General features: G+C 39.5%; 7 protein-coding genes across 8 annotated transcripts; 3 read left to right on the top strand and 4 right to left on the bottom strand.

Annotated features, from left to right (window-relative positions):
- The first annotated feature begins 5,054 nt into the window (after positions 1 to 5,054).
- Positions 5,055 to 41,872, top strand: LOC146632446 (SLIT-ROBO Rho GTPase-activating protein 3-like). Its single transcript, XM_085353344.1, has 22 exons — positions 5,055 to 5,497; positions 12,490 to 12,685; positions 17,443 to 17,605; positions 19,608 to 19,670; positions 22,517 to 22,699; positions 22,960 to 23,088; positions 23,218 to 23,439; positions 23,562 to 23,663; positions 25,483 to 25,680; positions 25,796 to 25,880; positions 27,408 to 27,435; positions 28,821 to 28,923; positions 30,166 to 30,226; positions 34,460 to 34,537; positions 34,860 to 34,994; positions 35,077 to 35,182; positions 35,257 to 35,484; positions 37,661 to 37,734; positions 37,839 to 38,019; positions 39,047 to 39,193; positions 39,313 to 39,628; positions 40,035 to 41,872. The coding sequence occupies exons 1-22, from the start codon at positions 5,431 to 5,433 to the stop codon at positions 40,497 to 40,499; spliced, it is 3,330 nt and encodes a 1,109-aa protein (XP_085209470.1). The 5' UTR covers positions 5,055 to 5,430; the 3' UTR covers positions 40,500 to 41,872.
- Positions 41,873 to 81,067: 39,195 nt separating this feature from the next.
- On the top strand, positions 81,068 to 86,554 carry LOC146632445 (oxytocin receptor B-like). Its single transcript, XM_085354386.1, has 3 exons — positions 81,068 to 81,136; positions 81,262 to 82,359; positions 86,166 to 86,554. The coding sequence occupies exons 2-3, from the start codon at positions 81,435 to 81,437 to the stop codon at positions 86,417 to 86,419; spliced, it is 1,179 nt and encodes a 392-aa protein (XP_085210512.1). The 5' UTR covers positions 81,068 to 81,136; positions 81,262 to 81,434; the 3' UTR covers positions 86,420 to 86,554.
- Positions 86,555 to 87,535: 981 nt separating this feature from the next.
- Positions 87,536 to 89,995, bottom strand: LOC146632444 (caveolin-2-like). The gene is made up of 3 exons (XM_085354385.1): positions 89,636 to 89,995; positions 89,335 to 89,522; positions 87,536 to 88,459 (listed from the first exon to the last, which is right to left on the bottom strand). The coding sequence occupies exons 1-3, from the start codon at positions 89,852 to 89,854 to the stop codon at positions 88,309 to 88,311; spliced, it is 558 nt and encodes a 185-aa protein (XP_085210511.1). The 5' UTR covers positions 89,855 to 89,995; the 3' UTR covers positions 87,536 to 88,308.
- A 9,000-nt stretch (positions 89,996 to 98,995) lies between these two features.
- On the bottom strand, positions 98,996 to 100,264 carry LOC146632443 (putative G protein-coupled receptor). Its single transcript, XM_085354384.1, has one exon. The coding sequence runs from the start codon at positions 100,262 to 100,264 to the stop codon at positions 98,996 to 98,998; it is 1,269 nt and encodes a 422-aa protein (XP_085210510.1).
- Positions 100,265 to 103,947: 3,683 nt separating this feature from the next.
- Positions 103,948 to 108,945, bottom strand: LOC146632442 (uncharacterized). The gene is made up of 6 exons (XM_085354383.1): positions 108,919 to 108,945; positions 108,642 to 108,816; positions 108,397 to 108,553; positions 106,841 to 107,013; positions 106,367 to 106,595; positions 103,948 to 104,241 (listed from the first exon to the last, which is right to left on the bottom strand). Exons 2-6 carry the CDS (start codon positions 108,801 to 108,803, stop codon positions 104,039 to 104,041), a joined length of 924 nt encoding a protein of 307 aa, XP_085210509.1. The 5' UTR covers positions 108,804 to 108,816; positions 108,919 to 108,945; the 3' UTR covers positions 103,948 to 104,038.
- Positions 108,946 to 109,613: 668 nt separating this feature from the next.
- Positions 109,614 to 116,804, top strand: rrp9 (ribosomal RNA processing 9, U3 small nucleolar RNA binding protein). 2 transcript variants are annotated; one of them, XM_085354382.1, is made up of 15 exons: positions 109,614 to 109,798; positions 109,935 to 110,029; positions 110,128 to 110,240; positions 110,322 to 110,389; positions 111,301 to 111,342; positions 111,441 to 111,567; positions 111,691 to 111,815; positions 111,926 to 112,018; positions 112,149 to 112,249; positions 112,332 to 112,466; positions 113,881 to 113,943; positions 114,048 to 114,193; positions 114,434 to 114,513; positions 114,609 to 114,682; positions 116,672 to 116,804. In XM_085354382.1, the coding sequence occupies exons 1-15, from the start codon at positions 109,715 to 109,717 to the stop codon at positions 116,772 to 116,774; spliced, it is 1,449 nt and encodes a 482-aa protein (XP_085210508.1). In that variant the 5' UTR covers positions 109,614 to 109,714; the 3' UTR covers positions 116,775 to 116,804. The 2 variants fall into 2 exon arrangements, with proteins under 2 accessions (XP_085210508.1, XP_085210507.1); XM_085354381.1 differs by having other exon boundaries at positions 109,908 to 110,029.
- Positions 116,805 to 118,533: 1,729 nt separating this feature from the next.
- On the bottom strand, positions 118,534 to 141,778 carry LOC146632440 (metabotropic glutamate receptor 2-like). Its single transcript, XM_085354380.1, has 5 exons — positions 141,269 to 141,778; positions 125,215 to 126,052; positions 123,355 to 124,418; positions 120,645 to 120,837; positions 118,534 to 118,607 (listed from the first exon to the last, which is right to left on the bottom strand). The coding sequence occupies exons 1-5, from the start codon at positions 141,776 to 141,778 to the stop codon at positions 118,534 to 118,536; spliced, it is 2,679 nt and encodes an 892-aa protein (XP_085210506.1).
- Between the last annotated feature and the right edge of the window lie 2,401 nt (positions 141,779 to 144,179).

Genomic DNA, 144,179 nt, shown 5'->3' with positions numbered 1-144,179 from the left:
CTTGATAAATAACAATAAAAGCTGTAATGGCTCCATTAGCATTTTGTGTAAATGTTTGTGTTAAAATTATAGCTTTAATGAGGTCTTACTACATTAGTTTTAGTTTGTATATGTGTACATATAGTATGTATATTTACAGTACAGTATGTTGTGTTTGTTGGCATATTTTCAGGTGGAAGCAGAATATGTGAGGATTACTACTGCTGCACATGTTCCAAGGCTTTTTACACAACTTGACCAATACACTGACCAGCTCATAAAAGTCTTCAAGAAAAAAGGAGGCGTTGCAGGAAAGAAAATTAGACAAACTTTGGCCCCAGCCACACAGGTGCGTTATTCTGTTGGTAGCAAAATATTATGGCTAATAAGATCATTTTCAAATTTAAACAGCTAGTGTATGGTAGCTGCACAGTGCACTTACATTTATATTAAGCAAGACAAAGTTTGGTACTCAAAATGTTGGAAAATTTAAATTACCTAAACATATGTAAAATCTGATCCCTTGATTTAGGTTAAACCAGAAGTGAATGTTTTTATGTTATCTTTTGAATGCAAAAAAGATGATGTATTAGTTTGTCTTTACCTCCATTATGGACATATCTAATGTGGTGGAAACCCTGCCCAACAGGTTAACTATTCATGTCCATGTGATGATTAGTTGGTCTTGTGTACATGTCTATCTGTGCAGTGGATATGTCATTCATTTTGCGTATAATGTGAGTTTCTGTCATCCTAAAGTATATCTGTTTTCTCTTCCTGTATCTCTGCCACTCTCTACAGAAGGAAACCATTGAAAAGGGGAGGGAGTGTGTCCTCAGGGCACTACCTTTTTACCTGAATGAAGACCCAAGCATCCTCTTCAAAGAATAATTGGTTGGTAATTTTAGTTTAGTTTTTTATCTGTATTAAACCAAATTTTGAATAACTAATGTTGTTGCATGTTGTAATGTTGTTGTTGTTGTAATTTGCATGGAACCTGTTTAAATGTTTTGGGAAATCTTCTTGTATACCCAAACTATTTATATTTATCGTTGAATCTGTAGTCTAAAATAGTGGCGCACTGGGGTGCATGTTCCTAATATTGTGTTTACGTCATTAAAGGGTAGCTTTGGCCCTTTTTCTTTCTTTTTTTAAAACTGGATGCCATTTTTCTATGTTTTTGTGTCTAAGCTACAGCTGTTCAGAGGGAGCTGGAACAAATTACCCTTGCTATCTTTACCATCGAAAGAGCTGATGCCAGCACTCCTCCAGCCGATGTGGGTGTAAGCGCCAGACGTCTGCTTTATATTTTTATTTACGATTGAGTTCATGTTTGTTTTATAATTCATAGATTCATTACATAAGTCATCTTTTCAGGATTAATAAATGTGAAAATATATGTGTTTACATAAAGTAATTTTAAGTCACTGTTTTGGGATTGGAACCTAAAAGGGGGTACCTCTCACTTTAATTATGTAAGTGCAATAGTAGCATGAAACCCTGTGTGAGAGGGAAGGGGAGGAGCATGGACAGAGAGGTTAGGAGTCTCACGGTTTTCTGACCGTGTGCACAGCTAGTTCTGGATAACTGCTATTTTTTGGAACTTTCATGCTTTTTAGGAAGGAGTTCATTGTTACATCTTCCGTTTGTAATAAATAAACAGTCTTCAAATCATAATGCAACTGGAAGCATTTCTTTTGGAAACCAGGAACACGCGTCAGCCATAGACTCTTCTTTTTTGAACTTGGTTTATTGGAAATTACCCTACAGTGGGTATAACCATCTAGTGTGTCCTGCATGACCTGGAAGACCTGGCCTCTGCATGTGCACTCTTAATGGGTGGGATATATGCACTGAATCTCAGTTAACCTCAAGACTGAAAGCTAAGAGACAATCAAAAGTATTGAGATTTAAAGGATTTAATTGAGAGATGATACTGCACCAGAAATGTTGAAGGGTGGTGTGTATATTAGCGTTCAAGGCATATTGTTATGAGGTGGAAATATGTTCATATTCAGTTTGTGTTACATTGTGTGCATTGTAAAGGTAATTGCAATACATACTAAAATTAAGGGTAAGTTAGGAGGTTGATCTGATATCCTCGTGTTGGTGTTGTTCCCAGATCATCATACTAAATGTTGTTCCAGGATCAACATTGCAAGTGACCAATCAGAATGTTGTGACGTCATACTTTTGCGACTTCGGGAAAAACCGGCGTAAAACAAAAAACTGTACTTAAGCTGCGTGAAACCGCCTCTGTCCGCCGATCAACTGACCCTAACCCTAACCGTAACCCTTTAATAAACAGTAAGCAGAATTGATATTGTCCTTGCAACATTGGAATTTCATAAATGCACGAATGGCTTGGAATAGAATAACGTCACAACAATGTGATTGGTCACTTGCAATGTTGAACCTGGAACAACATTTTCATGATGGTCTGGGAACAACACCAACACGAGGATATCAGATCATCCAAGTTGGGAATGCAGGATGAATGTATATTTTGTGGACTTTTAAAGACGAACAATTGTTTCCATGTTAAAATGTTTACATCTGAAGTTTTTTGCCCAAACACTGGTAAAATGAATGTTGACAGTGGCGAGTGTTAAATGGTTACTGCTGTGCTGTTGCAAAAAAACTGAACGCTGACAAGCTGTTTTATTGTTAGACCATAATGTTGGCATGTTTTGTTAAAGTTTTATTTGGGATGGTGATGTAATTTTCTTTGATTGCTAATATCAGTGGACTATTTATTATTATTATTATTGTTGTTGTTGTTGTTGTTGTTGTTGTTACATTTTTTTTTTTTTTTTTTAAATTGTGGCTGTTGAGGTGGACACTTCACTTTGCATTGTTAAAGGAAAGCACTTCATTGGCATTGTGTTACTGGACTGACCCTAAGCAATCATTGCAAATAGCAACTTTGCTATCCATTTTAGACACTAAAAGAAAAAAACACTCACAGACCTTACTAGCATCACATGTGCATAACTCAAGTGTCATCTTATCAATGTGTTATGTGATCTTCAATGCGTTTTTTTTTTTTCTTCTATTTCTGGTAGATACAGACATTTAATTTAAAGTCTTGATGTTGCATCTATCTACATACTGTTAATTACTAACCCTAATGAGCTGTTGTGTTTTATTTTGGACTGGGTTTACACAAATGCTCACTGAATGTGTTGGCAATAAAATAAATTTAAAAAAATAAGTTGGATGTACTTAATTCATTTGTGTGGAACCTGTTGACAAAATAGATTTATGTAAAACTAATTAATAAAGCACAAGGTGGCTGAAAATATAATATTTGAATTAATCTAACTTAAATTTAACATTTTACTGCCACAAATAAGAAATGTGTTGAAGTAACTAATCTAAACTATCTAACCTGAAAATATATCATCTATGTTCATACAACATAACTTGATTTAGTTAGTCTTAAATATGTCTTGTTAATCTTAAGTAGTTTTTTTTAAATTAGATGAACTAAAGATTTTTGCTTTAAACTAACATAATTCAATTTCGTGGAACCTGTTGACAAAATAATTTTAATTAAAGTCAACGTTTCATTTTTTTGAGTGCATGTAGCAAACACTGGGTGTGATTTTCAGGCTGCACAACATGTTCTATTACATCAGTTATAAAAGTGGTGCACAAGACTAAATATAATTTTGTGTTGGATAATTGTTTTGCAAAGTAGAATAAATACTTTTACTTAGCTAAAATGTATAATTGTACTCGAGCAGCTTAAGTAGTGCACAAGTTGTATAATCACAATATCTCTGAATTGCCAAAAGTAAAGATACCTTATAGAATACCACCTTTCAGAATCAAGTGCATTGTATTATATTATATTGTCTTTAGTTTTTTTAGTTGTTGATTATTTTAATTGCTTATATGTAAATGGGTAGCCTAATGTATACTAATTAAATTTTTCACTTCAGTTCAATTTATATTTAAATAGTGTCAATTCACAAGGCATCTTACACTGTAGGGTAAAGACCTTACAAAATATGAAAGAAAACTCAAACTATCGGGCAACTCCCTATAAACAAAAAACATGGGGAAAGTGGGAAGGAAAAACTCCTCTCCCACAGGAAGAAACCTCCCAGAACCCCCATGGCTCTGGGAGCCATCTCCTGTGACCGGTTAGGTGTGAAGGGAAAAAAAAGAGTGCAGAGGAGGACAGGACCAAAGGGACACTATGGAAGAGAAAACAGAGCTTAATAAATACGAAAACTGTTTTAAACATTTGTAATAGTGGTATATAAACATGAGAGTTGGGTAGAGAAGAAATGCACAGTGCATCATGGGAAGCATCCCAGCAGCCTAAGGCTATTGCAGCACAATGAAGGAAGGATTCAGGGTCACCTGATTCCAGCTCTAACCATAAACTTTATCAAAAAGACATGTTTCAGCCTGCAGCCTGTGTGTGAAGTGCAACAATGTCATTAATCTGCTAAATAATAAGACGCGAAAGGGTTAAAATAGATGCTAATAATAATGCAATAAGCGCTTCTAAAATATAGGGAATTACAAGCAAGAAGTAGTATAAGAAATACTTCAATAAAACAAAAGTACTTTAAACCTGTACTTAAGTAAACCGGTCGAGTAAATGTACTCGGTTACAATCCTACTGGTCCTCTGCATACATTGTGTATATAACGTGTATTTTCCTTAATGTTTAGACTAAGAATATTTGCAATGACAAATCTTTGTTCATCACCGGAGCTATAAGTAAATTGGTTTAAATATAATCGCATCTGATTAATCCACGCTACTCCCTCTGTTCCTGTGCTCTGCCAGGTTTACGCCGCTGATGTTCTCGAAACAGATCAGCTAAATCCCGATCATCCACAAACAATATTCCCCTCAGCTCCAGACATCTTCTCTGTTATTGGCAAAGGCTTTTCGGTTCACACACAGGGGGAATCTTAAATCATCCATGAAAAGAAAAGTGGTGAGGGAAGAAGGGAGGGAGCTGGAGGAGGAGGAGCCTCGCGTTGACTTTCACATCCATTCAGCCTTTTTTGCTGCAGCATTGAACTTGCAGAGAGAGCGAGAAAGGGTGAAAAAGGGCAGTCTGGACGTGCAGAAGGCGCTCTGTGCTATTATCACTGGGACTAGTAGGTTTCCTAGCCGAGGCTTTATGAAATGTAAATAAAAAAGGGGACCGCTTTGCGATTCACTGAGGAGTGTTGCTGAAGAGGAGGGGCTGGGGACCAAGAGAATAATTATGCACTTTTAGATCGACGTCGCCCTGAACGCAGCGCAGCAACATCGCAGAACCTCAAGTGCGTTTAATCTCCGAAGTTGTGTGTGTCAAGCGGGCGATGATTCACGTCTGATTGTTGCTGTACTATATGGAGAGGACTGCACAAGGGCTAACGCTGCATCGTGGCTACTGAGATTCCTGCCTGAGGATTGCACAATCTGTTCTCCCCAAAAATGTCATCTCAGGCGAAAGTCAAGAAGGACAAAGAGATTATTGCCGAATATGAGACCCAAGTGAAAGGTTGGTAACGCGCAGGCCCGAACGTATTGTTATTGTCTGTGTGTAGGCACAATTGCGTAACTTTACCACAAGCTTTATTTGGCTTCAGTATGCAGTCTTGTGGGCTGGGACAGATTTTATAGTTGTGTGCGAGTCATTTGTTTTCACCAGAAAAAAAACGTCTTTTAGTTCATGCATTCAAGCGTTAACTCCAGTTGTCCATCTGGGGTGAGGTTATTACTTGAAATTACCTTGGGTTAACCGGTATCTGTGTTGCGTTGTGTTGAGATGAGTGTCAGGGTTGTGGCATGCCTAGTCTGTATACATATGTGCCAGCTATTAGACCGTCATAATTTGTTTAAAAGTGAAGCTGTTTTATTTGTTTTGTTTTTTTGTTTTAGTTTTTTTTTTCTTTTTCTTTTTTATAGTTCTACCAATCAGGTAACCTGAGATTTCCCCCCATATGTATTTAGTTAAACATGTAAATATATCTAGTAAAAAGCCAAAATTAAATGATACGGTTTTAGTCTTTAAAGGGAGTATATTTATGAGTTTTCCCGTCACACTGTAAGGATAAGGAGTGATTGCTCAAGAAGGTCACACAGCCAACAGTTCAGAAAGTCCATAAATAATGTATGCTGTCTGTATGAATTATGAACCATGAAAGGATTTCACTGTCTGCCACTAAATATGTGACTGGCTAAACCACCCAGAGAGAGAAAGAGAGAGAGGAGAGGCGGGAACACTGATGCTGGATTGGAGCAGACAGTGCAGGTTGTAAATGGGTGGGATATCCTCCCAGCCATTTAGAGATAACTTTAGACGGTACTAGGTCTCAACGCTTGGTGCATCAGCTATCAGGGAAGTAGTTTTATGTAAGGCTACCGCAAAGACAGGGCAGCTTCCTTATACCATAGGTTGATATTTTTCAAACTAGGTAGAACTGGAAAGGTCATTCAACTAGTTCATCAGTCCAATGAGAAAAAAAATAAAAATACAAAAATGAACTGAGATACTAATGCTTGGCAGATAAATATGTGCAAACCTAGTAAGACATTCCAGTTTGGGTTTGGTTTCATAAATATTAACTATAGGCTATACTTTAGCTAATTAACTTGTCATATTGCACATACATTGTCTAGTAGCAGGCATTTTTCTGTCACTGCAGCACCAAAATAAGCTTGACTATTTTGGTTATGCGACAAGGCAGTGCGGAGCTAAGCACTTTTGCCTCACAGCAAGAAGGTCCTGGATTTAAATCCAGCGTGGGGCCTTGGCGTGTGGAGGTTCTCCTGTGTCTGTGTGGGTTCTCTTCAGATTCTCTGGCTTCCTCCCACAGTCCAAAGTCAGGCATGCGGTTAGGTTAATTTGTGATACTAAATTGACCATAGGTGTGAATGTGAGCATGAATGGATGTCTGTTTCTCTGTGTTAGTCGTGCGACAGATTGACTCACGACCTGTCCAGCTTGTAGCCTGCCTCTCACCGCATGAAGGTTGGATAGGCCCAACACCCACAACCCAGAATTAGATAAGTTGAAAAAAATGGTTGCATGGACAGATATTGTACATATAGGCCTCTCTACACTTACTTTGATGAGATTTAGATTAGACAATCAGCACTTCTTTGAAATCTGTACAGTAAGTTAGCGATAGCGGATGGCTTGCTTAAAGGAGCAAATGGCTAAGCTTATACTAACCCCATTTACCCAGTCACACATATTCACAAAACCACTTTCTTCTATACCTAAACTCCAGTCTCCCTTTTTTGCCAGAATTAAACCTAAACTAAGTCCGGCATTGATTTTTTTTCATCATTTCATCTTTGTTTGAAAGGTTAAACTATGATTGTTATAGGCAATTAAAATTTTTTATATCATGATATGAGACTAAATGAATGTTTTAATTTCACACTGGACCCCAGCAGACATTAAACTCATTAATTTTCATGACATTATCATCATATACTAGGAATATGCTAATATATCAGCTTTATGACATCAGCTGACTTATTGGATGTTTATTAACATTTTGGAAAACAAAATGAACAAACACAATCATCTGCACTGGTTATCAGTTAAGAGCTTATCTTAAACGTTGGCATCAGCCCAAAATTTGACCCAGAATGCTTCTTGTTATATACACACATTAGACCTCATTGCTGTTCTACAAGGAAATGTCAAGAGCTTATTAGCATGTGTCTGGAATGAAGAGTATGATAAGCATTTTCAGTCAGAGGTGTGGTGGAGTTTCTCCTTGTCACTATCTCTGTTTGTTTGTTTGTCTCGTGCACTCGTATTCAGACGCTCTTCCTCCGGTCTACACATCAGCTCTGCAGTTGTTAGAGCGCCATCATCTCGATTTCAGGAAAAGCTTTTAAGCTGACATCTTAAGCTCATTTGCAAACTGAGCTTGGATCGGTTCGGAGCTGTGGGAGCTTTATTCTGACACTGACACTGGCCTCCAATAATGCTGAATTGCTGATTGCACAGCAGTTCAACACACAAGCCTAATGCACTTTGTGGCATTTTTCAACATGCCACATTTCAGCAGACAGTCAGGTCTCAGTTACAATTTACGTGGGAGTTTATGTTTTCAAATCACATAAAATGTGTTATAAAATTCTAATTATTATTAAATCTTTCTTTATACTGTTTATAGTATTTCCTTATTCAGCTGAATATTGTTGTTCTAGAGTGTGTAGCTGAGCACCCCGAAGTGTCTCTAGGCTTCTGTCTAATCTGACACTAAAGCACAATTAAATGAGGGGATGCCCCTGTCATGTGTCATTCTGGACTTCTAGTTTTAAAACCCATTATCTTTAATGCAATTGGATCAGTTTGGAGTCGTATGCACTAATCGCTGTAATAGTCCATAACACAAAACCTTTGCAAGATGTGCTGTTGCTATGCTACTACAGAATGAAAAGCAGAGTAGAGTAGTATGAAGTGGAAACGCTTGTGACATTTGTGTTTACTGACAATGCATTTGTAACAACACAGGTGTTAGAATAAGCTCTCTTTCTGACCCCATATTCACTGCAGATATACATCCAGACATACCCCCTTCTGGGTATTCATCAGCTTGAAATAATGCACAGAATGATGCTGTCTCAAAATGACAGCGAAACGACATCTTTGTTGCCTGTTTTTTGGTATCATGTATTAAATGCTGTGCTGACAGTTGAGTTTCTTACCCAGTTTAAAGTGAAAATTGCCTGGAATTCTGATGTTTTTTGGCCTTTGGCTGCACAAACTGTGAGGAGAAGTAATGAAATCTCAAGCAAATAGATTATAGAGTCATGCCATAGCTATTATTACATTAGGAAGACACGTGTCCACAGAACACAACCTTGATTTGTACCAAATTATGTCAACGTGTCACTCTGGGTTAGACTTTGTATGACTAGCCATGCATGGCTAACTAACCCCAGAGATTGCTGCTGGCCATCGCAGTAACTACTAAGCTAGCTTGAATGGGATATGTGGGTGCCAGTGATATGTGATATTTGTTCCTTTATCCTGCAGTGATGCAGGAGCTCAAATAGGGGGAAATTATGGTTCAGCTGTGGTTGTGCATTGGCACGAAATGCACAACCACAGCTGCAGAATGCGCACCTACCTGCACAGAGTGTTTGTTGTCAGATGGGGGCAGTGACAAAAAATGTGTTACAACCAGTCTGTGAGCTACTCCTGCACGTGCTGTTGTTGGTCAGCAACAGAGAAGGTCAGAGTTTTAACATACAAAGAGCCAAAGTGAAAACAAGTGTTAGAAACAAAGTGTCCACTGTAGGCACCATCTATAATTTCCATACTATATTTTTTCTTTTTTTTTCTCTCTTCATCCATTCATGGTGAATGATGTTGCCCCCAAACGTTGGTCCTTGTTCTGGCTCACGTGTTAGCCAAAAAGCATTCTGCTGTACTTATGCTATTACGGTTATGTACATTGTCTCTTACCACACCACACCACAATTGTGCTTCGGTTGCACCAGTTGTGCAAAAAATACAGTATGAAAAATATAGACTGCAGTTGCAGTGGACAGCTTTAATTGTTTGTAACTCTCAGTTTCAATTCAGCCCTCAGCAGCTCAAGCAAGAGCCCACAGACTGATTAGGTTACATATTTTTAACACAGCCAGGTAGACAGGGTGTCTGAAGCTGCCACCACCACCACTACCTACCACCACTAACCCATAATTTCTCCATTCAACTGATGCACAGTATCATGCACATTAAGCACTGTGCAGTTGGGATTTGGAGGACCGCTGGGGAGCAAGTCTGCATTGGTTAAAAACACCATCTCAGAAAGCAAATGCATACACAAATAGACACCATTTTGATACCATAAATTAGAAATAATTTGTAGAGCTACAAGGCAACAAGCAAAGATGCCCCCAAATTCAGGTTGGGTTTGCTGTCTGCGTACTTTGTACTTCCTCTATGATGCAAGCAATTATACAAGTTCTCTTTATTTAATTAAGCTGCAGGGTTACCATCTAAGTCTCTGTAAGCAATTATTTTTTGCTGAACATGCTTGGTAAAGTTACCACTGCGTCTCTGGATGTTAACCATATGGTTTAGAAGGGGAATAGCTACAAATGTCCTATTAGTGAATTTCCACAAGCCTTTAGGTGTGGAACATTTTATTCACTTTGGCTGCACACTGTTCTCATGCAGAGGAAGCATGTCTGGCTCAGTATTTTATGGCTCTTGTGTCACCAGTGAAAAGATAGAAAAGTGTCAGATTTAGAGAGCTTTTGACGCTTTTTTCAATGTATATAATTCACTTGAACTCCTTGCTAGCTCTGTGTAATTATGCATTACACTGCAAAGGCTTGAATGATTCATCGAAAGTACTGCAGTATTGCACAGTCCCTAGTAACAGTTTAAGTTCTAAAAATAACATGCTCACAGGAGAGCAAGTGCAAATATCACAAGTCTGTTTGATGTTTCCTTTATAAATTTGTGCAGTGAAATCAATTTACATCAACTCATTATATTGTTTGCTCGCTCTTTTAAATTCTCCCCATACGATTAAAATTATTTCAGTCACAGAGGCCCACAAATTGTGCTGTTCAGTGGTCTATTTTAGCACATAACCATTCCTTCTGTTCTGAACCCGATTGCTGTCTCATTCATCGTCACAGGCTGTTTGTTGAGTATTTCGAAGCAGAGTAAGTTGCCCTTGTCCTTGGCTATTATGCTAAACAGACTGACTGCTGCGACTGTCAGAACAGGGAACTGGCCTGCTCTCATTGAAATGCCTCCAGAGGCATGTAACCAGGCAACTGGGCAACTGTGGGGACCATGAGGGGTACATCTCCAGATAGCAAGGGACTACATATTTACACAGATTTTCTCACTCTCTCTCACTCATTCACATTTTTCGCACACAGTCGTTTGGGGGAGGATTAAAAAGAAAAAGAAAAACCTTTTATTCTAGATACAGGAGCACCATTTAGATGCTAACAAATGGCCTTTTCTTCTGCTGAGCAATCTTTTCCATTGATACATTTATACAAAGTGTCTTTCAGTCCTCAGGATCTTATGCATGGTTGTAACAGAATGTCATAGTGGAATCTTCAGCCATCTCAGCTGTATCTTGTTGTCTTGTACAAAGAGAAGCGTTGTTTACCCCGCCCCCTTTGTAGTTCTATGACTGATTAATCCAGAGATGTAAATTTACCAGTGATTCAGTTCAGCGTGGTGTATGGTAAAATAACTACTGCTCTCTCTGAGATCTGTGATAATGCAGGAGAAGTCTGGGCAGGAAGTTAACATGGTTGTTTATCTGCTTTCAGCAAAATTACGCAGCACTAAAAATTTCCTCAGCAAAATTCTGCAATACAGAGTGATAGTTACAAGGAGGCTATGATTAAGATTTAACGAAACATAAAAGTGCTACATAAGAGCTGTTTACTGTTTTCAGCATCCGTTCTAGCCAACTCCTATGGATGCTTGCTGCTTTTTTGTATGCGCATTGGCAGTAGCAGGGTATTTAAACACAGCCCTCAGTCCTGACATGATATATGGTTCACAGCCAGCAGCCTCTTAACCTTCGGATTTATGACAGCCTTGCCATAAACTGTACGTGGAAGACATTGAATGTGATTTGTTTTCCTTTTTAGTGTTAATGTAAGACTGTAAAGGGGATTTTACTGTTTTATTTGATGTTTTTATTAACTGAAATCCCAGAGGTATTCAGGAATAACCAGTTGGAATACCAGTAGGGACTGTCTGGTCGTGGTGGGGGTAAGTCATTAAAATATGGCCACAGAGAAGAAGTTCAGGAAGGTAAATAATTATATTAGCTTTAGAGTAGAAAAACATGTCTGAATACCTCCTGAAAATTGACCAACATACTCAATATAAAAATCTAAAGCTTGTACTAATATTGCTTCTCTATCAAACATCCAATATTGTCCCAGCTGTATTTATAAAAAAGGACTGAAATACATTTATCCCTAATTCTCATTTTCAATGAACAGAATCAGACTTTCCAGATGTCATGAAAAGAAACCACAGTAATCTTATAATTGTAAGAATGCCTATGATTTGTTTTCTCAAGTCAAACTTCTCTTAAGGCTCGCTCAGCACAATGCATTTTGAGAAGCTGACCTATTTTATATTTTCTCTGCTGTCTGCTGTAATCATCAGACTTGCATCTCATATACACATGTGCTACCCCAGCATTTGGTCCCCCCCCCCACCCCACATGCACACCACCACCTCATTCACCACACGCACAAACTCAGACAGCAGACAAATACAGTTTGACGTCCGGTTTTATCCAATTGTGACGACTTTGCTCTTTTATTAGTGCCTGCGCTAGCTTGATTGTATCCTTACATATTTGTGTTTACATGCTTTGCTCAATCCACTGTGGAAAGATTGTGGGTTTAATTTTGACCTGCAGCCCTGTTTGGCAGACAGAAGTAAGGCCCAGCATGCAAGCCTGATCCCCCAGAGAGGCGGTATTTATTCTGAACATAGTCTCCCTTTTTGATATGCAGAGATCCGTAACCAGCTGGTGGAGCAGTTCCGCTGTCTGGAGCAGCAGTCCGAGTCCCGGCTGCAGCTGCTGCAGGACCTGCAGGAGTTCTTCCGCAGAAAGGCCGAGCTCCAGCTTGAGTACTCCAGAGGCCTGGACAAACTGGCTGAGCGCTACTCCTCCAAGATCCGCTCCTCCAGAGAGCACCAGCACTTCAAGTGAGTCCAGCCAAAGACTTTTGCACAGTGGAACATTTGTATCCCATGTGTCTGACTGGTAAACAACCCCCATATATTTGATGCTGATTGCTACACAGACAGTTAAAACAGAGACAAAGGAAAAAGAGAGAAGGCATAAACAGAAAAATTTAAAAAAGAAACAGAGGGGGGATGAAAGCAGAAGAAATGACCTGAAATGAAGCCAGGGCCAAGGAAGCTTGTGGCCTCAGGCTGCTGTGTTTTTTCCAACTAGGTCAGACTCTTTACCACCACCCCCCTTTCTTTTCTCTGTGGCTGTCATTTTATTTCCATTCTCAAACAGCTTCTTCATGCCAGGGTGCTACTCAGATACTCATATTTTCTCAATGGATGCAGGAAATAAATCACAGCTTCATTTAGAAATCTAAAGAACCAGACAATAGGGGTTATTTTACTTGGGTTTACTTAACTGGCTTAAGCTGTTTGTATGTGGGAGATTACTGGTGATGAAACAAGCACACCCTGCAGTATGCTGAGAAGCCACTTCCTCTCTGTTAAAACCAGCCTGCAACAGACTCTTGACTTTCAGATCAAGATCTGTAGTTCTGTTGTGTATGCTGCCCATTGCCATTTATTCCTATAGAAGTCCAAGCCAAAAAAAGAATACTTATGTTTTCTGAAAATCACAGTTATAATTATTTGTTTGTTTAGCAATTCAGCAATTAATTAAAAACAAAAATAAACAATCAAATTAGATTTTAAGAATAACAGTTAAAAATACAGAAAAATGTGCCTTTACTTATTTTGACAAATGAAAGACTATCTGTCATAGCAATGATTAGCAATATAGAAAATTACAGCATAGGCATCCATTCATGTGACCTAGCTGTGTAAGTCAGGCATAACTAACTCGTTGGTTTATTCAGGAGAGGTCTTTCCAGCTCTCTTTCAGCCTCTCCAGCCAATTGGACAGGAAGCGTAATCATGGTGGAGAGCTCCACCACTGACACATTGATAAATGGAGCATACCCTCAAAGGGAGACCCCTATTAGGAAAAACCCTCTCATGGCTTCTCTCATCCCACTGTCCCAGATTTCCCCCTGCCATAATATATTGTTATCACTATATCCGTCTGTCAAAAGCTGGATTCCTTACTTGAAGACTCCATTGAAATGACTGGATGAAGTCTCAGTCATTATTAATACTGTGCGGTCCTCTCTGTTGGAGTCTTAGAACAAGCTCTGCACTCTCACTTTGATAGTTTATTTCAAACAGCGAAAACTTATTGCCCACTTTTTTCTTATCAGTCGTCCTTTCATATTTTAATTTGCAGCTACTAAAAGGGCTATCAGGAGAACATCTGGGAACATTTTCAAAACCTCCTATACCAAAGTGCTACCTGTGAGAAAATTCAAATCGCTCTATGTTTCAAAACGCTGTTTTTGGTGTCGTTTGTAGCAGTTAGTAGGTGCGCTGTGTGTTTCACTGTCACTAAATTGTAATTCATATGAGGGTGGCATTCTCCTAAAGGTTTCTTGAAACAAGTGTTGTTGTACTTGTTATAGTTGTACAACAATGGCACATAAACTGTCCTAAAAACTTGACGAGCAGCCAACCGCAAAACATTGGCAGTCAGGTCAGCACCATCCCATGTCCTGGATCAAACAACTGCTCTGCTTGAAAGGAGTGCCTATAGGGAAAGGATAGCTTGTTCATGTTCTTTTCAAAGAGTTACAGGATGAAAAGAAAAGCAAAAAGAAAAAGCTGATGACCAGTACTCAAAATTAGCTTTAGAACCACACATCTAGTGTTCACTGAATCCTCATCAGAAATATTCTCAGTGGATTTGTGGCTGTCAAGATGCCATTCTTAAGAAAGGGAAACAGGTAGGAGCAGCTGATATATGCCTAATTACATAAGTACTGGACTGAAAATCAGTAGCAACAGATCATATGGAATAGTAGTTCAAATCATAGTAAGTATGCACAGAAGAGATCAGCGGAGAGGTAAACAGTGAGTGACTACATTCATCAAAAACACAAGTAAAGCATGGTGGACTCTGTCATGCATTTCAGCTTGTTAATATTGATGGAATTATTAATGCAGAAATGTACAGTCGGATTTTGGAAAGTGCCAACACCTTCATTTTTCAGGATGAAAATGATCTCAAAAACACTGCCAATGCAGTAAATGCATTTATAGATATCTGCATATCTATAAATGCAGATTGGCACAGCACTGTCAGATCAGAAACCTTGCCTGGTCTAATGAACCAGTGAGTCTTGATTGTGGCTTTGGCACTGGGATAGTAGGGTCAGGTTTTTGGCATATCCCTTTAGCACCCTTTATGCTGTCGCTCAGGAGGAAGTGCGGGTCATCTACTAATCGGTCCCTGGCTGCTCCAGTCTACATGCCAAATATCCTTGGGCAAGATACCAACCCCAAGTTGCTTTTCAGTGCATAGGAAGAACTTGCATAGAAAAAAGTGCTTGTGTGAATGGGTGAATGAGGCAGGTGGGGAAAGCATCTTGAGTGTTCAGAGTAGAAGAGCGCTATGTAACAACCAGTCCATTTACCATTTTTTGATGGCTGCTTCCACCAGGACATCACGGTCTTCCATATCATGTCAATATGGACCAAAGATTTCAGAGGAATTTTTCCAGCACTACGTTGAATCTGTGCCTTGAAGAATCGAGGAAGTTACGAAGACACAAAGACACATTCAACACAGTACTAGCAAGGTGTACCTTATAAAATGGCCGGTCAGTGTATAATACTGATTATGAATGGGACTGAAACAATGCAGTGTTTATGCCTTGGACAAAAAAAGACAATGACAATGGAAACATGTTCATGTTCAGTTCGTGTGCATGACAGAGTTAATTTTTTCCCACTGAAACAACTTAGGAGTTTAAAAAATAGCACAACAAAAAAGGTTTTGAACAGTCTTAGATTACATTTCAGCATTGTTTTGGATGCACTGAGGGAGCTGGAGAGGGCCTATAGTGCCTTTCTTCTCCTTTGTTATAGTGCAGAAATGAGCGCTAGCTGAAGATTAGAGTGAGCTTCGCCAAGGCAGAAAAACAGCTATAATTCACTTCAAAAAGAAAATGAAAGCATAAATACAATTCTCCACGGATGAAACTGATCAAAGTTTTGCAGCAGTTGAGAGAAAACAAGTCAGGACGACTCTTTCAGTGTGATCTTCAAAACCAATATTAGAGTCAAAAATAACTTCCGTATTTTTGATTCACACTGAAAACGAAGAAGCTGTTGTGGATCAGAAAAAGTGCAGCGGGTTCACCACAAGAAAAGCATCTGTAATTTGAGGTTATTTACTGGAACTAATTGCACAGACAACTGAACCAGACATTGTGTTTTAAGAAAAGTCATATTTTTGAAGCTAAACAGTATTAAGAGCATATGTTACTGCCATGGGATTTCAGCCATGGAAGGATATGTAAGGCTTCTAACTTTACTTGGTGATCGCAGTAAGCAATGAGCAATGATCTAGAATGCAACACTAAGAGGTCGAAGAGAATATGTGACACATCCGATATGACTGTACATTTTCACATGTGTATGTTTAGCACTTTTTGAGTCACTATTTGTGACTCTTATTCAGCATGAGTGGTTTCTGTGCAGTCTACTTAAAAGCTAGAGTCTTAAGAGAGATGGTTTTTAACTTGCTGTTTGACTGATAAATAATAGTACTGGGCAGGAACCCATTTGAATAAATTAAAATGACTGTGTAAACTTATCAGTGCTCAGTCTTGGGCGACGTGTCAGTGGTTTCTTATTTAAAAAACTTGACTTGGGGTATAAAAACTTGTAACTAGCATGACTTTATAACTCTACAAAGGGTAGATTTTAGTGCAGCATATTGCTGATACAAACTGAGGTCATCATCTTATTAGACATGGTTGTTTAAAGCACTTATTTTGCTACCTGGGGTTTTAGTGCTGGTTTCTACTAATGACACACTTTGCGGCATGCTGGTATAATCATGACGCATTAGGTTCCCCATTAAATTAAGATGAACTTTTCACATTAAATTTACTGGGAGTTTTCTAATGCTTTCCATCTTAGTTGATAATGTGTTTTTTAGAAGTTATGAAAATGGTGATCTTAGCCCAAATGTCCAAACTCTTCCTTTTGCTCAGGTTGTGTGGCAAAAAGAATTCTGTGGTCTGATTGTCTTTTTCACATCCCCAAAGAAATGCAAACTGTGAAATTAATTCATCCCAAATTCACTGTTCTCCTTTCACAATTCAATTTTGTCTGATTCGCAGCACAGGTCAGCTATTGGCTGATAGCAAAAAATGTTGTATTTTTACTGTGTGCATCCAGCAGTGTCACAGAGCATTTGTATATGCTGTCATGCTAAAGTGTTCTCTAAAGACAAAATGAGAAGAAAAATACCTCCATTAAATCTTTGGTGTGATGATAATTAAACTCACATGTCCTCTTAAGCAAGGAGGCAGCCAGCATGCCTTCTGAGTTTGTGTGTCAACAAGTGCGTATGCTGCCTTTACTTGCTGATTCCCCCCACATGAGCTGTGACCACTTGATCTCTGATATGTGAAGCCCACAGGCGGCACCAAATAGTAAATAAGCTAGGATTAAAATGAATGTTGGGTGGTGTAAGAAAGTCGTGACCATACATACACGTTCTCTTAGGTGTCCTCTTTAGTTTTCTTGTTAGCCTTTATCCCATTTGGTTTACATTTCCTGAAGGCCTTTCATTCATTAACAAAGTATTTCTCTCGCTGTTTCAGGAAAGATCAAAATCTCCTCTCCACTGTGAACTGCTGGTATTTGGTCTTGGATCAAACCCGACGCGAGAGCAAAGACCACGCCACACTCAGCGACATCTACAACAACAACGTCATTGTCCGTTTGGCGCACGTGGGTGAAGATGTCATCAGACTTTTCAAAAAGGTCAGAATCAGAATTAAATGAATGAGGTCATGCTCCCCTGACAGTAACTAACACACACATTTCATCTGCTCAAATGTCATGACAGGTAATATGTAAAAATATAATTAATATATAAAAAATATATAAAAAATCTAATTAGGGGAAGGGCATGAAAATATCAGTTAGGGATGTCAAACTCATTTTAGTGTACGGGTCAGGTATTTCCCATTTTGATCTCGAATGGTTTGATCAGTAAAACCACTGCATTATAGCCCATAAAAAAAAAACAAAGGAACAAACAAAAAAAATTTCCTTTGTCTTCTCTTACTTTTAGTGTAACCAAGTAAATGTACTTTAGTGTACTACAGTGATACTAGTGCATTGCTCACGATGTTTAGAATAATGGAGGACTAGCTCTACAAATTCTTCACCTTCACCTAAAATCAACAGCTATCAGATGGTTGAAACTTGGGCACAGTTGTTCCATCAGGACAATGATCCCGAACACATCAGGACAGGTTTTTAGAAAGGATAGAGGAGGCTAACATTAACCTTCTGGAATGGTCTTCCCAAAGCCCCAACCTCAACCCCGTTGAGAATTTGTGAAATGATTTGTGGGTTGGTGCCAGGAAACCAACTAATTTGAATGGACTCCACCACCTTCTGCCAAGAAGAGCGATCAAACATTCAGCCGAAATTGTGCCAGAAGCTTCTGGATGGCTAGCAAAAGTGTCTGGTTGAGGTGCAAGTTGCTAAGGAACATTTAACCAAATATTAGTGGGGGTGTATGAATCCTGGGAGGATTAGAGAATATTCAAAAATAATTTCAATCTCATCCACCCAAAGTCAGTAAAGATTTATGCTGTTCAATCATTCCACCCTGGAAAAAACAACAGTTCAAAGAAATCATTAAAGCCAAAACTTAGCTTGACACTCATGCTATATTAACTTTATGTAAACTTCTGACCACAACTGTAACTTTCTTTCATTTATCCAACATTTTGTCTTTCAAACATATGTCTGAAACTATATATACTATATATATGCTTTAGTATACTATGCTTTATACTGTTACATATAAGAGTATACATAACATATGCTTTGCATGAGAGTAGCAGAGTACATGTGGAAAAGCACCCCCAACCACCTTAGGGATTTTATATCAGTATCATATCATTTGACAGCAGCAGGAGTTTAGAGTAATTTATGCCTTCTAGGGGGCTCTGCAGTATCTTGATGGGAGCCCTGATGAGAATGGGATGGCCTGTAACCCATGCTAGGAAAAACACTAACTGCCTGCAGAAAATCTTTTTTTTTTCTTTTTCAAAATGTTAGCTCAAATTCTGGTAAAGTTCTGAACAATAATCCTGTTATACTCCAGTATCCTGGTTCAGCTGCAGTCTTGATGTTAATAAATGACACATGGGGGGAGGGAAATGAATCAACTCTGGCATCTTTTTAAACAAAGACTAAATGTACTGAATGTGCTAAAGTCTAATGCCTGTCACATGTGAAATTGCAAGGTTGCTGTTTTGACAAAGTAGTCCCTGAGAGGTGACAAAAAACAAAACAAAAACAGGATTGGTTGAGCTGAGCATTACTCCGTATTACCTCAAACGGATTTCTAGGCTCACTCTCCACTGGCATCATTCCCCGTCTTAGGTTATAACCCTTTTGTGGGACATGTCCAATTCATCATAGGCTCTCATCCTTTAAAACCAAACGGAAACTGCGACTCCGCTCAATGGGAAATGCTCTGCAGTTACTGCGCTGTTCTATTTTAGTCTGCATTTGCACTTTGGGCATTGTATCTTTTCTGGTGCAGCGTAATGATAGCATTTCAATACTGATGACATCCATCACATACAAAATAAAACTGGCACACAGCTTTCATGTGGGAAAGCAGTTCTGTTAACTAACCCAGTTCTTGTTCTTAGATGTTTGAATACTTGTCTTCATTTGTCCTTTAAATGTGGTATTATTTTCCTCTACAAAGCTGTCTCCTGTTTTTCTTTTTTTACAGAGTAAAGACATCGGCGTACAGATGCATGAAGAGTTAGTGAAAGTCACCAATGAACTGTACACGGTGAGTTGCTGTTGCTTGTGTTGAAAGCCTATGGGATGTCAATCTTAAAGCCAGGCTTTTTTTAAATACCTAAACCTGCAACCTGTGGGTTTGACACCACACAGAGCAGATGTGCCTTTTCAGCAGAGCAGCCTGTAACAGGTCATCTCTTCCCTCTCCTGAGGTCATGAAAGGATAAAATTTGCATTCTTCCTCCTGCTGTGAATTGCTACATGAGTTGAAGGAGACAGTGTTCGTGCTCCTAGCTGTGCTTCAAGCAGACTCAGCAGTCTGTGCTACAGAGGTGCACTGTGCTTACAGCAAAATGAGCTTCTGTAATGTTTTCAGCTAATGTTACATGTAATCTGACACCTCTGCTTGCCTCATATGTTAACAGTTGTCACTCTCGGTGGACTGTTATAACCACATACTGCATATAGAAATGTGTGCATATGCATACTAGTAAACACACAGCAAAGGTTTGTGCAGTGGTGCAGACACAAAACATCTGCGTTTATCTGCACTGCATCTTCATTTGGCAAAAGAAAAGGAACTGAGGCGTATCACTGGCTGCATGTGGGACAGTACAGCAGACTCGCCAGAATGCATTCTTCTGGCTCTAATTGCTCGGTGATATCCTTATCTTTACTTACTGCTCAATGGCTAATATGATTCATAGCATAAACGAAAAAACAATTTACAAGCATAAACAGACTAGATGTAATTAAGACTACGATGAAAGTGTATTTTGGCAAGCAGGACAATAGCATGCTGTGAAACAGAATACCCTCGTGGATTATTTTTTCCCTCGTCACATCCACAATTCATTGTTTTTCATTTCAGTGATTAAACAGAGCAGTCACCAAATTGTGTTTTAAAGGTCTTAAAACATTCCATTGCAAATAAGATGAGAAACAACAACATGCTCTTATAGATTTGCACTACTTTTCACTGTAAATTTGATTTATTTCATGACCGAGCGTCATTTCTTTTGCAGGATGTATAAAACTCCACTCTTGGCTGCTTGCACGTTCAATCCTTTCTCTTGACATCCTAGTTGTTGTCAGCTTAATTGTGCAGGTGATTAATCCTTTATCGTGGTCCTGTAAAACTGGCTAAACATAATTGCAGCAAAGTTTGACAACCCTGTGATTTGATTCATTTATGATAAAGGAGCAAAAAGCGAAGATGAGCAGAAAGTAGGTCAATTGTGGATTTTTTTTCTTTACAGTTAGTTTCGCAAATTGTTAGTAATTTACAAAATTACTAAATTAAAAAAAAGAGTTGGTGGCAAAAGGAAAAAAAATGACCTAGTAAGAAAGCTAAGCACATGTGCACATTGCAAAATGATGTGTATGCAGCACATCACAAATGGATTTGAATCTGGATTACTGAAATCGTATAAACCACATGAGAATAGTTCTCACATGTAACATTGTACCGTGCATGTTATATTACTGCTATACTGATATTGATTTTTCCTCCCTCTGATTCATGCATTATTAAATGCCTGTCTGCAGCTCCAACACAGAATATGGAATAGCAGGAGTCTGCTCAACTTTATAATTGAGAAAAGTGTAGAGTTTAAGAGAAAATATAATCATTGTGTGGTTATTTTATCATTTGCATTTTAAATAAGCAAATGTTGTCAGGCAGCAGGTCCCTGGTTTTGGTCAGCTGCTGAGTTTTTGCAAAAATTGAGGAGTTTTTCGTTTCATCTGTAGCAGAGGAGGTTGCTCACTGTCACTTTGTAACCTCCTTCCTCCCCTGCTGATCGATCTCACTGTCCTTTGCACGTCCGTTGCAGACGGGGTTGCTAGGAAACCAGAACTTGAGAATCAGTGATGGTGAAGCAGATGTTGTGCGACTGTGCTGTTGATTCAGGTTTACTAGTTAAACATTTACATGTGGCTTTTTTGATAAAACCATGAAACATTTATCCGAAAACAGAGATTGTTTTTGTAAAAGTACCACGACTGTCTTACTTTACTTTGCTGGGATATTTAATTTGTCTTGCTATTCTGTGGTTAGGCTATTCAGACAGTGTGGAGACATCAGACAAACGTACTGGACACTCCAGCTGAGTTAGAAAATGTCAATGAAAATATGACAGTCCCATGAGAATGATGAGTATGCTACACTCACTAATGTTTACTTGTGTGATGAACAAAAGTACTCCGGCGTCTTATTGGTATCTTTCTAAGCAGCTGCTGTGTTTATTAAGTCATGATGATCTGGTTATAAAATTAATAAGAAAGGTTCATAAAAAAGAGAATACTGACAATTCTTAGTTTATTTAGCCAAAATCTAATGACCTCATGCCGTGGCGAGGCGTCTCTCTTCTGTCTGTCCGTTAATAATTCACAAGAATCTTTCTTCCTCCTAACTACAGAATATTGGTCATATTTTAGTGGAGCCTGCACACAGTGATCATCTCACAGGTCTCCATCAAATTTGTGTTGAAGGTCAAGTTCAAAGTCACATTTGTCATTCTCATTGGATTTTAAAATTCAGATTACGTGGTGTTTTGGCCCGTTTTTGCTGGCCACTTAGTGTGTTTTCAGTCCTGTAGTTGATTCTTTGTCCTAAAGAACAAACCACAGGGTGTCTCCCTACGGTTTTTCTTTCTCTTATTTCTTTCTCCTTAACTTAGCCTGGTTCAGACTGAAGTTTTTTCTACGTACTGTCGGATCTTTGAGTTTTTTTCTGTAAGGTTGCAGAATCTTTAGGTTACAAAGTAAAATAATCTGATGATCAACAAGGATCCTGTACCAAAATTTGAGGATATTGCTTTTCTTCATCATACTTATCAGCTTCCTTGCTCGTTTAACTGTGATGTCCTTTATACTTGCTGTGTATTCTTGCAGGTGATGAAGACATACCACATGTACCACACTGAGAGTCTCAGTGCTGAGAGCAAACTGAAGGAGGCAGAAAAGCAGGAGGAGAAGCACATTGGCAAGGCTAATGACATTGGCCTGCGTTATGGCTACGATGATCGTCCACAGCGTCGAAGTTCTGTAAAGAAGATGGAGAAACTGAAGGAGAAGGTCTGTTTTTAGCCCATGTATGATGAGGATTTATGTCATGCACATTACTCCCAATGCACTCTATCTATTCGACTGCAAACAAGCTGTAAATGCATTTGTAATTGAAGTGTCCAAGTAAATCCAACTATTTTATACATGCACACTGACAGATTATAGAGAAGATACAACTGTTTAATGTATAATGCATTCTTAGAGTACATTAGGAAACCATTTTGCTTCCTCCCTTGATGGGACTCTCGCTCTTCCTTTTACACCCCCAGAGACAAGCCAAGTACTCTGAAAACAAGATGAAATGCACAAAGGCCCGGAATGACTATCTTCTCAATCTGGCAGCTACTAATGCCCTGGTGGCCAAATACTACATCCACGATGTCTCAGACATGATAGATGTAAGTCAGAGCCAAGAATGGAAATATGGATGGAAATGGAAATACTCTCTTTTTGTCAGAGTGCATTTTTATTCAGGTTAAGTTTGTTTTTGGATCTGTAATTACTATGGTTTGTTTTTTTGTCCCCAGTGTTGCGACTTAGGGTACCATGCAAGCTTAGCACGCACCTTGAGAACCTACCTTTCTGCAGAATATAGTCTAGAAACTTCTCGGCACGAAGGGTTGGACTTATTGGAGGGAGCAGTGGATGCCATGGACACCAGAGGAGACAAGCTGAAGTTTATGGACACACATTGCCAGATCTTCTGTCCTCCTGCATGCTTTGACTATCAGCCACACATGGGAGATGAGGTGAGTCAACAGGGAGGGTAATGATTTAAAAAGGCTTTCTTTGAAGGTCTTTATTCTTGCTATGTTTATTTTGCACTGTGTTAAGTCACTTTCGGAAATATCCCTTTATTTCTTAATCCCAGGTGTGTCAAGTGAGTGCACAGCAGCCTGTCCAGACAGAACTCTTGATGCGCTACCACCAGCTGCAATCACGTCTGGCCACACTAAAAATAGAAAATGAAGAGGTGAGCAGCTCATTTTAAAGCAAAACAAGCTCACTGATGTGCTTAGGTATACGTTTTAGATGGCCTTATCCATACTCACGCTCAGTTCATATTTGGCCTTTGATATGTGAAGCAGCATCTGTATTCTTTTCTCTATTCTCTAAGGTCAATATTTTCCTGTAGTATATCCTGATGTTTCATTGAGATAATGTTACACAGATACCAGAGTCTTTTGAGAAAGAGTCTTTATGTACAAAGGTGTACATAAAGACAAATGAGAAATGTATGCAAGTGATTATCAGTGATAGTGAAGTTAGATCCTGAATCCTGTATAGGGTCTCATAGGGGAAGCTGTTAACATAGTAGTCTGAGTTGCTGAGTTTGAATATAGAGGTTGCACCATCAGTGTATTAATGCAAAATACTGTGCAAGGAAGTGAAGTTGTTATCATTCAAACCATCGACTAAATGTAGAAGAACAGGGAAAAAAACACATATCTGCTGCTCTAAATGCAAGAGTCTTTAAAACAACACGCTAAGACACCAGAGTCCTTGAGAAAGAGTCTTTATTGCCGTTAGATTGATGTGTTACATTTAGTTTTATACTTCATAATTTTTGCAAACACTCTCACACTTTCCCTTACATCTGAAGCTATAAGCTAACCAGCTACTAATCAGTCATTAGGTAGTTAGCTTAGTTTAGCTAGCTTTGATCAATATCATCCACTGAATACTGAAATCACTGAAATCGATCTCTTATTATTGTTTCTTTTACCTTTATTCAACCAGGAAAACCCCATTTAGATCTCTTTTCCAAGGGAGACCTCGTCTGATCTTTCTGTAAATTATTCCATGTCCAAGTGAATAGTAAGAAAAAGCTTTTTTCCCCAGCCTTTTAGAATTCTAGGCACATTAAAAAGAAACCATTTACAGAAGTGTAGCTGGTAAATGTTGGTGCTGGGACAGAGAAGGGTAAGGTGAAACTAAAAGTTGTAGAGAAAGAAATACCAATACTGTTTTTTGCAAGTGGTCAATGATGCCCAATCCATAAAATCTGCATAGCAGGCATGAAAGTAATATATCTGTGTTTTCATTCATCTTTTTTAGCAAACAAAATAATTTTTCACAAAACTATTCCTTTAGGAAAAACAGAACCCATCCCTCCGATTAGTCTATCACTCATCATCATGGCACAGGAGGCACTTTCATACCTTCATTTACTGTGTTGTGTTTAATAATGCGGGCCACCAACACCCTCCACTACAAACATGTAACAACAGCCAGCCACTCTCCAGAGCTGTCACTATGCATTCATATTCATTCATTAAATCTGACACTGATATGTGGGGTCGTATCTCATCCAGTCTCCTGCTTCCAATGGGGGCCACCCCCAGCATGGTCACCAAGGCCACTGTGACTCACACAGACATGTTTAAAGGTCACCAGGGTGTGTGTATGTGTCAGTGGCTGTCTGTCATGAATAAGGAAATCCACGGTCCCTTCCTGTCTGCCTCACATGGAAGGCACATAGTTAATCTTTCATGTCGTGATGCATCAAGCTAGCAAGCTAATTACTCTATTGTTCACTCTGTCAGTCTAACTACGGTGCAAATAGCCTGCAGCAGTATAATCTGAGCTGCCGTGTTTACACCACAGTTTGTTCGAGACACTGAGAAGACTAATGAAAATATGCCCAGTGGTACAAATATTCTTTTATTATTTTATGTGTACAAATGACCAGTTTGCTATCTTTTTTTAATATAATTGTATTTAAACAAATATATTCATGTTGTGATTAATGCTGAAATGACAACTAAAGTTTACATCTATATTTGTTTCAGGTGAGGAAGACTCTTGACGCCACCTTGCAGACCCTCCATGATATGCTTACTGTGGAGGACTTTGATGTTTCAGAGGCTTTCCAGCACAGCCAATCCACAGAGTCTGTGAAATCAGCCTCATCTGACTCTTACATGAGCAAGGCAAACATCGCCAAAAGACGAGCCAATCAACAAGAGACTGAGGGCTTCTACTTTACTGTGAGTAGTCGGACAAATGAACAAAGAAATTGCAGCGTGGTGTAAATGTGCACAGTACAACACAAAGAATGTCTAGAAATAGCACTAATTGTCTTTTTGTCTTTCTTATCAATAGAAATACAAGGAGTACTTGAATGGCAGCAATCTCATTGTCAAACTGCAGGCTAAGCATGACCTTCTGAAGCAGACGCTAGGAGAAGGTGAGACTTATTAAAATGTTGTCGCACTGTGTTTAGCGGTGTAGAAAGTTCTATATTAAAGTAACTGCCAAGAAAGCAAGTATCTCTAGAGTATATTAGTACCTTGATATATAGAAGCACATATAGAAAATCTATTATAGCTGTTTTTATCCAAAGGAAGTAGAGCTACTTTCAGCAGCTCCCTTATTTACAAGATGTCACCATAGCAGGTACAGTAACTCTGCATGTTTGATTTGGCACATTTTTTACACCAGATGCCCATCCTGATGCAACCCCAAAGGAATTTGTGTCTCCTTCTGGGATTGAACCAGAGCTCTTTCACTTGTTAGGCAAATATGTAACAACACTATACAGCCAATTTAGCCAAAGGAAGTAATTTTTAAAAAAACATAATATCTTCAGTTTGTATGTAGCCTACCCCATGCTTTTAGAAAATACAATACAAAATTATATCATTCAGAGCTATATTAAGAGAACAAAAACCCTGCAGTCCATGATAACAAGCACTGTTATACAAATTTAAGACCCGAGAGCTGTTAAAATAATGAAGCCAAAGGGTCAGTAAGGGTCTGTGTCTTTTAATGTCACAATGTTGCTACTTTGGAATCACAAACATGTGTTAAATAATTTTGTTTTGTTGGGAATATTAAAAGTTTTCAGACTCCCATATATCACAGTTGTGTCTGCTGTACACAGATTCTTTTAGAAATCAGATAATTAAATATTGATCAAAACAAAACACCAAATTATATTACTTATTATATTACTTATATTATTATAAATGATATTATGCAGTAAAGTTGTAGTTCTCATGGCATCCTGAAAACTGCACGATCTAAAAGCAGGTCATCTCAAACCATAGAAACTAGTATAGCATTGAAAGGATATTTCTTCCCATGCTTTCCTTACATATTCATGATATTAAATATGTGTTAAACTCATCCAGAAGAGAGAAGAAAAGTATATTTGATGTCATGATGTCATGGTGATCATCAGACTCTTGCTAGCGTATGCTTTAAGGTTGGAATTATGTGTTTGACATAAAGAAGGATTGTGCTGGAAGCTGCTTTACACATGACATGATCCTTGAACAAACATTTCTGACTGACTGATCAAAGCGAGGCCTTAATTTGTTTGCTATACTGAAACGTGCGTGTGAGTGTGCTAATGTGGTGCACATATCATGAAATCATAATACTGTACAAATCAGCTCCCACTCTTGTTGCCTCTGGATACATTTTCACTTTCACAGAGCTAGTCTGCAGCCTAGTCCCCTTCTGGGGCTCTTGTGCTGTTTCTAGGGCGACCGTTGAATGACCACTGCCTGGCGGTGAGTCAGATTCAACCATGGCGTTCACCCCATTCAGCCTGACTGAATAGATGCCCGTTTTCTCATAACACCCCTTTCCTTCTCCATCTGCCAGCCATGTATAGTCAGCCAGCACTCAACCGTGCTGCTAACTTCTGTGATTGTAAAACTAGTGTGTTCTAATTTAGCCTCTCTCTGTGTGTGCTTATTCCTTTTAGGGGAGAGGGCTGAATATGGAACAACGAGGTAAGGTTTTCAGTGACAAGAGGGTGAATAAAGTTGGCAATGATGTGTAAAATCCTTCCTGTGTCCTTGGATATGGCACAAATAAAGTCACAGTGTAGGAATATCGTTACCTCACCATGTTGAATGGTTTGGATCCAAATTAGAGATGCTTTTATCTATAGATATATCTTAAGACTAGGGACTGAAATGCCAGTGAGATGGATAATGATTTGATTAATAAAAACAATTAAATGAGGAGAAAATTAAAAAAATATTGACAAGAAGGGCGTGTGACAAATACAAATGCTTGACTTTTATTTTGATCAATTAAATTTTATATTTAATTATATCTGTATTGAGTATTTTGTGATGTATTACCTTTCAGTCATTATTACTTTGAGAAAGTCACAGGAGCTCCATCCTTGTATTATTTTTACTTTTAGGTTAATACACAAATTTGCTTTCTTGCCAAGTGTTAAATGAGAAAGTTGATGCCAGAAAGCTGATTCTGTTCATCCTGATGGTGTGTTGGTCCCACTCAGATGATTGTATGCTCAGATTGAGGCTACAGCAAAGGGTTTGCTAATTTAAGTTAGCATTTAGTAGCAAATAGCTAGTGCAAGCACAATGTATCATTTGTATAATTCGGATTTTAGATAATAAGCAACACAAAATATTATACATTTAAAGCCACTAGCTAAGCAATTTCAAGGTACTTATTTATTTATTTTTGGTTTTAAAACATTGTGCTAAGCTAGATAATATGATTATGGCTTTATAGAGACAGCGTAATACATTATACACTCACTTATTGTTTGCCCACTAAATGAAACATATTCCACTGTACTTTGTAGTGCAGTACTTTGTACTGTCTATAGAAAGTATTAATAATGGATGTAGCAGGTTTTTCGCTTAATTTACCCAAAACGCCTAAAACTGACATATTTCACATTCTCTATTAATTTGTTTTTTTGTTAAGTTGCCCATCTTTATCTTTTCTTCTTTATCTCTGTCATATCAGGTTTGTAGTTTTTTGACAGGTGACAGAACTGTAACGGATACACCTTTATGCTATTCAAAATGAATGGAGAGCCATGAATTATTTTCCCTTCCTGTCTGAGCGAGAGTTTGACTAATTGCACTCTGTCTCTTCATATTTATCATGAAGATATGAAAAGAGTATCGGCTGTCTCATCTAGCTCTCAGCAAGAAAGCAAATGACTGTAGCCTATCTCAGAAACGGTCAATATATGACTACCATATTCTTTATGATTTGGAGCAGCCTATTGTTTTGGTAAAGATCTGAAAAGAAAAACATCTTAAGCAAAATCAGTTTTACTGTTGCATATTGCATTATTTTTCATGTTTGCATTGTACCAACCCTACAAACCCCACCATCTCCCCAGGCCCCCAACTCTTCCCCCTAAACCCCAGAGAATGCGGAAGTGTAGACCTCGCTCCATTTTTAACCCTAGGCTGTTTAACGGCAATATGGAGGCCTTCATTCAGGTATAAGCCCATCTGTGCCCTCTGTCTCTCATGAGCTCAGCTTTCTTGCTAGCAGTCCTTGGGGGTTCTCTTGCCTGTGACCACTCTTTTATCCAAACATTGCCTCACTCATGCACTGACTTTCCTCTTGCTCAATGCTTGTCTTCACATTTGACGAAAACACTAGATAAGGTGAAAGCTGGTCCAGCAGCTTGATGTGAAGATGGTGTATTTTCAAAAGCACCAGTATAAGGTTTGTTCTTGTGAGCCCCCAGCCTCCGTACACTGAATTAATTTGGCTGTATGTCAGTTGGCCACACAGCAGCTATGCAAATAAACAGATGGCCACTTCCACTCTAATGCTAATCAAACTCAGCAGACAAGCAGGGCATGCACCGACAAAAGTACAGAGATAAAACGATTAACCAATGAATCAACTGACAAAAAAACAAAAGGAAAAAAAATTTTTTTTTTTGCTTTATTGATTTTTTTGTATAGTGTTGTATGTTTTATTATCATTATTTATATCTTAGTAGTTCTTCAATGGGCTTTTTTCTCACAGAACAAATAAAGAATCAGTTAGTTGAGGAGATGTCGTAATTAGCAGATCGACTGATTCTAATTTCCCTCCAAGTCAAGAAGCTGTTTTTGGCTGGAAAAATATGTGTCTTCCCCCCACCCACCATGCTCTGAAGTAGGCCCTTCCCTCCCACTCCCCCCCAAACCATGCCCTCATGTCTCACACGCCACATGGCACTGATGCTTTTCTCAGGCCATGCCTCGTCCTTCTCTCTCTCTCTCTCTCTCTCTCTCTCTCTCTCTCTCTCTCTGTCTGTCTGTCTGTCTGTCTGTCTGTCTGTCTCTCTTTGTAAGATCTGTCTCTCTCACTAACCTGTTGTGGTTGTTGTTGCTTCTCTTCCTCTGTCTACGTGCCTTACTGCTCTCTGCCCAGGGGAAGACGGAATGTCCGTGCGAGGAGTCAGGTACTCTGTCTTATAGCTGGGTGGGATCATTACACTGTATTTAGTATGCTAACCAACATTTCTGTGCCTCTGTCCCATTGGGATTCCTGTGAAAATACTGTTATCGTGGTGCACTAATTTATTTTTGTTTTGCATATTGTGACTCAGAAAGTTAACGTTAAGTGATAAATGATATCATCTCAGCCTTCTCATCATAATGGCTTGCTAGTGTGACTGTTTCTTATGGTTATTAATTTCTGATTTAGTGGTTTCTCTAGTAATAATTTGATTGTGTCTATAGGATTCAGGCCAGCCTATACCAGCGGTGGTTGAGAGCTGTATTCGATACATCAACCTGTATGGTATGTTCCAGTTCTATTCATAAGTTATCTTTCCACAAAGGCTGATGTTTTATTTGTGTAGTGCAAATTTACAACAAAATTCAACAAATTCAAATTTAACAAAACAAAAATGCATCGGATTCTGCATTAAGGATTCTTATATTGCAAAGTAGAGACCCTGCAATTTTAGATAGAAACGACGACAATAAGAGCGCTTATGTCTCTCCAGACTCTCAATATAAAGTTTTCACCTAAATTAATCAACTCGAGCTTTTATTGGTGTCTATCATCACACAAAATTTGAAAATTATATCTTAACCCTTTCACGTATAGTGGTCACTACAGTGGAGAGATATTCAAAGGCTGTTTTCCTGTATGTGTGTCAGGGTTGATGGTATACTTGCACATGATCACAACACACAGTGTATATTATTTATTCGTTTGTCAACTTCATAAGCCAAAAACGTATGTTGTCCACCTAAGTGGACATGAAAAAAAAAACTTTTAAAAATACATGTGTAAAAAAATTAAGTTCAAAAATCTTTTTTTCATGCCTAAAGATGAATAAAAATGTAAAAAATCCTGATTGAGGTTGTCATAATTCATGCATGAAAGGGTTAAAAACTGCAATAGAGTGCTAACAGACCAACAGACAGACAGTTATTCATTACAGCAAGTAGACAGAGCAGACAGAGTTTCCCTTTTCATTTTCTTGCTTACATGTAGTTTTCAGTCTGTATAATCAAAACACAACAAAACATATAATTTTATACAATCTGATTGTTAGGGTTTTCTCTCTGTTATTGTAGGGTCTTTACCTAATATAAAGTGCCCTGGTGTGACTGTTGTTGGGATTCGGTCCTATATAAATAAAATAAAACTGAATGATATGTATATACAACCTTAATATTGTTAATAGTAGCCATTCAAATATTTTTGGTATTTTAGAAGTTATTAGCAGTGAAATAGCATTCAATGTGAGATAATATAACTGCTCCAACTGGATCGTTTGGAAAATCTTAAACTGGAGCATTTCATATGTACAAGCCTGGATGAGAGAGTGAGGTGAAATATTAATTTCTATGATTCATTCATTTCTCAAAATGGGTTGCATTCTAATATTCATGATGCTCAGCTTACATTAATCCTTATATATAAGAAAGAAGATGGGGTGTAAGTGATAAACAGGACTTCTACTGTCCAAGAGATGCTAATGAATCTCTTACTAACTAATAGTAACGTCTGTCTTGTGAAGATTGTTATAATAAGAAAAACAATGTAATTTTGATTTCCACCAGTTATGACTGAAAAAGCAGAAGCTTTGGCCCCACCCCTCAATTTTTGAATTAAGGTGTTTATAGTCTAATTGCCACATTCATCCATCCATTTTCTTCCGCTTATCCGGGGCCGGGTCGCAGGGGCAGCAGCCCAAGCAGAGAAGATATAATCTCTCCAGCGTGTCCCAGGGCATCCTCCTGGTGAGACATGCCCGGAAAACCTCGCCCAGGAGGCGCACAGGGGGCATCCTTGTCAGATGCCCGAACCACCTCAACTGGCTCCTTTCAATGCGGAGGAGCAGCGGCTCTACTTTGAGCCCCTCCCGAATGGCCGAACTTCTGACTCTATCTCTAAGGGAGAGGCCAGCCACCCTTCAGAGGGTGTCCCCAACCCGGAGTGGGCACTCCATCCTTTTCCAACTGAGGACCATGGCCTCAGATTTGGAGGTGCTGATTCTCATTCCCACTGCTTCACACTCGGCTGCGAACCATTCCAAGGCGAGCTGGAGGCCATCACCTGATGAAGCCAACAGGACCATATCATCTGCGAAAAGCAGAGATGAGATCCTGAGACCACCAAAGTGAAAGCCTTCCGCCACTTGGCCACGCCTAGAAATTCTGTCCATAAAAATTATGAACAGAATCAGTGACAAAGGGTAGCCCTGGCAGAGCCCATCACCCACCAGGAACGAGTCCGACTTATTGCCGGCAATGCGGACCAAGCTCTTGCAACGGTCATATAAGGACTGAATGGCCCGTAACAATGGTCCAGACACCCCATACTCCCGGAGCATCCCCCACAGGACCCCCGAGGGACACGGTCGAATGTCTTCTCCAAGTCCACAAAGCACATGTAGACTGGTAGGGCAAACTCCCATGTTCCCTCGAGTATCCTCAAGAGGATAAAGAGCTGGTCCAGTGTTCCACGGCCAAGACAAAAACCGCATTGTTCCTCCTGTATCCGAGGTTCAAACTCTCCTCTCCAGCACCCTGGCATAGACTTTCCCAGGGAGGCTGAGGAGTGTGATTCCCCTGTAGTTGGAACACACCCTCTGGTCCACTTTCTTAAAGATGGGGACCACCACCTCGGTCTGCCAGTCCAGGGGTACTGCCCCCGATCCCCACGCAACATTGCAGAGACGTGTCAACCAAGACAGCCTTAAAACATCCAGAGCCTTCAGGAACTTGGGGTGGACGAGGCTCTGCCACCAAGGAGTTGTTTAACTGCCTCAGTAACCTCGTCCCCAGAGATTGACGGGTCATCCCCTTCGTCCCCGGACTCTGCTTCCACCACGGAAGATGTGCCAGTGGGATTGAGGAGGTCCTCAAAGTATTCCTTCCACCGCCTGATGATTTTCTCTGTCGAAGTCAACAGCACCTCTGGAGTCCCACAAGCTAACCAAGCCCGGTAGGACTCCTTCTTAAGCTTGGTGGCTCCCCTCCCCTCAGGTGTCCACCATTTGGTTCGGGGGTTACCACCATGGCAGGCACCAACTACCCTGTAGCCGCAGCTCCATGCAGTGGCTTCGGCAATGGAGGTGCTGAACATGGTCCATTCGGACTCAATGTCCCCAGTCTCCCTCGGAATGCTGTTGAAGCTCTGCCAGAGGTGTGCGTTGAAGATCTTGCAGACTGGGGCCTCTGCTAGACGTTCCCAGCACACCCTCGCTGTACGTTTGGGTGCGCCAGGTCTGTCCAGCGTCCTCCTTCGCCACCTGATCCAACTCACCACCAGGTGGTGATCAGTTGACAGCTCAGCCCCTCCCTTTACCCGAGTGTCCAAAACATATGGCCTCAGGTCTGGTGATACGATTACATACCACATCGACCTGTGGCCTAGAGCAGGGGTGTCAAACTCAAATACGCAGTGGGCCAAAATTCAAAACTGGAACAAAGTCGCGGGCTAACATGAATATTTATTGAAAAAAAAATCTTCCTCCAGATATAAGAATGAATCTTTTCTTATGGACTCAAATAAGTTTTGCTGGAAAACTGAATATGGAACAAGCAAAGCTTAATACTAAACAATATATATATTAGCTGTATAATACCAGTAGGCCTGCTCTAATAGTAATTTGGTATGGCTTTGCGGGCCAAATGTAATTAGGCTGCGGGCCAAATTTGGCCCGCGGGCCAGAGTTTGACACCTATGGCCTAGAGTGTCCTGGTGCCACGTGCACTTATGGATACTCTTATGTTCGAACATGGTGTTCATTATGGCCAAACTGTGGTTTGCACGGAAGTCCAATAACAAAACACCGCTCGGGTTCAGATCCGGGAGGCCATTCCTCCCAATCACGCCCTTCCAGGTCTCACTGTCATTGCCCATGTGAGCATTGAAGTCTCCCAGTAGGACAACAGAGTCCCCAGGAGGAGCACCCGCCAGTGCCCCACTCAGGGACTCCAAGAAGGCTGGGTACTCTGAACTGCTGCTCAGCGCATAAGCACAGACGACAGTCAGGACCTGGCCTGAAAGGCGAAGGGGTGAGCCCGACTATATCTAGCCGGTACCTCTCAACCTCACGCACTAGCTCAGGCTCCCTCCCCACCAGAGAGGTGACATTCCATGTCCCAATTGCCAGTCTTGTTAGCCGGGGATCGGTCTGCCAGGGCCTCCGCTCCTGGCCGCCGCCTGACTCACATTGCACCCGACCCCTACGGTGCCTCCTGCGGGTGGTGGGCCTGCAGGAAGATGGGCCCATGGCCCTTTTTCAGGCTGTGCCCGGCCGGGCTCCATGGACTAAGGCCCGGCCACCAGACGCTCGCCCTCAGACACCCTTCCCTTTCCTTTGTTTTTTTTAATATGTTTGAAGTCTCCTATCTTTAAGCTTGTTTTTATACTTAGATACAAAAAACAGAAGAAACTCCTTTACTGAGACATTCAACAGAAATAAATCTGGTTTATTTTTAAGGGGGTGTGCCATTTATATTAATACCTTTTTTTCCATTTTAGACTAACAGCTTTATATGTCCACAGGTCTTCAGCAGCAAGGTATATTTCGAGTTCCAGGATCCCAGGTCGAAGTCAATGATATTAAAAATGCATTTGAAAGAGGTTAGTCCCAGGTCACTTAGCCATCTACTCTTGATTGATTTTAAATTTCGTTTTGCCCACCTCAGAAACCGCAGTTACTCTCACAGGACTCTAAAGTGCAAATAAAGAGCCTGTGTGCCATATGTAACCCTGTAATGGACATGTAAACCATTTAATGCATAATACATGAGATCAGCATCCTAAATGAGCAAACATAACTGCACTCTTAATGCATACATTAACTTCCGAATTTGAAATGTATATTAAGAATCACTGCTATCTTACATGAAAGTGAGTGCAATGGATGAATACTGAGTAGACTGAAAATATGCTACATCTACAGGAGAAGATCCACTGATGGATGATCAGACAGATCATGATATTAACTCTGTGGCGGGAGTTCTTAAGCTTTACTTCCGGGGGTTGGAAAACCCCCTGTTCCCTAAAGAGCGTTTCGCCGACCTCATATCCACTACCAGTGAGTAACATTCCAGGAAAACATGTGGAATATGTTTTATTTAGTGTAGCACTCTGTGATTGTTGTTGTTTATTACTTTTAGAGCTTGACTCTGGTGCAGAAAGAGCTCATCACCTTCAGCAGATAATCGTGACTCTTCCGCGGCCTGTGATCATCGTCATGAGATACCTGTTTGCATTTCTAAACCAGTAAGTCTCGTCACTACAAATTTTCCGGTGTGCAAAATTAAAATAATGATACTTACTGGTTCTGTTTTCCACAGTCTTTCCCAGTACAGCGATGAGAACATGATGGACCCCTACAATCTCGCTATTTGCTTTGGCCCCACACTGATGCCCATACCAGATGACCAAGATCCTGTGGCCTGCCAAGCACATGTTAATGAGATCATTAAGACAATCATCATCCACCATGAGGTCATCTTTCCAACCCAGCGAGAACTGGAGGGACCTGTGTATGAGAAGTGCATGGCTGGAGGGGACGAATACTGGTAGGTTCAAAGCTAGGTGTCCAAAATGTGCTGTGTTTTCTGAGCCATTAACAACTTGGCCTTGGAAAAATAGCACCATGTAACATTTTCCACTTCCTACCCTGGCTCTAAGCCATTTTGTACAAGGCTGTAGATTTTACACTCAATACTGAATTATCTTCTTAGACAGACACCTAATAAAGGGTATTGGCTTTTTTCTCATAAACACAAGACTTATTTTCTATAGCGACGCTAGCAAGTGTTGTTTATTTAAAGACTGTATGCACCAGCAATATGATTATTGAATAACATCAATAATGCCTTTCTTAAATGATCCAACTGCTAGAATTAACCCTTGTATGGTGTTCGGGTCTGTGAGACCCGTGTTCAGTTTTTTTCAAAAGAAAAATTAAACAATTAATTATTTTTTCACGTGTAAATGTGTTGTGTCTTTCCACTCACTCCACTTGATTATAACTGATTTATTTATAACATTTTATATAAAAGAAAAACGAGAAGCACATTAATTCATAAATGTGATCTAACAAAGGTAAAGGGAAAAAATTAACCATGTTTGCTGTTCATATGTCTTGTAATTGGGATGAAGTAAACATCTGTTGAGTAATTTAACATAAAATTGTTTGATAGTGTTAATTTGGAAAGCCAAAACTCTAGCGGGTCCACCAGACCCATGAACACTGGCTGAGTAACAAAAATACGAACACCACACAAGGGTTAAAGAATGAAGAGTAGCTGTTCAGTTCCTTGTTAAAAGGATTTATCCTGATCAGTCATTTAATTGGATAATATGAATCTCACATTTAATGTAGTAGGTAGTTTGGATTTTGCTTTAATTTGGTGTATAAAGTGTATGTTTTAGAGGTTTCCAAAAAATACATGAAAAAATATGCATATAGAAAAATTAAAAAGGCCAGGATCTTTTTTAGCTTTTCATTTGCATGAACAACATTTGCAATAAAAACTGACACTTTATTAGGCACAGTTTGCTAATACTGGGTTGGAGTCCCTTTTGCCTTCCGAGCTGTTTTATTATTCATGGCATATCTTCATTAAGGTCCTGGAAGATTTTGGTCCAAGCTGACATGATAGCATCATGCAGTTGCTGCAGATCTGTTTGTTGCACTTCCACGATGCGAATCTCCCATTCCGCTCTCAAAGACTATCAGATTAGGATCAGGTGACCGTGGAGGCCGTTTGACTACAGTGAATTCATTGTCATTTGCAACATAACAGTTTGAGATGATTTGAGCTTTGTGACATGGCATGTTATTGTCCCGAAAGCAACCATCAGAAGTACGCTGTGAAGGCTGAATATGGTCAACAACAGTACTTAGGTAGGCTGTGGCATCTAAATAATGCTTAGTTAGTCCTGAGTGTCCCAAGAAAATGTCCCCTACACCATTACACCACCAGCAGCCTTAACCGCTGACACAATGCTCTGATTCTGACCCTACCATCTGAATGTCACAAAAAACATTGAACCTGTGCTGATTAAAAGATGCTGATTTGGTACTGACAGGCCCAGAGTATCACAAGACCCATCTCTTATGCTATTACACCACCTGTTGATACAAGGCACAATGGACCAATGCTTTCATGTTCCTGGTGCCAAATTATGACACTACTATCTGAATATAAAGGAAGAAAGACCAGGAAATATTTTTCCAGTCTTTTGTTGTCCAACTTTGGTAAGTCCACATGACTTGTAGACTTACTGACAGGAATGGCACTAGGTGTGCAATCACTGATATTTTTTTGGATACCTTGATTGTAACAAGTACTTATTTAGGATGCTGTTGCCTTCCTACCAGCTGGAAGCAGTCTGACCATTTTTCCATCACCTCTTACTGAATATTTTCTTTTTTGCGGATCATTCTCTGTAAACCCTAGCTGTGGTGGGAAAATCCCAGTAGATCAGCAGTTTCCGAAATGATAAGACCAGCTGATAAATCACGTAAATCATCTTTCTTTCATGTTCCGATGGTTGGTTTGAATGTCAGCAGGTTGTCTTGACTGTCTGCATGCCTCGGTCTATTGAGGTTGCTGCCACATGATAAATATAATATTGGTCTGGTAATTAAGGATTCCTTTGTTATAAAAGGTAATGATTGAAGAATAAGAGTGCGTAAATGGCTCTTATTTTTTTCATTTCCTTTTCTGCATCTCCTCTCTCCAGTGAAAGCCCCCACAGTGAACCAGGAGCTCTGGATGAGATTGACAATGGTACCGGGCCTAACACAAGTGATGATGGTGAGTCAGCAAACACATCAATCCATTGTGAAGACAGCAGCTGGATGTTGAGAAGCTGACAGAGAAAATAATGAGATTTCCTCTGATCTTTTTTCATATGGCAGAATTGGAGCAAATCGAAGCCATAGCCAAATTTGACTACGTGGGCCGAAGTCCAAGAGAGCTGTCCTTTAAGAAGGGAGCCTCTCTGCTGCTCTACCTGCGAGCTTCTCAGGACTGGTGGGAAGGGCGACATAATGGTGTGGATGGGCTGATCCCACATCAATACATTGTGGTACAAGACATGTAAGTTAGATTTATTTAGGCTGTGAAGCCCATAAAAAGTAAAAAAAAAAAAGCTTGTCAGTTGTGTTCCATTTTCAGAAAGCTTGGCCTTAATGAAATCTTCCTAATGAAAGGATCATTATGAATAAAATGCTACACTTTCATTTTATTGCATTCTTATTGGAGCAACAGATACTCAAAGAGGGCAGACCTCAACTAAGCACATTAATCACTCTTATTTATTCCAAAATGTGTTGAGATCTTTATTTGGCTACAATCCATCTTTTCATGATTCAGATTCAAGTGGTAGTTATTCTGTAATTCTGCTAACAGACAAAGGGTAACAAAAACATAACCTTTGTGGTCGAAGCAATTACCCTCTGATCCACAATTTGCTAAAAAGAGATTTTCTTCGAATGGACATTCACTCAGGTCACGTATTGAATGGAGGCCTTTAATTTCTTAATAGCTTCTTTTCTGATAAATAGTAGGCAGGTAACAAAATTAAAGCTAAATTAGGAAGAGTAGTGATTTATGCAGAAAAGGACCAAAAGGACAGAGTAATTAGTGGTTAATGTTTCCCTTTAAAAGAATGGGCTTGGTAGGTACAATGCTGTGGTGTTTTTGTGCAGGGATGTGATTATTAAGGATTCTCATTTGATTTTCAACAACTATAATGAAAGAAGTTGAAGACAGTGAAACTGCCTGAAACTGCAGTTCCCTATTGACTTCTAGACACTGACTCCAAGGAAATTACAACTCTGTTACGTCGGCTTTGGCTTCAGAATCAAGCACTTACAGTTCTGGCTTTAACAGATTGTATACTTTGTACAAAAACTCAATGAACAGTTGCTTTAAATGAAATGGGAATGTAGTTATCAATGATTCATTCATCAAGAAAAAAATCTTTAAAAAAATTGAACACAGAAATGAATTAACAGTTCAAACACTGCAGAACTCCTTATTTAGTTTATCTAGCAGACTACTGTCAATTATTTTCTATGTTAAACATGAATAAAAAAGCGTCATCGATATGCATCTGTATCAGGGACGACGCGTTCTCAGAGAGCATTCATCGGACTGAGAGTGAGACCAGCAGTGGGCCGCACCACGATGACAGAACCTCATCAAGGAATGAGCGTCAGTCTCCTTGTGAACACACACCTGAGAACCGCTTTGGACCAGCATTAGGAAGGTAGTAACAGTTAGATATTTGGGATGGACTTGAGAGAGGAAGGACATTGAATATTTATCCAGAGCAAAGAAACTGAAACTATTCACGAATTAAATATCAATTTCATTGCCTCTTTTTAGGGTGCGAGTGCGATCAGATGGCGCTGCAGCTCCACGCCATAGGAATGGCGCCGACAGCCTGAGCCCCACCAGAGCTGCTGATCTACCCCCCAGGGTTATGCCTCGCCCCCAGAGTCCACACAAAATAGCTGTCAGCAGGGGTCTAACTGACAGTCCCGAGAAACGCCGTCTCACCACATTTGGCAGTGCTGGCTGCATCAGCCACCCTGATAGAAAGGCGTTTGTCGACAGCCACTCTCAAAGATCATCACCAAGCACCACCCGGCATGCAAGTTTAGGAGACCACAAGGCTCTTGAGACCGAGGCACTCGCTGAGGTGATTAAAATCCTTAAAAGCACATGCAGTTTTTAATATAGACTTTTCTTATTTTATTGTATAACAAACATGTACGTATACAACTATCCTATATGTATGGCTTCTCTAAAAAGGGAGCTTCCTTTTATAGCTTCATCTGAAAAATCATAACTGTATCGAGGCAAAATTAAGGAGGAAAAAAATCTCAATTCTCGCTACCATTCCTAAATATTATGTGCATCATTAGCTCTTTGATGGGTACCAAAACATTACACAGTTGGCAAATAAAATTTTGGGTTTAGTTTTTCCACCATCACATAAAAAGGCTCGAGCTCTGAGGAATAAAACTTAAAATAGATTTAGCTACTCTCTGCTTGGTTGCTTGACATCAGTGTCTTTTGTTTTTTCCTCTACTTATGCTTCTCAGGATATAGAGAAAACAATGAATACAGCCCTGCATGAGTTGCGTGAGTTGGAGAGGCAGAATGTAGCCAAGCACGCGCCTGACGTTGTGCTCGACACATTGGAGCCGCTTAAGCACCCTGGTGGAGTGCAGGAGGTGTCTGCCAGCCCTCTCCATACCATGGTGATCAGGGATCCAGATGCAGCCCAGCGACGCAGCAGTAGTAGCTCCTCATCTGAGACTATGACCACTTTTAAGCCCGCTCTGTCAGTCCGTAGACCAAGTGCTCCTTTAAGGCCCCCGCCTGTCAGACCTGTTCGACCGGCTCCTGTGATTGGACAGGGCCAAGGACCTCACCGCTCCAGCAGCTCCAGTTCGTCTGGTTTGGGCAGCCCGAGCATTACTCCCACTGACAGGGTCTTCCCCAAAGCACCGTCTCCATCACCATCCACCTCCTCTTCTTCCTCGGACAAACAAGGTAACATGTAGCTCCAGTCAGACAAGTGGTTGAAGAATGCTGTGGATACAGAGTGATTCAGATTATCATCATGTCCCTTCCCCTTTTTTTGGACGGCAAAACAAACATTGACACCTGATGAATATTTACCACTAATCTTGTGTAGTGTAGGATAGGTGCTTGTTTCTGCCCACAACATCCACTCTGTTTCCACGTGTGTTGGGAACAAGTCAATGTACTGTACTGCAGTGATATGTTACGCAAAAATAGGATTTAAATCTATGAGAATTATTTTATAGTAATGCTGTCATGCTGAATAGCCATGCTGGGTAAAGGGATGCACTGGAAAATGCTTCTGTTTACTGAAACACAACAGAGAAGTATCTCAATGAAATGTTATTAGGTTACAAAGATGCCATGAGCGTGATCTTTGTGAGTGGTTTCCTGCTCCATTATAAAGAGAATACTTAAGGGAATATTTCACCACTAATCATGTAGACATCTAGTCTGTGGTGGTGGTTCATAATATTCCTTTTATATACCATTTATATTGAAAGAAGTTGTCTCAGCAAGCCTGTCCCACAGCGTCACAGCATAAGCAGACAGACAGACAACATGGCTGGATGGGGAAAACACAGTGGACCTGTCTCAAACTGCAGTTTTTCTAATGACCACTAGATGCTGGCTCCAAGGAAATTGCAGCTGTGTAATGTTATCATGGGCTTCGGCCCCAAGCCGTTAAAAGATTCTATACAAAACCTCTATGCACGGTGGCTTTAAATGAAATCCTCCAAATGTTACCTTGAAATGTAAGGAGCTGGGTAAAGCTAAGAAAAAAGTGTTGGTGAAACTCCTGGCAGCAGACTGATTGGCAACTAAAGCACAAATGGGCCTAATTGGCACCAGTTTGCCAGCTTGTGCTGCTGCTTCAGTCTGGCAAGTTTACGGCCACTGCGATGGTAGTCTCATTGTCCAATAGCCTGTGTCAGGCAAAGTTGTGTCAGGCGGCAGCAGTGCAGCTCCTCTTCTCCCTCCATTTGTTACATTTCCTCAGCAGTGGACCAGGACTGTTATATACCCACTGTGATTCTAATATTTGATAGTGTCCACTCCGTGTCAGGACTGGGAATCTGTTTCTAAAGTTACTTCTTAATTCTTATATATCAAAAGAAAAGTAAGTGATTTCCTTAGCCAAAACTACTTTCTCTTTTTTCTTCATCTGTTAATGTCAGAATGGGCCAGAGAGTAGCAAAATAACCTGAAGTACAGTAATACAAATAATACCGAAAGTTGTTGTGACCATTATAGATATGCTGTGCCTATAATTAAAACAATGAAATAAAGACAAACATAAAAAAAAGAGCTTATATTATTGTCAACTCTCTATATTAAAGGATTAGCTGTGTTACCTCAACAGACTCTCGTACACTTCAAATGACTAATGCACTTATACAAAAAACACTACAGGGAACTGTGCTGCATTTGTAAGTTTTGTGTTTTCATTTTGATGAACTTGTACTAGGAACATGATATAGCACATCATCATTGAAGCTTGTCAAGCCTCGTCTAGAGTACACATGGTCACTGCAGGCTGTGCGTACGTTTAGCCAAACTTGTTTACTGTTGGTGATATTTGTGGTCCGTCTTATGAGGATGATCAGTATATCTTTAATGTGTAATAGGTACATCGGAATGAATATATACATATTGTTAAAGGACGCTTGTAAAAGTAACATTGTATGATAGAAACAGGATATATTATCATCTCTAGTGTGTAGATTTTTGTAATTCTTACCCTTGCACAGAAATTGGTAAAACAATAAATCAATGAAACCTCCCAGAAATGTCTTCAATGTCTCTGTGGTGATTTTGAGTTAAAAACAAAACAATGTAGATGATCGATATTGAACAGTAGCTGTGTTGCAAATGCACCTCACAAAATGTAAGTAATGCAGTGACTTTACTTCTTTGTAAGAAATGAAAATCAACATAATGTATAATCACTTTGACTTAAATGCATGTACAGTGGAAATGCTGTAACTATAGTTGTGTTGCAGGGCCATCTACTGGCTGGCATGGATTATAGTGCCATCCTGAAAGGCTAAATAATCACTGAAAGAAAACATTTGAAACTGCAAACATACATGAAAGATATAATGCAACATGCGCTGACAGTCAATTAGTGTCAAATGTATTTTCTTTCTTTTTATTTTATCTTTAGTCATTTGATGGTCAGATCCACATGGTCAGATCCCTGCAATGATATCTCAGTATGTTTTTTTTTTCAATTTTTTATAATGAATGTTCCTTTTTGCACTAGCGACAATCTTCTCACTGGATTAATGTCTCATAACTATAACATATTAGTAATGGTTCACGGTTAATGTTTAAGAAGCCATTCAATGACCACATTTGTCCTGTGGATGGAGACATTGTGCTTCTTGGGTCCTTGAAAGGAGACTGAAATGCTCTGCCGAATTGAAAAGGTTCAAAGAGTCTCCTTTTATTGATATGCACGTGTACTCAGAGGCCAGCCCAGTACATGGAAGTCATCTTCACTGCGGGAAACACACAACTTATTTTCATCCAAAGAGTTGCGAGACAACTCTTTGGAGTTGTCTCGCAACTCCAAAGAAAAAAAAAGTGAAAAAACAAAAAAGAAGTAAGCATACTAGCTTTCCACCTTTTCAAAAGCAAAAACTCTCTTTTCCCCCCATATCCTGATCAAGATGAGTCTGTTTTGCTTCTTCCATAACCAGCACTCAGTGTCAAGTTTAATTCACTTAGGTGTGTTTATTGAGATTAAAAGTGGGAATATAATCAGATTGTGGCCTTAACTGAGGCCTGAATGCCTGCCAAGAGCGAATGAACAACCTGTAGACTAACACCCAGCTTTCCGGCTATGGGTTCTTATTTCAAAAGGCCTTTTCATTGATGTTGTTATATGATTAGCAAGGCCACCAGAGTCGAACCAAGCACAAAGTAAAGTATTTCCTGGCAATACAGTATTCAGGTCCCCCACTTACAAGTGTAACAGTACGTATGAAACTTGAGTGAAGAAGGGAGACGTACGTTTATTGGAGCATCACGTGCTATTTTACAGTCCATATTTTGATCATTTAGACTTGATGATACTCTGCCTAAAACATGAAAATTTAATTTCCAATGTTAGAACACATTTTTAGTTCGAAGGTGTTTTTAATTTTCAATATTAAATAAACGTTTCTGTTTTTGCTCTCAGTTACAGTAACCTTTTGTTGCCATGTTGGCCCAGTATTCTTAGTTTTCGTGTGTTTTGTATTTTGTTCTTTATTTATGCCTTGGTTCCTAGGTTGTTCTGTTAAGATGTTCCTTATTTGATTACCCCCTGTGTGCCCCTCTGTGTATCTGTGAGCCCTCGTTTCCCCTCCTTGTGTTTTATTCCATGTTTTCCCCAGCCCGTTATGTCTGTGCTCTCCCCGTGCTCTCTCTCCTCCTGTCTGAACCTCTGTTTACTTCCTGTTTTACTTTGACAGTCTCTCGTCAGTATGTGTCATGTTGTGTTCGATCCTGCCCTGTCTCATTACGATTATCTGTGTCAGCTGTGTTCCCCGTGTGTCCCACTTCCCTCGTTAACCCTCTGTGTATTTATGGCCGCGTCTCCCTCAGTTCAGTGTCGCGTTCTCTAGAGGTGGGAATCACCATACATCCCACGATACGATATTATCACAATACTTAACGCACGATACGATATTATTGCAATTTTTTTTAAATATTTTGCGATATTCAGATTCTGTACATAAAGGTAAACTTTATCAATATTCATTTTATCTAATATCAAAGTCTCGCACTCAGTTTTTCTCTCATTTCAGTCAGTTTTATTGTTGACAAACTGAACGGTTTGTATTACAGTCTAGTCCAACTTAACTGAATGCAACCATCTGGTACAATTATAGCTATTCTGAACTATGCAATTTATGAAAACTATGCAGCCCCTTCAGCAACCGAAGAATTTTAAAGTGAATTAAAACAAAATATAATTTTACATTAAATAAAAAAGTTTTAAACTTAATTAAAATAAAACATGTCTTAAATTAAAATAAGTAAACTGTCATGTTTATTGCTGCCCAAAAAAAGTTAAACACATTTGGACAGTGAAGGAATGTCAGGATCCTTGCTCAGAAAAAGGAGCTGATCAACATGCTCTGAAGTCAGAGCACAAAACCTTTTTTTGTAACAAAATATCGACTTCTGCTGTCCCTGTATCGATACATTATTAGCAAACAAAATATCACGATACTACACAGTATCGATTTTTCCCCCACCCCTAGCGTTCTCCCTCATGACTGTGTGCCCCTCTGTGTGTTTCCTTGTGAGTCAGTTCCTTTATGACTTCCCAGTTTAGTTTCATATTATTTTGTATCGCCTTAACTTCCGTCAGCAATAAAACTGTGTTTTGAGTTCATTCCTGCCTCCGTGAGCTTGCGTTTGCGTCCTCATCCTGCCTGCACACAGCCAATACAACTGGAAATCAAATGTGAACAGCATGAGTCTTACTACACTGCCTTTGTCTCCTCTTCCCCCTCTGGTGTGAGAGATCTGTTTTCAATCAGTGGGACATGGTGGAGTGAGTAACCCTCTGGCATCTGCTCCCTGGCGCTGCTATATTTTACTTCAATAAGTTAAAGATGCTGAGGTAACTGTCAGGAGATATATATGAGCCTGATAAAAAAAAATCCAATGGGAACTCTGGCCCATGAGGAAGATGAAGAAACACTCAGATAATACCTGCTGACTGGAGGCAGACGTCAATGTGCCAAAACACTTGTGCCAGGTCACAGCGATTAATTTCTCATTCAGTGAGAATCAAGATCTATCACTGGAACTAATATGCTTACGGAAAAATGCAGGTTTTCTGTTTCCTGAGCTGGGAGGAATGGACCTGGATATAAAGAGAAAATTCTCCTCTCAATCTCAAATTAAACCTTTTTTTCAATCTTTTTTTCCAGCTTAACATGCCTTGGGCTTAAGAAATGATGATTTCATGATGTAGAGGACACAGCAGGTTATTCTGGCCAAAAGTTCATATTTTCCATGAGGCCAAACATTTACTAGTTCTTAATTTTTAAATCTGCACAAATCACTCTCCGTGACAAACCTAGGGATGAGGATCACCTCTGTTGTTTCTTTAAACTTTAAGTAGTATTTATGGGTCTGTCAGAGGATTTTTAATTTTTTACCAATTTTAATTAAGGACTTTCTCTGGTGCTTATCCCAGGGTCTCTGTTGTTGGCAGGAACTCCCAAGGCAAGTTGTTCCTGGGTGAGGACCCTGATGAAGACTGAATCAGACAACTCCTATGAAAAAGAGAAAAAATGATCAGCCCCACCCTGGAGGCAGCCAGAGGAGGTGGCTCTCTGATGGAAGGAGGGTGCCTGAGCTTTGTATGTGGTTGAGAAATACAAGCTAGATATAGTTAGGTTCACCTCAACACACAACTTAGACTCTGGAACCAGTGTTGTAGAGAGAAGCTGGACTCTGTTCTAGTCTGGAGTTGACTGGAGGCAGCAGGAAGGGGTGCGTATTCGTGGGATACCACAGCACAGGGTTGTGTTGTTGTTGTTGTTGTTTTTTTTACCAGTGGACAAACGAGTGCTTCCCTAGGCCTTTGGGTCAGAGAATGGGTCCTGATTCTCATTTGCATTTATGCACCAAACGCCAGTTCAGCGTACCTAGCCTTCTTGGAGTCTGTAGGTGGTGTGCTTGAGAGGGGAGAGGAAAAGGGCAGCTTGACAGATGGTTTGGGGCTGCATCTGCAGTGACACGGATGTCACGGATGACACCAGACATTGTGGTGAAGAGAAAGCTGAGTGTTAAAGCAAAGCTATTGATTTGCTGGTTGCTTTAGGTCTCTACGCTCACCAATGGTCTCGAACTACGGGTAGTAAAGGAAAGAATGAGATTGTGGATGTAAACACTGGAAGTTAGTTATGGCTGACTTTTGACTTCGAGATTGAGGAGTTCAGTCAAGTGAGAGGGGTTTCAGCATACAGACACTACTCCTCCAGATTAAAAGGAGCTAGATGAGGTGGTTTGGACATCTGATGCTACCAGGTATATCCTACCAGGAAGAGGTCACGGGATAAGACCCAAAAAATGCTGGAAAAATTACATCTCTTGGCCGACTTGGGAACACCCTATTGTTGTCCCAGATGAGCTGAAAGAGGTACTGAGCTGTGGCCCAGACAAGTGGAAGAAACTACATGGATGGATGGATGGAAAAGTAATAAAAAAAAAAGCCCCAAATTACCATGACACTCATGCCTATGATGTATGTAAACTTTTGAACGCAACTGAAAATGTTAATAACAGTTTTTTGATTTTCTTTCAGGAGTAAGATAAGACATTTAACACTCATTGTTATTGCAAAACAGTTACATTCCCCATTCATTTTTACTTCCTTTGAAGCCAAGTGTCTTTTAAGGTGTTACTTCCTTCCTGAACTATTGTAGCCAAGAATAGAAGTCAGTCTTCAGTTAAACATGCATGCAAATAGTTTCACTGTTAGCATGTTTTGAAATAGTTTCAAACTATGATTACCTCACAGTTTGGGAACTCACTTACCTCCATCTGTTGAACATTTAACTTGAATTCCTGTCCTTCAAGTATACAGTCTAGTGAGTTTAAAATGTCAATGACCAGAAGTAGCAGTCTGCGATTTGATATGGATAGTTCTCCAATTCTCACGAGTAGCTTGAAGCCTTGTTACTACATACACTGATGAGAGCCTCCCCAGTGTCCATTTCATGGATATCATCTGTCTCTGTTTACTATGAGATGCAGATGTAGAATATCTTTCCCATATTTGAAGTGCAATGTGTTACATGTGAAAAAAGTTGCAGGACATTGTTTGTTTCCTGTGGAAAACAAGTAGGCAGCCACAGTGGACCGGGGCATCAGACTGCAAGAGTCTCATGGGTAAAGAAGTGCATAGGGATGAAATACTCAGAGTGTTTAGACATCCGCATGCACCACCCCAGTGTGCTCTGGATTCCTGACCTCGCCTAAGGGTATTGAAAGAGCATAATATAATAAAATAAGTGTTTGTGACATTGAACTTCTCAGAGTCACAGGCAGTTATTTTTTTCTTTAAATTAATCTTATTTTACAAAATAATGTATAATGTGGGAAATTGAAATTTACAGTTCTAACAAGTACATTCACACGAGGGAAAACAATAAACAACAGCATGAACAACATTGCTGCGACCATGTTTTATGTACTTACAATTTTGCTGCCTTTGAAAGGGTCGCTTTGAAGATAGGGATCAGGTCTGCAACCACTCACAGTCAGTTTCTGTCTTTGTTGGCTTTTGTGATAAAATGGCAATAAGATTATAATATTAAAAATAATACGAGTCAGTCAGCCATTAGTTTAAAACTGAATGGTGTCAAGTTGGCAAAACAATGACGTAGTTTCTGTAAATGTAACTGCAAAGGCACTCAGGCATTCAGCAACCTTGCTGTAATATAGGAATATAACTAGAAGACATCCAATTGTCAACTAGTTGTATTGAGTCCCACATTGCAAAGAGACACATGGCAGATTACTTGCACTCACTGCAATTTAATTGCAAAGGATTGGCAATCTGTCTGAATTGACAAATTAGACTGCAATTAGTTTCAAACCTTCGCCAATCTGTCTGACAGTTTTTGTAGCCAGTCCAAGCCAGAAAGTCTGTATGGAAACAGGTTCCTGGATACAGTGGGATCTCCAAACAATCAACCACTTTTGATCACCTTGTGAGTATAATAGGTTACCTGGAGGTTAAGGGTATTGCACGATGAACATTTGGGCAACCAGATGGTTGCCAAAACTACCTGTAATCACGGGCTGAATGCAAAAAAGCAAACCAGCAAAAACAAAACCAACAAAAACCTCAATTCAGTCACAGGAAAACCACCCATTTTTTCTTGTCTTCTTTTTTATTGGTTGACAATGTTATGTTGGGGTCAACAACATCCTCAAGGGATGAATCCTCATCTTTAAATGGCCTGTATATTAGGGTAAATCTTATGGAGTTGTGATACTTTGAACTGCAAATTGTACCACCATGAAGAAAACAATTAAATTTGTCATCTATGACTAAGTATCTGCACACGCAATAGCATTTTCATGAGCCTCAGCAGGACTTAATATAATATAAATAATCTAATTAAATTATGCTAACTAAACTTGTTTTCATTAACAACATATCTACTAAGTACCACAGTTTTAGAATATACACTCCAAGAATCTTAACATTATTTCTTTAAGAATAAACTGACATGTTAAGCAATAATTATTCAAAAAATTTACAGTCCTTATGTAAGTTTGGATAAAGAACAGTAGCCAAGCTTCTGAAAAGAAAAGAATTTGCTGTAATGCTGATCCAAATTCTTTTTTGTCTGCTGCATTAAATCAAGTGTAGCAGATGAGAGCCTTTTGCTCTTATATAGCTTTTTAAAAATGAGCATAAAGTAATGTCTTCAGAGGAGTAAAAAACCATTTACATTTTTTTCAAGCTTCTGTGATCATGGTGAGAAATACTGAATACGTTGAACTCTGTTAAGCTGGTCAAATGGAAATGTGGTTCAAGAGGATACCCATGCATTTCACAGGAATAATGAGATCTGATGCATCAAAGCTGAATAACTTACAATGGTAATCCTTGTAAATCATTTGCCCGTAATCAATTTGTAAATATTTAAAATCTGTGAATGCATAAATGTTACAGAATTTTCTATATTTCTCTGTTTCTCCAAACACATCCAATTATGTAAACAGTGGCTTCAGCAGAATACAGGATGATGTAATTTGAATAAACCTAACTAAAGTTCCATTTATGTTGTTCAGTGCTGATCTGTAAGAGCAATTTTAAAACATTATAGTTAAAGGTTTGTGTAGAATATATATAGCATTGTTTAACTTTTAAAAATGAACCGCTTGATGCTGAGCCAAATGCTGCAGAAGAGAACTGTTAATTAATAAGCTTAAAAATGAAATGTTCTCTTATTTCGGATGAAAAAAAAAAAGTAAATATGTATTGAGACAAGACTTGCCATATTTAGATGTTTCCTTGCAGTGTGGCAGTGATTAGCTAAAGGGCTTTGGAGAGCTGTTTAGTATCCATATGTGTGTGCTTAGAACAAAAGACAAAGAACTGGAAAAACTGATTATATTTGTTTGGTTTATGAAATAACCAACAGTGTGCTGGGGAGAGTCTCAGTGAAATACATCATATCAGCACTAAAAATATCTTGCAAGTTGCTTTTTGGTGACCGGTTGCATATTAACTCAGGGAAGTTACATAAATCAAAGAAGGTTTTTGCTTTGATCTAATTCACAAAGTTCAGGCAAGGTGTCTGATCAAAACACTGTATGAAAATGTTGAAGAATCATTTCTATTTGCATGTTCTGTGTACACGAATGATGTAGTGTAAACAACTGGCCAAAAGTTCAGTTAAATGTCTAACATATTGCAAAGGCATGATGAAAACTGTTTAAACTACTTTTTACAAATGTGTGCAATTTAACTAATTTGACATGCCACATTAATGTGCATGCATTTGTGACAGTCACAAATATATACTGTAAAAACATCAAAACACCAAAAAATGCATTATAAAAACACAAGATGACTTGAGAAAAAACATGTATTATTCTTATGATATTTCATAATTCATAATGACACTTTTTACACGTGTATTTATTAATGTCATTGTGTAGTCTCAACAAAGCAGTTGGTGAGTGAATATGAGGATTCGTACACATGTTCAGACTGACATGGCATGATTTACATACCCTGCCTACCAGCAGCTCCATCTCACATCTCACCCATTTTTCAATCTAATATCTAAGATTTGGATGGTAGGGTCAGAATTTGCATGAAACATGAATGTTTACATTCAGGATAACATACCATGTCACAAAGCTCCAGCCATCTTAAAATGGTTTCTTGAACATGACAATGAGTTTATTGCACTCAAATGGTCTCCACCGTTACCAGATCTCAGTGAAAGAGAGAAGCTCTGCGGTGTGGTGGGACTGAATGATGTAGTCTAAAGAGTCGACGGGACAAAACTTGGCTGTCCATCTGCATCTAAAGGACAAGGGCCACTCTTTTGAGGACACCAATGTTAACATTTTGGACAAAGAAGACAGATGGTTCGAAAGAGGAGTGAAAGAAGCCATCTATGTCCACTGTGAACGACCATCTTTGAACAGAGGGGGTGGCTTACGACACCAACTGTCTGCCATCTATAATCCAGTTTTGAGATCCATTCTCAGACGCCTTAATGCCCACTCACACCCTGGGCCATCTGACCTCAGTAAATCACATGATAGGGTGATGAGCTCACCTGAAATCTTGGCTGAATGTGACCCACACCCATTTTCACACCTTGGCTCGTGTGATTAGGTAGAGGATCAATATGGGGTCCATGACCCTCTTGGGGACACTCCCATGGGGCTTCAAATCTGGGACTCTCCACCAATTGCTCTTACAAGTCAAGAAGCTTCTCGGATGAGAGGTGAAACATCTTCAAGGAAACTTAAAGTCTAGACGCTTTTCTTTCCAAGCTCCTTAAATGGTAAATGGCCTGCATTTGTATAGCGCTTTTCTAGTCCATAGGACCCCAAAGCGCTTTACACTACATTCAGTCATCCACCCATTTACACACACATTCACACACTGGCGATAGCAAGCTACATTGTAACCACAGCTGCCCTGGGGCGCACTGACAGAGGCGAGGCTGCCGGACACAGGCGCCACCGGGCCCTCTGACCACCACCAGTAGGCAAACACGGGGTTAGTATCTTGCCCAAGGATATTTGGCATGCAGCCAGGGTGCAGCCTGGGATCGAACCACCGACCTTCTGATTAGTGGCTGACCTGCTCTGCCACCTGAGCTACAGCCACCCTTAGACTACAATGACATGGTGTACTGAGAACCTTCACAGACACTGAGTCACGTAGGTGCAGCAGACAAATCTGCAGCAGCTGTGTGATGCTATCATGTCAGTAGGGAGCAAAATCTCTAAAATTTGGGAGGAAGATTTGCAGCACCTTATTGCATCAATGCCACGAGGAAACCAAAAACTAAAACATAACCTGGTACTACCAAAGTGTGCCTAAGAGAATGCTACAAGTTCATTATAAATATTGATCCATCCATGAATACCACCAACACCAAGACTATTACATGTATCAAATTCCATATCCCATATATACAAATTTATTCTTTTTTAATGAAATATTTATTTATATAAATTTGTCAGATTTGGCAATTATTTCATGGTTCAGACTTTAAAAGGTCAATTCTATCATTAAGTGTTTCTTCATTTAGACACTACTACGATGTCAAACTAAGAGTCGTGACTGAATTACAAGAGAAAAACAGCCTGTATCCTAATGCCAAGCAGATATTACTGATAAAATCTCTTGAGACATGGTGATTGTTATGTGGTTCTCAGAGGTTTGACAGGCATGAACAAATAACACTGTAACAAAAAATAATTTCCCCCAGGGATCAATAAAGTATTCTGATTCTGATTCTGATTCTGATAACACACGAGACTTTCATTACTTTAGCAAATAGTTTTGGAGTTAACTGTCTGAGTTGCCTTGGTGGGAATGTCTCAGTGGCCTTGATTATCTCCTGCATCAAATCATATCTGACTTTGACATAATGCAGCTAAAAAGAAAAACACAAATAAAGATCAACTGTCAACAGCCTTTCATCAAAAACAGAGCTGATAAGCGGGTGTGTTGTTCATCTTACACCGAGCCGACAGGCTAGCAGATGACTCCGGCAAGACCAGAGGTGGAGGTTTGTGCATTTATATTAACAATGCTTGGTGCATGAACTCCACTACTACTGAGAGTCACTGCTCACCTAATGCGGAGTTTTTAATGGTCAAATGCAGACCTTATTATCTCCCCAGAGAATTCACTTCGATCATACTCACTGCCGTGTATATACCCCCCGACGCTAATGCTAGGTTGGCCATGAAAGAACTTTCTGCAGCCATTAACAAACACCAGAATAAACACCCCGAGGCTGCTTTTATTGTTGCTGGCGACTTCAACCACACCAACTTAAAGACAGTCCTCCCCAGATTCCACCAACATGTCTCCTGCCACACCAGAGGAGACAAGACTTTAGACCATGTGTATTCCAACCTGGCTGGAGCCTACAAAGCCACACCCCTCCCCCACATTGGACAATCGGACCATCTCTCCCTGTTCCTCACACCTCGGTATTCACCACTCATCCAACGTGTGAAACCTGCTGTGAGGACAATTAAAGTGTGGCCAGAGGGGACAGACGCAGTGCTCCAGGACAGATTTAAAAACACAGACTGGAATATGTTCACCCACACAGACCTGGACCAGTACGCCTCATCTGTACTGGATTACATCTCCAAAACCACAGACAGTGTCACCACCCAGAAACGGATCACCATGTACCCCAACCAGAAGCCTTGGATGAACCGGGATGTTCGTCTCCTCCTGAAGGCCCGCAACACTGCCTTTAGGTCAGGAGATGCACACGCCTACAGTACAGCCAGGGCTAATCTAAAGAAGGGCATCAAAAAAGCCAAACACCATTACAAAAAGAAGGTAGAAGAACACTTCTCCAACTCCAACCCCCGACGCATGTGGCAAGGACTCCAGACCATCACAGACTACAGGACCACCAAACCCTCCCCCGCATCCTCTGATGTCTCCTTCCTCAACGAGCTCAACAACTTTTATGCTCGTTTTGAGCGAGGGAACCCCACAACCACAACCAAAGCAGACATGACGCCAGACCACCAACCTATGACTCTCTCCCCCACCGATGTAGGAGCGGTGCTGAGCAGGATCAATGTCCACAAGGCTGCAGGCCCTGATGGCATCCCCGGGCGTGTTCTCAGAGCGTGTTCTGGGGAGCTTGCAGGAGTGCTCACAGACATATTCAATCTGTCCTTGGCCCACGCTGTGGTACCGGCCTGCTTCAAATCCACCTCCATCGTCCCGATACCCAAAAACTCCAACCCATCTTGCCTCAATGATTACCGCCCAGTAGCACTCACCCCCATCATCACTAAGTGCTTAGAGCGACTGGTCCTAGCACACTTCAAATCCTGTCTCCCCCCCACCCTGGACCCCCACCAATTCGCATACCGCCGGAACAGGAGCACAGAGGATGCAGTCTCCATCGCAATGCACTCTGTCCTCTCACACCTGGACAACAACAACACCTACGCCAGAATGCTGTTTATAGACTTCAGTTCAGCATTCAATACAATCCACCCCTCACAACTCATCAGGAAACTGACAGACCTGGGTATCAGTTCCCTCATCTGCAAATGGTTACTGGACTTCCTGACCAACCGCCCCCAACATGTCCGGCTGGATAACCGCTGCTCATCTACCATCACAATGAACACCGGTGTACCACAAGGCTGTGTGATGAGCCCTTTCCTCTACTCCCTCTTCACCCACGACTGCAGACCTGCTGATGGTTCCAACACCATCATTAAGTTTGCAGATGACACCACGGTGATTGGCCTCATCAGTGACAACGATGAGGCCGCCTACAGGGAGGAGGTGGATCGTCTGGCTGAGTGGTGCGACAGAAACAACCTGCTGCTTAACACCGAGAAGACCAAGGAGCTCATCGTGGACTACAGGAGGAATGCTGACCCACATCCACCCATCCACATTAAGGGGACGGCTGTGGAGCGTGTGAGCAGCTTCAAGTTCCTGGGAGTCCACATCTCCGAGGATCTCACCTGGACGACCAACTGCTCCAAGCTGGTCAAGAAGGCTCACCAGCGCCTCTTCTTCTTGAGGACTCTGAGGAAGAACCACCTGTCCTCAGACATCCTGGTGAACTTCTATCGCTGCACCATCGAGAGCATCCTGACCAACTGTATAACAGTCTGGTACGGGAACTGCTCTGCCTCGGACCGGAAGGCGTTGCAGAGGGTCGTGAAAACTGCCCAGCGCATCGCCGGAGCACCACTTCCTGCCATAAAAGACATCTACAGGAAGCGGTGTCTGAAAAGGGCTGGGAAAATCATCAAAGACCCCAGTCACCCATCACATGGACTCTTCACCCTCCTGCCCTCTGGGAGGCGCCACAGGAGCCTCCGGACTAAGACCACCAGGTACCGGAACAGCTTCTTCCCCACAGCTGTCAGACTCCTGAACTCTGCCTCCTGACATCTGACCCACGTTAAACTCATGGACTGAACATACACACACCCACAATGGACAACTGTACCCTCAAACACAATAATAACATGCACTGAACCACCACTCACAACCACTAGCACTTTATATAGCCTCTGTAGAAACTATCTACACCCTCACTTATCTTAACTGCACTACTGTATAGCTCTGTGTAAATAATCATTCTGTACATTCGATAATCTTTAATCCTACAACTGTTTACAACTTGCATAGTTCCCATTTCTGTATAGCTGTATATCCCAGATTCTGTAAAGTTATTTATTTCATTTCATATTCTGTATAGTTTTTTATTTCATATTTATATCCTGTTCATATCCTGTACATAGCTTGTACTCACTACAGCCTGTACATACTTATAGTTATAGAATATTCACAACATACTTCATACCGTGTACATTATAACATACCATAATAGACCCATTTCTGTAATATACTCACATATCTATATTATTGCTAATATATATTGTAATATATCTATATCACTAAAGCACTTCTGGATGGATGCAAACTGCATTTCGTTGCCCTGTACCTGTGCATGTGCAATGACAATAAAGTTGAATTCTATTCTATTCTATTCTATTAATTTATTCTGTACGTTGACATGTATGTGCAAGAACCAAGCTTCATATAATAAATGCAATATAATATATTAGCCAACTAAACTTTTACCTTCAGTTTCATGCAAATGGATTCACCTTAATAAGAACTGTGATTAAACGGTTTGTGTCAAAAATTGCATCTATCTGTTTTGCAAATGTTAAATTACTGAACACAGCATGATTGTGGGACTCTGGATTAAAGTGAACCCAGACAAGTGAGAAAACACAAGAGTTTGATAAATCAGCCTGTCCCAGTGAAAACATAAATTGTAATTTCCTCTGTGGTGGTTGATTTTGTTGCTGTCTTGTTTATTTATTCAAACAAAACCACAGTCTGTGACTAACTCTCATTTCCTTGCAGTCTTGTGTGATGCAATGATAAATTACAGGCATAAAAATAAAGCAAGATTTGATGAGAATAACTTGAAATTAAATTATGATGATTTTCAGTCAGAATAGTGTTAGCATTGCTCATACTAGCCAAGCTAGCAAGATGGAAACCATGATTCATACTTTAAGCCAGCAGACAGCGATAAAACAGCATGTCCATTGTGAGTGATATAAAGGGAAGTGAACTGTTCGTCCACCTGGCAATATTATGTCTGTTCTCTGTCTCCCTTTTTTCAATAGCCAACATGAGACAATAAATTCAACTCAATTCAGAATATGACAATTACACTCAAGTGTATTTGGGCACAGACAAAAAAAATTTAATCAAGCAGTGGTGAAACAAAATTATTGACTAGTGTTCCCTGAAACAGATAAGAATGATATGATGAAGGCCTTTAATGAGGAGCATAGTGTGCAGCAAATGTAATAAGCTCGACCAATTAATCTCAAAATAGGAACTGTTAATTGAGTTTTCACATACGTGAAAGCAAACAAGCACAGACACAAACAGAGGAGGAAACAGATGGTTGTTCATGAATATTTTTATCTTTTAAAATACACACATAGGTTTATTTTTATTCACATATCTGGTTTGTTGCAGTCGGCCACTGTGAGATAATCCATCCATCAATTTTCTAAATTCAGAGTCACCGGGGGGATGGAGCTCACCCCAGTTGCCACAGGACGAGAGGCATGGTCCACCCTGGACAGGTTGCCAAGCTGTCGCAGGGCCCACTGTCAGGCTTTTTTGGAAAAAGACAAAAGGAATTAATTTAAATAAACAGTAATATTTGACAGAGAACAATAAAGTCAAAGTTGTAACATAGTTTTACATGAATGAACAAGTATCATACTTATGCATGCAACAAAGTAACTAATGCATGCCCAGCCTCAATTATTTGTTTTACTAGCAACAAAGCACATAACGATGACGAAGCGATGAACACGAAGAACACTGTAGAGGATAATGTGGAGGGCAACAGCAGAAACTGTAATAAATTATCTGATACCACTGCTAGGTGGACGATTCAGCACAACAAGGAATGGAAGGCAAACTCCTTTGGAAAGGAGCTCAACCTCTGTAGCTGGTAAATAGACTTGTGATGTCTGAAGATAAAAATTGAACCTGATCACAAGCAAAAACCAGTGGTAGTCTATTTAAAAGATCTAGTTGAGAAACAAATCTAATTTACCTGCAATCACTAGAAAACCTAAGCAATGTAAAGCCAAATGTGCAGGTAAAACCCATTAAGTTGTTTTTTTTTACTTTGTTTTTGAATATTTCTCAAATAAACAAGAAAAGATTGTTGCTACTGTAGGAGCATCAATAAAGTTCTCTGACTAAATCAAAACTTTCCTATTGGATTTTGTTTAATGAGATTTGAGAGCAGAAAATCACTAACAAGTGCATCAGACCACAGAGCAACAAAGATCATTAGAATAATCATTTGAATACAGCATTTCTGCACATTGTAAAGACTTTCTAATTAATGAATTCCTGCTTTTCTATCAAAACCAAGTTTAACTTTAATGATGGTTAAATATGTGATTTAGCTACATTTCACTGTGTGTTATACTTGTATAACTATGCATGTGACAAATAAAGAACCTTGAACCTTGAACCTTAAAAAAAAATCATGTACATTCACAAATCTTGACAGTTTCCTGGGCAAATTTTATTTCTACCTCTAACAGAAAAAAAATGATGGGGCAGTTTTAAAAAAACAAATAAAAAAGAACTATAATGACTAGTCATTGCTAGGTTTTCGCATGTTAAATAGTGCTTCATGTCATATACATTCTTACTGGTCTGGTGCTAAGTCAACTGCTTTATAACTACATATTGAGAGTTTTATAATAATTTTACATATATACATGCAAAAAATCTGTTTAAAGTGATGGATCAGCAATAAATAAACAAATAAACTGCATGCTTTTAGAACAAGCACACACATATCATGTCATTTTGTCATACATGGGAAATGTTTAAGTGCTGAATATGAGAGAGAGAAATTTTTAGGGGGAAATCAGTTCTTAAGATCTTGAAAACATGTTCTAACAATAGGCACTTTTCCTCTGCTATGCTACATGTGCTGTCATCACATTACGTGACAGATCGCGGTGATTAATTTTACATTGTGTTGCCTCACTGTTTCCATTTCAGTTATGGTGTTATTCGGAGTAAACCCTCTCATAATATCCTATTGCAAGGCAAAAATAGACAGAGGTTCAGCACTGGGAAGCACTGAAAGAAAAAGAATAGAGGTTCTGTTGTCGGTACAGCTGGTTTTATCAGCTAATTCTCAGGTGGATTTACTTACAAAGATAGGCAGATACATGAAAAGTAAAGTATATTAGTTCTTCTTCAGTTGTTGGCGGCTTCTCCTGTTTCCAGAAAACTGTTTCGTAGGGTGCACATGTGCAGCACTGTCTCTTTTCGAGTTCACAAGTTGCTCAGTTTATAAATCTCTTTCATCAAACTAACTGAAGGTTTTGCGGATGTCCATATGTGCATCTATACAATGGTGTTACACCACAGCACAGTTGACAATATACATATTTTGTGTTTTCCACCGTTCCTGTATTGTTTTTTTATTTCTCTGATCATAATGACATCCATACTCACTAATGAGGGTGTAGGAAAATGAGGGCTTTTGAGGCTGTATCTCACATTTTTTCCCAATTTTCACCTCGTAATGACAAAATAAGAATCTGGAGGGAAGAAAGCTTGCTCATTATGAGTTCACAGCTGGTGAACACTCTAAAGTTGCTGCTTTGAAATATCTGCCAGCTCCAGCCTGAGGTTCCTTCAGTTTTTCTTTACCTCCAGAAGCTGGAAGGATGTATAACAAAACAGCCAAAACATGTTCTGTGTTAAAATATTGTTTAGCAAAATTAAATCTAGTGTAACTTCTTGTGTTTTTAAAACTGCAAATTACCAGTAAATACCACCATTGGAGCAATGTTTTATCAGGTATTGAAACTATTTGAGAAAACAATCAAAACTCACAGAAAAACTTTGATCATGCTGAAAATGAGAAGAAAAATTTAAACCAGCCCCGTTAGTTCACCAGATAGGACGTATTTGTGTTATGAGTCAGACCATTGATGGGTCCTTTGTGCTTCTCATCATGCTTTTATGCCTGACCTCTGCTATTTTTTCTTGGTCTTATAGGAAGACAAGCACTCTGAGGAACACCAGTACACTCGCTATACAGGAAATAAAGACATGTTGACAAATCCTTTATACCCCCAAAAAATGTGATTTATTTAATTTATTCTTATTTTTTTGCCTGGCAATGATAAATTTATCTGGTGATACAGTAACACTGTATTATGCCCTAGAAAACAACAGCATATTGAATAAGAGTAGAATGATGAACTAGTCTCCTTTTGTGATGTGTGCTTGCTTTTCTTTCCTCAAAATGAATTCCTTGTCCTTGCTTATAACAGGTAGAAATCTTTCCTTGATTTCTTCCATTCAACATATCCCTTCCTTCCTTTTCAAGGTTAAAAAATGTAGCTTGGTAAATTTACTGTTGCTGCTAGTAAGTGCCATTACTGTCTCTGAACTGCAATCTGGAGTGGTTATAATATGTGTGGGCTCAATGGGAAAATGTACACTTTTGCTTGAAGAAATCCAGTTGTTTGTTAAAATTTTCTTGCATTGTTGTTTAAAATCCCATGTTTACCATCTACTCAAAACTAAAACCTACAATAAGCAAAAATCTGATGAACATAGTTGAGTGAAGTACACCAATCAGAGTTTTCCCTCAGTAGATGGTAGTTATTAAAAACATCGCCAGTCATCATTTCTACCACTTTTTCCAGTACACCAAAATAATACATTTGCTGACTGGAAAAAAACCCAATGGGAACAAAATCTGATGTTTGTAGTCTGTGGTAAAATTAGTTTTATTTTCTCTGTGAGAAAGCTGGCTATTACACAACACAACACTGCTACTACATGACACACGTGCTTTATGTAAATAATTTAAAGTTCATACATGTTTTAATCAGTAAATGCAGCATAATTGTTGGGAATAATTTGATGTAAGGTTAAGTTCGGGTGCACTAAAGTGTGTCATGTATTCTGAATGTCTGCAGACTCACCCTTCTCATGCACTAAGCAAACAATTTGGTAAACACTGTCAATAATACAGTATAAACTGAACTGTTTTACTGTTAATAAAAAACATTGGTAGTAAAATACAATAAAATAAAACATCACAAGTGATGTGATGACTTGTATTCATGTTATTAATTTGTGTAGTGAAAAATAATTGTTTTAAAAATTACAGTATATATAGTATTATAAATGGCACTGTTCATTTATAATACTATATTATATTTACAAAGAGATACTTTGTAATAAATATTGAATTAATGGAGCCCAAACTATTTCCACAAGTTGTCAAATACTGCCATTTACTCAAAGCCTCTGAGATATGTAGGTTTCCTTTGGCATCAGTCCTGATATGCATGGTAATCTAATTACTTTTGAAAGAGTGAAACAGCAAATACAGTATGTTACGCCCCTAGTCTAGGCGGGTAGGGACGCACATAAGGTTGGAGGAGAGAGAGACAAATCCCCGCCCTGGTTCCCAAGCCAAACATCCAAACCAGTTGTGAGAAAAAAAGATGATTTTATTTAAGGACAAGAAGCATAGCTCCAGGGTGAGCCCAGGCCAAAATAATGAACAAAACCAACTAAGTCCCACCAGAAAAGACTAACTAAACCCTAGGAAAGAAAAAAGAACAAACAAATGACAGAGCTATCCCTCGCTCCCTGACCAAGAAAACAGGAGAAAATGATTCCAAAAGAAAAGGCAGCTCACCCCTTCCGCTTCAGCCCACGAGTGCCTAAGCTCTCAGCTAATGCACTAGGAGCGGCTTTCACAATTCACACTCCCACAAATACACAAGATAAACACAGGCTGGGAAAACCAGGGTCAGGACTGCAACGGCTGTCAGGCTACTCGCTCGTTCCACACTCTCTCTCTCTCTCTCTCTCTCTCTCTCTCCCTGGAGCTGTCAGAGCGGCTTTTTGAATGTGGTCACCTGTTCCATGGTCCAATCAGCTGCGCACTACTCTTCATTAGGGGAGGGACCTGTAAAGAGTCTTAAACACAGTAAAGAGACACAGAACAAACAGCCCACACAGTGTTCTTATGGCCACAGCCGTAACACAGTAACACACTGTTAGAGGTTTTCTTTTTCTATTTTAAAAAAAGAGATACATAATTTCAGTCTTGTGTCACAGCTGCTCATCCAAATTTCCCTTTCAAGAACATCCCAAGGTGCTCCACTGCACTGAGATTAAGTGACTATGGTCGCCATTGCCATACAGTGTTTCTCAATCTTCTGTTGTCTAATTTTGGTGAGTCTCTTCTGTTGCTGTAGCCCATCTGCTTAAAGGTCAGATGTATTGTGTTTTCAGAGACGCTCTTCTACACAGCTTTTTTGTAACAAGTGTTTTTTTGAGTTATTGTTGCCTTCCTATCAGCTTGAAGAAATCTGGCCCTTCCCCTGTGATATCAACAAGGCATTTTCATCCAGAGAATTGCTGCTTACTGCATATTTTCTTATTTAAAAACTTTCCCTGTAAACCTTTAAATGGTTTTGCGGGAAAATCCCAGTACATCAAATACTCACACCAGCCCTCCGACACCAACAACCATTTTTTCCTTATTCTGATGCTCAGTTTTAACTTCAGCAGGCTGTCTTGACCATGTTTACATGCAGAAATGCTTTGAGTTCCTGGTGATGTGAAAGGCTGATTAGATATTGGGATTACGTCAATGACCAGTGGAACAGGCATACCTAATAAAATGTTTGCTGAATGTATGTAGCATGGACTATACAGTAGCTGGTGTTCTCATATTGTATATATTTTCTTTCTTTTCTGATCCATATAGTTTAATAAGTATTGTTTTGCTTTTCTGCATTTCAGCACCATACCATTTCAATAAAATCCTTCTCATTCCTTGTTGGTTTCTGGAAAGAAAATTACTCTGGGCCCACATCCTCATTTTAGGTTTGACAGCAGTTTAGTAGATGAATGGCTTAAACATAAATTGAGCTGCAGTTTGGGGAAGGCCTCCAAGGGGACTGGTGGCATCTCCAGGGCCTGGCAGATCCCCATGTACTATATGGAAGTGAAAAAGTGAAAGAAGTGAAAGAATTTAAAAGGGGAGGGAGGCTGGGGCACAAAAATTCAGATACTTTATTGCCAATTAACTGTTTTGAGAACTACATTGAGAAGGCTGAGAATGACTTTTTCTGCTGTGAGAACTGCACCAAACTGAATGAGAAAAACTGTAATCAAATCAAGAATTTTTCCTGAACATAACCAAGGACTTGTGGTGCCTGGTTCTATAGCCAAAAGCAACTATAACACACACACACACACAAAAAGAGTGAAACAGGACTGAAAGAGTAGTCTTGTGATTTGATCTTATCTAATACTGTAGCAAGAAAAGCAAAGTATGAATTCAGTACACAATAAAACAAGTCAAGAAGAAGATAGCTAAAGATCAGTGGCAAATATCTGTGAATAGCTTTCGCCATCATACTGGGAGTGCAGAATTATTAGGCAAGTTGTATTTTTGAGGAATAATTTTATTATTGAACAACAACCATGTTCTCAATGAACCCAAAAAACTCATTAATATCAAAGCTGAATGTTTTTGGAAGTAGTTTTTAGTTTGTTTTTAGTTTTAGCTATTTTAGGGGGATATCTGAGTGTGCAGGTGACTATTACTGTGCATAATTATTAGGCAACTTAACAAAAAACAAATATATACCCATTTCAATTATTTATTTTTACCAGTGAAACCAATATAACATCTCCACATTCACAAATATACATTTCTGACATTCAAAAACAAAACAAGAACAAATCAGCGACCAATATAGCCACCTTTCTTTGCAAGGACACTCAAAAGCCTGCCATCCATGGATTCTGTCAGTGTTTTGATCTGTTCACCATCAACATTGCGTGCAGCAGCAACCACAGCCTCCCAGACACTGTTCAGAGAGGTGGACTGTTTTCCCTCCTTGTAAATCTCACATTTGATGATGGACCACAGGTTCTCAATGGGGTTCAGATCAGGTGAACAAGGAGGCCATGTCATTAGTTTTTCTTCTTTTATACCCTTTCTTGCCAGCCACGCTGTGGAGTACTTGGACGCGTGTGATGGAGCATTGTCCTGCATGAAAATCATGTTTTTCTTGAAGGATGCAGACTTCTTCCTGTACCACTGCTTGAAGAAGGTGTCTTCCAGAAACTGGCAGTAGGACTGGGAGTTGAGCTTGACTCCATCCTCAACCCGAAAAGGCCCCACAAGCTCATCTTTGATGATACCAGCCCAAACCAGTACTCCACCTCCACCTTGCTGGCGTCTGAGTCGGACTGGAGCTCTCTGCCCTTTACCAATCCAGCCACGGGCCCATCCATCTGGCCCATCAAGACTCACTCTCATTTCATCAGTCCAGAAAACCTTAAAAAAACCAGTCTTGAGATATTTCTTGGCCCAGTCTTGACGTTTCAGCTTGTGTGTCTTGTTCAGTGGTGGTCGTCTTTCAGCCTTTCTTACCTTGGCCATGTCTCTGAGTATTGCACACCTTGTGCTTTTGGGCACTCCAGTGATGTTGCAGCTCTGAAATATGGCCAAACTGGTGGCAAGTGGCATCTTGGCAGCTGCACGCTTGACTTTTCTCAGTTCATGGGCAGTTATTTTGCACCTTGGTTTTTTCCACACGCTTCTTGCGACTCTGTTGACTATTTTGAATGAAACGCTTGATTGTTCGATGATCAAGCTTCAGAAGCTTTGCAATTTTGAGACTGCTGCATCCCTCTGCAAGATATCTCACTATTTTTGACTTTTCTGAGCCTGTCAAGTCCTTCTTTTGACCCATTTTGCCAAAGGAAAGGACGTTGCTTAATAATTATGCACACCTGATATAGGGTGTTGATGTCATTAGACCACACCCCTTCTCATTACAGAGATGCACATCACCTAATATGTTTAATTGGTAGTAGGCTTTCGAGCCTATACAGCTTGGAGTAAGACAACATGCATGAAGAGGATGATGTGGACAAAATACTCATTTGCCTAATAATTCTGCACTTCCTGTATGTATAACAACAGTTTCTTCAAATTGTTGTTTCAATTAAGGCTTTGAAGTAAATACTGAAGTAAACATGACCCTGTCACATAAAGCGGTTTTCCTGTCAGTCTCCCTCGAACTCTGTGTTGACTAGGTGCAAACTTAAAAGGAATTTACTCGGGGTGGGCACAATATCCAACTGTGCTGGAATAAACAAACAGACGTGATCTGGGCTGCATCCTCCACTAAAGCAAGCCAGCACAGGAAACTGTTAATTACAATATTCTGTAAACCATCCAGACATTTGAAATCCCCCCTTCCTTTACCTGTTTAAGAAATCATTGTACTTATAAATTATATCAAAGAAGTAAGAGCTTGTAGAAAAGGTACACTTAATCAAAAGGAACAGCATCAAAAGGTTGCAGCTTGCATGCAAACCCTCCACTTGAATGCATGTCACTGACTTTCCATTGATTGAGCTCAGCTGCACAAGCTGCGAGTTCTGCGCGATCCTCAAAGAATAATGCCAGGGGCTGTATTCAGTCTACTCTTATTATATGGATTCTCTGGGCTGTTGGCTTTTATCCCTGCTGCTCTAAATTGTGTCCACATGCTGGAGTAGTTTTCGAAAAAGTTGGCTCTAAAACAAAGTGATTATTATTTTCCTTCACACAGCTACCTTTTGTTAAACTCTGTTGCTAGCTCTGCTAGAGAACAACAATTATATCAGTTTAATTATTGAAGTCATACTGTGAATGTTCATGTCCTTCCTTTACCTTGCACAGTCAGACAGATTCCTTGGAAACAATTACAGTAGCAGATAACCGCAGCACTTTTCATTAGGGTCAGAATTAAACAAGGAATAGTCATTTGGTGAAGTGAATCCACAATGGTAAATCAATGACAAGGATTTTGTAACCATACTGAGAAAAAAATACATTTGATACATGTTTTAACAGATCATAGCAGGCAAAGCACAACTGCAATTAATGTGATTACTTCTGGCTAAATTCCAGTGCAATGTGGTGTGATGGTTAGCACTTTTCAACCAACCAACTAGCAGTTCAAAACCACCAACCAGCTGGGTCCTGTCAGTGTGGAGTCTGACCTCCCTCGGCCTGCATGGGTTTTGTCTGGGGGCTCTGGCTTCCCACAATCCAAAGATATTTGAGGCACTGAGTTGGAAAGACCCAAGGAAGCTGCAGCTCAAGTGTCATGGGGCGGAAGCACTAGGTGAGTTGTACACTCAGAACAGTGAACCCCAGGAAAGCAACTCAATCAAATGGCGTGACAGGGAGGGTCCTCAGAGAGTGTGCCGACCAGTTGCCCTTGGTCTTCACTAAGATCTTCATCACCATCATCACTGTCTCAGGCATTCATGCCACTATGGCTGAAGCCGGCCACAATCGTCCCTCTACCCACAAAGACCAACAACCGAGAGCCTCAACATCTACTGACCCTTTGCTCTGACCCCTATTATAATGAATGCTTTGGAATGTTTTGGTTATATGCAACATTGTATTCTGCTTCCCACCCAAGTTTGACCCACTTCAGTTTGCACATAGAGCTAACAGAGCGACAGCACACATCACTGTTACAGTGCTCCACACTAACATCTCCTGCCTTGAACAACACAATTCAATAAGCAAAGGGATTTTTGCATCTGAAGAAAATTGATTAATCGACTAATAAATTCTATTGGTTGTTTGCTACTTACTGTACATGCTCTCTCTGTACTTTGTGATTATGGATTAGTTAATAGAATTACTCATTTCTAAATAACAAAACAAAAAAGCAAATATGTGTCAAGTATCTGTAATCAGTGGGCTATTCGTGTTACCGTATGTGTGTATAGGGATGTTGAGAACTGTTCCAAATTGTCTAATCTAATGGAATCATGTGCCTCCAAGTTTACTATTTTCTTTTATCAGTGCTGGCCTGTGTATCAGGCAGTTTTGCATTGTTAAACAGTGATGTCATATATGTGTTAGTGCTCAGCTTTTGCTCACGTTCAGAAAAACACAAAACACAAAAACAGTTTTGCTTGTCTGTGTAGACCTGCTTTTTCATATAGAAAACTTAAAAGGAATTATTAAGTCGTTTAATAAACTATCCATTCAGTCATGTATGCATATTTCACAATCCACAGCAACTGATCTTTCTGTGTCACTTTAAAATTACTCACTTTTTGACAAGGTAGATCTGCATATTGTATTTTTTGTAAATTTAAAAAAAAATCTTACAGCAGTGAAAAAATACCCCCCCCCCCCCCAATGCACACATTCCAGGCATTTAAGTGAAAAACACATCAGACAGTGTTTGTTTTGGTTGGCACAAACCTTGTGTTAGTCATATTAAGTTCTGCATGAGATTTCTGACCCTTCCACCACCCCGCACATGCTTCAGGTTAGGAGCAAGAGAGTGACTGCTGGTTTATGCCTGCTCGAGTGCACGGAAACCACAGGACAGCTGTACCAGCACACTGGTTTATTATCCTTTGCTGCAGTGACCCTCATGTGCTCAGACACCACCACAGCAAGATGTCTCAGTATTTACATTAGCTCAACCAACTCTCAGTAACGTATACTGATGACTAATGATGCATAAAGATGTCAGATCAATGTTTGTGTAATCAAGAGTGCACTGGATTTTTTTCTCTCTTTTTATACAGTACTGTGCACAAGTCTGGAGTCACCCTTAATTATTTAAATATTATTTGCTAGGAAAATGGAAAATGAAGTTATTTATTGAAACTGGTGCACGCACAAATGGAAATACAATAAAGGATGCAATGAAAAAACAGTTTGTGCAATTCTAGCAAGCTTGAAAGTCAATATCTGGTGTGGCAACCTTATTCTTCAACATAGCTTGAATGCTATCAGGCAAACTTTTGGGTAACTTCTGTGAGGTGTCTTCAGGAGTATTGACGTCTGGGCTCTACAGAGGCCAGTCCACGACAGATAATGATTTTATGCCGACATGACTTTCACATATCGTTAATCTATTGTAGATATTTTTCTAGACCTGTCACGTCATCCTTTGTGCTCCAATGTTTTTTTAAAAACACACTGTGTACTATATGCCTTTCTGACTTTGTTATGGTTTGAATTGTTCGATAGATTCAACAATTCCGGGTCTTGACTTTTGTGGTTTCACGACTCCTTTAGGTTTTGAGTATCATTCTGTGTTGTTTTGCATTTTTGTTATATCAGCATTTTCTGGTTGGGTTCTTTCTGTTTAGATTCTGGGTCATTCATTTCACATCTAGTCCTCTTCTAGTTCATGATTAATGTTTGGGTCATTTGTTTTATGTTGAAACCACATTGTGCTGAAGACAATCTGCAAAATGTGCTTTTACACAGGGCAGCCTGTGAAAATATCCATCATTACACAGGCTGAAATGTTAAAGAAAAAGGAATATTTAGGGCCTGATTTACTAACATTTGCACCGCTTTGTTTATTATGTCGATTGTTTTCAATGATGGTCAGATGTTCTGTTGCTATGAATTATGGGATGGCATTTTCTCCTCCCCTTTTATCCGGTCCAGTTTACCCAGATATTAAAGGAAGCAATAGAGGAAGTATTGAAGCTCCTTTGCTCAGTATTTGGAGAACTGACGCAGCTCTTATTATGACCATCACGCAGATACTTTAAGGTCACCTCTCTAAATTAGGAACATCCTAAGCAAAATGGACTATTGGAGTGCACCATCTGTCTCTGTGTTAGGCTAATTCCATGTTATGTTGGCAATATTTTGTGTCTTGTACTTTGCTTTGTGTTCAGTTTGACCTCCTTTTGAGTCATCATGTTAGTTTCAGACAGCTAATGTTCCCACCTGTTTCCTCCCCCCTCATCATTTTGTAAGTATTTATTTTCTGAGTTTCCCCTCTGTCCTTTGTTATGTCCTCTCTCTTGGCAGTGTGTTTCCTTGTTCCACATTTTCCGGAAATTCCTAGTTTTTGGATTGTTTGCCAGCTACACTTTGTCAGCTACAGTCTGTAGTTTTGTGTATTTTTGAGTTAAGCATTAAAGCTGCCTTTGAGTTCATATCTTGTCTTCTGATTCCAGCATTTGGGTCCAAATCCTGGCTGCCACACTGCCAAACCTTGACAGTGGCACACTGCTAGCAACAGCCTGTTAGTAACCCCTTTTCTGTAAGTGATCTGCTATGTGCAGACACAACACTGGCTCATCCTTTGAGTTTGGTGCCTTTTTGTGCTTGAATGATTTATAACATAATGTTATTTGAGTTAAACAAAAAAAAAATGGCCAGGTACAATGACTAGACAGAAAATGAGTAAAAAAGCAGTCAATCTTCAAAAAACCACTTTGAGAGATCTTCACCCAGAGAACAATTACTGTTTAAAGAACCACTTTAAATAGTACAAGAAAATGTGGCTCACTGAAAGCAAAATATTAAGAAAGAGGAGTGATTCAAGACTTTTGCACAGTACTGTCAGAATGACCAGAGTGGGATATGAAGCCCTTAAAACATATGCAGTGTCCCAAATAATGTACTACTACTAAGTATTTTGTTTCCATAAGTGCAAGGTACAAGTACCTATATCTCTAATGGTCAAAAATTCAAGTTTAAAATGGCAATGTAACTACGCTAGGGTTCAGGGTTACCTGATCCAGCCCAAATCTATGCTTTATCAAAAAGAAAAGGTTTAAGTTTATCTTAAAACTAGAGAGGCTGTCTTAGAAGATGTAGCCTGATTATTCAAGACCTTATCTTTGATGATGGACACATCAGAGAAAACTCTGAGTTCAGAATATTGCCCAAGGATGTTTTGACATACAGAATGGAGGCATTGGGAATCAATTTTCCAACCTTCAGATTGATATAAGACCTCTTTTACCACCTAAGTTCCAACAAGCCCCACTTGCACAACTTGAACAAGTGCACAACTTTCCATGAAACAAGATTACCCAGTTGATATTTATACACTACCTAGGTACATAGTGTGCATATTGTAAACAGCGAGAGGGAAGTGCACCAACAGTAGTATCTAAATTAATACAGTGACACTTGATTGAGTTTTAAGGGTTGTCTTTTGGATTGAGGTCAAATGGCTTGTCAATATTAGAAAAATGGATAATGCAAGAAAAAAAGAATGATGATGATTGTAAAAACATGGGAAAAATTACAACAATCAAAAGGAGACTTCATGACCTGCAGTGAAAGGCAAGGCTATCGTTGACAAACACTCACAAAAGAAAGGAAAAGATGGAGACGAGTGGGTGGAGTAAAAATTCCCCACTCATAAGCCAACATGCGTCATCTACAGTGGGCATAGTTTCATTATGGCACACTGGCAGTTTTTAAGTATTTCATTGCTGAATGAAGTGATTGAATGAAATAGCAGCATTTTGCTCCATTAGGTCAAAAGCATCAACAAGTCAACAATCCTTAATACACAACCAAAGCAACCAGGGAAGAATAGGTATGTAAAAGCGCTATACAAATACAGGCCATTTACCATTTACCATTATGTATATGTAACATAGTTAAATAGAGTTGAAGTTAAATCCCGCTAAATGGGACATTGGCGCCACCTACTGTCGAAAAAGTGACCCTGCAATATTCACAAAGGGCAAGGGATTCTGGGTAATCCTCAGAATAATGGAGGATTCCTGCGAGGTAAGGAATGCGCAAATGTCGTGGGGAGGAAAAATCATATCGCAGGCTGTTAAAGTAATACAGTCTGACCCGATTATTTTTGTTGTTTATATATCATTTGTTGCGGGTCATTTCTCCAGTCTTTATGTTGAACTGAGTGCACGTTTATGTGAGATTTCTTTATTGGGAGGAGAGGAAACAAAATGGGAGCATAGTTAGCTAACTCTGTTGTTGCTTTCCCGTTTAGATTTTGTGCTGATTGCCCACGACATTAAAAAGAGAGCATTCTAACCATTGCCTTTTTGTTGTGAATGCAGGTATGTGACTGTGCCACACTGTTTAGAGAATTTACATTGTTTCATGTACAGCTTTAAAATATATTTCTATATTCCTTTCATTTGGGAAATTTAACATGCAATGTTAATGGTGTTGAAGTTTTTCTATTTTGGTTGTATAAATTTACCACTATACGATCACACTGCAAGTGGAAATGTAATCCTCAGAATAATGGAGGATTCCTGCGAGATTTTGTGCTGATTGCCCACGACATTAAAAAGAGAGCATTCTAACCATTGCCTTTTTGTTGTGAATGCAGACCAGAGAAGACACTACACAGAGGTCACATTGGTGCCGTGACTCCTTCGTGACGCTGCTGAATCGGGCTGGTGTCCTCTCGTCGCAGCATCATCGTGGAGCATCAGCTTCCTTATTGTTTAGTCTGTTGGGTAACGGAATCAAACTTTGGGGACTGTTGGACATACTTTTATATTGGCTTTGTATATTGCCATATTGTATTAAGTCCACCTTAGCTCTATTAATATTCTGCTAGATATGGATCTAAGTGACTCTGATGACACCCCAAATGTGACTCCCCTTGTTGTGGGTAGGGGCAGAGGGTTCACAACTGTTCCTTTTTCACTGGGTGACTGTCGGGTGGGGCATAGAGCAGCAGATAGTTCTTGTGAGCTGGTGGCTGAGTCGCAGTCAGTACAGTGCACTAAGTCATCTACCTCAGACCCCCCAATAACTGATGTGAGTCTAGTCGACCAAATGAGCGACATTGTGCAGCAAATTGGGCAACGCCTGGCTGATAGCAATCTGTCACACCTGACTACGCCACACACTTCGAGCCCTGCATCTGCTACATATACATGTCCTGAGGTGGCGCATGAAACAACAGATCTCCCCTCCAGCCGCTCACTAGATCTCTCTCAAGTCCAGCTGGTGGCTCCACGACAGGTTAAAGACCCACCTGTGTTTCGGGGGGAGAGTTCGGACTCATTGTCTGTTGATGAGTGGCAGGAAGCCATGCAGAGTTACATAAAGAAGAGTGCCATTCTTCCAGAAAACCAAGCTGAGGAGATTTTGATGCATCTGAGAGGCAGGGCAAAAGATGTTGTGAAATTTGGTGTGAGGAATGGTGGAATTGATGTCCAGCATAATCCACAAGCTATCTACAGACTTCTGCACAAACATTTTAGTTCCACCCAGTGCTCGTCTGTGCCCCTGGCTGACTTTTATTCCACCCTGCCGAAGGACCGAGAGGATCCATATGAGTACTGGCTGAGGCTGAACAAGGCTGCTGATGTTGTTGGCAACTGTCTTAAGGAGCAGGGGAAATCTTTTGAGAACTCTGGTGTGGAGGTTGCACGCATGTTCATCAGACACTGCCCCTGCAGAGACTTGGCTCTTATTTTTAGAACCAAAACATGTGATAAATGGTCAGCTCGTGAAGTTCAGGAGGTACTGGATGAGTATCACCCGGGTAAGGGGTTCCAGTCTCCTCCACAGACGGGTAACTGTGTCTATGTGAATAAGGCAGAGGTTAGCACAAATGGTACTCCTTGTTTGGCTGACCATGAGCAGAGGCCAGCTGTGAGTCAGGATGGCTCTGCTATTGAGAGGTTGATCAGCATGCTAGAGAAGGTGCTGCTTCAAGGCCCAGGCTATGCTCGAGCTAATGCCAGGCGACAGAGTGCCCGACTGCCGAGAATACCGGGCTTAGATGACACACAATGTTCCATCTGCAGAGATAGCTCCCACTCCACACTCACGCACTGTCGGGAAAACAGATTGTGCTTCATGTGTCACCTACCTGGTCATTCGAGACGTAACTGCCCAGAGGGCAAGTGTACTCCTTCCAGTGGTCATCAGGGAAACTGAACGATCTGCGTGGAGGGGAGGACAGCGCAGATCCAGCAAGTAAGCCTCCCATCTTGGATGTGACTGATATTAATGATTATGACACTTTGTATTCTACTTACAGTGGCATTGTCCCGCCAAATAAAACACTGATTGCACAGGGCTTGCATAGGCTCTCAAACACTGATAGTTTATTCTACTCTGCAGTGACTACTAGTGGTGGACAAGTTCTTAAAGCATTAGTGGACAGTGGCTCTATGGCGTGCACCATAAGTGAGACAGTTGATGAGAAACTTTCACAATCGATACCTGATATTGAGAGACGTTCAGCTGAAGACGTTGTCATTGTTGGTTGTGGGGGTCACCTCGTTACGCCTTCTGCTATGTATGATCTTACAGTGTCAATATATGGCTTTAAGGTGGTGATTCCTGTTCTGGTGGTTCCGGGCCAGGCTGATGACATGATTCTGGGCAGCAATGCGATAAAGTGGCTTATTTCACAGTTAAAAATGACTGTTGGTACCCAGGATGATGCTTTCCCTCATTTGGCAACTTTGCTGTCCTATTCTGATGACTGTGGTGGCAGAGCAATGCCTCCAAGTTTCGGCACTGCAAAGCTTAAGAGACGCATCACCTTGCAGCCCTTGTCTGAACATTTAGTGTGGGCTAAGCTGCCTGCTCCTGATGCCTCAGCGGTGGGAAGTGCTGTCATTATTGAACCCACTCAGTCTCGATCCAAACCTGCACAGATCCTAGTGGGGCGAGTTGTCACTTCCTTGTTTGGGGATGGTTGGGTCCCTGTTAAAGTGGTGAATCCCTCCGACAAGCCCCTCACTCTCAGGAGAAATGCTAAGGTTGCTGATGTGTCCCCCTGTCTTTCTGTGCAGGACTTACCTGAACCTGTTCAAATTCGATCCAGTACACAATACACACAGAACTCGTCGCCCGCACCGAGATCAGAAGCGGAGATGTCACAGCGCTTGTGTGATTTGGGCCCGCAGGACCTGGACCTCTCGTCCTGTGAAGTTTCCCCAGAATGGAGAGATAGGCTGCTGCGACTCATTGAGCAGTATGAGTCCATCTTTTCAAGGCACAAAATGGACTGCGGTGAGGCTGCTGACTTTGTCCACAGAATCCGCCTGGTGGATGACAAGCCCTTCAGACTGCCATACAGACGGGTCCCACCATGCCATTACGAGAAGCTTCGCACTGCCCTAGATGAGATGGAGGAGTCAGGGATAATCCGTAAGTCCCAGAGTGAATTCTCATCCCCCCTTGTCTTAGTTGTTAAGCCAAATGGTGACCTGCGCATATGCAATGACTTTAGATGGTTAAATGCAAGAACAGTTAAAGATGCACATCCATTGCCTCATCAGTCAGACGCCCTCGCAGCACTTGGTGGGAATGTTTTTTTTTCTACAATGGATCTCACATCGGGGTTTTACAATGTCAGACTCCACGAGGACGACAAAAAATACACGGCATTCTCCTCCCCATTTGGCCTTCATGAATATAACAGGATGCCTCAAGGCCTGACAAATAGTCCTGCTACTTTTATGCGGATGATGATGTCCATTTTTGGTGATGAGAACTTCACAAGTTTGTTGTGTTATCTGGATGACCTTATGGTCTATGCCCCATCCGAACAGGTGGCTCTTGAACGTCTGCAGATGGTTTTCTCACGACTTTCTGCCAACAACCTGAAGCTCGCACCAAAGAAATGCCACTTTCTTCAGCGGTCTGTGAAGTTCCTGGGACACATCATATGTGGTGAGGGTGTGAAAACAGACCCAAGTAAAGTGCAGGCTATAGACAATGTGGAGGAAGCAGACCTGATGGAGTCTGACGGGGTGACACCATGTGCAAGGAAAATCAGATCCTTCCTGGGGATGGTTCTCTACTACCATCATTTTATCGAGCGGTGCTCTGCAAAAGCTAAGCCACTGTTTGATCTTGTGGCTGAACCAGCTGCGCTACGCAAGAGAGGTAGAGGCCGTAAGCCTAAATTTAAAAGGGGCCACGTGAAGCTGTCTCCGGCTGACTGGACTGATGAGTGCAGGGAAGCATTCAAGGCCCTAAAACATGAACTTGTGCATAGTGTCACATTAGCCCATCCAGATTTTACTGCGCCCTTTCTCCTTGCAGTTGATGCTTCCTTTGACGGCCTTGGAGCCGTCCTCTCACAGTTGCCCCCTGATGGTAGCATCGCCAGACCAGTGGCATTCGCCAGTAAGACCCTGTCACACTCTCAGCTAAACTATCCAGCGCATGTTTGGAGTTTCTTGCTCTGAAATGGGCAGTCTGTGACAAGTTTAGCCATTGGCTGAAAGGGAGCCACTTCACAGTGTGGACGGACAATAACCCGCTGACATACATCTTAACCAAGCCTAGGTTAGATGCATGTGAGCAACGATGGGTTTCAAAGCTTGCAGCATACAGTTTTGAACTGAAGTATGTCCCTGGCACCAAAAATGTTGTCGCGGATGCATTGAGTAGAGAGCCATTTGTCCAGTCGTGCATAGGCCACAGGCTAGTCACTGAACCTTATGCTGCCCTATTGAACCAAATGCACGGTCTGGTGGATGGGACTGTGCAGGATATGTTTCGGTGTGCTGCAAACTGCCAGTTGGTTGTGGATCAGTCTGAGGAAGGAGCTACAACTATCCTAGCTAACCCTCAAGGTTCTCTCTCGTCACAGGATGTTTCTGCTGTGTTGGCTGCACATGACACTGGTGGTATCAGCCATGTGAGAGGTGTGGGATCTGATATCCCTCAGGTCCCAACTATTGCCCGTCCAGCCTGTACGCCGAGAAGTGAACTCGCTAACCTGCAGGAACAAGATGAGGTTTTGGGCAGAGTTTTCTTTTATGTCCGGCGTCACAAGAGGCCCACCAGGCATGAACGTGCTAGCGAGTCCCGTGGTGTAATGAAATTACTCAGACATTGGTCCAGACTCTTGATTAAAGATGGTATGTTGTATAAGGTGAAGAAAGACAGGAACATGAACGTGACGATTTACCAGTTTGTTGTCCCAGACACTCTGAAGACTGAAGTTCTCCGAGGCATCCATGATACGGCGGGTCATCAGGGCCAAGTCCGCACCCTGTCTCTTGCAAGGCAGAGATTCTTTTGGACAGGGATGGAGCGTGACATCATCAATCATGTGAAAGGCTGTTTTCGTTGTGTGGTTGGGAAAACCCCAGAGCCGAATGACCGTGCCACACTGGAGAGCATTTGTACCACTGAACCGATGGAGCTAGTCTGCATCGACTTCTGGACTGCTGAACAGACTGACAAGAAGTGCGTTGATGTTTTGGTTGTCACAGACCATTTTTCCAAATTAGCGCATGCATTCCCTTGTAAGAATCAGTCTGCCAAGCAGGTTGCTCGCCGCCTGTGGAATGACTTTTTCTGTGTGTACGGCTTTCCCAGACGTATACACTCTGATCAAGGAGCCAACTTTGAGAGTCAACTCATTAAGGAGCTCCTGGACATGGCTGGCATCCAGAAATCACACACCACTCCTTACCACCCAATGGGGAATGGTATTGTCGAGCGATACAACAGGACCTTGGGAAATATGATACGGGCTTTGCCCCCTCAATCCAAAGCCAGGTGGCCGCAAATGCTTCAGATGTTGACGTTCTGCTACAATTGCACTGAACATGAAACAACAGGTTTCGCACCTTTTTTTTCTCGTATTTGGGAGAATTCCTCGTCTGCCTGTTGATGTTGTTTTCCAGCATGTTCTCCCTGATGGTGCCGTTGTTGACCACGGTGAATTTGTCGCCCATTTGAAGCGTGACCTGTCTGAGGCTGCCCGCATTGCCAGGCAGAACAGCCGTATTGCCCAGGCTCGCCAGGCGAGGAATTATGACCGCAAGGCTAAGGGTGCGCCCCTCTCAGTCGGTGACAGAGTCTTGCTTGCTAATCGTGGTGAGAGAGGAAAGAGGAAGATCGCTGACAAATGGGAATCCACAGTTTTTGAGGTGGCGTCTGTGAAACCTGACATCAATGTGTACCACATCAGAGACCCTGTGACTCTCAGGGAAAAAGTTGTTCACCGAAACCTACTACTTCCTGTGAGTTTCATTCCTGCAGGAAACGAGTGCATACCAGTGTCAACCTGCCCCTCGGTTGCGGATAGTGGACAAGGTGAACCAGAACTTCCAGGTGATGTGCAGGATGGTGAGACGAAGACGGTTCGCTGGCTCATGCAGATGGACCAAGCAAGTGACAGGGACTCTGCGGTTGGTCAACCTGGTTGTTCTCTTGGTGCGGCTTTCAGCGTCCCAACCTCTGAGGCAGAATCGACTGTGGCCCCGCCTGCTGGGTGTGACCCGTTGGTTTCCCGGTTGCCCTCCCCTGCCCCCTCTATTGAATCTGTTGTGTCCCGGAGTGCCTCCTCGCAGCTTCTGGCGGGAGATGCTCCACATGTCCTTTCCCCTGAGCTTGTGACTGACACACGACTGAGTACAGGGGACCGTGTAGTGCGTACACAGCCACCACCTCTTTGTACTAGATCAGGTAGACCTGTGAAACCTCAAACACGTCTCATTTGTGAGATCAATGAACAACAGGTTGATGATTCAGTGTCGACAGTTGACTCCTTGTTTTCATTTGTGCGAAATATGTTTTCAGGATAGATTACTAGCCGTTTTGCAAATGTGCTGTTACTCAGAACGTTTTGGGTAATACCTGCGTGGAGCAATGTTCACATCATGGGAGGTGTATACGGCATCTTTCATATCTGGGTTGGCAGGGGAATTGGCCGCTCTCTTGCTTGCCTTATTCCATATGGAAAGTTTTTTTAACTGACTTGAACTATCTTGTGCTCCCACGGTCACACTGTTATGTTTTATGCATTGGAAGTTTCTGTTTTTCTGTTGTCATGCCCCAATTTAGCAGGATTTAAGGGGTGTGTGTGTAACATAGTTAAATAGAGTTGAAGTTAAATCCCGCTAAATGGGACATTGGCGCCACCTACTGTCGAAAAAGTGACCCTGCAATATTCACAAAGGGCAAGGGATTCTGGGTAATCCTCAGAATAATGGAGGATTCCTGCGAGGTAAGGAATGCGCAAATGTCGTGGGGAGGAAAAATCATATCGCAGGCTGTTAAAGTAATACAGTCTGACCCGATTATTTTTGTTGTTTATATATCATTTGTTGCGGGTCACTTCTCCAGTCTTTATGTTGAACTGAGTGCACGTTTATGTGAGATTTCTTTATTGGGAGGAGAGGAAACAAAATGGGAGCATAGTTAGCTAACTCTGTTGTTGCTTTCCCGTTTAGATTTTGTGCTGATTGCCCACGACATTAAAAAGAGAGCATTCTAACCATTGCCTTTTTGTTGTGAATGCAGGTATGTGACTGTGCCACACTGTTTAGAGAATTTACATTGTTTCATGTACAGCTTTAAAATATATTTCTATATTCCTTTCATTTGGGAAATTTAACATGCAATGTTAATGGTGTTGAAGTTTTTCTATTTTGGTTGTATAAATTTACCACTATACGATCACACTGCAAGTGGAAATGTAATCCTCAGAATAATGGAGGATTCCTGCGAGATTTTGTGCTGATTGCCCACGACATTAAAAAGAGAGCATTCTAACCATTGCCTTTTTGTTGTGAATGCAGACCAGAGAAGACACTACACAGAGGTCACATATACTCTTGGTTAGTTAAGTGACTCTCTTGGTCCCAATTCAAGTGAGCTGCATTTTATTTGAAGAGAATCAGACTAATGGCAAGGAAACTGCCAAATAAAAATGAGTCAAAGGTGGCTGCAATGAAAGCCTCAGAGACCATTAGCAGGGAATATACAGAGCGTAGGCTTATGTCTGTGGGTGTGTCGATTATATTTGACTTTATGTTTCTGTCCAGTTACTTTTTAACCCATAAGCTTTTTATTTAAAAAATATAGATCCCCCTGCCACTTCATTGGGTACACCTGTTCAACTGTTTGTGAGTGTAAATATCTAATCAGTGATTAACATGGCACAACTCAATGCATTAAGGCATGTAGACATAGTCAAGATGACAGGCCAGAGTTCAAATCAAGGATCCAAATGAAAAAGAAAAGTGATTTAAGTGACTTTAAATATGTTGTGGTTGGGGGCTGAAAAAGAGAAAATATTCAGTCAGCAGCAGTTCTCTTCGCCTAATTAATTTCAGAGACCAGTGGAGAATAGCCAGACTGCATGAACGTGATAAGAATCCAACTAAAAGTAACCACTTGCTGCAACCTAAGGTATGCAGAAGAGCATTTCTGAATGCAGAACACATTGAAGCTTGATGCAGATGGCCTACAGCATAAGACCCCACCAGGTGCCATTCATATCAGCAAAGGACAAGAAAGTGAGGTCACAGTTTATTCAGGCTCACCAAAATTGGACAGCAGAAGATGGGAAAAAGGTTGCCTGGGCCGATGTGTCTCAAAGCCTTTCGGTCTGTGACACTGAGAAGTTAAGCAGTTAAAAACGTTTTTATTTAAACAAGCTTTCTGTTGAGAGATTTTATTGAATTATTGTTTATGAAACTACCCGTTTATTTTTTTGTGACTGTTGAATATTTGGTTGGGTTTTTTTGTTGTTGTTTTTTAATGGCTATTGCGGCATTTAATGTTCTTATTTAGTTTTTTCTTTTTGTGTAAAAGCTGTTAATAAATACACTTATGTTACATATCCAGGTTGAGACAAAGAGCTGGGTTTGGTGTGTTCAGGTTTTATCAGCTGGCATGTGTCACTATTTTCTACAAACTGGAAAGGAAGAGAGTGTTGGAATTTTCCTGTCAGACTGTAATTAATGAAATAAAGTGTACATTTGCTCAGGAAAATATCCTCAGAATCTCAAATGATTAGGGTCCAGATGTCCTCATCGTGGGAACGGTATAACCTTATCTGATGTGGGGTCATAGATCTGTTCTGTTCAAAATCATTTAAACTTGTGTTCAAAGCTGACTTTATTAGCATTAATCTCTTGGCCATATTTTTGGGGGGGAAAAAGCAAAAGCTGACTCAGTACTGACTGGCAGACTATTTTTCTGATAAAGTCCTTTAAGTCCTTTGCTCTAAGAGCACACACAGTTACTTCTGTGAGTCGGTCTGGCATATTTTCTTGTAAGTAAATTATAGCTTTCTGTCACAATAAGCGAGCCTCTTGGGTCTGACGTAAGTATGGTTTGGTCTGGGGTTTAAGTTTATACCCCAATGGAAACTTTGATCTGTTCTGTGTTCTCTTATTAACTGCTTAGTCCCTGTTGTTGACCTAAGGTCAGTGTAATCAACCATTTGTTTGCTCTAATGTCACAGATGCTTTTTATTTTATTTTATTTTATCTGACAACAAGACATTAAAATCTAAAGGTCCCTGAGAACCATTTAACAGATATCTCACCCAACCAGTAGAGGCCACTAGTTCAGAGATGACAGAACCCGGTTAATGTCGTTTTTATGTCCCCACATAAATATTTAAAAATTACTGAAGGAGGTGGAAAGTTTTTTTAGCGGTTAAATCTGCCAGGATTTATTTCTTGAAGCTATTGCTTCAAGAAATGGATTAGAATTCATACACTGCTGGGAGTTTGCTATTTGAAACCATTTCAAGTATTATGAAAACTTATTTGACCTCTAATCTACAGCTTCCTTCTCACTAATTAAATTTTGCCTATTATGCAAAGAGGAGCCATGAGCCAAAACAGAGACATCATCATTAGTATTATTATTATTGAGAGATTTTCCAAGCATTACTGAGTTCTTACTTCTAAATAAGATATTTTTATATTTTCAAGGCAACATGCTGGTAGGTGCTTGTATTGCGGTTTTTATGACGGCTTTATGGGCAGCACTGACACACCACAGTGTAGAGTGCCAGTGCTTGGGGATGTGCCCAAATGCTAATGTCTGGTGCAATGAGTGACTTTTATTCAACAAAAAGAGGTTAAGAACAGTACTTTGTAGTACAGTGCATTACTTACAATGACTCAAAGCTGTACTGCATTGCGTATTAAGCAGTTAGTCATAAAGATGTCTTGAGATTTATTTGGATAAATAATTAAACATGGACAGTAGTTTGGTCAATACATTCAGAGGTGTCCTGAGACATAAATGAACTAAGTGCCTCTTATATTAAGTACATGTACTTAATATAATGAGCAATGTAAATTTCTTACATATTTTGAAATAGTTATTTATGTTCTTTTCTATGTTTCATGTACTCTGTGTGAGCGCTCCATGCTTTATGCCAAGTTATCAATTTACAGGCAGTGAAAATAGAGGATGTTATAGCTCATTCTCGTTGCTATGCATCATTGCCTTAGGTCAACTAGTTGAGCCAAAAGCAAAAACATGTAGGTTACATGTACTGATACTTAAATGGGAAAAAAAAGAGCGAGACAGAGAAATCTGCCAACATGTCTGGTTAGATTAAATTTAACAGACAAGGCAATTCAGACAGGCCAGTTCAGCTGAGTGATAACAGACAATAGAACACCTGCAAGTGTTCATCTGCACCTATTCTAAGATAAACTGAAAGGAACAAATGTCTTTCATACTGTACATCTGATGTTCCCATGTTCATGTTCATTAAGAACAATAAATATTTCTTATCGAGTCAAAATAAAAGAGACCCGTTTGCAGTGAAGCAAATAAGAAACACTGGATTTAATAAAGAAAGTAAAGATTTTAATGAAATAAGATTACCTTCATACACTGAAATCACGGTTATTGTTTTTAAGTAACTAAAATATGTCAGAAATATATAATGATTTTTTTCAGAATTGAATTGCTATAAGGTTGTTCTATAAAGAAATGATAAAACATTAAATTACTGCTTTAAAATGGATGAGAGTGATTTCATGGAGTCTGAATCAAAAGTAGGATATCTGACATTTAAACAAAATGACTACATTCATTTTGACTGTTGCATGAGAGTGAAGGGCACTTTTGATGGTATTAATGACATCAACCCACATTCTTTATGTGCAATTGGATTCAGTGAGTCACTTCCCTTGCACAGTTATTATGCTTTTTGCTATTACCTGACAGACCCTTAGCATAAAGTGCCAAATTACAGCACCACATCACAATCCCATATATAATGGCATTCATCCAGATAACATCCTTTTCCATATACGGTATCTTTGAGAAAATATTGACCTTTATAGTCCAGACTGGAATTTTTGGACTCCAACAACAGCTCGCTTTAAATAATGTAGATGCTGAAAGCACTAACTGTGAAACTGTGAAACAAAAATGACACTGCTTTTAGGCTATTGGGATGATTTGGCTCAAAGTATTTCACATTGTCAAAGCTTACACTAAGTGAACGTATGGGGGAGGAAGAGCGAGACAGAAAGAACTATAAGGTCCATACCCAAGTAAGCAGTTTCCTTCGAAGGAAAATGAAACGAGGGGAGGGAGTTACTGACACTGGTAGCAAGCAGAGCTTCGGTAGATCAGACATCAAACTGGAGGCAGCGAGTGATGAGGACAGTGGTGCTCCAAAGTCCCTAAGAGAAGATAGGATGATTTAGTGGGTGAGCGCCTTTTGAACATAATCACTTAAATACTGTTATTTCGTTAATTTACTGTTTATTAGTTTAAAGATTAAAGTGCAATGACCAAGAGTTTTCAATAATAATGTTTTCCCTTCTCTCTGCAGACTGCAGTCCTGAGTTCGGATTATTAAACAGAAAGGGAAAATAATAATAATAATAGCGGGGTGTGCTGGCAGAAAATTACGTAGGGAAACTAAGCTAACACAGCTGATAGAGGTCCCGAACCTGGGTTTGTGATGTGACTGCTGGCTGCGCCTAAGTGGCGCTTTTACGCACGATGGAAGACCTTTTACGCGAGCAGTACAGTTGGTCTCACAATCTCACATGGAGCAGCTCAAGTCGTGAAAATGAAAGCTACGTAGGAAACACCACGGTGAACCCTCTGAAACGAAATGAAGAAGTGGCTAAAGTGGAAGTTACCGTTCTGGTCCTTGTGCTGCTTCTCGCGCTGACAGGCAATATGTGCGTCCTGTGGGCTATTCACACCACCAAGCACAGTCAGTCTCGGATGTATTACTTCATGAAGCACCTGAGCATCGCAGACCTTGTAGTTGCAATCTTTCAGGTTTTACCTCAGCTCATCTGGGATATCACTTTTCGCTTCTATGGACCCGATTTGCTGTGCAGGTTGGTGAAATACCTCCAGGTCGTGGGTATGTTTGCGTCTACGTACATGCTGGTTTTAATGTCGATAGACAGGTGCTTGGCAGTCTGCCAGCCACTTCGCTCCGTGCACAAGAAAAAAGACCGCTTCTGTGTGATCGCCTCTTGGATGCTCAGCCTGATATTCAGCAGTCCTCAAGCTTACATATTTTCTCTTAGGGAGGTCGGTAATGGTGTGTATGACTGCTGGGGGGACTTCGTGCAGCCTTGGGGTGCCAAAGCATACATCACTTGGATGAGTTTGAGCATTTACATTTTCCCAGTGGCCATTTTAAGCATCTGCTATGGTTTGATATGTTTTAAAATATGGGAGAATTTCAATCTAAAAACCAGAAGGGAGCACTTTCTGGCTCTCACTCCAAGGCCCTCCAAAGGCGCCCAACCCTTTTCTCGTGTGAGCAGCGTGAGACTCATTTCGAAGGCTAAGATCCGCACAGTAAAAATGACATTTGTAGTGGTACTTGCTTATATTGTGTGCTGGACTCCTTTTTTCTTTGTCCAGATGTGGTCGGCATGGGATCCTGCTGCACCAAGAGAAGGTAAAAGCGCACCCAACGGCCTTCGTTTTACCATAACAGTTTTTCTTTTTAAAGTGTTTACACATTTTGATTAATGGCAATATTTATTGGTTTATGACGCCGTTTTCTTCCTTCTATTGTGGGCAAAGTGCTTAGTGACACAATGACTAATGCGTCGTCTTTGTCCAAGATTAATGGTGTTGATTTTTTTCTTGCCAAAAGCACTTAATAGGGAAAAAAAAAATTCTGTTCCACAAGTGTCCCACGCAAACAAAAATCATTCTTCCACCTCACAACACATCTTTAGGAATGCACAAGCAATCCGCCGTTCTTTCAAGGCAACACAATGGTGTTTAAAATCAGACTTCCCCAGAGTAAACAGAAATGGATGGGCGTAACATTCACAGTGGTTATCAGTTTGAAGAAAGACCTCAGAGCCTCTAGGGGAGTAAATGTACCAGAACATCAAAGCGTTTCTGTCTCAATTCCCAGTGCTATTTTGTCTAATATCCATTTAATTGAACTGTTTGTTCAGATATACTCCTCAGATCTTGTCAGTTTGCCATTAAAGTAGACATTCAAGCTGCATTATCTTAAAAACATCCACAAATGTGCATTCAGAGCTTTCAGAGATTCCAATCAATGTTTTGGTGGCCAGACTTCCCCCCCAGAATAATCATTTTCCTGTTGCTCTCATTTAAAAAAAATAAAAAATACCAAGGCCAAAAATGTGTCAAACAAGCACAAATTACATTTAAAATATATCTAAAAAGAAAAAAAATCCCAGAAGGCTGTGTTATATTAGGGACTCCAGATTGCTTGAAGTATTGAAGTATTTTTTGTCAGAGTGCATTTAGCAATATAAGTATTATCTGTGGACACAAAAAGTACGTTTAGTGGCTTAGAAATAAAGAATAAAACTTTAGAAATAAAGAAAATTTATGTTGGTCTCACATTCATATATTATATCAACTTTCAAAAATTTTTCTGTCTTCATCTTCTTGGTTTACTCAGGTCAAGCAGTATCATCTGTTTCTCAATAAATACACCTGAACAATAATTGAAAAAAGTTACACATATATTTTGCCATTAAGCAGCCACAATAAAAACTTGTTTCCTTCTTTATAACTCAGTGGGATAGCAATGTTACCGGATTTAACACTCTAATATTAAGCATATATTTAATATTTGTAAATCCAAATAATAATGCAGAATAGGGGAACGAACAGTGCAATCACTTTAAATTGATCAGTCTTTTTTATTACGAACAAAGCCAAGCCAAGGACTGGAGAAGGGTTTCCAAACCTACCACTGACTTAATCTTTGCCACGTCTCTGTCTGTCATGCAAGCAGCGGGGAAGCCTCTTTCGGTGTTGCACATATTATTATCTTATCAGCAGACTGTTATTGTAGAATCATTTCTCTACTGTTCCCACTCTGGTAAATTTTAAAAAGCCTTTTTAATTGTAATTATACTTTTTAACTTGAAGCAAGTAAGAAAGCATTGCTTAAGGAGCTCAAAAATTTTATAAATCAGTAGAGGGTTACAAAAAATTCCTTTGACATATAGTCATGCTTGCATAAGTAAATCATAAGAGTGAGTGACTGGTCTGCCTCTGGTACTATTTACAGGGCATAACAAAAATACAGTGGGGCTTAATACATCAGTATAATTTGTGGAACTGGAGCAGTTTTATGAGAGGCAGACAACAGATTGAATTTAAATCAGGCTTTGTGGTTTCAGTGCACATCAAATTCTTTTAGATTTCAAAAAATACTTTTCCAAGGAAAGTCTCTGTGCAAATCTATATGCAAAAGTAAAGATAATTTAGATTCTCTATATTTTCTGACTCATTGCAGTCTCTTTGAAGTAATGCCACATGGGTTAAGACTCCATGAAGGTCGTGTTTATCAGGGCATTTGATCCAGCATGAAACCTGTGAACTTTTTTCCAGGGCCTGCACTTCAGTCATAACATCACACTGTAAAACTTCCAAAGGATTCACTGATAATGGAGGAGAATGTGGCTTCTTGCACTCCTGCAATGTTTTCTTAACTTTTTATCCTCAAACTTATCTTTGATATAGAGCCTGTTCTTCCACAAAGTGACAGCAGCTCTGTTTTTGAAGTTGACATCTCATCCTTTATATTTCTCCTGAAAAGAGCAGTAAATCACAATGCTGAAAAGGAGTTAAGATAAATGTTTTTCTTTCATTTCAGAAAGTGATGAATGCATTGTACCAATATAAAAAGGAAAAGTTGAATGCTGTCATTTTCAGTTTTTTTCCCCTCTGTATTTCCAGTGGCTAGGATTTCTTGCACCAAATGATTTTACAACTCTGGGCAGGCTGTTAAACACTTTTCAGAATTTTGATGGGCCATTTGGTTGGCACACCTCTCACAATAAAGCAAAGTACTGTGGGGACTCAGAGCACAGGGAAGAGAATGGGTCAGTGCTTGAGGACCGACGCCAGCAAGCTCTAAATCTCTCTCACCCTATTTAGGATAAAGAGGGGGGACTTGGAAGTTGTCCTCTTTCCACTTTTCAGATTATGTGCTTATTCAGTGTACTCCAGGGCTCTAATAATTGGAATGTAATCAATTGAGTGAATGAAAAAAAAAGCTGTATTTTTTCCACCAAGGACAGGTTCTTTTAATCGAAGCTGTTCGTCATATTTGTTTTCAAGCAACCTAAAGTTCTATCTGTGAGGCATCCAGCAGCTACCATGTTTCATTTTTATGATCCAAAATGTTTTTTGGAGGAGGAAGTCTGAATTGCATTAGCTTGTCAGCTAATATAATTCTGTATGAATAATGTGGGTATACAATAAGTACATCAGATTGACAGATTTACAATACATACATGAAATTAAGCATTAAAAAGGGCCCCAGTGGTTTTACTGGGTTTTATGACCCCAACCCAGTACTTTTAGTGACCTAAAAGATTATCAACCACACTATTAGATATGCTATCCTAAAATATTACATCAGATGGTGGGGCTTGATGAAAAAGCAGGGTGTTTAAGTTGTTAGACTATAAAGTAGTTGTTCAGATATTTAAATACAAACTAAAAGTGTTGGCTCAAGTAATAAATTGCCATTACCCTTCCTAGAGCCTCGTGAAGCTTGAACAACTTATGAATAAACAAACTTTCAAACCTAAGCATCGAGTGATTACATCTTACTGTGATGGGGAAAGACTTGCTAGTCTTTTTAAAGATCAACCCACTTCTTCTTTCTAAACTGTTCATTTTATTCATGGTGGCAAGGTCTGGTATTTTTCCCATCTTTATTTTCATCACTGTCAGCAAATGCAGTGAAAAGCTGACAACTAGATACGTGTTAGTTTGTCTCTTAACGCTTCTCCGCACTGTTTGTAGCTATAATTCTCACATCTGGTGGTTTCTACAGATGATCAAAATCTTTAAAAAAAAGTAGTTTGCTACTAAAGTATTAAAAGAAAGTTTCAAAAATACACAATTTAAAACAGGAAGACAGTGTATTTGTTGGGTATGTATTTGTTTCAAATTATTTGGTAAATATATCTGTAGGACTGAACGCCAATGTGGTTGTAAATTATTGTGCCAATGGTCATGTTTATGACAAAACATGTTATCCAGTTTAACGCTGCGTGTCACTCATATGTTTTTAATATCATCTGGATAAGATCAGTCGAGCTACACAGCTGATATTTGTTAGTAGAGTCAGTTCAATGTTGGTTGTGGCTTTTCTGGGAAATAACAGACTAAAAGAAGAATGTATGAAGAGGGAAAAAAAGTCTTTCAAAATAACCTCTTACATGTTCTTGTTTCTCTCCGTCTTCCTAGACATGGCTTTCATCATTGCAATGTTGCTAGCCAGTCTCAATAGCTGCTGTAACCCGTGGATTTACATGTTCTTCGCGGGTCACCTATTCCATGACCTGATGCAGTGTTTCTTCTGCTGCTGTCGACGGTACCTGACAGAATGCTCGTGCAGCTGTGATCAACAGTGCAGACACAAAAGGGGCTCCTCCACTTACGTTAACAAGAACACCAACAGTCAGAGGAGCCTCTCACGCACATCCAGTATGGTACACTGAAAAGCCAGCTAAAAGGCATGACTACAGAGGCTGACTACAGAGGCAGTGTGCTGGCTATTGCTGCACATTTTTTCTGTAACATTTTGAATCGAGCTAAACTGACAATGTAAACTTCCTGTCCAGATGACACCCTGCACCCACTGGTGACAGAAAACAGTACAAATGGTGTTTTATATATATCGTGTATAGAATTTGAACAAAATGTGATGTAAAATTTAAAAAGAATTTGTTATCATTTTCATCTTTCTTTGCAACAAAAAATATGTGTAAAGGTAAGGTAATATGTAATGTGTGATGTGAAAGGTCAGCTACGTTTATTCATATATGTTTGTTGTGAATTGTCAAAGAAAACATTGTAGTGTATAGCCTCCACAGGGAGAAGCTTTAAGGTGGAGGAGGGGATTATATAAAAGGGTTGGGGCATTAGTGTCAGCAGTAGAGCTGTCAAATAAAAAACAGTCTGTCTGCGAGAGGGAAAGTGCTCTGATTTGTGATTTGGGTGAAGTTATACTAATTTGACCTGAAGATTGAACCCTCCAAACCAACCAAAGTTTCATAATTCACACTTATAAGACACAAAGACTTTTTTTTCCTCAAAAGCTCAAATCAGTGTGGAAATAAATCTGCAAATACGTAATTGGTCCAATACCATCACACAGTAAATTTCATAAGTCATGAATGATAGTTATCTGTCCACTTTCTGCCATCCTGTCTGTCTATAGATATTATATCTAACAGAGATTTCTCTTAGACATAGCATATGCCACAGTAAATTCTGATGTGCATGGATTTCTGCAACAATAAAGTGTGCCAGTGAAGTCGATCTCTGTCGTGTGAATGTGGATGCCACTGCACATCTGTTCCTGCCTGTTGTTACTGACAGCTGTGGGAGTGGAAGAGTGACATCAGAAACACCTATTTCAATCAAGTGTTTGCTGCCTCAAATTGCTAAATGTACTGTAGGCAATCTTGACACATCACAATAACTAACTGGATATACAGTATCTCCCTGCATGGTCATTTGTCTTCAAGCAAGAAGATAAAGAGATGACACAGGAAAACTTAACCTTATATTAGGGATGTTGCAACAAAAGAGCATATCATCGTTGTATTTGAAAAATGCTTTAATAATGTCTTTTTAATATCAACAATAAGTCTAAAAGTGTATTAGTTTAAAAACCATATTAAACCATGTCTTTTACTTTCATTTCCTTCCAGGACAATACATCAAATATTAATTATTATTATTCAGAAACATATTCTTGATATTCTGTTCAATGCTAAACCTTTAACAATTATAAAGTTTCTTTCTCTATGACCACAACTGAGCCGTGATAGAGGAGAAGCTCATGTCCAGTAATTATAATTGTGAAATGAAAGATATTTGCACAATCAAATATTTTTTCATTGACAAAGTAGAACTCATTTCAACACTTGGTACAAGGTAACTGAACTCTTTTTTTCTGACTAGACAAAGTATTGTTAAAGCCCCTTTTCATACATCCTCAAACCTAGATCTTGAAAAGCCCAAACTCTATTACATATTATGTAATATTCAAATTGCAAAAAATGATTTCTGCATGCATTTCTTAAACTATAATCCCTCAGAGTGAAAAAAGAACTACATGCTGAGCAAAAAGAGTCACTAAAATGGTTTCACATCCCGAATGTGAAACGAAGAATTGCGTCACCATTGATTTTTTACTTCAAGTCTCAGCAGATACTATCGAACTTTAATAATAGCTATAAATAATGGGTGTTACATTTTGGATAAAGTATTTTTTTTTTAAATGCTGCTTGGTTTGGGTCCACGTGACCACACAACAGTAAGTGCACTTGTCCATGTCAATGAGCATTTGCAGTCTTGAAGTGCTTCTCACATGTGAGTCTCATTCTTTGGCCAGGTGAATGCTGAAGCCACCACAACATTTTCCAGCACTTGTGAGAAAAGGCTGTACAATGACACCAAGGACAATGCTCCATAGGCTCTGCAGCCAGCGAGTGCCAATAAGGAGACACTGGATACAGGGACTAACCAACCTGTCATAGAAGAGAACACAAAAATGTTTGTTTTAATATGTAACAGTAATAATTTCCTATTTCTAATTTCTCATGTTGAATTAATATATAACACTCTGCTATAACACTTTGTTTCTCAACAATGAAGTGAAGAGATTAGTACTTATATGGCATCTTAAAGTTATCCTAATGCAGAAAAGCTCGGAAAACACCTGGCTTCCCAAAACAAAATTGGAGGGGGGCTTGAATCAGACCCATCCCACCTTTCAGCAGTCATGTCTTTCAGACTTCACATAACCACAAGGTTTTAATTGACATCATCGAGGTCATTTCTTTGAGCGATTTGAAAGCTCCCTCCAGGCCACGGAAGCTATCGCCCATGGAGTGACACTTTAATAGCATTATAGAAAATTTTTCCCCATCAATATTTCTCAGATTCTTGTCTCATCTCCAGAGGGGTCAGGTGGCTCTTTAGCCTCGAGGCCGGAGGTTCGGATATGTTTTGATGACCATGTGCCAATTTAGGGAGCCACCCAACAGAGGCAAAATGCACTTATGTTGGCATGGTTCATTTCTGTGTCAGTTTATAATTATAACAACCATTATGGAGGAGGATGTTATATTCTCTGACCGCAGCTGTATGTGTCAGTCTTAGGAAGGCTTAGTCTTTTATGATGGTTGGGAAAAAAAATCAAGCTGAAGAAAAAATTTGTCTAGTTCATGCTGCTATACCACAGTATGATGTGTACTGGGGAAAGATTAAAATGTATAGTAATGCATTCTTTCACTGTTGTGTGTGCAGGCTCAATAAGCGGTCACAAAAGGTCACCTGTACATTACTTTAATTGAAAACAAAAATCTTAATTACTAACCTAGAGGTCTGAATCTAAACCTACCAGATATGAAGACAGCTGAGGATGGCGAACAGGAGTCCAGAGATTATTGACACAGGAATGGCCAAAAATACTGTGACTATCCGGTAAATCCAAATCCTAGACACCTCGAACAGGGCATGGCTCCAGATCCACACTCTGTCACCGCTCCGCACTGATACCGGCTCAGCTATAACATCCTCAAACGTCACCTAAAGAATATTTAAGTGCTTTCTGTTTTTTTCAGCTAATGTGCAGCATGACAAATGTACAGATAGACCATGAGATAAAGTTTAATAGAGCTACTGCAGAAAGAATGCAATACCTTAAGGCAGTCATTGATACCTCGGGGGTCTCTTGCATTAATCAGCGGCTTGGTATCACTGATTTCCACTAGTGTAGACGTGTGAATGTTTTCCTCCTCTTCCATAGCAGGAGAGGCCTTCCACAGTGTCTCACGTTGCTCCCCATTTTCAAAGTCTTCAGGGTCACTGGAGTCCCCCAAATCTATATCCACTTCCTCTGAATCGTCCCCTTTCATCATGGTGTTAATTAAATGCAAAAAAAAAAGCACAACCAAAGAAAAACAGAGTGGGAAATTGTTACATTAGTAACACTCCAGACTGTGTGAGGCCATTGACTGGAACAGCCCAGCCGGCTGTGCCGGGAGGTTATATTGGGAACGTTACAGTGCCCTGGGTGGTATTTGCAGATGGTCTTTCAAGTGAAGATCATTTTCCTCTGCTGTGGGAAGATATGGGAGGAGGATATAAATACTATGGGCATGAACAGAGATAGCTCTGTATACACTGATACGCCCAAGTGGGACAGACAGACACTAAAGTATAAAGGTCAATTCAGCTTTATTTAACTGGCAACTGTAAACAATAAAAAAAAATCAATTCAGGAATCCGTGCATTGCAATGACCTTACAGTATCATAGACTGAAACTAAATGATTTCCTTCATCTTTTACTTTAGTTGTTTGTAATACAACAAGGCAGAGATGCAGAACTAAAAAGGATTTCAACCGAACATATGCAGTGATACTGGAATTCCTGTCATGCTGATTCTAAAATGTTATTCATAGGCTCCATTACTTCTGCATCTAAAAAGCCTTTAACTACGAGACAACACTGCCCCTATCTGGCCTTTTATGGAAATTAACTACTTATCTTTGCCTGTTCCTAATCTAAACACTGAAATGCTATCCAGGGGCCCGTTCTTCGTACATCGCTTACTACATCCAAGATCAAATGACACATCCAAGATCAAATCATCGCGCTAACTCTGAGCTCGCTATTCCGGTTCCCCGAACACACCTGTTGTTGACGATTAGTATAGCTGGATGAAGTAATGTGAGATCACTGGGTGGCCCAACAGGGGCTACGCATCGATAGTAGAAACATTGATCGGCAACCCGCTGATTGGTCGGCGAAAATGTCGAAGGAGCGCGCTCGGTATTCTTCGGCAGCAGAGCAAGAACTCTTGAGTGAGGGATTTTAGGAGTTTCAGAGTCTAATTAAAACGCAAGGGAACACTGCAAAGGCTGCAAAAGCAAGGAGAGAGGGCTGGCAGAAAGTTGCTGACAAATTAAACTCGTAAGTAATTTAATAATAACAATAATAATGGAGTGGATCTATATAGCGCTCTTCAAGGCACCCAAAGCGTTTTACAATGCCACTATTCAGTCACTCTCACATTCACACACTGGTAGCTGTCACAGCTGCCCTGGGGCAGACTGACAGAAGCCAGGCTGCCATATCGCGCCATCGGCCCCTCTGGCCAACACCAGTAGGTGGTAGGGTAGATTTATCATATCACACTATATTATCCAATATTATATTACATTATATTATATTACATTATGTTATATTATATCCCCTTTCACATTAGAGCCACAACAGGACCCACTAGAACATGGGAACAAGTAAAAGTGAAATATAAGAATATTCTACAGAATGGTAATATTGATCACTTATATTGCTTTTCGTCTCTTGGACAGAGACCCTGAAATAATCTGTTTGTTTGTTTATAACAGCAACCAAGAAAAGGGCAGAGCAAAAAAAAAGACAGGTGGTGGTCCTGCACCCCCTCGTCAACAAGTTGGTTAAGTGAATAATACCCTCACGGGAAAATCGATATCTCTCTATGAGCACACTGTCGCGCTGAGCTAAAGGATCCTGTCTGTCCCGCAATATATGCTGGATTCTGAGGACTCTCCTTATCAATCTTGCACCTTCCGCAATGGGTGGCTCGCGTATACGGACAGGACATGGCTGCAACAGGCTTCCCAAATCCACCTTCGCTTTTATAGCCGTGGTCTCCCATCTTGATTACACGAAGTAATTTGCAATTACTACTCTGAAATCTGAATTACATCTGTAATAATCACATACATGTAATAGAATGTTAATAGTACATTTCCCTTTTTTAGGAAATGACCTGTATGTATCTGTGTGACATCAATAAAAGGATCAAGTGCTGCATTATCTTTAGTTACATTGATGTTATTTATTTATGGTACAACAGTGGTAAAATATCGCTGTTGCTTTCGTATACATGAAGCGGAAATACCTGAGTGGCCGCGATCTAATCCTGTTTACATGAAGTAAACCTGCTCCCGAGCAGGTTTACGCTTACGGCTCTGTTGCTATGACAGCAAGTCCCGGATGGGCTTCGAAGAACCGAACGATCCAGGATCACGCAAAATCGTCAACAATCAAATCCGGCTAACTTACTTAGCGAGGTACGAAGAACGGGCCCCAGTTCTGTACAAGTAATATTTACATCGTGGTTCACTGCTATCAGTAGGTCAAATACTCATCCAATCAGACCATATAAGATACACAAAACTAAGCAACACATACACAAGAGATAGTAAGAAACAAAATCTATACAGTAAATATTGGTGTATGATGTTGTACAATGTAGAACCTAAAATAAAAGAAGCTTATATCAGCAAGGCAAATAGCATGGTGCTGGGTGGATGGAGAGAGAGCAAAAACTGAGGCAGCCAGCTTTTAGAGATGGGCCAGGAGCTTCCAGTTGCATTCATTAACTCTAACAGGGGCTATCACAGTGCATACATCAGGATTTACATAATGGCAGCCCACAGTTCCAACCAGACACTCCATGGGTTCCCTGGCTCAAAACTAAATGAGTTTAAGATGAGCAAATTAAATATAAGGACCAAAACTTAACATATTTAATTTCTTAAGAACATAGCAGCTTTCTGACTTCCTATCCAAAGTTTAATTAGACAATTGTATATAAGTGGCTTGACGGTTGTAGATGGTGTTCTGACCAAGCGGTTGCACAATATTCTAAATGTAAATATGTGGTTGAATGAATTAAACTTTTGCAGTATGAAATGGTAGATTGTCTCTAATGGCTGTAAATGGATGATGGCTTTTGTAACTTTTATCACCCTTTACCTTTATGTCCAAAAAAAAAGAAAAAAAAAGCACATAAAAATTGAGTAATCATATCTTGATCAATATTAAGAGTAATGCATTAAAAAGTTTTGCTCTTTTCAATCCTGAAAAACAGTTTAAAGAAACAAATAAAATGGGGGAAAAAGCCAAGCCTGATCTGAAAGACTGAATGAACATGGCACTACGTAACAACCTGCTGTCGAGTATGTAACAAACTGTACATTTGTTCAGAGTTGGGGATAAGTGCTCTACTCTGTGATGAGCACTCTACGGTCTCCATGGTAATGATAATTTCTGCCTGCTGGATGGAGATAGAGAGAGAACACAGTGTATGGATGGCAGTGAATTTCCTGTGTTGGTGCAGGAGACAATGGTATGCTAATGGACTGCACACTTCACCAGATGGGGTTTGTTTGTTTCCGGCTTCACAGGTGAGGTCAGCAGACGGTGAGTGCATGTGTGAAGCAGCCAGATAGGGAGAGAGGGGAGAAGCAACCATGAGGGAAAGATAGAAAAAGAAACACGAATATCCCAGCTCACTGAATAATGCTATTCTTACCCCAAGGCTACAATTCTGAGGGCTTGCAAGATAAGATAAGCTTCAGCTAATAAACAAATAATTGGGAGCAGTACTGTCTTTGTCATGTTTACTGAAACATATTTTTAAATAAACTTGTATGTAATAGTTGGAACATGATTTATACTTTTTATATAACAAATTACACTACTTACTTTCTTTTTATATAAATTGCATGGAGTACAAAACACTGTAAAGAAATGGTGTCACAGTTTAGGTATTTTCAAACAGGTAAATTTAAAGCTAAAAATAGAGAAAGAAAAATTTAGGAGAAAAGGTTATTTTCAGATTTTATTATTATGAGGGTTTAAGGGTTCAAGGACGATAATATTGCTTTGCAACACACGTAGAGCAGCACACTAGCCTCCAGTCACAGCTCTGATACAGAGCAGCAAATCAAATGCTCTTTTGGACTTTCTTTTATTCATCCTTCTAAATGAAGTGAAGCGTCAGAGGGCCCAGCCCCCATAGTCAGGTGCAGATTTCATGAAGACTTCACTGCAGAGGACCACGTGAACCATCACCTCATCTCTGATGGTGTTGATTTTTTAGCTTCCTGTTTCCTGTTTAGTAAACCTTTTATATGAGGGCTGTGTAGACGTGGTTTGATCAGATTTGGTCGAGAGTGACCCAGGAACATACTCACACAGCCAGGCAACTGTCATTACATTCTGAGTCAAATTTTGCTAAATCCCAGCTGCCACGTGGAATTACGTGAAATCCTCTTTTTAACTGATGTCCACCTACTTCAGACTAGTAGGATAAACAAAGACAGACAGTACTATTTTGTCACAACTTAAATCAAATGTGATCATGCATGTTGTGTCCAAGACTTGTAAAAGAAAATATTATGTGGAAGAATGCTGCATTATCACATTTTCCCTTATAGACTAAAATAGAGGAAAAACTGTGCAAATCACAGACTCACAATAAAGAAATTCATGTCACTGAGTGGAGAAATATTATGTTTGCTTTAAATAATCTAATATTTTAACGCCAGCTGAAGCTCAGATCCTTTTCTGCCAGCAGTAGCATTTTATGTGGGGCACAAGAGATGTCAGACAGTGTTTCTTCTCAGCACCTGCCGGTCCAGCTGTTTTCAGCACAATAGGTCAGACTGACCGTTATGTCATGATTCCCACAGTATCATGTATGAACATCTGCAGGTCAGCAAAGCAGCTCTGATACGAAGCACCGGCATCCCCAACACTTGGCATGACTATATAACAGAAAAGCTTAAAATATCCATCCAGTCAGTTCTTTTCTGTTTATTCAGTTTGGGGTCCCAGGGGGGCTGGAACCTAAGCTTAAAATATAAAAAATATATATAAAAATAAAGCATTTGGCAACACTGGTTCAAATATAGTAGATTCGACAGAACTAGTTCCATGAAAAACAGCTGGTTGCTAACCATCTACATTATGCCAAGAGGACTTCATGTCAGTGAAGCACTGTTGCTCTTGCTGCTGCTCTCTAAGCAGGATTATCTGAGTGAATTATTTTATTTTGCATAATTTGACCAGATGTGTCAATTTGCAGCCAATTTGCAGAACTCCTTACATCCTATCACACAGCTAATCTGTGTTCCTTTGGTTTGAGAGGCTAAATGGAGAGCGTAACAGCAGAAAGTGAAATGACTCATTAAAGCCAGTTCAAAAAGGAAATGCAGAGCAGAAATGGAAATGAAATGAAGGAAAGAAATTGCCATTTTAAATGTCAGAATAATCTGAATTTTGAATCCATTTACTTTTTTCTCTTTTTAAATTATTATTTTTTTAAATTAAAAAACAAAACAATTTATTGAGTGTTTAATGTGGCTTTCTATAAGTCAATCAAGTTTATCAATAGCTTTGTTTGTTTTACATTCTTTCCTGCTTTTGGACAGTAATTATTCTATCGATTGTGAATAAACTGGGCAGGAGGTTATGCTCTGTGAGCACTGTGAACAAGGTTAAATACCTGTTGTGTTAGTTTGTATGCACTTCTGAGGAAACTCTAGGAAAATGCTGTTACTGTATAAGAGGAAGTTCTGGCAAAATAATTTGTTTCGCACCATCTGACAGCACCATCAATCAAACCTTCTCCCTTTGATTCTTCTGAAGTGATTCTCCCATTATTATGTCAGAGCATCATTCATCCTTTTGTGAAACACCAAAGCAGGCCTTCCAGCAAACAAACAGCACTGGGTATAGAAAGGGAAGAATTTTAAGTCTTTTCAGCATACTTACTATTCAGTACAGTAATGTATTACATATTAAATGTTATTTAATTGTTAAGCAGTATGACAGTGTCACCCTGTGATTTTCCTCCTCCTGTATAGTGCAAGTGCAGGAATCCATGCTGGGTGGAACTGTATTTACCCAGCATGCAGATAACTGCCAGTCAGACAACTTTGTAATGCAAGTAATTTTATTTCAAATGTAATGTAATTACTGAATTGATTACAGTAATGCATTACTGTAATGTGTTAGTGAAAAATGTAATGTGATGAGCTGATGCGCTACAAAGTAATGTGATAATTTGTAATGTGTTACTTGTCTTAACACATTACAAATTATTACTTAAAACATTATTATATCTAATACAAAGTGATGTGTTACTTTGTAGCACACAAACACTGTCGTGGTTTGCACATTCTCCTAACAAGTGAAGCCTGTTTAATTCTGAGAGAGTACACAAAGTCGGGCTGTGGCAGGAGGGACATCATTTAAAAAAAACAACCCAAGAAACTAAAATCTAATTCCAAATCAAACATGTGGATCTGCTGTGGTAATCCCTGATGGATAAGGGAGCTTTTTAAGATCCAATAGTCCTTTGGTCCTCTTTGTCCAGTCGTCTCTTTCCTTTGTGGACTTTCAATGAAAGCTCACCTGAACCACCTTTATTACCAACGGTTCCTGAGACCAGACGTGTCTCGTCATATGATTTTATGAAGTGTGACATAAGGGCCAAAGGTCACAAACATTCAATATTGGTTATCTAGCTTGTCCTGTGTGTATTCATTTCTCTGGATTCTGTAAATCCTTTAATGATGGGATGAACTATAAATCCTCGAATCCTTTGCAATTTCACATTGAACTATTTATCCCACACACTCTTTAATAGCTTCTTAAGCATTTTTAAGCTCTTTTTCATTCTTAAATGTGTTTCTGGTATCAAGTTCAAAATGTATTTTATTTTTCTTTCATCAATCAGCAGCATTTTATCATCACTTATCTCTTTGCTTCTTCACGTTCTTCTTTAAGTTGCTCACATCATGGGTGACCAAATTGGATCATCTGCTTCTATCTCACCCTGTTCTTGGCATAGTTTTCTGTCAGGGCAACAATCTGCATGCCCTCCTCCACTGCACCCGTAAAACTCCTCTGTGGCCTTCTTCTTTTCTTCTTGTCTGACACCTCCATAGTTAACAGCCCTTGTGCAGTATATTCACTGTCCCTCTTCTGCGCATGTCCAAACCATTTCACCCTTGTCTCTTTGTCTCCAAAAGACTCAAGCTGAGGTGTCTCTCAGATATACTCACTTCTAATGCTGTCCATCCTGATCACAAAAATCTTAGCAACTCTGCCACGTCCAGCTTTGCCTCTTGTCTTTTTATCTTTATACTGTATTTTCCGATAAATGTAGGGATCTAAATGTTTTGAAAGTCATTGCATTTTGTTAATTATACACACGCACACATATCTTAGTGAGCACATCTAATTGAGAAAATACTTTCCCTAGCTGCCTACCCTAACTCTAACCTTCAAAAACGATTGCCTAGCCCTGACCCTTAGCCTAAACGTAACCATAACCTAATTGTAACTAAAACCACATTTGAGCCTCAAAAATGCCTTCAAACTTGTGGGGATGGGCATTTTGTAAAAAGGCAGCGTTATCTCACTTTTAACATATCTAGATGTCTATAAACTGGATTTCAGTTACTGTGTGTATGCGTGTATGCGTGCATGTGTGTGTGTGCATGTGTCTTATTACATTTTGTGTATTGTGTGTGTTGAGGAGTTATCTGTTCTGCTGCCTTTCAGTATGCAGTTGTCACTCTTCCAATTGTTATTTCTCTCTTTAAGATCTCTGCAAATCACCATGTATTTAATTTATTGGCTTACTGGTTTATCTTTTCATTTGTCCACATAAGCATGTCTGCCTGATGTTATCCCAAAAGTCTAATCTCTGTGGGAAAGCTGTGCATAGCCTCAAAATATTCACAACAGACAAATCATCAGAAACATTAAACTGTCTCTAATGACTTATCTAAATAAATAAACATCAAAGTTTAATAAGAATAACTTCATACACCAGAAGTCAATTGCCAAGCTGATTGTAAGTAAATACAGAAAATTACAAATTCTTTGCTGTTAATCTGCTCATGTACTCATATTAAATGTTATTAGAGACAACCACTTCATCTATTATGAAATGGCATTTTCTGCTTATATAATGATGTTTTAACTGGGCTCAATTTTACTTACAGTGCTTTCATAAGTGGGCACAGGGAGGGCACGGAGGTCAGAAACCATAAATTCAAACCCACAATGTCTGTCCTGAGACAAACTGTCGAACATAAATTGGGCAAATGAGTGTCTTTAGAAGAAGAAGAAAGTGTGTACATTATTGTACTTTATTGAGCCCCGTGGGGAAATTGCTCTCTGCATTTAACCCATTCACTCAGTGAAGCAGTGGGCAGCCATTGGGCGCCCGGGGAGCAGTGTGTAGGGACGGTACCTTGCTCAGGGGTACCTCAGGGTAGCTGTTAAGGGGAATCGAACCCCCGACCTTCCGATCATGGGGCAACCACTCTACCTACTGAGCTATCCCTGCCCTTTAGGCACGTATTGGTTATCTCTTGCAGAAAGTAAACTCAAGCAAACCTTAACAATATGCCTGAAGGACTTGGGTTGGCTGTTGAATCATGGTCACAACAGCCTAGCAGCCCCAGTGCACTCTTAGAGGCTGTTTCTGTGAGATTAATTAACTATGTGGTATATTAGTTAATGTTAACAGAATACAAAACATGAAGAAGAAATGAAGACATGCAGTTTACATAACTGTATATAATCCCGAACATCTTTCACCAGAGAATAAAGTAGATCCGATTTTAGACCAACATGCTAAAAAAAAGTTTTATATAAATCTCATACTTATTTCTAATGTACAAACATTGTTTATCAACATTATTAAAATGCCAGAAATTTATTTTCACATTTAAATTGATAAGAAATAAAATATCCTTGAACAAAACAAATATTTCCTCCTGTTTGTGTATAATAAATAACATTTACATAAATTCCTGGAATATAAATACAATAGGACAACATTTGATTGTGTAATAATTACTTGTGTTGATTCATTTTCATAAAACAGAACTATTGATTGTAGATAAAGAGTAACTTTACTTTAGGCTAGCTAATAAAATTAAAGTGATCTTTAAGGACTCGTTAAGGCTTGTTTCACCACAGTAACAATGCTTTTTTTAAAAGTCCATTTAGTACTTCTTTGAATCTTTATAGAAACGATTCAAAGACGAAAACAGTTTTTTTTCTGTATGCTGTCTCTCACTTGTTATTACTGTCTGCAAAAATTTGCTTGTCATATTGCATATGATCTTTAAATAACTTAATCCCCCAAACTTTCAATTATTTGTGGCACAACACTGAGGTACAGTAGAGCAAAATCTAACTGAACTCCTCTGGAATCTGTCCTGGTATCCTGAAACCAGTCTGCCCAGTATAATCCAGAGAACTGGGAGTAGCAAAGCTTGGACGTGTCTCTAAACTGCAGCTGGTCCTGTTGAGAAACTGCAAGAAGTTCTCATGACCCGAGCCCTCCTGGCTGGACGCTGGCAATTCCATTGGCCGAGTCGAGTAGCAGCGCCTTAGTTTACAAAGCTCTTCCCTAATCTGCCGATTTAGAAGCCCATAGAAAAAAGGGTTAATAGCAAATGACGAATATGCCAGCCAGGTGACAGTTTCCTCCAGGTCATCGGGGATCTGGGGTGTTGCATCAAGTATCAAATGAAGGTGGAAGGCAAAATAAGGCAGCCAGCAGATTAGAAACTGCCCAACAATGACCACCAGAGTAAGAGCAGCCTTACCACCCCCGAAAGGCCGTTCTCGGGTAATCCTGCGTGGGGCATTGCGAGTTGTAATGATGGTAGTCTGACTGTTTATTGAGTCAGAGCGATGCTTCAGTTGACTGTTTGTCCAGGAGGGCAGAGGTCCATGTTGCCGGGCAGCCACACGGGCCACTTTGTAGATATTACAGTAGACAGCAAAAATCACAACTGCTGGCAGACAGAAACAGGTGACACTGAAGAGCACAGAGAAAATACGCCTGTGGTCACTGTTGCTCCAGTACAGTGAGCAGTGTGCTGCACTGACGGAGGTCAGGCTGCCATAAGACGGCCATCCAAACACAGTAGACAATCCCAGCCCTGCAGAAGCGACCCACACTATCACCATCACAGCTGCAGTCAGCTTCAGCGTCATCTTGACCTCATATCGCATGGGGTGAACAATGTAGTAATAACGCTCCACGCTAATAGCTGTGATGGTGAAGATGGAGGCTGCTATGAGGATTACATTGAGGAAGACATAGATCTGGCACTCCAGCATAGTGAACACCACACCAGCAAAGTACCCCGAGCTGGACACAATGCCGAGTGGCATGATCAAGATGGCACACAGAAGGTCCACTGCACAAAGATGGCACAAAAATACAAATTTCCTGAGATGAGGAGCTTTGATGACAACCACAAGAACAGCAGTGTTGGCCAGAAGTGCAAGAAAATTTAGGGTCACCATGAAAAATAATCCCATGAGGTCCTTGAGACGTGTTTGTGGGCTGGGAACATTTCCTAAGTGTCTGCTGGGTGCAGAAGGCTCTATTGGCCAAGCGGCAGTGCTTTCATTGTACTCAGTCACAAATGAACTGTACTCTTCCATGATTCATAATAAAGAACGAGTTAAGATCTGTATTCCAGTGGCTCCCATTGTTAAGCGACGAAGCTAAAAAGTTCTTCAGACATCAAAAGAAATACACCTCACTTCTGTAAAGACAAAATGAAGAAAAGGATAAATATATCAATGGCAAATTTTGCATCTTTTCATTTGCATCAGATGGCTTTACTTTTGCACAGTGGAAACACTTTCTAGTAAAGCATTACGTATTATTTCGCAAATTTGGAGCTACTTTCCAATAAGTTTTGCTAAATCCTCGTCTGTATTCACCCAGTAGTTGCTCATTTTATCTGCACTGAGCCCTTTGTAATTTGTCTCAAACAGTTAACTGCTTTAGCTTAAAATGACGATGGTAGTTGAGGGCAAACTAAAACAGAACAGCTTTAGGCTGAAAATCTTTAAAATGCTCTCCAGAGCTCAGATAGCCTGCAGCTGGGTGATAATTGTTTGCAGGTTCTTTGATAGGAACGGGCCTTTTCACAAGTAGCTATATTGATTACAGTAAGGACAAAGAATGTTAACAATACACGCTATAAGTTACACAAAGCACTGTTAAGGGGGTTATTTAATACCTATTAGATCATTTCTGAATGATAAATTCTAAACATCTTTCCAACTTTAAACCTGCATTCCTAAAGCCATATGTAGTCTCAAGGCACGAGTTGAGATAACCCTAATGACATCACAACAATGGCATTAGCCATTTAAAAAAGCACATCCAGAGCCACAGAAGGCATTACATACAACAGTTTTTAACGTACAATATTACATTTGTTGTCAAATTGATCATAACTCATCACACTAACTGTATCTGACATACTCTGCAGTGTGATATATAAATACAAACATCCAGGAGTACTCACTACAACCTTCATCAAAACACACAGACGTTCACCTTATTAGTTAGGCTGTTTATGCCATTTTGTATCTATAGTGAGGGAGAAACATGATCAATGGGAATAATTCATGGAGGACACTGTGTTTCTCCTCCATCCATCCCCATCCTTTAGAAATGAAAGATAATGAGCATGCTTGTTTTAGCCCAGCTGCAGTGAACTGCCTGCATTGATTAGTATGTGTTCAGTGTCACCCTTCACCATACCATCAAAGAGGAGACCTTAAACCAGAACACGCCTGACCCCTAATCACCGAGCAATCTAGAAATAGTATATAAAACAATGTAACAAATGTAACATTAATCCGTTTACATTTACTTTCACGTCTGTGCTGCCCTTCATGTGCCTCCCCCATAAATGTATCTAACTATCTTGTTCTGATAATCATAATCAGGTTTCAGGCTGTGGAGGACGCTGTGTCCTAAATACATGTGCTCTCTATCCACTGGTTATCCACTGATTCTCTCTGCCGCTGTAATCTTCTATGGTGGACAGCTATTGGCATGCCACGTTTGCACTGAGATTTATCCCCAGGAAGGACTAGTACATGTACATTCTCATACACATTATGTAAGGCTGTCCTCGTTCTCATCATGTTCCAGTTGCAGCCCAGCATGTGATGTTCTTCAGTCCACAAATGACTTCTGAACAGGTTTACCTTTTCTAGCCACTGCTCAGTTTCACTTTATTTGATTCTCCAAAACATTTGTAGTTATTTTACATCTATGTTTAATACTTCTGTCTGATTTTATCGCTCCTCTTGGTTTTTCAAATAAATCCTTTTTAAAAGCCAAAAAAGAACCATTTTGATGTATTTAAGCTTGCATAATGTTAGTAATGAGCATTTATTCCATTATCTGACTTTTCTGTTGAATTTGAATTGCACAAATAGGTTTTAAAGAGTTCAAACTTAACGCAAGAAACTGAAAGTGTTGACCAATTTTAATTAGATTTAAAAATGAGGTCTCCAATAACTGTTAACTCAGCTCATTCTGATACAAAATGAATGACACTTCAACATGCAGCTGCAAAATTCCATCCATGTGCTACAGTATGTTGAAATGCTGAAAGTTCATAAGTTTAGGTTAATAATTTCATTCATTCATTCATTATAATAAATTCACTAGAAGGCAACATTTCATCAGCTTGTAATGTACTTGGACTTTGTGGGTTTTAAATGTGTAGTGAACCCTATGAATTGATGCACAGTTATATTCTTAACTAGCATTATCTATCCAGTTTTTCTGAATGACATAATTTGAGAGACTTTTTTATTTCTGGCATGGCTCAACTTGGTGTTAAACTTGCTCAACTTTAAGAAAAAAACCATTAAGGCAGTGTCAGTGAAATCTGCTAAACAAATTCTAACAATTTCAGGAAGTGTTACACAAACGTCTCAGTCATTTGATCTGATAGAACAAAATAAATCAATGAAATAAGTAAATATGAAAGTGAAATGCTTTACTTTACTTTGCATTTTACTTTAAGCAATGAACCAAACAAATAGAATAATATATATTCTTTCACATCATAGTTAAGTGTTATATAATCAAATAGCTATATACTTACATCAAAGCACTTTCATTTTGAAAATTGGTCCTTAAAAAGTTCTTGTAAACTAGAAATCTTCCAAAACACTCTGATATTTCAGAAACTTTGAAAAGCATCAAATTCAGTACTCAGGTGTTGCTGCAGGTGCATAATGGTCCACCAGGAACTATCCTGCTGTGTTGCAACTTCTCATGAAACAGCTGATTTCCGACAGGAAAAAAAAGGCTTTTGAGGCTTGACAGAGGACCCCTGGGAGGACTGAGGGTATCGGAGAGAGGTGATGTGCTGTGAGTCCACTGAGGCAGCCCAGCTAGCCCGAGGGAGGGGGGGGGGGGGGGGGGGGGGGGCGAGGAGCCAGCCTTTGGTTGTCCAAATCACATCTTTCAAGCGAAGATGACTGCATCAAACCGCCTCCCACTGACATTAACCATGTCCCACACACACTGTCGTTCATCAGTCAGTCAGTATGTGGCTGTGACTGTTACACACTGTTCTTGTTCTTACACTTGCTCCTCTATTCTCTTCATAGCTCCAGAGAACGAGGACACTGGTGTATTGCTTGAATGTAATGACTCATTTACCATTTAACACACAGTACTTCCTTAATTTAGTTAACCGAGTTTCTTTCTTTTCTTTTTTTGTTTACTTAAGTAACAGTCACCTTTCAGCGGAGTAGATCAATACTACAACAGGGGAAACAGGGGTCAGTACTGACATCTGTTGGCTGAGGAGGAAACAATACTGTAGGTTACTGTGCTGATGGAAGAAAGATTCAAATAACTGAAAAAATATCAGCTGCAAAACTTTATTGTTTGTTAGAGTGAAGCACAGAAAACACATGACAAACATTTTGAAACAGTTATCACATACAGTATACCTTGAAATTACCTGCAATGCACAAGTTGGAATGAACAACAGGGCAAAAGTGAGATCCCTGTCCTACTCACACGTGTAAAGGTCAGCTGACTGACTGATTCTAGCTTAAAAGGTTATTAACTTATAACCACTCTCTTAAATACAGTAAGAAAACCTAAATAAGAACACTTGTTTACAGTATTAATGATTACATATGTGGCAGTGTATAGCGCTATCGAACGTCTGGGTGTGGACACCATGTGACACTCAAGGTGAAAACAATCTAACAGACATTAACTGCTGTCAACGTAAAAATATAAATACTTATCATTCTTAAAAAATAAAGAACTAGATTTTAATGCTGAATGAACTATAGTGGATAAAAAAGGCAATCTGTGACCTATTTCTATCAGACATGAAATACGTGTGACCAACGGATGAAGACAGAGGTGAAGGACTATAACTGAGAGTCACTTGTCATTGCTCCGTCGTCGGGCAGAAGCGAGGCATCTTGGCAAAAGCTTTGCTCAGCATTAGCTCTGTTTTCTGTTTTACCCAACCCCAGTCTCTTCTTCAATAATTTATCCTCATTGTTCAACTTTGTGCGGATTGCGGTTTTTATTTGGCTGCTGTCAACACTGAACTTGGCTGCCACATGATCTGCAGGAAAGAAACAGAAACCTCTGGTTATCAAATTAGTACGTACAGTGGTGTGAAAAAGTGTTTGCCTTCTTCCTGATTTTCTAGTGTTTTGCATATTTGTCACACCTCTATGTTTCAGATCTGTTTCAGAAGTAATGCCCCCTCTTGTTAAATCACAAATTTACTATGATTCTTGTTTTGTTAATCATTGTTTTGGAAAGTGTTTTACTACAGACACCCAGGCCTGAATACTGGCAGACCTGTTGAATCAAGAAATCACTTGAGAAACAAAGTCAGAGATATTCATCAGTCTGGAAAGGGTTACAAAGACATTTCTAAGGCTTTGGGACTCCAGTGAACCAGAGTGAGAGCCATTACACACAAATGGAAAAACTTGGAAAAGTGGTGAAGCTTCCCAGCAGTGACTGGCCTACCAAGATTACTCCAAGAGCACACCAATGACTCATCCAGGACAATATTATGGAACCACAAGCTTCACATGTCTCAGTTAAGGTCAGAGTTCATGATTCAACAATAATAAAGAGACTGGGCAAAAATGCCATCCGTGGGAGAGTTCAAGGAGAAAACCACTGCTGACCAAAAAGAACACAAAGACTCGGCTCATATTTGCCTGAAAACATCTTGATGTTCCTCAAGAATTTGGGGGAAATACTCTGTGGACTGACAAGAACAAATGCTGACATTTTTAGAAGCATGTGTCCCATTGCATCTTCATCTCATCTTTCATTTCAGAAAAGGATCATACTGGCAGTAAAATATAGTGGTGGCAGTGTGATGGTCTGGGGCTGTTTTGCTGCTTTAGGACCTGGAAGACTTGCTGTGATAAATGGAACCATGAATTCTATGGTGTTATTTTTGTGCCACTATTCTGAGCGCACGGAAAATTTTTTTTTGAGCGCACGTAAAAAAAAGTTTGCAGGTGCAAGTGTTGCATTTTGAGGAGAAATTTATTTTGAGCGAAGAAAAGCTAAATTTGAGTGAACAAAACTCATTGCTGCGTGCAAAAAAAAAAATGTATTTCAGTGTTTGCTATTATCCACACACACAAACACACAATAGCAGCCCCTCTCGCTCAGTTTTTGCATTTGCGCTTGCTCGCAACATGTTGCTCGCGCTCTCAATGTGTTACTCGCGCTCTCAACGTGTTACTCGCGCTCTCAACATTTCTGCCCGTGCGCGCTCAACATTTCTGCCCGTGCGCGCTCAACTCTTTCTCTACACAGTTATATTTGTGCCACAAAACCAGCCAATCACAGACTTGGATGCAAAAAAATCCAAGCTGAGCGCGCACGGGCAGAAATGTTGAGAGCGCGAGCAACACATTGCGAGCGAGCGCAAATGCAAAAACTGAGCGAGAGGGGCTGCTGTTGTGTGTGTGTGGATAATCGCAAACACTGAAACACATTTTTTTGCACGCAGCAATGAGTTTTGTTCACTCAAATTCAGCTTTTCTTCGCTCAAAATAAATTTCTCCTCAAAATACAACACTTGCACCTGCAAACTCTTTTTATGTGCGCTCAGAATAGTGGCACAAAAATAACGCCATAGAATTCTGCTGTCTACAAAAAATCCTGAAGGAGAAGGTCTGTTTCTGACCTCAAGCTGAAGCACTATTCAAGCACAATGATCCAAAATACACCAGCAGGTCCACCTCTGAATTGCTTAAGAAAAACAAAATAAAGGCTTTGGAGAGACCCAGTCAAAGTCCTGACATAAATCCGATTGAGATGCTGTGGCATGACCTTAAAAAGGTGGTTCATGCTCAAAAGGCATGCCAGTTATCGCTAATGCTTGATTGTAGCTGTTGCTGCTAAGGGCGGCACCAACCAGTTAGTAGTTTTAGGGGGCAATCACTTTTTCATACAGGGCCATGTAGTTTTGTATTATTTTCCTCTTAATAATAAAAATCTTCATATAGAAACTCCATTTTGTGTTTAATTGTGTAATTGTGTTATGTTTGTCTGATTTTCAAATTTGTTCGATGATCTGAAACGTTAAAGTGTGACAAACATACAAAAAATAGGAAATCGGGAAGGGGGCCAACACTTTTTTCAATCACCATATACAGCATTTACAAAGAAGGCTAATGTTTCTAAGGCATCCTTAGTGTTCCTTGATTTACCGATTAAACTTTTCAAAATCTCAGGTGGGAGCTGTGGCTTGTGGCAATCCTCTCCCGTAAAGGTATTCCTACGGCCCTGCAGAGAGTGGGTGGCCAGCGTTTCTCTGTCAAAAAGTATCATGAGCAGGGCTGAAGTGTACTTCTTGTAGTCTGCAATTTCTGCAATGCGCTCATAAAGATTTTTTGGCACTCGAAGATTCTCTGAGAGATAGATGAAATTGTGGTCATCCTACAAAGAAAAAGAAATATCTTTTATAAAAACATTACATTTCATTGGTGTTTGATCCCAAATTAACCACTTATAAAATAACAAATTAGTGCTAGCCTGCCTGAGCTTAAAAACAATGAACATTTCAAATGAGCACCAATGACATAAAACTTCTTCTAAGATAACAAAATGTTAATGAACTGATCAATCTGCCAACTCAGTTATACAAAGAAAGTACAAAGTCTACAGCACACAGGAGCGTTGACCTCTGGTATATTATGAAGCGCTCTCATTTCTGCCTCAGGCTCAGTCAGGAAAGAGATAGTCTCATCAGAGTTTTGTGGCGCAACTGCTCCTTCGCCTCCGTGGAGAACATGATCCAGGGTGACCCGCAGTTCATGTGCCGTGTGCCTCATCTGCATCATGAGAGTGTTCATCTCTGAAAAACGTTACAAACCACTGAAGTAAATCCGACACATGGTGAAGATATTCATCAGATAAATTATTTCATTTTATGTTTACAGCATAAACTCAGACAGAAAACTAAAAAGACTGACGGGATCCAATTTTTCCTTCCGCACATGTTATCAATGCACTAGACAGTTACACAGACGAATACTCAACATTTGACATTTAAATTTTAATAAGGCCCTGTTCTTGTCATTGTTGTTAAGAAATTCCCTTAAGTAATCTTCAGGAAAAGTTCTCCTGGCTTCTTGAAAGAAGCTCAAAGCTCTTCTTTGGATGTTGGCTGCCTTTTGTTTCTTTCTGTTTTCTCTGTCACGCACTGCTTCAGTAATATTTGCTCTGTCAAGGCCAATCCATGACTGTGTGTTTGGAATCATTGTCAGTATAAAAAAAATGAAGCTGTTGCCAATCAGAAATTTTCCAAATGGTACCTCGCTGTTCTTCTGCTCACAAAAGTTTGGCAAATTCAAATTTTCCATACCCATTTCCTTCCTTACGCATGGCTTCTTGACAGCCACCCTCCAGCTGAGACTGTTTGTGATGAGGCTTCAGTGAACAGTAGATGGATCAACTGAAAGGCCAGATGCATCTCCTCAGATCTTTTCTGGCTTTTTTCCTAATTATTAAGGACATGACTTTCACATACTGTAGATATTTTTCTAACACTTCTTTTGTCCTCTGCTTATCCAGAACAAATTCTCCACAAGTTCTATAAGGACACACTTCCCACCATGTTGAGATGTACCAACTTTTAAGCTAATAGCTCTGTGAGAATTACCATGATGGTACAAAAATACAATTTTATGCCCATCAACATAAATTATCTTTGGCATATTCAGTTCATTTAACTAAAGAAATGGGAACAAATTACATGCTTTTCGCCACAGGCTGCTAGTAACAAAGATACAATTTAAAATGAACTCTTTGCTAAGTTGTCTGGAAAGTGTAATCAAAACACTGATTCGTCTCCTCACTTGGGTGCCTTTTTATGCTTGAATGATTCATAGGTCAGTCTTAAGTGGATTAACAAAGACAAAGGATTTCCTTGGAATTGGCAAGTATAAGAACTCAACTGAAAATGAGTGAAAAAGCAACCAGTGACCAAAGAAAAACTTTGGTGAAAGAGCTTCCTGCTCTTCCACTTTTTAAAAAAATTACAAGAAGGTCTAACTCCCAGGAAGAAAAATACAAAGAAATGCAGGATGACTCATTCGGATTTGTCCTTGTAGCATCTAAACCAGTTAGGTTTAGTTAGAGTAATGTGTGTGCTACAATAAATATTAATGTGGTCTGACAGTATTTTTAAAGGATATAAATTAACTGATTGATTGATTAGTTAATTTTTCCCACCCACCTTTGAGTTCCCTCAGCTCTCTCTCAGCCAAAATTCTGCATCTGCGTTCATATTTCAGTTGTGCCTGCAGCTGCTCTATTTTCATGAGAAGGCTGATGGTGTCTGTTCTGATTCCCGGGCTTGCAACATTGTCTTCATCAAATTCAATAGTGTCAAGCTGCCACAAGAGTTGAAAAAGAACACATAAAAAAAATCCAAGTTATACACAAGTTACTTATTCTGATAATTAAACAATGAACTCTCACGTCATTGTTGGGATAAGGTGAGTAGCTGGCCTCTTCATGGAGCCTAAACTTATCCTCGCCTGAATGACAGCCAAACTCTTGTGCATCTGTAACGTTATCGATCTTTATCATCTTAATGGGTGGCTGTGCTGCAGTCGCACCTGCGTCTCTCTTGGGTGGCATGGTGGTGAACAATCTGGGAAGAGTAAAAAGCACGTTGACACACCAAGTGCTGCTGCTTTTCTGCACAGGACAAACTCAAAGTTGGAGCCAAACTTTTTTCTTTTTTTTCACTCACTCAGCGACGATCTCTGCTCGTTTTAAACTCCCCCATGCAAAAACAGAGAGACAAAAAAAGGTTTGCAGTCAACCTTGCATCCCCCTCCCGCTGTCTCATCCCCCCTCCTCCTACCTACTACTAGCCTCCAGCTGCTGGAGCCAATGAGTGATGCAAACTGCATTTCAAAACATGTTCAAATACACGTGATATTTACTGTGCGATAGTTTAGAGGAACCTCACCTCAGGTTGAGCTCAACGACAAACTGTAAACACAGTCACTGAAGACAAAGGCAGTGCAGTACATGGAAATACTGCGTAGTAGAGGAAGTAGTAATACTACTGCAGTAGTACAGTACATAGATCCTGATATAATTAGGGATTTTTTTTAACCGCCGCGCATAACATTTTCGATTAAATATGTGTGAAATACTAATCTTACGTTTACCTTCCACTGTGTGTGGCGCGCACATTTATGGGATTACCGTCTTGTCAAATGCATATTTTTACAATTATGTGCGGAACAAAGCTGCGAAAACTTATTCCCCGAGGGAAGTATTTCGCCCCAGCACAATTTCCTGTTCATCGAAATTCCTACACGGGCCAATTAAAATCCAGAATTTTAATAAAGGGTGGGACATGTTAGAGTGAACGTGACAATTAGCCAATCAGTGTGCGCTCGCGGCCCATCTCAGCTTCCTAGTTTGGTTGCAGTCGACCCATGTGGGTTCAATGTTGACTTGCGGCTTGAGAAAGTTGAAGAGTTAACGCTGCATAACTGTTGTCAGTTTTGAAACGCTGCTTGTTGCGTTTCGACATGTCTTCATCATTCTTTTTAAAAACAAAAGAAAACCCCAAGTTTGCCAAGAAGGGGGAAAATACGGCGGGCACGAAGCGAAAGGTAGGTGAATTGAACTGTTAGCGGGTAAGCTAAACCATAGGGTTCACTCGTGGCTTCTTAACTGGTTTCCACTGTTGTTATAACGCTTTTATTTACGCTTTTGTGGTAGATACATCGTATTTTTCCCCCCTCGCAGGGTGATGTGGATCCTACCGGAAAAGGCAAATTACGAGCAAAGAAATCGAGCTCGAAATATAATGAAGAGATTTCCAGCGACTCAGAGACGGAGAGGTGCGTTTTCAGTGGGGGTTATACATTAATCACAAGCCTTTGGCCTCTAAATAAAAGCACGAGTCTTAATGATCTTTGTGATAATTTGATTTTTCCAGTGCCACAGCGCCAAAGAAAAGGCAGTCCACCGAGCAGATTGAGTATGAGGAGACTCCACAGGAGAAGAAGCTGAGATTAGCTAAACTTTACCTGGAGCAGCTCAAGGAAGAAGGTAAACTTGTGTCATTTACACAGGCACAACATTAAAATTCATTATTCCAGAATGAATGAAAAGAATTCTTCTTATCTTCAGAGGAAAATAAAGCAGAAGAAGCCTCCTTTGAGACAGATCTAATTGCGGGAAGACTTCAAGAAGAAGTGGTAAGACATTTCCTATGTGAGCCCGTTTAAATGGTAGCTGTAGTACCAGGGTACCTTACATGACTTGGTTATTACACTGCCAGTTTCATGTGTTGAGCTATGTCTCTGTGTACTAACATTTACTCAGATTGTCCCCTCACAATGAAAATATCTTGTTGCCAACTCTACACCTAACATTACAAACTGTTGAGCCTGTTGGCCAGATGTTCCTTAGATCATGCTGTTGTGAACGCCATTCATCCTGTCATTAATTGAGTTTTCACTTCTGGTCGATTTGCCCTTGCTCCTTTGTATGAATCGATCTCTCTATGCTCGGCAGTAACACAAGTCCTCCTGAATATGTAGCAGAAATGCGCTCAGTATTTTGTTTTTGTTTTGGTTTGTTTTTTTTTACTTGAGGCAGACATTTGATGGTATCTGTGGGTCCTTATATTTTGGCAATAATTATTATGCTCTCAATTCCAAAAAGTTGATTCTGTTCATCTGGACGTAGTATTTTCAGTGGGAGAAACATTTTGTCACTCATCCAAGTGACTTCTTCAGTCTCTGAAGACTGACATGACTTCTTCAGAAGTCACTTGGATGAGTGAATTGACAGTACTGAACAGGTTGATCAACATAGAGGTAGACTACACTTCAGAGTTTCAGAGGGGTTTGCTGTTATGACATTCCTATGGCATAGATTCAACTCAGATGTCTAAATCAAATCTTAATAAAGTTTTTTTTGTTCCCATGATTTTTCAAAGTTTAGTTAGGCCACAGTTTAGTTTCAGTTTCACAAGACAATTTTCTCTAAATTAAATAATGACTGATGTAAAAATGCTGATGTGGTCTTCTGGGTTACAGTTCAGTAATTTCTAATAATTTGCAGCTTTACATCTTATGATCAGATTTTTTCCTTCTCCCATCAGCTTGAACAGAGAGGAAAGCTCCAGCGGCTCATCGCCAAAGATGTAATTATCAGAATTTTCATCCTTTTAATCCCGCTGTGTGTCTAATAAGAAGTTTAATGTTATTTATTTCTGTGTGTTTTTTGTTTGCTTGTTTTTAGCTCATACCACCAGATCCTTCAGAGATCAGGATGTTCAGAGGACACAAACTTCCAATTACGTGCCTGGTCATCACTCCAGATGACAAGTACATCTTTTCTGCTGCCAAAGACTGCTCCATCATTAAATGTTAGTGTATAGTTAATCCTTACAAATTTTTTTAAACTCCTGTTGTGAAAATAAATTCAAATTATTTCACAGTTGTGAAGGCTAATACTTTAATAATAATATGTTTGGAAATGTTCTTATTAGGGGATGTTGAGAGTGGTAAAAAAATACATACAATACCTGGTGGAAGGAAGGGTACAGAGGATCGCCATGTTGGACATACAGCCCACATCTTGTGTATGGCCATATCATCGGATGGCAAGTACTTGGTGAGTAGTTCTTCCTCAGCAATTCCTGCTTTTACCAATTTTGGGAATCCAGCTTATTCTACCTTTCTTACCAAAGTGTGACCATAACGTCTTTGTTTACATATTTTTAGGCCACTGGAGACATGAACAACCTGATCATGATTTGGGAGGCAGAATCGTGTAAACATTTGTATAAATTTACAGGACACAAAGGTGCTGTGTCGGTATGTTCTTGATGTTTTTGTTTTTTTTTCCCCTCACTAGTTGGCTACAATTTTGACATTTTAACATCTCAGCTGTGCGTTGGTGATACCTGCAGTTCTCTTATAACACAATCTTCTTTTTCCTTCACAGGGCCTTTCATTCAGGAAGGGGACTCATGATCTGTACAGCGCCTCTCATGACCGCTCAATCAAAGTGTGGAATGTGGATGAGAATGCATATGTAGAAACTCTGTGAGTGACCAATCAGAAAATAATTTCTCACATTCATTTGGCTCTAGTGTGTGAAATTAACTGTGACTGTAAATTCCTGTAGCTTTGGCCATCAGGACTCGATCACAGGACTGGACAGCCTGAGCCGTGAGCGCTGTGTGACTGCAGGAGGGCGGGACGGTACTGTACGGGTGTGGAAGATAGCTGAAGAGTCTCAGCTGGTGTTCCATGGCCATGAGTGAGTCTCTTGACTTCTGTGCATTGCTTGTTCTCACCAGTGTGCACAAATTCAGGTGCTTTGTCTGTTTGCTTGTTTTCTAAGATTCATATAAAAGCATTTAATAATTGCACAGAAATGTTCATAGTCTGCATTAAAAATATATGCAAAATTACCATCTGAAATAAGAGAACCTGAGAATGAAGCCAGAGTGTTTCCACAGGAGTGGTAATTGTTATTATTTATTTTTAAACAGAAAAAGCGATGCTTGGCTGGAATGACAAGTATGCTGAAGATTGCTTCCCCAAAGACAAACTAGCTCAAGTTAAAACTTGACTTTGTAGTTGGTGTGGGGGGGGAATCTAAGCAGAATGTAAGAAAGAGAAGACAGTGGATAGCAAGGTGCACCTCATCTGTTGGCTTCAGATGAGAAATTATTTCAAATATTGAAAAAACCCCATATTCTTCAGCATATGCAATAAATAGTTAAAATAAGATAACTAGTATATATGAAAAATGTTAAAGTCTACACATTCTCATTTTTGTTCTTTATAGGCAATTTAATATTTTATAGTGTTGTATTTAATTCTAAATTTGAGCATTTTTGACCTATGGTCTTTTGGAATAGGGTAAATATTGACCAAAACAGAAAACGTAATATGGAAATATTGTGCTAATACACATGGTTTACACGCAGATTTGTTCACAAGCACTGTTTGTGAACCAATCACATTTTACTTTTTTGGCCTGAAAAAATAAATTAATAAATCTTAAAATTAGAAACCATTAGGAAATTATTTTTGGACACTGCAAATGTCAGCTAAACCACTAGAAGAAAGAAGTGGCTCGGTGGTGTAGTCGTTAACACATTAACCTTACATGCAAAAGATCTTCAGTTCAAGACGGAGAGCAAACAAACCCAGAGTCATGCTACTCAGAGAGCCAGTCGCAGGCTTGGATAAATGTTGTGTCAGAAGGTATCTGGCTGTGCCAAATCATACACGCAGATCCCATCTGCTGTGGCAACCCCTAGGGAAATAAGGGAGCAACCAAAAATGGCCAAAAATCAGCACAATTTCTCATGGATGATCTTGCTCTTCTGCTGCTGGCACTATACTCTCATATAAAGTTTGAAAAAATATGAAAGAAATCAAATTATTACTACCTTTGTTACCTTTGTTACTACCTTTTTGACTGCTGCGTGGTTTTTATTGTCCCTCTACCATTAAACATGTCTGTTGGTTGATTTATATAAAATCTTTTGATATTAGATGTATTGGAGTAATTTTCATTCTGAAAATTTAACAGCACAGCTTGATTTTTTTAATTTTTTTTAATAGATGTACACATTCATAAATGCATATTTATTTATAGTCTATTTTTCTTTAAGCATACAGTGAGACTGACAACTCTGATTTTGTTGTCTTTTATTAAGGGGTTCAATTGACTGTATCCAACTCATAAATGAGGAACACATGGTAACAGGAGCAGATGATGGGTAATAATTTGCTGCTATGTTGATTCAGTTTCTTTCTCTCCATTTTTATTTATTCGGTGTGTAATAGTGTGAACTAACTCATTCATATTTCCTGACAACCTCAGCTCTGTGTGTCTTTGGAGTGTCAACAAGAAGAAACCTCTCAGCACAGTGAAACGGGCCCACGGTTGCCATGGTGATGCAGGGATTGAGCAGCCTCATTGGGTCTCTTCAGTGGCGGCACTTCAGAACTCTGATACTATTGCCTCAGGTGCCTATAGCTGTGAGAAACCTCTTCATGTGCTTTTCAGTAACACATGGACCCGTTTTTATTCGCAGGATAATGTAAATAAAGTGTTTTACGAGTGATTTGTTTGAATGCAGATGTATTCAGTGCAAGTAATAAATTCATTCCTGATGAAAAGGACATCAAAGTAATACATCAACCTAGGTTGGTGTTTAAGTAAGCTGTCGTCATTTGGCTTTGTATAACAACGGATCTTCCTTGCAGGTTCCCACAACTCAGAGGTTAATGTGTGGAAATGTGGCCAGAATTATCGTGGGCTTCAGCCTCTGTTCAGTGTACCAGTGGTAAGCAGTTAACCCTTTCCTCTCATTTAAATAAATAAATAATAATAAGTTGCATAAATGCTTATTTTCTTTCTCTACTTTCCTTTCCTGCCTAGTCTGGTTTCGTCAACAGTTTGAAGTTTTCAAGCTCTGGTCAGTTCTTGGTTGCAGGAGTTGGACAGGAGCACAGGTACATTTATACTCATGTTTCCATAGAAACTAAAGTTCCTGAAAACTAATGAATGTCAGCACAAAACATCCACTAGGTGGCAGTGTTAATCCATCTTTAACATTTTAGAATTTTTAGGTTGACTTGGCCTCATTCATATAGTTATGCAGTTACTAACTGAAGGTAACCAGGAAGTATGATGTTGGATAATGTCACACTTGTCATGTAGTATTTTCGATCAGTTTAGCTGAATGCAAGGTAAAATAAAATGTGCAAGTGGATCAGATATTTTGTCTTGATGCATGCTCAATCATCCAGGTCAGTAAATCCACAAAAGATGATTCTGTTCATGTTGGGGAAACCTGCAGTCAGCTGAGACTGAAGAAGTCACTTGAATGAGTGACGAAGCATTTCTCCCACTGAAAATCTGTCCAGATGAACAAAATCAACTTTTGTGGATCGGATATTTTGTTTTGGTGTGTCGATCATAGTTACAGATTTTACAGAATGACATGTAAATCTGAACTGTTTTTTTTTTTTGTTTTTTGTTTTTTTTCTTTATTTTGATTGTATTGACATATGAAACAAACAGTGTTAAACTTGACCACTGTGAAAATTGCTGAGGGGAACTGACAGTGATTATTGTAATTTGATATCCAAAATGCTTTCTTGTGTACTGGAGGGTCTGAGCTGCTCTATAGTAAATCCATCCACCCACTCATGGCTGTAGCTCAGGTCATCTACTGATCAGAAGGTCAGTGGTTCGATCCCTGGATGCCCCTAGTCTTCACTCATCCATTGGTGTATGAATGTGTGTGAATGGTACTAAGCACTTAGACGCATACAAGGTGGTGCTTGTGTGAATGGGGTGAATGTGGCATGTTGTATAGAGTGCTTTGAGTACTATATAAGAATCAGTCCATTTTACCATTTACCATCTCTTCCACTTATCCATTTCAGGGGGGATTATCCCAGCTACCACAGAGCGAACTGTTCTCTACAGTACAGTTTAATTAATCCAAAACCTTGTCCGACAGATAGGATTTTTATGACTAATACCTGTATTGACCAATTACTCGTTTGCTCTCTGGACCAGCTGTTGCTTATAGGGAAGTTACAGATTGCCTTCATCTGCAATCAAAACTTATGACTTATCTGAAGGGATCTTGTCTTTTCTTTACTTTGTAAATGTTTATCAGTCATTATAAATACCAAAACCTCGGGATCAGGAAATGGCCTAGCTGATATGTCAGTCAGACTAATTGTGCCTCCAAAGATGTGCAGGTTACTCGTACTGTGTGCATTAATACTGCTCTATAGCAGTGTTTTTAAACTGTGTACTGATAACACGTCAGGTGGTCCCCCACCCTTTTTTATTTCCGAAGGTGCAATATCCGTGTTTTCCAAAAAAGTTTTATTGGAGCATTGGAGAGGTGCTTTTTTTTTCTTTTCTAACCTTACCTGAATCCATCTTAGATGAGCTCGGGCTCAGAGACAGCTTCTGCATTTCTCAATCACTGTTTATTCCCTCGAGGTTTTTGCTTTGCATGCTAGAGTTTTAATGAACTGACAGTTTTCAGGAGTGTGCCTGAGCCTGTGCATTGATTTCTACTTCAGAATTGTCTGTTTCCAGCACGGTGTTGCCTGAAGACACACAGATCACAGACATTAATTACTGGTTTTCAACCTTTGCGCAAAGAGATTTCTCCGGATCTCTGATTTTTAATGTACCATAGATGATGAAATTCTTTGCAGTCTTCTATTGAGTGGGCAAACCATCCTCAATTTTTCTTCTGAAAGCCTCAAGCTCACTGTGGTGATCGTTTAATACAAAATGTTTATGACCTGTTACCAGATATCAGATTTAAACCATTTCTCCAGTGTTTTATTACTCCATCCCTCCTTATTTGTTTTTTAATTAACAATCCATATGGTGGTTAATCATTAATCTTCAGTGAACTGTTAGTGTTAAAATAATGATTTGTAAATAAATCTTTGTTTTGTTTACAGATTGGGACGATGGTGGAGACTAAAGGAAGCCAAGAATGGAATTTATGTTATTCCTCTTAAAAGGAAACCCTCTGATCCAGAGGAAACTAAAAGCGCTGAATAGAAAACTGTTAAATGCTTTTCCTTTTGTAAATTAAAGATCTAAAAATAAAAAATAAAATCTCAGGATTTTTTTAATTTTATTTATTTTTTCTTTACTTACTTTAAAAAATAAAAAATAAAATCCAGACAGTATCTGTTTCTACAGTTGTCTGTGGATTCCTCTTGTTATTAAAAGACAATAACAGCTTTTGGTTTAGTGAAGAAGTCAAAGCATTGTTGGTAAGGCATCCCTGCATAAAAATAAAGTGTGAAGAGGCTGAATTGTAGGAGAGGAAAAAAGACTGCTGGTTCTATTTTGTGATCATAAAGTTTTGAAGTGTCATGATGTTCTATGAAAGTTAGGCTGTAAGTGTGTCTGGAAAAGTGATGACTGCTTCTGTGTGTAGGGTATTGGAGGAGTCAGATCAAAAGTTGTGAATCATAGATATGGTGGTAGCAGACCAGCATATCATTTGAATCTCATAAAAATGTAATTGAAAGTATATTGGCATCTTTTAGTAATAAGGGAAAAAAAAGGTTTACAGCTTATTTCTACTTTTACTTTACTTGACATTTACTTGGTATTTACCGGAGGGAAAGTGCACAAAATCTTAATTATACAAGTGATTTGTCAGACCAGCCTCAGGGACTGCAAGCTGTTGACTAGTGACATTATGTCAGTGACAGTTATTGTTATATAATAACCAAGAATTACCAAGAATTGGTATTTGCACCATCTTCAGTCATCCTGCAGGTGTCCACTTAGACCCAGGTGGACATGTTGATGCCATTTTCATTAGGAATCGTTTTATTATCCAACTCTTAATTTTGTATGCCATATAGGGGGGAAAAAACAGTATCATCTTCTTTCACAGTTAAACATGCAGACAATAACATTTAAATTTTTAATAAAGTCACTTCTATTTATGCTGCAGGCAGACAGTGGGTACAGTTTCACATCTAAAACGCCAGTCCGCATTTAATGTGTAAATGTAGGATTCGTGTGAACTTTTTTTTTCCCCCATGTACAATTGCAGGTACTCAACTATTAAAACAACAGCTATCCTGCACTAGTTTGGTAACTGAAAATTTACTGAAATGGCAGAAATCGGCTAATCACGCATCCAGATCTCAATTGCGATTCTTGTGCATAGCTCCTCTGAATTTGACTGAAAGTGGGAACCCAAACAAAGTAGAATTTGATCTTTTAATATTAAAAAAGAACATTTTATTTACATAAATTACAAGTAAGCACGCACTGCTATACCAGTCTACATTAACACACGTCCTTTACGTTGTCTAGTTGCCTAGTTTTCATCACATTCACTATAGTTAGTCACACATTTTGCTTAACAGAAGGGCTAACTTTATCTCAAAGCATTTTTTTGTCAATGTCTAAACATCTGGATATATTCACAGCACTGTAAGAACACAATAAGAACAGCCTTTTGTTTTTGTATAACACTATTGCTTCACAACCACCCATTTGACAACAAGACTCTTTAGGACAAGGCACGGTGCATTTAATCACATCTATCTGTAAACCAAGGAGATCACAGCATATTAAATCTATACAAAAAAAAAGGCTTTACAGTTGATACATACTGCTCACTGTAAGAACATCGTTACGCTTTCACAGTTAGAGTTACCATTGCCACTGTCAGTCTAGTTATCTCTCTGCAACATGTTAGATGCCATGGGGGCTTTGTCATACACAGCTCTGTTGGATGGAAGGATGATTGATGACAGGATGGTTGCTTCTGCTTAGAGAGGAATGTTTTTCACAAAGAGGATGTTGTGGAGTCCACCACTTCTCGCCCGTTGCAAACTGCTGGCACATAGTTGGAGGCTGATCCTGAGGGAATAAAAGCAGTGATGTTAGAGTTTCCTGCAAACCAGAGATAAAAGCTGCGAGGAGCAAGTGGTCCAAATACATTAGGCACCCTGTCTTTAAGTACAATTTTGAGGTATCCTTTTTGTGCATGACTTTTATTGTGAAGTTTATTTGGCTGATCACGATTATACAGACTTGCACATAAAATGTTACAAAACAATACAGTTTCTGTCCGGTTGCTTCATCACTAGCTATAATTGAACAATGTGAAATACTGCAACCAGAAATCCATCACAGCTTACAGTGCTATTTTCCAGACAGTATCCTTACATTGTTGAATTCCTACTTTTAATTGCAGCAATTAAATACTTTTTATTTCTTACATCATTTTTTTTTCTGACAACAGAAATCACTTTAGTCTAAGAGACGAGATAAAGCATAAAGTGTCAGAAGCCTTTTAATGCGCAGCTTTTCTTTTGGACTAAAAGCAGTGTGAGGTCTCCCAGCTATAAAAGAGTAAATGGCACGCTCACTATAGAACCATGTAAACGTCTCATATATATTTAATGTGTTTTTTGTCTGTGAACATAGTCAGTTTATTAATTGGTTTCAGATAAGACTTTCTCTTACCCAAAATGAAAAGAAAAACATAATGGCATGGTTATTAATTGCAGAGCTATGCTGCAAAACTACAGAAACAAGCAGGAAAAACCTTTCAGTATTATATAGAAATTTCTTCACTCTTACCCATGTTCCACTAAATAAGAATAATAAATTTAAAAAAAAAAATGAAATAAATGATATTTCAGTGTTTTACTGCAATGCTGTCATTTTGATCTGAGTTTCACAGTGAAACTGTCAACTGTTACCCAGTTTTATTTCTGATTTTATTGTGAAGCACTTTTGTGATTCTTATACATTTTAATTACTTACTTTTTTGTAATACTTACTTAATTTTTTAATTATGTAAGATGCCCTATCCGTATGGAAAAGGGTATCTCAGCTTAGAAAGAACACAGACAGGCATATTCTTATTTGCCTGCCAGCACCTCACAAATTTAAACAGTACTGTATATTTCATTTACAGTGCTGTGAAAAAGTAATTGCTCCCTAAACCTAATAACTGGTGTTGGCACCCCTGGCAGCCAGAGATTAGGCAGTAACACGTTACTTGTAACGTGTATAGTAACGCGTTACTTGTAACTATTTGAAAGACTGAGTGTAAACACAAAAAATATTTTATTTTATGTGCTGGAATGTGCAGAAAATAGGTTTAAATGTTAAACTAATTTCTTCAAGTCAGAGAATGTTGCATATAATTAAATTTTTACTTGATGCATAAAGTTAAAAGATTAAAACTGATAAAACAAGTAAAAAAAAAAAGAGACTTTTCCATTTGATTACATTTTGTATGATGGATTATGCAGAAAAAGTAGAAGTGGGCTGAAAGATCTATCGCTTTATTAGTTATTCAGGTTGTAAATCGTGTTTTTAAAAAGTAACTAAGTAATTAATTACTTTTGAAAATAAATAATCAGTAAAGTAACGGGATTACTTTTTTGGGGAAGTAATCAGTAATTAGTTACTGATTACTTTTTTCAAGTAACTTGACCAACACTGCTGGCAGCAAGAACAATGCGATAAAGCATTACTCTTTCACACAGGGCCAAGTTGGTTTGACTGGGCTTTTTATTTCCTGTGAAGTGTGACAAATATGCAAAAAAATATCATAAATAAATAAAATTAAAAATAAAAAGGCCAATTAAAATAATGGGCAAATCCTGAAACAACAGATTTTTCAGCTTGCAGCCCATTTGTGCTCGTCTACAAATTAAATAATCTCCAAGTTTTACGTAGACTGATTGTTTAATATTGGAGAAAGCCATGTTAGCTGATAAGTTGTGTTAAATCTCCTGGCTGTATATTCATATTTACCATATAAAGTGTGTATGTTAGCATGTTGAGCTAAAGACCATCTGGTAGTCCTTTGTCTTTATGCTGTGTTAATAGTTTCTTTTACAAGTAAAGAACCATATTCTGTATACTCTGCATTAGTACCTTTTGAGAAGCTTGAGCTGGGGGCAGAGGCAGACGTAGAAACTGTGGTACTGAAGCGGTTGGTTGTGACTCTTAGTGTGGCCACATTTTTCTGGGGCTGAAAAAGGATGATGTGGACCTTTGGGGCGAAGAGGCACCCGAGAACCACGGAGCCACTCAGACTGACGGAGATGCACATGGTGGTGGTCTGTACCTGGGATGAAAGAGAGCATGTGTGTAATGATGGCTACATCAGTCTGCTCTTTGTTTTTTGTTTTTTCATTTGGTCTTCAAAAAGACTAATGAAGTTCATTCAAAGGCCACCTGGTCCCAGTTCTTCTCTCTCACACAGCCTTTGATCAAATCACTCATATTTTCATTTATTCCCTGTTCTGGTTATTTACAAACCTTAACCTTAATGTGTGGTTCCTTTCAAACATCCATTAATCAATCTTTACATTAACGTCTTTTCTAAAAGTCAATCAAAAACCAAACACAACCCTGTAACAAATATTCACTTATACATGGATATAAGCTTTACTAATAAATAGTGATATAATAAATTAGATGTTTAACAGAAGATTAACAACTGATAATCAACTTTTTGTTCAAGAAACAGAAAGCAAAAGAAAACGTTACCTGGATGGAATCAAAATGAAAAACAAATCAAATTTGTCCCTTTCAGGTTTCTTATAGTTATTATTCTCACATTATTAGCCATATTTTACATTTTGAACAGTGTGTGGTTTTCAGCTGCGTTTGTTAGCAATTCTAATTGTCCATTTATATGCGCATGAACATGAGGGCAAGAAGTCGAAAGAGAGATAAGCACAGCTGGCCGTCCTGGAAAGTCGGAGCCTTGTTAGTCATATTTCAGCTGCTAATGTGAGCTGACTGCTGGGGTCATCTTCCTGAGCTCCGTCTCTTCCCACCCCACTGGTTACCCCTGCAGTCCAGGAACTTCTATTTGCAGAACCACAGCATGAAGTGAAATCTCTCCCAAACATACTGCACAATAACAGCACTGCAGAAATATGAGAAGTCATCATGCATTTCAACTTCAAAAATAAGTAGTGAAAAGCACCACCAGGACTCCTGGTAACATAACTTTGCCTTCTCTCTGCAGCTCCTAATCTTTTTCAGCCATAAAGATAACTTTCTAGCAGCTATTCCCTTTAAACAGATTACACAAGTAATTAGAAACCACCAGTGTTTGCAACAGCACAACATGAGCTGTATTTGTATGATGTATTTCATTGTTAGACATTTGCATTTAATGTCGTTTTAGCTTATTACTCTTTCTTAAATTTCCTTCCCTTTTATGAAGCACAATTTAATGTACTTTAATTTAGCCTTTATAGGTTGTTTACTCACTGTTTTATTACCCAGTGAGTAAAGTTCATACTACAGAAACTATACTGTAGAAAGGAGACGGAAAAAAATTAAAGGTTTTGAACATGAAAGAAAATGTGTCTACATAACAGTAAAACCTTGGGCTCATCATGATTCACTAGGCTACCCTCATTACGATATTACCGTGTTATCCAACTCTAATTTGAAATGTGGCAGCTGAACCCACAGCCATTGTTATTGTTGTCACACAGAACCAAATCATCAAGATCTCCAGTGCAGTGTGAAACCCCTCATTCCTTCAGTTAATCTCTCGGTTGCAATTTTAGTATGAAGCCTTATTTCCTACAAAATGTATCTGGTCTCTTAGGGGCCACTAAGGATCAGGAAAGTTGGCTTTTGGTTCATGGGTTGAGTACCCAAAAGGCTGCTTACAACAGTCATGAAAAGCCAGAGGTTTCTCATGATACAAACCCTCTGTGACCCTAGACCTCCCCCCTATCTGTTTGCACAACAAAGGCCTTGTTGCACACTTCGACCAAAATGCTGTGACAGTAGCCTTGGGACTGCCTAAGGCATCAGCACTCATAACTTACATGGTCTGTCAGTTTTATGCTTAAAGTTTTGTCTTATTTATCCTATGTCACATTGCACAAATAAATAAATGCATTTATATATGCAGATATTAATAAGACTAATATGCTATATGGCTAAAGTCACAATGCATATTCAGCATGCTTATTCAGTGTAGTTTGATGCACTACAGACTAAATTTAGCCTGTAGTGATTTTTTTAAAGGCTAAATGCTGCAAAAACATTATCCCTATGCGACAACTCTGTAGCAGATTTGTCAAATTTCCTATTAGGGAGGTAGTGCCACAAAATGGGCAACAGTAGGCCACTCAAAATGATTATTAATACAGACCATAATGTTGCTTATTGTGTTCCCTGTATGGGTTCCCACTGGGATTTAGCCTAGGTTTTTAAAAACAAAACCTATTGTAAATCTCTAGAATCCATCTCTTAGCTGAAAAAATGGGTCAAAGAGCATTTAGTAATGCCACGGTTTAATGAATCAATCTGACTGTCTTTAACTATTTCTATGGGTATATTCAGACCTGATCTGTCTCCAGTCTTTGTTGTTTTCTTGAAAGATCCTTCAACTCACATGAAAAGAAAGCTTTCATGAGTCTAGGTGAAGGTGATCAAATGGAATGTGAAAGTGACACCTTCTTCAGGGATGCTAAAAACACAGGGGACAGTCATTTATAGACTTTGTTTGCACTACTCCACATAAGTTGGCTTTAGAGGTTTATAGAAATATGAATTATAAATACTCAATTTGCTATTTATCAGGAAAAAAAAAATTCTGGATAGTTACCCTGTAGTCACTGGCTGTGACGTAGAAGATAGGCTGAAAGGCGAGCCAGATGATGCAGGTGGTGTACATGGTAAACCCAATGAACTTGGCCTCGTTGAAGTTTTCGGGACACTTTCTTGTCTTGAAAGCGTAGACGGTGCAGAGGATGATGAGAATGCAATTGTAGGTGAGAGAGATGAGCATGCTGGTGTCCCTACTGTTGCACTTGAGCGTAACAATGTTTCTCCTCTCTGGGCTCACCTCCTTTCGAACCCCTGGCACCTCCACAAGCAGCCAGATAACAGCCACTAGAAGCTGGCAGGAGATAAGAGCACCACAGATTGCTACCTGGGAGGCCGGGCTGATGAAACGTGGCCGCTGCGCTCCATCCTTTACCCCACTGAAGATGCGAGCGATGCGGTTCGTCTTGGTTAGGAGAGCTGAGTAACATACTGCGAAGGAGGTCCCCAGGCCTAGACGGCGTAGGGTGCAAACAGCTGTGGAAGGCTTGGTGATGTAGATAAAGGTCATGCTGTAGCACATCAGCACTCCCAACAACAGGATGTAGGAGAGCTCACGTCCACTTGCTTTAACCACCGGTGTTTCATTGTTCTTGAAGAATACGCCTACTACTGACAGGGTACACAGTATGCCAATGCAAGAAATGGTAACAGGCCCAATAGCCCAGGCATCCTCCCACCGGATGTATTCTTCAGGCAGATCATAGCAGCCAGTCAAGTTAGCCAGAGGCCACTGACCGAAACTACAGTCAGCACAGGTGAACTCATCCTGCAGGTACTGGTAGGACTGACAGGGAATACAGATCCAGCAGCACACATCACCAGGCTGCATGCTCTTCACTTCATTCTTCCTGCAAGGGTCACTACATTGGGAGGTTGGTGGCACATCACCACGCCAGTGCACCATGGTGGTATTCAAGGTCAGGTTCTGGTCCCAGTAACCAACTTTCTTGTAGACGAACTTCCCCTCGTCTTTGTGGTAATGAAAGATGTTGTAGCGGCTTATGCCATCACCAACTGAATCAAAGCGCACCATGTTCTCTGTGTCTGCAGGTTTGAATGGTGCTGGTGGGAAGCATAAAATACAGCAATGAAGACTTAAAGGAAATATAAAGGATTTAAAAATTCAAAGCCAGGAATATAATAATAATAATGACAACAACAACAACAACAACAACAATAATAATAATAATAATAATAATAATAATAATAATAATAATATAAGAATAACACAAAAGGCAAAAAAAGAAAAAGAGAGCCAAAGTTCAATTCATGGACTGAAGAACACATGTTTTTGTATAATTTAAATTAAAATACTTTTTTTCCTGCTATTTCATGTAACAGGAAATATAAATGCACTGCGTTATATACAGCTTTTCCTATCAAGCCCTCTAAGCCCTTTATACTACAAATCACATTTTTAACATAAGACAGTTTCACGCATATGTTGTTAGTGTTAGTTCAGGAGGGCAATGGCACTTTGACAGCAAATTAGAGGATCCAAGGATCCAAACCACTGACCTTAGGATTAATGCACCTATTCAACACCTATTCAACCTCCTGAGCCACAGCTGTTCTCTGAATTTGTTCATTCATTCGTCCTGTCAGTATTATTTTAAGAAAAGTATGTTCCCTGCCCGCTGTTTCTTCAGTGCCAATTCATGGATTATTTTTTGCTAATTGAATAATTACAAAGCCTTTCTCTGCTCAGCAGAAGTTGTTTGCTTAATCCTGTGTCATGGCTCTTTGCAACCCTTATTTGCTTTGTATCCATGGTGAAATATTACCACTTCCAACCATTTAAAAAACATGTTAAATTCTTTTTTTTTTCATGTTTGTTGTTTACTTATGTTGTGCATACCTTCAAATTTGGTCTTCAAGATGAACTCCTTGTAGAACCTTTTGCCATTACCTGGTTTCATAGCATCGCAGACCTTAGATGTGTTGGAGCACACTGCTTGCCTCATGTTGTGCAGGGCATAGGCCATCGCATAGACTGCGTTCACCACAAACATGATTTTGGATTCCTGTTCGAAAGTTCCATCTCGTAAGCTGTAGTCAGCACAGCCAGGCTCCTGTAGGTTGCAGTCAAACCGGTGCTCCCAGAACTCCCTGAACCACGGGTTCCTCATATTGGTCGATGGGTTCAGTTTGGTAAAGTAGTCTTCAAACTCTCTGACAGGATAGGAGGCTAGTTCAATGGTGAAAGCTCCATCTGCTGCAGTCTCGCTGCCCCTCACCAAACCCTCCTGTGCTCCCCACCCATCACTGGCCACCCAAGTGAAAGTGACATTCATTCTGGCAGCAGCCACAAGGAGCTCGCGAGCGTCCTCACTGCGCGTGAACAGGATGACAACCTTTGCGTTAGACTTTTGTTGCAAGGAGCGGATCACATTCTCATAGCCCTGGCGGTTCATGGAACGACTCACTTTGGCTGAAGTGGCAATGCAGATTTGGCGAGAGCGGGCCTCCTGCTGGAAGGCGTCAATGCCTGTTTCACCATAGTCACCCTCTGATGCTACTGTTGACACGTATGTCCAGTTAAAGTAACGCAGAATCTCAGCCATTGCTTTAGCTTGGTAGAAGTCAGGGGGCACGGTGCGAGCGAAGTAGTCATAGCGGGTTTTATCACTGAGCTTTGCACTAGTAGAGGCATAGCTGATCTGAGGGATCTGGAACAGTCGCAGGAGGTTAGCCACCTGAGGAAAGCAAAGAAATGAAAATGCTATCAAAACAGTCTCATCACATCCTCTCATATATATATATATATATATATATATATATATATATATATATATATATATATATATATATATATATATATATATATATATATATATATTATACATACACAGGAACTGCTGGGAAAAAAGGAAATAGGTGCAGTGATATATTGAAATATATTTAAACATAAATAAACATACAAATAAGGGGAAAAATAGTTTGTACAATTCTAAAAGCTTGAAAGTCAATATTTGGTATGAGCATCTTTATTCTTAGACACAGCCTGAGCTCTCTTAGGCAGGCTTTCTTTTCTAATCTTTGATGAGTCTACAGGTATAGTTCTCCAGGCTTCTTGGAGGACATTCAAAGCATTGCTTTGGATGTTGGCTGCCTTTTGTTTTGTTCTCTGTTGTGATGATCCCACACTGCTTCAGTAATGTTGAGGTCCAGGCTCTGGGGAGGCCAATCCATGACTGATAGTGCTGCATTCTGTGCTTAGCTAGGTATGGTTTTACTGCATTGACCCCAACCGGTCGCAGCAGACGGCCGCCCCTCCCTGAGCCTGGTTCTGCCGGAGGTTTCTTCCTGTTAAAAGGGAGTTTTTCCTTCCCACTGTCGCCAAAGTGCTTGCTCATAGGGGGTCATTTGATTGTTGGGGTTTTCTCTGTATGTATTATTCTAGGGTCTAAGGGTCTACCTTAAAATATAAAGCACGTTGAGGCGACTGTTGTTGTGATTTGGCGCTGTATAAATAAAATTGAATTGAATTGAATTCATTGGCAGAGTGTTTGGGATCATTTTCATGCTGAAAATGAAGATGCTACCACAAAGACACATTGCATGATGGATCAAAATCTGATGGTACTTTGCTGTGTTCATGTCCATCAATTTTGACAAGATCCCCAACACCACTAGCGACACTGCAGACCCTCACCATGACAGTGCCTCCACTGTATTTTGTATGTCAGACAAACCAAGTGATTATTTGCTGGAATTTCAGAAAAAGGCTTGAGCCGTACACTGATGTGCTCCCAACACTACAAAGTTGAACAAGATTTTTTAAACATACAGTCATATTTGTTTAAATTTATTAAATATACCTATTCCTTTAATTGTACTTTTTAACCTGTCTTGCATTACACATAGATGTTTTATCAATTCTTAATTACAAAAATATGGGTTCCAAAATAATAATGAAGAGTGCAGAGTCATTGTTTTTGCTGTAAATTGTATAATAAAGTGTAGAAATTAATTAATTTACTTATAAGTCCTGCATTAAGTATTTATTCATTTGTTTATATATTTTTAAGCTATTCTACTTTTTGACTTGTATATTCTGTTTGTAGTTTAAGTGGAGCCATTAAGTGCAGATTAGCTATCTGTCTGATAGTCTGATTCAGCTCAGCGGTGGAGACTGGCTGTGGAAACAGCAACAATTCAGTGTTTCTCTATCTCAGACTGCTTATTGTGTCAGAGATCCACATCACCAGCAGCCAGTGCCACAAATCGATTCAACAATAGTGCAGATAACAACAGCAACAATGGCAGACAGATATGAGTTTTATCAGTGGGATTTTTCTGTTTTCTCCACTTGAGCCATTCTGTCAAGTTATTGGGGGAAGATTTTGCTGGGACTTATGATACCCATGTAACCCAGATAATACATTAATTTCCTCCTGGAGCTGATTGCTGGTGCTGCTGAGTTCACCAGGGCTAGATGATAATCTTTGACTGACAACTCAGCGTGGCATCCTTGTTGAACACAAGCCTGCAGAAAACGACTGTGTCGTAGTCATACCATAAACTCATGGCAATTATTTTCCCACACAGTATTACAGTGCCATGGCAGCAAGGCAGTAAAAACTTGTCATTTTCCAGGAATCCCCTATGAGACACAGTGGTGATTAGTGAATACCCATGGGCTTCAATGTGACCGCCTCCTCCCTCAAGCACCACTGTTTGCCTGGAGGCTTTCCAAACAATGGCATCCCCGTGTATGTAATTGGAACCTATTACACTAACTCCAAGCCCCAATTAAAGTACCATTTTGTCTCCCAGGTCTCTCATTCCAGCTCACAAAATCCTAAACAGAGCTATTAGTCCTTTCTGTGATGATATAAATCATATGTATTATCCTGCATACACACCAAGTATACAGTGTTCTGCATGTAGCATGTTCCCAGATCATGTTACTCAGTAATATTTTGTTAACCTTGAGATGTAAGTTATTATTTGTAAGTTATTATTATTTGGTGCTATATATAAAAACATCCATCCATCAATCCGCTTATCCTTTTCAGGATAAGCTGTCTTATCCCAGCTGTCTTAGGGCGAGAGGCAGGGTACACCCTGGAGAGGTCGCCAGTCTGTCGCAGGGCTAACATAGACAGAGACGACCATTCGCACTCGCATTTATTCCCACATATGGGTAATTTAGTGTTTCCAATTAACTTAACCCCATTGACAGCATGTCTTTGGATTGTGGGAGAAAGCCGGAGAACCCAGAGAGAACCTATGCAAACACGGGGAAAACATGCAAACTCCACACAGAAAGACCCTGGCCTGATGGTGGAGTAGAACTCAGGAGCTTCTTGCTGTGAGGCAACAGTGCTAACCTTCATTAATTTAATTTACCACCTCTTTGTCTGCTCGATAGTGCACATATCAAATCAGCTAATCACACGGTAGCAATTCATTGCATTTAGGCATGTTAAAGACAACCTGCTTAAATTTAAACCAAGAGCCAGAAAAAAATCAAGTCAAAAGCACGAAGTTGAGATAAACAACATTAAAGTATGGATTCTCCATTGTGGGGATGGTATTATGGTGTGGAGGATACTTTAGCAGTAGCATTGTTGATGACCAATAACAACCATTTTATGACAACAGTGCTCCCATCTTCTGATGGCTGCTCCGCAGGAAAACATGCCTTCCAACAAAGTTCAAATCAAACTAGTTTCATAAACATGGCAGTGAATGTATTCACACGGCCTCCACAGTCACCAGATCTCAGTCCAATAGAGCAGCTTTGGGAAATGGTGGAACTCAAGATTCACATCATGGATGTGCAGCCAACAAATTTGCAGTAACTGTGTAATGTCATCATGAAAATATGGACCAAAGTGTCTGAGTAACATTTCCAGAACCTTGGTAACTGTATGTCACAAAGAATTAAAACAGTTTTTTTGGCTAAAGGGGATCGATATGGTGCTAGCATGGTGTAACTAACAAAGTGCCTCATGTATATCAGGTCAAAACACAGACGTGAGACTAGTTGTTGTTGTGAATGCAATCCACAGTAGGCTGTTAAGACTAAAAAAATCACACTAATCCCTATCTGCAAGTTGCCATCTGCTTAAACTTGTTAAGCTAAAATACCCAAAAGCTAAGAAGCAGCATAAAATACACCACAACCTCCTGAGGGGAGAAATAGAGTAAATATGATGTATTTTGGCATTGAAACTGTACCCAGTAGTATTCTTTCCAGTGATCTTAGTGTGGTCTCATGCAGTTATTTACACTGAGATATGTCTGTTGTTGAGACATAGGTATGCCTGATTAAATCCACTGATTAAGGTTATGCTGCCTGGGATATATACACCTTTTATGCAAGCTAACATGTCAGCAATCACAATGAGCCAGTCAGTCACACTTGCATGATAATAAGGTAGTTTCCTCTTGCAGGGTTTTTTTAGACAGGCAGTTGGCCTTCATCAATAGATTCTTGGAGAAGCTTGACAGCGCACCTTTCAGGACGGCACTGGAGTGTGTGACAGTAACCGTCTGTTCATCCTCATGTGGTATTTCCCACTTGTTCTCTCAGTCGGATAGAAACACCCACCGCACCGGCTCAGAGGAAGAGACACCAAAAACTCTAGACTTGTATTTTATTTTGTGATTAAGTCACATAGCTTTGGAGGACTGTACACTTTCACTGACACTCATTTATTTTATTTAGTGGGTCCTGGGTCCTTATTTTACAAACTTATAACTCAGGCTTTTAACTTCAGTCAAACTCATATTAAGTCTTCTCTATATAGAACTTTTTTTTATTTTTAAGTTTGTGCATAATGAAGAAAGGTGAAATATTATCATATATGAAGCAACCATAATCAGATCTCTAGTGATGAACCAAACCAATATAGGTTGTTTGGATCAACTGCCCAAAGGTATTCCCAAAATTACACATAGTTCTGATCATAATTAAAATTGTACATTCACAAAGCATATTTACACAGCAGTCACAACTACAACTGGGGGAGGGGTGGGTATTTTCCACCAATCATGAGCGATCTTTAAATTGAAACTCTTTCCAGATGTAGAAGTAACATGAGCTGTGCCCATTTATTTTTTGAGGACGGGTTTATTATTACATAACTGCAATATTATTTGCATAATTAGTTTACAGACCTCATTAGAATTACAGGTTATTTTTAATATATCATAGTTATTATGGAAGTACATTAAATAGTTAAGGGTTGTTTTGGTTCTGTTGTTAAGGAGGCTCATTAGTCCAGCCAGAATCTCTTTAACAGGAAAAAACAGAAAATGCTCTATTATACTGCACAGGAAGTGCTTTCATGACTACCAATTTATACATAAACTAATATTTTTATTAAAAAGCTGTAGGTCTTTATATGTCAAGAGAAAGCTGTTTGGTAATCAACATTTATTTCATTGGCATGTTTATGTTGACTGATGTCATTACCTTGAATCATTATTTAAATGTTGTAAAACTTTACAACTTTTGGGTGACTGAAGGTGAAAATGATGCTTAAAATTGTTGGTTGTATTCAGTTATCGTGATATATTTGGTAAGTTTTGGTAATTATATTTGATTAATTGCAACTTGAAATGACTGAAATACATTTCGACCCTTAAATTTTGGCAAACATGGCCCAAATGGGGATATGTGCTCCTTTTCAGATGATCATTATTATTATTAAACTTTTCGTCCAGTTTTGATGAAATTATGCTCAAATGACCTGGAACTTTATCAAGTGCGAAATGCAATTGTCAAATATTAATTCTTTTATTATATCTGACCTTGAAATTGTCCTTCAAAGTAGTAGGAAACCTAATAATGCTTAAAGGTAAAGTTACATATACACATATAGACATACATCCCACAAGTGAGCTGCTGTTATCGCTTCCCGCATTGATCAGGTAAAGCATATACCCTAAGGCTATTGCAGAGCCTGAGTTTGAATCCTCCCTGAAGCCTTTTACTATGTATATTCCCAGCTCTCTCTCTCTCTCTTGGCTTGCGTGACATCTCTTCATTGTACTATTTCAATAAACACTAAAAAAAAAAAAAAAAAGCCCCCCCAAGTAATATTTTCATTTTCTTTCAGAATAGGATATTGAAAGTACTGTGAGTAGAAGTTGCAACGGTTGAACAGATATAAACCTTTTCTCTACTGGTGCGCTACATTGTTAAAAATTTGAATAAATCTGATTGTGGAGACATCCAAAGGCCGACATTTGGCTGAATGATAAAACTAACATATCTACATATCATAATGTTCTGAAATTGTGTACTGGAGAAAGTGATCATGTCACATCATCCCATTCCACGTTTTGATCTGGCCTTGTAAGATGGGCTCTAAAACTGGGTGCAGTTTTCTTCTGAACTGTGTGATGTAGAAAAACAATCCTGCTACGATTTCTAATGTAGGGCTAATGTTTCAAATTAAGTCTTCCTTTCTCTGATTTTTAAATTTGAATATAATAAAGAAAAATTATCATACAAAAAATTGTTGAGTAGTGATTGTATAAGATTTTTTTAGGGTCATTATTTATGTTCTTTTGGCCTAGCAATTCAGTTACATAGATATTTTAAGTATTGTAAGTCCACTGAATAGTTACAATGTATCAGTTATCTATCCCAGTTGGTCATGTAACTTATATTTCAAACATTAACGTCCAAAAGAGCACCATCAGTATTCAATGTAAAAATATAACAGAATGACTGCTTTTCATGTTAATTTAAAAAACAACATTTAATTCCGCAAATTTTTGTCTACCACAGCCCCCTCCCTGAGCAGTTTCCATCAAATATATTGCATGAAAAATAAACCATGACCACATGTTCTGAGTAGCGTTGTGTGTAAAAAATAAATAAACAAATTTTAAAAAGGGGGGGGGGGGGGGGGGGGGGGGCTGTAAAAAAGTGTTTCTATTTCAAGAAGAAAGTTAGTCGCCAAAGTAAAGGAATCTAAGAATGTAGTTAGACAATGGCCAACATGCCGAATATCTATGTCAATATTGGTTCAGTCAGTAATATGCATCATGTAGTTTAGACCACATTTGGAGGAAGCATTAAAAAACTGAAACAGCTGGAACATGGGAAGAGACTTTCTAATATGTCTTATAATATGTTTCAGGATGGAAAGCCCCAAAGATCAAACTGAGTCCTGTAGTAGATACAGCAGATGACACAGGTTAAATTTGTGCATATATGGTTTTGCTGCTGAATTAAGTACAATGCATTTGAATTGTATTAGTTAAATTCAAATACTGAAATTGATAGGAAAGGGTTGAGTGCAAAAATAAATATGCAGTGTAAATCATTAAACATGTTAATTACTGATATTTTTAATCAAGCTGCTAAAAAAGTACACGGTAATTAAATTCTTGGGCAAACTATAGAGTTCATTTAATTTAATAAGAATAGATTTGTTGCTACATTAATGATACATGTCATTTTAAAAAACAAAAAGAACAACAATAACAATAAATGTACTAAGTCTGAGCTCCACTAAGTCCTTGTGTTTTTTGTAGGCTATGCAAAAACACATCAAAGGTAAAAGAAAAATAAACCTAAAAGTGATATAACTGTAAATGAATCGGAAAGCAGTTTGTATGGAGCTCTTTGAATGTTCAATCTATCATTTGAATATGATAATTTATCGATGCACTGAAATATATGAGAAAATGGTTGTTAATGAAAATAACAGCTTAGCATCATTTTAATGTATGCAGCAGTTTAAACTTTGATCAAAACACTCACTGAGAGGGAGCAGCACTAAGGCTAAGTTGTTCTGCTCTACTGTGAAGAGACAGCTGAAACAGCAGAACACCAGTGGTGACTTAATTGACTGTGCAACATCAAACAGACACATAGTTTACACTAAAAATGTTCGTTCACTTCGGTCTAGTTTGTTTTTCTCTTATGGCAAACCCAACACCAAGTGTGAACCTTGTGTTCAGCTGCAGAGTCTCTCTGCAGTTCTCCAAACCTTCTTCAAAACTGAAAACTCCAATTCAGATGAATCAACATTCTTCTGCATGCTATTCTTTCCACTTGGAGCTATACACACACACACACACACACACACACACACAAACACACACGCACACACACACACATACATATATCTATATATACATATATACATAGTGGCTTGCAAAGGTATTCGCCCCCCTTGAACTTTTCCACATTTTGTCACATTACAGCCACAAACATGAATCAATTTTATTGGAATTTCAAGTGAAAGACCAATTCAAAGTGGTGTACACGTGAGAAGTGGAACGAAAATCATACATGATTCCAAACATTTTTTACAAATAAATAACTGAACAGTGGGGTGTGTGTAATTATTCGGTCCCCTGAGGCAATACTTTGTAGAACCACCTTTTGCTGTAATTACATCTGCCAGTCTTTTAGGGTATGTCTCTACCAGCTTTGCTCATCTAGCGACTGAATTTCTTGCCCATTCTTCTTTGCAAAACAGCTCCAGCTACTTGCGTGTAAAGGATCCAAAGGGACTATCAAAAAGTAAACTAATTTTCAGACGCTTATGCAGTGCCACATTTCACCAAACAGCTCGTGTGAACAAGGGCACAGGGCACTGCACAAGAACCTCAAATAATGTTCTATGTGATTTGAATTTGGCAATACACTCCAGGAAGTCACTATCACCTCAGATTCTAAATGTAAGTATATATGGCCACAAACAGACCCATATTTAAACAACTGAACTAAGCCACAGATACAAACACACAAACCCACAAAAACAAAGGGCTAGACCTATTCACGTGTACTTTATATAAGACCATGTCGTGCATGCATTTATGTCTGTGGATCCCAGCCGGCTGTAATCAAAATCTGATATCACAGCTCATATAGCTGGCGATGCAAAGGCAGAAAGGATTGTTTGTTGAATTGCTTGCATGAGCTATTTCAGGAACAGGCAAATCTTCATATTAAACATACACCTATTATTTCCTCCCACCAGCAAAACAATACTCACCACACGAGCAACCTTTTGAGCCACACTTGAGAACAGGAATACATCTGCTCTTTATCGCCTTCTTAGAAAATAATGCTTTGATATATCACTTCTAGCTCCTAGCACTTCTGAACCAGCTTGATAGGTTTGGCAATTTTTACTGTTATTAAGACTGAAGTGCAGTGCTCCTGTCACACAATCTTCAGCGCTAAATTTTAAATAACAGCCACGGGTTCTGCGTAAAGGCTCATTTTTTATTTATGTGATACTACGTAGGAAAAAAAACAACAGCTCTAAGACGGGCGAGATGAAGGGAAGTGCATCGAGGCACAAATAGGCTAGCACCATTATTGACTGTGTGGGTCTTGACTCGAACCAGCTTTCCAGTCATTACAATGTTTTCCTTCACTTTGAATGACATACTGATGTGCTAATTAGAGAGCTGCAATGTGTTCTCTGAATGTGCTAAATTTTTCACTTCTAAAATAACCGATATTATATTCAGCTATAATATCACATGATAAACAAAAGTCTTTTGAAGTTAACACCAAAGCAAGGTTGGTTTTTGTTTTTTGTTTTACCCGACTTACTCTGTGAGCGGGGGAAAACAGAATAAAGACAGAGTTAATAAAACACTGCACACCAAACGTATTAAACATCGATATGTGGCGGGACAGATGTTATAACCTGAAATTATTGAGGACCTTCCCAGATGCTTCAGCAATGATAAAATAGAGTTTATCTACCGGTCTTGAAGGATTTAGTTGGTGTTTTTTGAGTATAATTTCAAAATATTACACCTTTAGATGTCTGCAGTCTTGATGTCTGGAGACTGAAGGGAGATAAGTTGATATTGTCATATTACATGCCAGGGATGGTTCATCTTAAAAAAAATTTTTAATGTCAAAAAAGTAACCCAAGATTTACAACACTTTTTTCCCAATCCATACATGAGTTAATGTAGGTAGATTAGACACAAGCAGCTGGGCTGTGCATATAGTCTGTGCAGTGGATTGAGCTGCTTCAGAGCTCTGCGTGTTGCAGTTTTTTTATCTTCAACATAAAGTTAATGTTGAAGATAAACCTGTGGCTATGCCTCTAAGAAAATGTCATTTTTTAAATTGTTCAGCTACCCAAGCATAAGACATTGTGGGAACACATTAAAATTATTTAATTGTCTTTCTTAAATGATTTCTCTGTGATGCTAAGCTAAATCCATAGGTGTAAAATGTGTGGGCTGCTGGTTATGAATCATAGATGCTTCTATATGGCTAACATCCTGTTTGGCACGGCAAACTATTTTCAAAAACCTCAACTGTGAGAAGATATAACAAAGACAACAAAATACACTGGGATGAGCAAGGCAGCGATGCAAGCCTTCTAAATGTTGCTGGGCTAATTATGAACAAATCCTTTGAGACTAAACAGAAACTGGCTCATCTCCCACCATCGTTACCACCTCTTGTCCTTGGCCCTATCACAGGCAGCATCAGCCTTTTCCACACGCAGGTGGGCACATCCCTGCCAGCCAATGGAGACATATCCCGCAGATGGGAAAAGCAGCTTCTCTCAAAGTTCCCCAGGATGGTCTCTGGCACTCATCCTCCTCTGTTTTATAATGCCCTTCATCTCCACAAAGTGCTTCTCTGGGATAAATGGGGACTGTGAAGACAGTGACCTCTCAAAAAAATCCCACCATGGGCCTCAAGCCACTCTCACGGCTCGATTCATTAAAGTGCCCAGGAAGTGAAGGCACTCACAAAGAGACTGTTGAGCATCGTGACAGTAGAGGTATGTATTCAAATTTATACAAAAACAAAAAAGCAGAGAGTTTCTTTTTTAGCCTTTGTGACTGTGTGGCTGCTGAAGATTCATTCACAAGGAAATAGACAAAAAACAAGCTGTTCTTTTGTCAAGGCATCATCAACATTACTATGAAAGGAAGCCCTGAGTGTAATGAAGGCTTTAGAAGATTATAACATGGTGCTGGATATCCTCAGTCCCTTTCTGTCGAACTCTCCATTCAGCTTTAACACACTCTGACGAAGCATTCATCTCTGCAAGAACTTAGCTAAGGTTGGATCATATTCTGGCTGTAGCACAACTCAGTGTTATCTATACTCCTCAATGCATGGTGATATGCAAAATGAGACAGTTCAGCTGTCATACTTTATATTTAAAGAAATACTAGATTTCAAAGTGAAAACCATACAGCCTGCAGTTATAAAGGATAAAGGATTCAGTTATTTATAACATTGGCTTGACACTATGGCAAACATTACTGATGACTTTTTCTATTGAAGTGATGACACGTGATATTTATAAGTTAAAATACGAAGCTTTGTAAGTGACCTAGAGTACTACACAAAAGTCTTGATCTTTGTTTTACTTTGGACATTGGTTGCTTTTTCACTCATTTTCTTATAGCTGACTCACGTTCAGACTAATGTTTTTCTTTGTTTGTTGCTTAGTACAGACCTATGAATCATTCAAACATAAAAAAGGCACCTAACTCAAGGGATGGACAAGTGTTGTATCAACAGATAATAAGCAACTTGGCAAAGAACCAATTTTAAATTGTATCATTAGTCACTTTGACGCTAGCAGCCTTTCGCAAACACATAATTTGTTCCCATTTTGTTAGTTTAATCTACAAAAAAAATAAATAAATACCATGGACACCACAGTTTGACAGGCATAAAACTGTACTTCTGCTTCAACAACGTGATTCCCAAAGAGCTATTAGCCAAAAAACTTGGCATATCTCAGCATGGTGTGCAGTTTGTCATTATTAAATTTGAGGAAAGTTGACAAGTAGAGGACAAGTAGCGCATGTCTTTTATCTTAGCTCATTCCCATCACCCTCGAACAGTCACAGCAGATAACTGCCCCTCCTTGAGCCTGGTTCTACTGGAGATTTCTTTGTATTAAAAGGGAGGTTTTCCTTCCCACTGTCATCAAATTGCCTGCTTATAGGCAGGCGGTTGTCTGATTGTTGGGGTTTCTCTCTATTATTGTAGGATCTTTATCTTACAACATTAAGCACCCTGGGGTGACTATTGTTGTGATTCGGCACTACATAAAAAAATTGAATTGAATTTACTTGAACTGACAAAGGAAGAATTGTCAGGTCAAAAAACTATCCACAGCCAATAAACAGTGTCTGAAAGTCATGTATAATAGGGGGGGGGGGGGGGGGAATCCAGCATGTCCTGTTCACTGAAGCCTCAACAGAAATGGCCTCAGTTGAAGCATGGCTTTCAAGAAGCCATTCTTAAGGAAGGGAAACAGGGAGCAAAAGCTGCTGTTGCTTTTCATTAATGTAAAACAGTACATTAACTCATAACACACCGGGGAAAGTAATATTTTACACTACTTGCTATATTTGTTATACGTTACTGCAGAAATTGACTTGACAGATTATATCATAACCAGTTAACACTATAAACCTGCAGCTACAGGTGATCACTCATCACAGTCTTTGTTATCTGTTGTGGTTTCAGGTTCTGGCTGCTGCACTGGGATAGGCATCACTCAAGTTTAATGTAATTCTGGGTTCTTGGCTGACTTTGTTTTGGCATGCTGGCTTTGCTTGCCAAGAGGGATGTTTTGTTAGCAGAACAGTGCAATTGTTTCTGTCCTGGATGCAGTCTGAATTTCACCATCAAACTCTTGACCTTTCATGCAATCAAAATAAAAGTACTGTCCATATTGCCACTTCTTAAAAACTGTAGATCACTCCACCACTTTCCTCCACCCAGCACACAAACTGAAATAAGCTGATTGTAGCAAACCCACAGGATGAAAAATGTGCTTGATTTTTTTTCTTTCTATTGGCAGTGTGTCGATGACTGAAGAGACTTTGTAGTGCAAGTAACAACATGAACTGTAATGCAATTATTGAATTTAGCACAGTAACGAGTCAGTTTAGAAGGCAAAGCTGGGTTTTTCAAATTGGACGGAAAATCAACAGTTAACACTTATGGAGTTATACTAATCATCAGTCACCCTAATCATCAGTGTTATCATCAGTATGTGTGGAAGAGGTCAGGAGAAAGGTAGAAAAATGAGTGTCTATAACCTTTTGAAAAACCCAACAGAGGCTCTGTCGTGGTTTGGGGCTGCATTTCAGCCAGTGGTGTTGGGGATCTTGTCAAAATTGATGTAATTATGAACACATAAAAGTCCTGCCAGATTTTGATCCACCATACAATACCATCTGGAAAGCATCTAATTGACATTTCTTCTTTTTTTTTTTTTTTTTACCATGGCAGTGATCCAAAACACACTGCCAACAGAGTAGAAACATACCAGGATAGAAAAATAAACAACAGAAGACTACCAGTCATGGACTGGCCTCCCCAGAGCCTGGATATCAACATTACCGAAGCAGTTTGGGATCAAGGTTGTGACTAATATCAAATGAAAAGCTCTGTCCTTCAAGAAACCTGAAGAACTATTCCTGAAGACTACTTAAACACGTTACAAGAAAGGGTTTTTATTAGCTTTAGAAAAGCTGAAAGAAGCTTTTTTTTGTTTGAAAAGCAAAGCCACAGCATCCAGTGGTCAAATTAGACACAAAAAATATGAATCAGCAATATAACTGAATAGAGATGTTACTGAATGAAACAAAACTGTTTCATTAGTCACATACATAAATCCGTGAACCAGTGAAACATAATGTTGGTTTCCACCACAGGAACTAACGGGCTTTTTAGGCCACCATAACCTTTTGTGCCTAGTCAAACTGCCTCTGCAGTACCTTGCAGAGGAGAAAAAGTACCTATTCCACAGTAAGTTCTTCTCATCAGCCACAAAAAACTGCTGAGCATGGACTCATTGCTTACTGGCTGAATTTGGACAGGAATGTAGGAAGAATGGAGGAAAGGAGTCTGTTCAAGTAAGTTAACTTTCACCTTCACCAAGTTCCTGCAATGTAAGGTAGCTATAAGTAGTGAGAAACCTAAAAGATTTAGCAGACAATGAAACAATTTGTTATAAAGCATAAAATGATTATTGCAGTTTTATCATGACAAGGATATTGTTACTCCTGTACAATGAGTCTCCTAATGCCTAAGAGGTTTTGTGTTGTGGCAAAAGCCAGTGCCTCTGTTTGTTTGTGTTTTCATTGTATTTTATTATTGCTGGGTTTCTCTGAGACAAATATCCAGGATAATCCCGGCAGCCAGGATGCTATGCTTTGAGGTCCTTTGACTGAGGAAAAAAGTGGATAGACATTGCCTGTAGAAAGTTGCTGTTAAAACTGGTGATCTTCACTGTGTCACCAACTTTTAATTAAATGTGATGGAACTGTACTGTTTGAACAAACAAATCTGAAGTTCCCCACAGTGTAGTGTTTCAACTGCTCAAAACAAGTTAGAGGGCAGAGCAGTGATATTTCTGGAAAACCACAATAGCATTTTCATTAGAGGTGAACATGTACTACAAATACTTTGTGACACACTGAAAAGGTTCCTGTGGCAAAGATTCCACTGTTGTACTTAACAGATCGCATGACACAAAATCTTAGGAGGCACAAAACAGGATGAACCCCAAAATCAAAAAGCAGAACTTGAGTTATTTTATCATTTCAGTCAGTATTAATTAAATATTGGTGTATAATAAATGACTATTAGCTGGATTAATGATGCTTATCATGTAACAAGCGAAAAACTGGAAAACATTGGTCCAGTTATTATCTGAACTCAAATGTGATCATGTTGCCGCACCCCTAAGGCTAATAGAGATGATCTTTACTTGTGTATAGTTTACCCAAGGCTTCGCCACATATTGTGCGTGCGTGTGTGTGTGTGTGTGTGTGTGTGTGTGTGTGTGTGTGTGTGTGTGTGTGTGTGTGTGTGTGTGTGTGTGTGTGTGTGTATAACCAAATTATTCCTGAGCACTTTGTCTTGCTAACACTGAGTGCTTCAGTAATTATGTCATGTAAGGGCAATCAGAGTTAATTAATTATGGTCAGATGAACTGCCTCTAGCAACCTTTCATACATGTGTGAAAGGTCAGTTTTCCTTGCAAGGCAGAAATGAAGTTGCTGACAAAGTGATTGATGTGTCTGTGAATGTTGATGCTTCAGACAAAATAATCTCAGTAAATTCTTACTCCAGCCAAAGAGAAACCTCTTCTACTGAAGGCTCAATTCTACAGCTTGTGAAAAGTGGAGATGCAAGGATTCTTTTAGCAACTTCAACATGTGAATGAGCATCCACCCCCATGTAACACAATGCATGCTCACAAAATAAATAACTGGAATAATATTGTGAATTAACAAGTTTTTTTTAAAGGCGTACAAGTGTTAAGTTGCAAAATATTTGCTCTTGAAATAACAAATTACTTGATTACAGATGCAGACAAAACGCAATCAACTGAAAAGACTACATATACACTTACACACTTAAAGAAACATTAGGACTTTGTTTTGGTGAGAGCCCCATAGACAAAGAAGATAATTACCAGAGGCAAAACTTCCGCTCATTGCTGAAATAGATCACTTATTGTGTTTGGGGTGTCAGTGCCTTTTGGATTCATGCTGATAACTGACACATACAATGCCTTGCTCTGTAGCTAATTTTGACAGATCATCCAGGAAGTCTGTGGTCCAATTTTGCTAACTGTAATTCTAAAAATATAATTGCATGCGTTAGATGGGGACCAATAAGCAAGTATTTCTGTTTCTGCAATGGACCCATGCAGTTTATGGATGCACCTTGCTAACCATGCTTGCTAGCATAGGCTGATAACTTAGCACCTCAACCCCTCATCCCAGATGAGGTCAGTACAAGACGTAGAAAACCCACATGATGTACCATAGCTATACCATATGGTATACTATTTATCTTAGTACAGTGGCATGGCAATTTTGCATGTGTCACAGTTTTCAGTAAAGGCATGCAAGTGCAACTGATACACTAAACAAAGGTTAATATACATTTGCACACTCACCTGAATTGAAACATCACTGTAAGATCCTCCGATAACCCCTGAGATGGCCAGTGGAACCTCATTTTGAATTGGTCTCGAGCCGTCTGGGCAGATGAAACCTGGGTCGTGCACCTTAGTGAGGGATGCTCTTACAAAATCTAGCGACTGCTCCAGAGCATAAGTGTCTTTCGAGCAGGTGTCCAGGATGTGAGCCCCCAGCTGGAGACCAGGAAGGATGCGATCGCTGGAGTTAATCTCATCAAGTGCCAGCAGCATGGCTTCCAGTCTCTGGATCCCTCTCCCCTCGTTGATCTTACCACAGTCTTCCATTCCATCGCCTTTTTCGTGCACCGGGAACAGGCCTCCAATCACCAAGTCCCCATCGACGATGATCTCACGTTTGGCTGAAGGGGGCAGTCTGGAAATACTAGGCAGGACTCCTGGTATCAGCAGCTCAAGAAGGAACACATGGAGAGGCCAGTAATGTGCAGAATTGGCCTGCGACTTGGGGCAGAGCACTGCACTCAGCATGGCAGGACCAGGTAGCTTGATTTAGCAGGTTGAAGTGGAGAGCAGAAGAGGTTCACACAATTTGGAGGCAGATGTCTTTCAAGTCCTCTGTCAGTGAGTGCAGCATCTTTCCTTAAAAAAAAGGGGGAAAATTAATATATTCTATCTATCTATCTATCTATCTATCTATCTATCTATCTATCTATCTATCTATCTATCTATCTATCTATCTATCTATCTATCTATCTATCTATCTATCTATCTATCTATCTATCTATCTAATTTGTATCCTATTCCTGTGGAGTAAAATGTAACGTCCTTGCCCAATGTCAATGAAATTCTTGAACTAAATATGGGTCAGAGGCCTATTGGTCACTTTTTTGCTCACAGGTTTACTCAAAGATATGAACAGTCATGCTTTTTCTCTCTTATCTTTTTAACTGATTCTTACCTGAACTACAAGCCTTTTTCTTAACTTTCCTGACTTAGAGTCTATATAATTACTACAGAGAAATGGTTTTATTGAAGACTCTAAATTTAAGAATTCTATCTGAAGGCTGAAACACAGCCATTAATCTTAGAATTTACTTTCTGAAGTGAAACAGAAGACCTTAATATTTTAGTCAGAGTCTCAGCAGTTCCAGTGTGAAATAAATAAAATTTTATCTGAAAGACTGACTCAGTGTTACCACCTTCAAGTGACCACATCAAACATTTATTGATATTTAAGGCACCTCTTGACTGAAGCATAATTTCCAGGCAACGGAGATATCACATACACGGTGATTCTCCTCAATGGATGTGGTTGCCATGGAAACATGGTGGGTAAAAAATAAGGGTTGGACTGCAGGGGAGTGGGCAGAGAGACATGTATGCTAATATATTCCTATCATGTTGAAGTAAGATCCACCGGGGGTTGTCTGATTAGGTGGGCAGGTTCAATCACAGCGCTCTTAGAGAGCCAATCGTATTTATTCCAAACACAATTATTAATCACATTTATCAAATGCATAGTTCAGAACAAACACATAGATTAAAGTAGATTCATACTCTGGAATGTATTTTTAAAGACTTGTGGTTTACTTTTCTTTTTCTGCAAATACTATCAGAATTTCTTATCAGAGCTTATATTTCAGCAGTATTACTCACAGAAAGCTCTGAGGGATGTAACAATGGCACATAATATCAACAAAAATTGTATGTGGGTATGTTTTTCCTTTTTTAAATAGAAGTTGAGCTATCAGAGGAGTCACGCTGGTAAACCCACAGAGCTTGGCAGCAGTTTGGACTAGGCGATGTGCTGCCGCTACGTTCTCCTTTAAGACACAGTGGGAAGCGTATTACTGACTTTTCCCCTTCTGTCACACAGTGTTGTTACTTACATTATAATACTGTATAAAAAAAGATGCTCGTGCATTGACACTTCTTTTATTGGCAGTTCTATCAACAGTCGTTTCATTGAGTCTGAGTGTGTCCTGTTTCCTGTGCTCACAGAGGCAGAAAACCGTCACAGTGGGGTTCACAGGGACTGGTTCCAAAAACACCAGCGACACAAGCATAAGTTCATGCGTGCGTGCATGCTTTTGAACACTTCAGGATACACAAGATACTGTGAATCACACAGGATATTGTGAGGAATATCCTGTGACAGCACAAGCATCTCTTGAGTGAAAATGAGGAGCAAAAAGTGTAATGAATGCCAAATTTCTTACCAGATAAATATTACATCAGATTAGGGGTGGGGAAATCTTATGGTGCATTGATGAATCTGTACCCATCAAACTAAATTACATGTGGTAATATACAAAGTTACAGCCTCTGTCTCATGTCTGCTGTGTGTCTTGAACACTACGTGCAGGTGTATGGGACTGCTGCAACACATTTGCCCTATTATTAGAAGCAAGGTGAGAAATCAACTTGGAGAGCTCAACTTTAAGAGTCTAATTGGTCTTCAGTGCTGTCTGTTGAGCAGATGGGGGCTTTCTGGTTGCAGAGACTAGGTCACAGTATGAATTAATGGTGCAACAAGGAACAGCCAATTAGGCTGGTCAATACAAACTAAGCTAAAGTGAGGTTAGAGATGCAGAAGCTCTTCTAAAACCTCTAAGAACTGCAAAGAAATGCTGGCGTGGCTGAAGTGGACAGCTATTAAAATCAAATTTCTTCCAATTATTTGCATACATTCTTTAAATGGGAGCAGTATTATCAGCTTACATGAGAATTAAAACAACAACATCTGCTAAAGTAGCTTTTATCAGGCCTCGATCACATCATTAAAACTATCTTGAAACGGCTGTCACACTCACACTGAGCAGCCAAGAGAGTCACACGCTCCCCAGCTGTCTGCGCACAATATTCCCTCTGAAAGGCAAGTTCAAAAAGAAAAGACGGCGTGCTTTACTCAGCTTTGAACCATCAGCTA

Source organism: Diplotaxodon limnothrissa, linkage group LG5 (genome assembly GCF_057381915.1).
Source record: "Diplotaxodon limnothrissa isolate DT_005_m linkage group LG5, D_limnothrissa_male_GT1.1, whole genome shotgun sequence".
NCBI lineage: Eukaryota > Metazoa > Chordata > Actinopteri > Cichliformes > Cichlidae > Diplotaxodon > Diplotaxodon limnothrissa.
This window is presented reverse-complemented; position numbering and strand designations above follow the sequence as displayed.

Bases quoted from the DNA above. Each gene is read 5' to 3' on its own strand.
- rrp9 (XM_085354381.1), top strand. From the start codon at position 109,715: ATGTCTTCATCATTCTTTTTAAAAACAAAAGAAAACCCCAAGTTTGCC. The intron at 111,568-111,690 runs GTTAGTGTATAG...TGTTCTTATTAG, and splicing joins AGACTGCTCCATCATTAAAT to GGGATGTTGAGAGTGGTAAA. The intron at 112,019-112,148 runs GTATGTTCTTGA...TTTCCTTCACAG, and splicing joins GACACAAAGGTGCTGTGTCG to GGCCTTTCATTCAGGAAGGG.
- LOC146632445 (XM_085354386.1), top strand. From the start codon at position 81,435: ATGGAAGACCTTTTACGCGAGCAGTACAGTTGGTCTCACAATCTCACA. The intron at 82,360-86,165 runs GTAAAAGCGCAC...CCGTCTTCCTAG, and splicing joins TCCTGCTGCACCAAGAGAAG to ACATGGCTTTCATCATTGCA.
- LOC146632440 (XM_085354380.1), bottom strand. From the start codon at position 141,778: ATGCTGAGTGCAGTGCTCTGCCCCAAGTCGCAGGCCAATTCTGCACAT. The intron at 126,053-141,268 runs GTGAGTGTGCAA...TGCTTTCCTCAG, and splicing joins ACAGTGATGTTTCAATTCAG to GTGGCTAACCTCCTGCGACT. The intron at 124,419-125,214 runs GTATGCACAACA...GCTTCCCACCAG, and splicing joins CTTGAAGACCAAATTTGAAG to CACCATTCAAACCTGCAGAC.
- LOC146632444 (XM_085354385.1), bottom strand. From the start codon at position 89,854: ATGATGAAAGGGGACGATTCAGAGGAAGTGGATATAGATTTGGGGGAC. The intron at 89,523-89,635 runs GTATTGCATTCT...AATATTCTTTAG, and splicing joins GTATCAATGACTGCCTTAAG to GTGACGTTTGAGGATGTTAT. The intron at 88,460-89,334 runs GTAGGTTTAGAT...CTTCTATGACAG, and splicing joins CTCAGCTGTCTTCATATCTG to GTTGGTTAGTCCCTGTATCC.
- LOC146632442 (XM_085354383.1), bottom strand. From the start codon at position 108,803: ATGCCACCCAAGAGAGACGCAGGTGCGACTGCAGCACAGCCACCCATT. The intron at 107,014-108,396 runs GTGGGTGGGAAA...AACGTTTTTCAG, and splicing joins AGAGCTGAGGGAACTCAAAG to AGATGAACACTCTCATGATG. The intron at 106,596-106,840 runs GTCAACGCTCCT...TTTTCTTTGTAG, and splicing joins CGCTTCATAATATACCAGAG to GATGACCACAATTTCATCTA.
- LOC146632446 (XM_085353344.1), top strand. From the start codon at position 5,431: ATGTCATCTCAGGCGAAAGTCAAGAAGGACAAAGAGATTATTGCCGAA. The intron at 19,671-22,516 runs GTGAGTTGCTGT...GTATTCTTGCAG, and splicing joins TCACCAATGAACTGTACACG to GTGATGAAGACATACCACAT. The intron at 25,881-27,407 runs GTGAGACTTATT...TATTCCTTTTAG, and splicing joins GAAGCAGACGCTAGGAGAAG to GGGAGAGGGCTGAATATGGA.
- LOC146632443 (XM_085354384.1), bottom strand. From the start codon at position 100,264: ATGGAAGAGTACAGTTCATTTGTGACTGAGTACAATGAAAGCACTGCC.